The sequence below is a fragment of the Schistocerca piceifrons genome, chromosome 1 (assembly GCF_021461385.2).
Source record: "Schistocerca piceifrons isolate TAMUIC-IGC-003096 chromosome 1, iqSchPice1.1, whole genome shotgun sequence".
Taxonomy (NCBI): Eukaryota; Metazoa; Arthropoda; class Insecta; order Orthoptera; family Acrididae; genus Schistocerca; species Schistocerca piceifrons.
In genome coordinates, this window is record NC_060138.1 from 549,997,594 (window position 1) to 550,140,519 (window position 142,926).

The 142,926-nt window shown below is 40.6% G+C and overlaps 1 protein-coding gene across 1 annotated transcript; it reads right to left on the reverse strand.

Annotated features, from left to right (window-relative positions):
* Window positions 1–1,766: 1,766 nt before the first annotated feature.
* LOC124800439 (protein Peter pan) lies at window positions 1,767–108,679 on the reverse strand. Its single transcript, XM_047262996.1, has 8 exons — window positions 108,409–108,679; window positions 101,314–101,478; window positions 48,728–49,051; window positions 34,631–34,815; window positions 29,784–29,928; window positions 27,014–27,123; window positions 20,680–20,909; window positions 1,767–2,142 (listed from the first exon to the last, which is right to left on the reverse strand). The coding sequence occupies exons 1-8, from the start codon at window positions 108,427–108,429 to the stop codon at window positions 2,021–2,023; spliced, it is 1,302 nt and encodes a 433-aa protein (XP_047118952.1). The 5' UTR covers window positions 108,430–108,679; the 3' UTR covers window positions 1,767–2,020.
* Window positions 108,680–142,926: the final 34,247 nt, after the last annotated feature.

Here is a 142,926-nt window from a genome sequence, read left to right on the forward strand (position 1 = left end):
TGAATAAAAGCCACAATACCAAAAGAGGCAACAAAAAGTCATTTTTCTTCATGACAGTGCTCCTTCACATATGGCAACATTGGAAGCACTCAGCTGGGAAATTCCACCCCATGCGGTTTACTCATCAGTCTTGCCTCCTTCCAATTACCATTTGTCTGCATTGATTGGTCACGTACTTGCTGAGCAGTGGTTTGGTTTGTATGAAGATGTGAAAAAAATGGCTCAATGAATGGTTCACAGCAAAAGGGGAAAATTTTTACTGCCGTGGTATTCACAAATTGCACAAAAGTGGGAAAAATGTATAACAAACAATGGAGCATACTTTGAACAAAGCACTATTTATCATTCTTGTGAATTTAACATGTTTTTCAGACAAAAAATCCACATTTCATACTTGTACACCTGGTAGACAGTCACAGAAAATAACAACTACTGCTATCTTGTTATTTAATGTTTATAAAATTTGGTGAGTGAACGTGTAAATGGCATTCTCAATGGAGCAATTCTTCTGAAATCCAAACTGTGGTTTACTGAGAATATTATTCTTGTTCAGGTGAGATACTATTATAGAATTCTAGAATATCACCTCAAGAATTTTGAAAACTAGTGTCAGCAATGATACCGTACAAAGAATAAACATATATGAAGTTTGGAGACGTACTCATGACAGGAGTTACAAGAGACTTTAGAACCAATTTCAGATATGATACAGAACAGAAATTTTTTTTTGCAGGGCACATCATGAGTACACTCCATCTTCAGGCCACAAGTGGCCTATCGGGACCATCCGACCGCCGTGTCTTCCTCCGAGGAGGATGCGGATCGGAGGAGCGTGGGGTCAGCACACCGCTCTCGCGGTTGTTATGATGGTATTCTTGACCGAAGTCGCTACTATTCGGTCGAGTAGCTCCTCAATTGGCATCACGAGGCTGAATGCACCCGAAAAATGGCAACAGTGCATGGCAGACTGGATGGTCACCCATCCAAGTGCCGACCATGCCCGATAGCACTTAACTTTGGTGATCTCACGGGAACTGGTGTATCCACTGCGGCAAGGCCGTTGTCTCACATCATGAGTACAGATGACAAAATGTTGATCAAGAAGATATGGAACACAACATGCTTAACAAGGAACAATCGGCTGAAAGGAGCCATGGTGCAATGGAAAGGAAATGGAATAAAGGGAAAAGAAGCCATACAAAGCAGGCAGAAGCACATAGGTGGACTGAGTGTAGGATCAAAATTAAGATCACAGAAACACAAAGAATTAAAGGGTAATGGGAAGACAAAAGATGTGTTGAACAATTAACTTGTCATGCTAAAGGACTGGAACAAATAAATATTAGCAGTTCATATCCCTCTTCTAGTATATCAGTTCACATCCCTTTCCCAAACAGCTGTCATGTGACTTAAGTGTTCATTTTATGGATCTGAGAGACTAAGACTTGATGAAATAACCAGTTTGTATTCATCAATATCAGTAAAACCTCTACAAATACCTAAATTACAAAAAATTAATTGTTCATTTTCTTCAGTTGTACTTCCCAATAAATTATTAAGTAACTATGCAATTACAATTTACTACAGGAATACATTAATACGGAACGTACCAGTTTAAAATCCTGTTAGTGTTACCAACATCAGAGAGAAACATTAGCTCAGAAAAGAATGGGAGTACGAACCTGATATTGCCTTGATGAAATAGTCATCCTACCATTCACCTAAAGTGACTCAGGAAAACTACGAAAATTCTAAATCAGTATGGCTTGAAAGGGATTCAATTTATTTGAATAAAAGTCCATGTAGATGCAAAAGGTTACTTCAAAAGGACAAGGAGGAGGAGCAAAAAAGAAAGAGAAAAGTAACAGATAGGCACAGATCTAATCTGCACATAAGGTGGTTCAAAAGCTGTAATATAACTCTTAAATAAAAAATGTTATTTTCTATTAATTTTTGTGCACTTTAGTTGAAGAATTGTCTCTCTTATTTACACAATTTCTACACTTATAATCATCTGGACTTAGAGTCTTTTTTTCTTTCTGTGTTTAAATTTTGGTGTCTCCTCAAGACGAGCTTTCTTGTTCCTGTGAAAATCAGTTCCTCTTTTTCTTTTAACTCCTTTGTCATTGCCAGTGAACAAACCTGAAAAAAGAAGTTAACAACCTAAATTAATTTCACATACAGTCAAGAATCCCCGTTATTTTATAAAAATAAAGTGAAAAATGAAAATCACATTGCAACAAATACATAAAATGATCACATTAGACTGAAGATTTGTGATTATTCTTCAACAATGTGCACTATGCTTCAATTCGTTTTATTTACTCTTTCAATTAAAGTCTTTCTTTTCTGATTCAGCATTATTTCCTAGGTTTGCTCCTGTTATTACACGAATGTAATATATGTGACAGTATGAAGTAATTATGCAGAAGAATCTCCCATTCTGCAGTGAGGAGTGTGCTGTTTCGGAACTTCCTGGCAGATTAAAATTGTATTCTGGACCAGTAACTGAACCCAAAAATTTGTCTTTGTGTGCAATGTTCTATCGCCTAAACAACCAAAGAGCAACTCATTATCTAACCTCACGACTTCAATTCTGTGAGTCCCTAGGCTGTGGCTAAGTCATTTCTCTGCAATGTACTTCTCGTAAGTCCCACAAAGCGTACGGTAGTGCTTCTGCAAAGTTTGGAAAGCAGGAGACACTCGCAAAATTGAAACTGTGATGATGGGTTGTAGTCACGCATGAATACCACAGCTGGGCACGGAATATTTGACATTTGAGTCCGTCAGAAACAAAGTGTTCATTTGCTCAGGAGTTTCAGAATGGCTTACTTTTATATGTAGATCATAAAAAATTTTAGAAATGTTATGATATGGGATGATTTAAAAAACTGCATGTTGAAGAGAGCATATGCTGAGCAAGATTATCTGGATGGTTGTGATATGCATAAATATAAAGGGTTTATGGAAGAGCACTTGATATTGTGGTTGTCTGCCAGCAACAGAGCTTGCACTCACAAGGGTGAAATTGTAGCCTGCACAGCACATAATACTGTTGCAGTGAGATGTGCTACATACCATATTTACGTGGACAGAAGCGGTCCCCAGAGGTAGACTTTTTGAAACCAAACATTCGGTGTTGTAGATTAAGATCCCAGGTATCACAGCCTGCTTTTTGACGCTTAATAGCATTAAACAGCTGTATTACACAGTGAGCTTGGGTGGTGTGATGGGTAGAATAATGGCTTCAAATGCACAAGGTTGTGGGTTCGAATCTCATCAGGTGCAGTAATTTATTTTTATTTTTTAAATGTAATTTTTTATTTCCATTTCTTTGACACACCATTTTAATCATAATATCAACTTCTTCATTTGATTTCATTTTTCTTCCTATCATTCTTTTTCCAGTTGAAATCTTGGTTCATTTGTTTTTAATTAATTTTATGTATTAATTTTGATTTAATTTCCTTTGTTTTATCATCCTGATTTTTCTTACAGGTTATTGCAATCATTATATCTATTTCTTATTTGCTTGAATTTTGTTTTACTTATAAAACCTTCTTTCATTTACACCTTTGGCTTTATTTTGTCCACAGTGCAACAGGAATTTAGGTTCTGTTTTAAATGTTTGTGTGACGATTACCATGCAAAAAAAACTGTACATCTGGTAATGAAACACACGTTTTTCACACCACTTCTCAGTCAGTATAAAAAGACGATTTTATCTTTTGTTTTTTAACTGATAGATTGGAATTTTAAGTACCTGCTTAAAAAGTTAACATTATACCTATTCCAAATTTAAGCCATTTATTGTCAACATTTTGATACTACAAAGAGAGATAAACTAAACAGAAAGAAATAGATTACATTAATTTGTAGACCTTTCTGTCCCCTACATTTTTTGCTTGCTAACCCTGTCATCTGTGGTGTCACTATTTTTGATCACCACCACCACCATCCTATTAGAACGGCTGTGAAATTTCTCTCTTAGCTGTCACAAATATTTGGCTATTTCTTCTGAATATGTTGTGATTCCTGAGGTTATGGTTACCGTGGAGTACAAGATTAAAGCTGTTTTAATCTGAATACATATCAGATTTCACTTCTATATTGACATGAGAATGTTACAATGTCTCTTGCTTTGAAACTTATTGTCTGCCCACCTCTTTCTGATCTGCAGCGTAGAACCAGCAGTTGACACACACAAACCCTTTCAATCCCATCATACGTCATGATGAGCAACAACAAACCATAGCACAAAATACATAAATATGCCAATGGCTCCTATATAGACTTTTTACACCTTCTGCAGAAATGAGTATTACTGTTGCATATCTGTCCAATTTTAAAGTTAATTCAGTTCCATCTACAAATGGATTTAGGCAAACTGCATTTTAAATGTGGTAGATGTTTCTAAAATGCCAAATTACCCAGTATAGATTCCCATGGTTGGCAACGTGGCATAATTTGCTGCTCATTCACTACCCCCCTCCCTGTACTAATCCTATTTCTCAGCCAAGCTAACATCTCTGATCCGTCTACAACCCATCCGTAGTGCTGTGTTAGAACAACTGTGAGAAACTGACTGCAACATCTTCTAGAGTGCAAGTCATATGTAACAACTGCAACTAATATTTCACATGTTTTAGGGAAACCTGCTTTGTATGGTGTCAGGAGGAGGCAAACACAAAAAGGGTAGGAGTCTATTAATTGTCGGTAGTTGAAAGGTATGGTGAATGATGGTACCCCTAAGTGAAATGGCAGCAAAGGACAGGAATGGACAAGAGATGCACTCAGTGTGTATGCCTGGGGGCCTCATTCAACATGTTGAAGAGGCTATTCCAGCAGCCGTTGAGGGAGCAGGTTGCTACTAACTGCGGATTGTGGTGCAGACTAGAACAAATGATACCTGTCATCTGAGCTCCAAGGTCATACTAGTGAATGGCAGAGAAGGTTGAAAAAACCACCCTTGTGCAAGGAGTTTCAACTAAGTTCACAATTTGCAGCATTGTCCCCATAACTGATCATAGCCCTCTGGTTCTGAGTCAAGTGGAAGGACTGAACCAGATACTTCAAAAGTTCTGTGACAAGCTAGGCTGCAGCTCTCTGAAACTGTGCCATAGGGTTGAGAACTGTAGGCCTCCCCTAAATGGGTCGCTGTGTACTACATATCGGAGTCTACAACTCAGGGAGCTGACTGTGTGTGGGGTGCACACAAGAGTTTTTTCAATTAGGCTACTCCTCATCCAATCCAGACAATGGTAACTGTACGAAACCCAGAAGTATCAGTGTAAGATCGAAAGAAAGGCCTCCCACCAGTGAGAGTATTAAAATCCTAATGGTAAACTGCCAAAGTATTCGCAACAACTGCCAGAGTTTGAACCACTCATGAAAACCAGTGAAGCTCACATAATACTAGGTACAGGAAGCTGGTTGACACCTGAAATTGATAGGAGTGAGATTTTTGGGGAAAATTTAAGTGTATATCAAAAGGATAGGCGAATGGGAAACAGAGGTGGTGTGTTTGTCACAGTAGACAAGAAATACAAATCCACCAAGATAGACATTGAACCTGCATGTGAGATTGTTTGGGCAAGATTCAGTATCAGGGGTGGGCATAAAATAATAAATGGATCCTTCTATTGCCCAACAGGCTTATCTCCTAATGAAACCGAAAACTTTAGAGAAAACCTTAGTTCACTTGTATGTAAGTTCCCAAAACATACTGTATTCATTGGTGGAGACTTCAATCATCCAACAATTAACTGAGAAAATTACAGTTTTGTTAGTGGTAGGCGTGATAAGACATCCTGTGAAACTTTACCAAATGCCTTCTCTGAAAACTACCTAGAACAGATAGTTATGAACCCCACTCATGATGGAAATATATTGGATCTAATAGCAACAAACAGACCTTACCTCTTTGCGGATGTCCACATCAAAACTGGTATCAGTGACCATGACACAGTTGTGGTAACAATGATGTACAAAGGACAACTAAAACAGGCACAAAGACGCCCATCTTATCAAGATCTGATGGAATATTTATGCAGCTTCTCTCAGGTAGTACTTCATTATAGATGCCTGCATCACTTGCAAAAACTCTGAGATTACTATTAATATTGTCTCCAAGATCATTAATATACAACATGAACAGCAAGGGTTCCAACACTCTTACATGGGGCACACCCAAAGTTTCTTCTATATGTGACGATTACTCTCCATCCAAGAAAATGTGCTGCACCCTCCCTATCAAAAAGTTCTCCGTCTAGTCACAAATTTCACACGATACCCCTTATGATTGTACTTTTGACAGTAAGCCTAGGTGTGGTACGGAGTCAAATAATTTGGAAAATCAAGAACTACAGCATCTACATGATTGCCTTGATCCAATGATTTCAGTAGTGTCATATCTCAATGAGGAACTTGGAACTTTCAACACAGGGCAGTGGCATGTAGAGGAACTATGGCTCAAGTTTAAAAGAATAGTTGACCATGCACTTCATAGATATGTACCCAGTAGAGCAATACGTGATGCCTTTAATAACTATGAGCAGAATATTGTAAAGTGATCTTTTGCAGAACCCAAAGAAATTCTGGTCATATGTAAAGGCAGTTAGTGGTACCAAAGTTAGTGTCCAATCCCTAGTCAATGACACAGGAACTGAAACTGACAGTAGCAAAGCAAAAGCTGAAATGTTTAACTCCGTTTTCAAATTTTTCTTTACAGAGGAAAACCAAGGAGAACTACCCCAACTGAATCCTTGTACCACTGAAAACATGAATGAAATAAACATTAGTGTCAGAGGTGTTGAGAAGCAGCTGAAATCGTTAAAACTGAACAAAGCTCCAGGGCCCGATGGAATCCCTATCAGATTCTACACTGAGTTTGTGGCTGAGCTAAGCTATCTTCTAACTATAATCTATCATAGATTTTAAAAAAATAAAAAATAACCGTGCCCAGTTCTTGGAAAAAGGCACAGGTCACACCCGTCTACAAGGACAGTAGAAGTGATCTACAAAACTACTGTCCAATATCCTTGACATTGATTTGTTGTAGAATCATAGAACATATTCTGAGCTAAAACATAATGAGATATCTTCAACAGAATGACCTCCTCAATGCCAACCAGCACAGATTCCAAAAACATCGATCATGTGAAATCCAACACACACTTTTCCCAAAACGTACTGAAATCATTGGATCAAGGCAATCACGTAGATGCTGTATTTCCTGAATTTTCAAATTATTTGACTCCATACCACACCTAGGCTTACTGTCAAAAGTACAATCATAAGTGGTATTGTGTGAAATTTGTGACTAGACTGAGGACCTTTCGGCAGAGAGGGTGCAGCAAATTATCTTGGATGGAGAGTAATCGTCACATGTAAAAGTAACTTTGGGTGCGCCTCATGCAAAAGTGTTGGAACCCTTGCTGTTCATGTTTTATATTAATGATCTTGGAGACAATATTAATAGTAATCTCAGAGTTTTTGCAGGTGATGCAGTTATCTATAATGAAGTACTACCTGAAAGAAGCTGCATAAATATTCAGTCAGATCTTGATAAGATTTCAAAGTGATGCAGATATTGGCAACTTGCTTTAAATGTTCAGAAATGTAAAATTTTGCACTTCAAAAAATGAAAACTATCCTATGACTACAATATCAGTGAGTCACTGCTGGAATCGGCCAACTCATACAAATACCTGGGAGGAACACTTTGCAGGGATACGAAATGGAATGATCACAAAGGTTCCATCATGAGTAAAGCAGCTGGTAGACTTCCATTTAGTGGTAGAATACTTGGGAAGAGCAATCAATCTACAAAGGAGATTGCTTACAAATCAATTGTGTGACCAGATCTAGAATATTGCTCAATGTGTGGGACCCATACCAGATTGGACGAACAGGGGATACTTAATGTATATAGAGAAGGGAAGCATGTTTGTTTGATCCATGGAACAGTGTCACAGAGATACTGAAGGAACTGAACTGCAAGAGTCTTAAAGATAGATGTAAACTATCCTGGGAAAGTCAGTTAAAGTTTCAAGAACTGGCTTTAAATGATTACTCTAGGAATATACAACAACTCCCTACACATCACTCACATAGGAATTGTGAGGGTAAGATTAGAATAATTACTGCATGGACAGATGCATGTAATCAATCATTCTTCCCACAATCCACATGAGAATGGAATAGAAAGAAACCGTAATAACTGTTACAATGTGATGTACCCTCTGCCACGTATCTCATGGTGGTTTGCAGAGTATAGATATAAATAAAAATGTAGAATACATTCAGTCCAATTCTTAAATTTCTTGTCATCCCATTATCTACTGACGTCTATTGGTATGCGATGAGTCTTGCCGCTGAAATTTATTCTCACGATAACAGTTACAGTCAGTTTATTATTACTTATTCTGTTTGTTAGACAGATCAGCTGGTTTAATTTCCCTCCCTGTTCCATTTGAGTGTCACCATCAAGTTCTAAAGCTGATTAAAAGCAGGTAAAGTTTTTACCCGGTACTCTAATAAATGAAAATCCAACCATATTTCTCATTTGCAATCCACTCAGTAAATCATTACAGCCTCTCATAATTAAATGAAATACTGATCTGGGTTCAGAATCAAGTAATGTTTTTTGAAGGGCAACATTTCCACTTTTCAATGTTATCTTTACCTAAAAAGCAACATTAATGTTTGTATATGGTATCCATGTATGGATGAGAACTTTTACTTTGTTCAAATAAAACAAGAGTTTGTAGGATGGTAGAACTTAGTGTTTCCTCCTCTGTTTCACAAAATTGTCAAATTTTAAGTAGTGCAATGAATTGTTATAGTGGCTAGGTCATTGTTTCTCACCTGTCCCTTGGACTAGGGCCATATGAGCCGATGTCACATGATTGTTTGAGCAACGCTGATACTGTATCGAGCATTTCAGGAAATCTTGAGGCTAACTGATTGTGAATACTGTTTGCCCAACCCTGCCCTTCCGAATTCTTCAAAATAAATCAGTATGTGACCTAGATATCCAAAGCTTGATCTATAAATGTAAGATGAAACCTATATACTCTATTAAACAACATAAAAATGTTCAACTCAGCAGCAATATTTTAATCTGTATTTTTAAAAATGATGAATTTGGTAACGAAACCTCATCCCATAATTGGGGAAATATGGTTCACTGAATAAAGAGAATCAAACAAGCTGACAATGGGCAACAAAATGTTAAATACATAATGATAGATCATATGATTGGTCCCATAGTTTTCAGGCATCAGCTGTAGCTCTGTCTGTCAGCATATACAGGATCTGCCTTAGAAGATTTTCGGTGGCAGTGAGACACGGTAAGGATAGTGAACATGAAAATTGCTAGCTTCTGCATGGTCTATCGCGAAAGGAGTCTTATGACTAGGGACTGGAAAATGTAGCTTCTTTTTTATTATTAGCCACACAAATTTAGAAGTGAAGACAAACAAAGCCTTAGTTCTTTGAAAATGGCAAAAAAGTGCAAAATGGGAACTTTGTCACTGGAATGTTTATTTTTGCAAAAACTGCAACACTTTTTCTTCCAAAATGGCCTTTGTTTTCTTCTTTTGGCTGTGTTTGAGCTTTCAAAACTGATTGTTCTGTCAAAAGCAGCAGCAATTCTGCACCGGTGAACTAAGTGCATCTCCGAGTTATGATGTTTCTGGACGTTATTTGTCTTTTCCCAACCAATTTTCACGATCATAAAATATGCAGACTATTAATTTTGACCTTTCATGGGCATTCATAGCTGTGCAACCCATGCTTTACAATGCTACAGATAGATCTGATATGGCAGTTAGTGTAGAACTAGAACCAAACACAAGGTGACTCTATTTTAACATTATGGGAAGAATTTTGGAACAGTTGAAACATGTTACAAATTTTGTTTTCCACTTGCTATAGCGCAAAGTGCAGGCTTCTGAGATTGTAAGGGTTTCAATCAAAATCTGTGGACCAGGATTATTCGCTTCATTTATTCAAAATAAGAAAACAGCGAGCAATGCACAACACAATGCACTTGGGAACAGTTACCGCACAATTGCTTGTTGAGTTTAGCAGAGCATTGTAGGAGACTTAATTCAGGCCAGCACTATAATAGTATTCGATGCAACTACAGTTCAAAACATGTCACCTAAATTGCCACATTATAAGCGCCCACATAATTAGGTTTAGCTAAATATACACACACCCATGTTTCTTTGTCATAAAATGCTAGGTCCCATGACCAAGTACCATAGTGTGTATCTTAAATAGACCATTCAACTGCCCACAGTTGGCATGGCACCAGATCATTGAGTGCATTGATATGTCACTGTGTTCATGCACATTTTATTTTGCAAACAGAGATATAGAATGTAAGTAACTGAAAACTGGTTAAATTTTTCATATTTGTATGCAGAAAATAAAGCTATTTCAAACTATATCTGGTAAAATAGTTCATACAGATACAATTCATTACAAAATAGTGTTAATTAAGTAATTTCGCATTTTGGGGCAGAATTTGCATCTGCTTTGCAGTTATCGCAAAATGTGAATTTTTCCAGTCGCTGCACATGACGTACAGTACAGACATAACTATTTTTTTTAACATTTTTTAATATTTAGTAACATTCTTTTATGACAATCTGAAAATACAGATCGCTATTGACCAGACAGAGGAGGAGGAGTCGAGTCGCAGACAGGCGCAATAAAAATGGATGATCTGCAACTCAATGCCTCCTCTATGGCTTTCCTTTCCAGGTGATGTTATTCCATCCTGGATTTTCTGTTCTTTAATGTTTTTAAGTACAGCGTGTGACTCATGCTGGATTTAGGTGTAACAACTCACTTTGTATTTTAATGGTAACATCTTACTTTTGAATTTGAGGAACCTAAATACCAAAACAGCATTATGTTCATACATGTTAAAAGTTTTTCAGAGATTCACTTGCAACTGTTACAGGCAAATGTGCTTGAAAATGGGCATGATGCCTTATTGAGAAATTTGGCCCACTTCCATGCCTTTAGTTTCATCAATAAACAAAACTTCCAGTTCTAGGTGGGAGAAATTTCTTGTTCACTTCATGAGAAGCCTCATCATGCTCAAGAAAGCGACAGTGTGGTGCATGCTCAAGAAAGCGACAGTGTGGTGTGCAATTTCAGTGACTGGCATGATTAGTCCTTTTTCTTTTCCTGACTGTGGCTGGTAATGCAGCAACTAAATTCTCAGGAATACGTTGAAATGATTCATAACTCCCCACCCCCGTCGGAGGTTCGAGTCCTCCCTCAGGCATGGGTGTGTGTGTCGTCCTTAGTGTCAGTTAGTTTTAGCAAACTATGGTGCAAGAGATACTGCTAAGTTTCCAGGCAAGACTCCAACATTGCCTTACTTACAATGGAGAACATTTGCTGGATGCAGTGTTAAGAAATGTATTTATTTATTTATTTAAAATTTTTCCCCAAGTGGCTCGTCTTCTTCTTCAAATTTACATGGAATAAAATATTCAAAAACTAATTCTTCAACAATAAATCACTTTTTGAAATCTTCCTGTCTCAATGGTTATCCCCATACATTGCTTTAAGCAATTATCATGCTCCAAACCAAATGGGTCTGGCTATAATTGCTCCATAAATGCAGCTGTGTGGTAACTAGAAACATGGTATCTTTTCCCAATGAACTAGTGCTGCTTATTAAGGATACAGGGTACTTTACTGGCTTAATATTATGTAAAAATCAACACCTATTTCATTCAGGCACTGTTTATAATGTATATGTTTCACAGATTTTTTGTTGATATCAGGTAACGCAGCACACTTTCTAAACAAATTAGAAGTATTTGGAATATTTTTGAACCTACTTAGGGTTATTTAAAAAATTACACAGAAATTGATGCAATTTTTTCCCAAAATGCTTCCTCAAATTGAGGTACCATTTAATCCAATGTTATACATTTGAAGAAGGCCAAAATTTTACCAGATATGCATGACATGGTGGCTGAGGTATTAGACCTATTTAATTCCACGTATTATGTATATTAAAAAGATAAATATCACATCGTACATTTTAATTTTTAGAATTTTTTCCTAATAAAAATGTTATTTTTCTATAATTTAGTTGATTCTGCACTAAAGCTTAGGTGTACTACATGTATGGACTATTGCAAGTTACAGAAAAAAATTCAAGCAATGCTTTATAAACTTTAGGAAATATTTGTACCTGAATTCTGAAAAATATAACTTGCGAGAAATTGCAAATGAAGATATGCGTCCAATTAAACTGTGCCTCGGAACATTACTGCAGCATTTCTTCATCTTCAAGCTTCCTCTTGGCACTCCTTTTAGCACTTCTTGCTTCTTTGGTAACTTGAAGAGCGAATATTTCAGCTTCATGCACCCGTTGTCTGTCACATGGAAGCAATTGATCTTCCATATTTTTTTTAGAGACACATTTTATGCCTTAATTTCTCAGGACTTCCACCCTTCCTATCACTCCATCATTGAAACACATCACTGCATCTAGTACACCAAATTTTAATGTATTTAGTCCTACAAAAACATTCATGGCTAATCTTTCCCATATGCAATGGTTGGAACTTTCATTTGTGTTCTGAGTGCCTCCATGAAGACATTTACTAAGCAAAACATGGTCATTCAGGTCTCTAAAAATTGGTTTTATTTCATTCGTAACAGGTTCAGGAAGAGAATGTTTATGATGGTATATTTGACCACTTTCTTTTGCTTTTTGGTAACCACACCAAGACTCTGCTGCTTTAGGAGAAAGTCCATGCACAGGGTGGTCATCTGTGGACAACTTATGAAATTAGGTGGCCCATACGGCTTTTCTCATTGCCATAATATCATTCAGAGGTGCAGGTAATCTAATGGCCAGACCGTAATAACTCTGAAGGAGGTCTATTTCAGTTTCTGTCAATCTGCCTCAGCCAGACAGAGATTTTCCATCGGATAGCAACTTTCGTTTCATTTCTCCTTGTAGCTTCCTCAATCTAGCACCCATCCTCTTTTGCACATGTCCACGACACTCCAGTTTTGTTACCAAGATATCACCATAAACATTGAACTCATTAATTTTATTGAAAGCTGTAGAGTTCCCATCGCCCAATTTTTAAATTTGGTATATTTAGGTCATTTTTCATTTGAAACCCTATAACGTACATATCAATGTAATCAGGAAAGACTGTAGAATTTATAATAAAGTCATAAAAAAATTCGATTTTTCCACCATTTATAAGTACCCTGTATCCTTAAGGGTTTAAGGAGACTTAAGCAAGTAAGGTTATCAGTTCCCTTTTCATTCTCCAGGGTGGAATCAGTGTACCCAACTGCATGTGCCTAAAGTAAATTCTATGTGCAAGTGCGATAAAGTTTCATATGAGTACCTACATGCAGTAGGATGTGGGAAACTGTCTAAAAACCACATCCAGACTGGCCGACACACCAGCCCTAATTAATCCACCAGCTTTATTGCACTTCCCCGGGTTTTCCAAGTGAATCTTGCTTGAATATGTCTGTGGAGATAGCTGAGTATCCATGAAATCTTACTGAGGTAAATGGCGTGTCAGTGCACCACACACCATCGTTATGGACAAATATGTGGCACTTTAAAAAAGTGCAGGTATTCTCTACAGTGAAATCAAAGAAGTTGTGGAGACAAAACTGATTTCTTTCCTTCAATACCTTCCTGGTTCATTATATCAAAAGGACCACATCTGTGCTTGTGATCTCTTCTCAAATCATCTTCTCTGAATGACAGATAACACTTTTTCCTTGTGTTGTCAGTTCACTTGCCTTGCCTTGCATTGAATATGCTTTAGTTTCTGCTGCGCAATGTCTGCCTTATAACCCTTCGAAATCAGATTTAGATTTTAAAAAATAAATAATAAAAAAGAAAAGAACTGCCATTCCTCAGGGGCACGTTCAAAGCTTTCTAGCTATGATATTAACCATGGAGGCTCCCAACACAATACGTAGCCACTTCATTGCATATTCATTTTATTTATGCAATATGTTTTATTGTTCCATATATACTGTTTCTTGATATAACTATAAATTAGACTGCACAAGAACAAAATGTCATTCACTGTCAATGGTTCTGTCATGATATTTCAGAAGCAACAAACAATAGAATTATTATGACGATGAGAACTCGGGAAGAAACCAACAAACAAAATTGAAGGAAGGCTACCACTCACCTGGAGCTCATCGTTGGCTAGTCCACTCACCTGGAGCTCATCGTTGGCTAGTCTTACGAACCAGCTCCTCCCCCCCCCCCCCCCTTTCCTCACTCACATACACACACACTGGTCCTGGGAAAGACTACTTGTACGTGTGTTTCATTGTGTATCTTTTGTTGCTATGTAGCAGCACCTGTATGGAATTAATTATCTGCTATTTCACAGTTGCCCAGGGCATGCCCAATTGTAGTTTCCATAACATTTGGGGAGGCCTTTCCGAATCCAAATCCAAACAGGACAAGCTAGACGTGCCTACTGTGAAAGTGCTGTGTGGGATGGTGGTCCCAAGAAATGGACAATTAGACAAATTGTGGAAAACTGCCCACTGCAGGATTTTAAAGATGGAATGAAAGGCTTGCATTACATGACAAATTGCTGCCATTTCTCAAATGTAAATATTAATGTGTAAATACATTATGTACCTATGCGTGTACGTTTTATAATGTAATATGATGATAATAGCTTTAAAGTAGTAACTTCAGACTAAAGAATGTTCCCCACTAAAGTGAATGGTCTTGCCACAGAAATTAAAAGAGTAAATACTGTAATACAGAACAATGCTGCCTGTTTGAAACTTATATTTACAACATACTGCAGGATGAAATTAAGAGTTAGGGAGTTTTATTCGTTGTGAGCACTACAAATCTCATGCAAAACCAATTTTTATAGATGACAAAACCTCAAGTTATACACATGGTGCCCAATCTCTGCTGCAAAACAGCAAATGTGTATAGAATGAAATTTTCACTCTACAGCAGAGTGTGCGCCGATATCAAACTTCCTGGCAGATTAAAACTGTGTGCCGGACCGAGACTCGATCTGCCAGGAAGTTTCATATCAGCGCACACTCCGCTGTAGAGTGAAAATTTCATTCTAGAAAAATCCCCCAGGCTGTGGCTAAGCCATGTCTCCGCAATATCCTTTCTTCCAGGAGTGCTAGTTCTGCAAGGTTCGCAGGAGAGCTTCTGTGAAGTTTGGAATGTAGGAGACGAGGAACTGGCGGAATTAAAGCTGTGAGGACGAGGCATGAGTCGTGCTTGGCTAGCTCAGTCGGTAGAGTGCTTGCCCGCGAAAGGCAAAGGTCCCGAGTTCGAGTCTCGGTCCGGCACACAGTTATAATCTGCCAGGAAGTTTCAGGAAATGTGTAGTTTAATATTAGGGTATATCAACCAGTCGCAAAATAATTATAGGATAATTATTTGCCAATAAGAAAATGCTATCTATTTTCTTTGCTCTAGGAGAGTGTTGAAATGCACTTGTGTCAGTACCCAAAACACAGTCACTGAGAAGTAACACATGAAACAATATCACATGCCAAGTCACTGAGCCAACTCTACAGCACACAAATGCTTCTTTTAAATATGCTAAGGAAAGGTCTGGCAGAATGTATGTAATTTAAGACTAAAGAAGGCCACACAATGGATAGCAGAAGCATTTGAGTCCCCAACAGGTGTACCTAAAAGAATCGAAACTTTGCTAGTTTTCAGATGAATCCTGTAACGAACTACAGTACACACACACACACACACACACACACACACACACACACACACACACACACACACACACACACACACGAACGTATGTACACATATATATGTTTTCAGCCATTACAATGTAGTAATGCAGGTGTGTGTGTGTGTGTGTGTGTGTGTGTGTGTGTGTGTGTGTGTGTGTGTGTGTGTGCGCACGCGCTTGCTCTAGTTCATGAAAAGAGAAGGGATTTGTCTGAAAACTATCACAGTTTTCATTCTTTTTTGTGTACCTTTCGACAAATTCTTCTTTTATCATAGCATGTTAGGTAGTGGCCCAAAATGTTGCAGACTGTTTAGATGCAGTAGGACTTACAGGTTTTGGGCCAACAGCCTCGATCTTGCATCATTTTGTCTTTACTTCTTAAATGAAGACTTGGCTCAAACAGAAATGAATTAAGAGATACTCCAAGTCTAACAAGGTGTGTGTAAAACTGCCTAATGGTTTTTGGAGCAGCTGTCTGTAACTGTTGCTGAATAAAAGATAACAATTTTACAGCATCAGGAAATGAAAGGACAGGAGGTGCACCTTTCAGGCACTTGTCACTTTTATTTTTCCATTTTACATGTGAAAAACTTTTGTCATTTAAATAAAATTATACAAACAGTAGTTTACAGCATGAAATTTCTTAATTAAGGTTCCTCACTGTAACCACAAACATTTTTTTCCTTGATCCCCTATGTTAATAATAGATAACGAAGTAGTTGAATTTTCCACAATGTAATTAATACAGTATATGCTTATTGCGAATGAAAAGAAATTAGCCACTAGCAGTGATGTCCTGTGAACCATGACTCATGGTGTAATTTAGTCACTAGCTCTCTGTTGCTTTTTAGCACTTGTAATGCACTCAGTTTATCATTTAATTCAGTACTCTTTTCTTGTCTGACAATAGGATTACTTGCAGTAAAATTAGTTTCATCAAGGATATCTTTAGAATTCTGTTTATTTGTCAACATTTTAAGTCTCAGTAAGGCTGTACAGAATGGAGTAAACAAGTCAAATTCCTAGTACACAATTTCTGGTGTCAAAAATGTTTGTGCAACTGACACAGCTCCAGCTTTGGACTGAAGTGTGAAGGATGTTTTAATACTTCTCAGATTTAAAGGGACTGATAAGATATACTGGTTGGATTGCAATGGAGGTCACCTTAGATTTCAAATTTAGTGATTCTGTTTAAAAAAAACACACACTTACGTGGCTGTACTGTGCCAACTGAACACACAATACCTGGACTGCAGTTTGGCACGTAGAATGAGGTGAGAGGTTGTGTTAGGTGGGTGGATAGGGGAGAAAAGATGCAGAAAGTGGAAGGTAGTGTTGGAGAAGGGTGACTGACAGCTCGGAGGGAGGCAACGCATGTTCAAGATAGGAACGGTAAAGGTAGAGGCAGTAGGTGACTAAGACAGGAATGTGACACAGGAACCAGAGCCAGGGAGTTCGTGCAGCACAAAATAACTATGCTGCGAAGAAGTGTTTGGAGGGAATGCTCATCAGGGGAAGGGAAGACTGTTGAGTAGAGGGTATCAGTGCAATGGGTCAGCAGAGAGTGAGGCCCAGATGATTGTCGGAACAATGGGTGTGTTGCAAGAATATCTTCAATCTGCATTGTTCAGAAAAGTTAGTGCTGGAGGGAATGGTCCACATGGACCAGGCTGTGAAGCAGCCAGTGAAATCGAGCTTGTTATTGCTTAGCAGTGTGTTGTGCCACAGTTTGGCAGTGGCCATTCATTCAGGTGAACAGCTGGTTGGTTGTCATACTGCCTTGTAAAGCTGTGCAATGATTGCTGCATAGTTTGCATATGACATGACTGCTTTCACAGGTGACCCTGCCTCTGATGGGATAGGGTAATTCTTATGATAGGACTGGAGTTGGAAGAGCTGGGCAGGTTGACTGGATAGGTCTTGCACCTAGGTCTTCCAGAGATAAATGATCCCACTGGGAGTGGCAATGGCATAAGGATGGACCAAGATGTTGTATAGGTTGGGTGGGCGATAGAAAACCACTTTAGGAGGGGTGCAAAGGATCTTAGGTAGGGTGTCCCTCATTTCTGGTCATGATGTTAGACAATCAAAGCCCCATCAAAGGATGTGGTTCAGCTGTTCCAGTACATCAGGGTATTGGGTGACGAGAGGGTGCTCTTTTGTAACTACGGAGGATTGAAGCATGTAATGATATGGCACATGAAATATGTTTGCGGACTAGGTTTGGAGGTTAGTGCCTGTCTGTGAAGGCCCTCATGAGACATTCAACATACTGGGAAAGGAAGTTCTTCTCATTGCAGATATGCCGTCCTTGGGTAGCAGGCTGTATGGTGTAATTTTTTGGTGTGGACGGGATGACAGCTGTCAAAATACGGGTGCTGTTGATGCTTAGTGGGCTTGAATAGGTATAAAATTATGGATGGAATCATCAGAGAGATGGTTGTCAATGTCGAGGTGGTGGCATGTTGGACTGAGGAAGACAAGGTGAAATGAATGGGAGAGGTGTTGAAGCTGTGGAGGAATGAGGATAGGGTGTCTTGGCCCTGAATCCAGATCATGAAGATATTCAATGAATCTGAACCAGAAAAGGGGTTTAGCATATTTTTTTTTTTTTTTTGGGGGGGGGGGGGGGGCAGGCAGAGTAGAAAGGTTTCTTTTGGATTGTCTATAATGAATGTCATAGGAGGATAACTGTCAATTTATTTCTTACATCTCTAACCAATTACATCCTCACATGTAACAATTTTATTTTTAGGAGAAAATATATAAAAAAAATCTGTGGCACAACCATGGGCGCCTGCATGACATTCAAAAAGAGCATTCTTTTCAAGTTATGAGAGTAACATGTTTTATCTTTTCGATTGAGACGGCAAATTTGTAATCAGTATTCCAAGGAAAATGAATTGGCAGTTTTTCAGAACCTTTCTAAAACTTCTCAGATGATGATAACCATTTTCCAGTAATATGACAGGATACGAATCCCGCAAGGGCCACCTTTGCAGAGTTATTCAATAAGTGTGTTACAATGTACATGTGGTCAGTAGGAACAATAAAAATGGCACCCACCCAATTTTCTTCACTGTTCCCTTTTTGACAGTCTGCAGGTCATAGGAGTTTCATTTTGTGTTGCATTATCTTAGACAAACAATGGAAAATCCAGGATGGAATAACAATATAAATTAGGGTAGATTGTTACTCGCCCCACAGAGAGAGCACTGAGCAGTGAACAGGCGAGTTTAAAATCAGACTAAGCTATTGGACAAAGTCCTTAATTAGATTTGAAAAAACACACGCACATTCCTAAAGGCACAACTCACGCACACATGGCCATTGTCACCTCAGTGCCCGGAGACTTGATAGCTTAGTCTATTTTTAAATGTGGCAGTCTGCCACTCAATGTGTCCTCAATGTGGTGAGGAGCAACCTATCCTAATTCCTGTTGTGAGAATTACTTTAGAGTAAGAGTGGATGGAAAGAAAGAAAACCAGTAGGATTTTTATGTGCCGTTGACAAAGAGGTCATCAGACATAGAGTACAAACTCAAACTGAAGGCAGACAGTGAATTAAATTGACCATATGCTTTCCAAGAACCATCCTAGTAGTTGCCTTGAGTGATTTTGGGAACTCACGGAAAACCTAAATCAGATGACTATTTGGGGATTTGAACCACTGTCCTCCTGAATAAAATTCTGGTCTGTCCTCCTGAATAAAAGTCTGGTGTCTTACTCTGTGCCACCTTACTTGGTAGTGAAATTGAAACCCATATAAGATAACCTAAAGCACAATCCATTTATATTTGTGCACAAAGAAATATGTATGCTTCAGTAAACCAAATATGTTCAGGCATTTTGTCTCTCACTGCCCAATGTAAATCTGCATGTATTATTCACATTCACTTTTGCAATGATGCCCTTATGTGACGAAACCAGAGGTGTAGATATTACTTACCCACTATTACAGATGGTGGTATTTATAACACAGCCGAGCACAGGTGAAACAGACCTCGGAGCAGTCATACAAGTCCGGAACCACGCTGCTGCTATGGTCGCAGGTTCGAATCCTGGATGTGTGTGAGGTTTAAGTAGTTCTAAGTTCTAGGGGACTGATGACCTCAGATGTTAAGTCCCATAGTGCTTAGAGCCATTTGAACCATTTGCAGTCACAGATGAGTACTGAGTTCATATCATTTCCCACAGTAGCCTTAAAAGGGCCTAACGATAATGATCACATGTACCAACAAAATAGGTTCACATTGTTATGGACATTGTTATTAACACCCATACTGTTTAGGAGCTGTTATATTTTTACTAGGGACGAACTGTACCTTTTACATTTTTGTAATGACTTACATTGGTCTCAAATCCTCATTATTTCATTCTCCCTGTTGCAGGAATCCAAGTAATGTTGTAAGCATTAGGTGATGAATTTAGTGAACTGTGATATGAGGATGTAGACAGTGTGACACATGGAAGTTTGGGGTCGGTCCTCGGAGTATGTATGGATAGTCAAGATGGTTAAGGCAACCACTTGATATAAATGGAAAACCCAGATTCAAGACCCAGTCTGGCACATATTTCCATATGTCATTATTGGATAGTACATCTGTGCCTAATACAGCTGTTGTCAATCAGCAAATTAATTACCTGAAGGATATAAAATATAATCTGATATTATGTAGTTCATCAACACGCTGTGGCATTAAAATGTTCACCCTTATGTAAGTGAATTTTAGTCAAAATGCATTCTCTCCTTAATGTGAAATTTTCACAGAGCTTCCGTGCCACATTTCCTGTTTTGCCACATATCACTTATTATTCCTGTGTACTTAAAATGATTCGCTAATGTTGTTGGTTACAATCCTAAAAACACTGATGAATATAAAAATAATACAAACCTTCATCTGGATCCTGTCCCACTTCTTGCCTATACCACTGGGCATCATCATCTTCATTTTTCATTTCCTGTTCTTCATTTGCTTCTTCAACTGCCTTCCGCATTAAAATATCACTTTCCAGTTGTCCTTTCCGCATGCCCTTCAGTGATTTCTGCTTTAAAATTTCCTTCTTTTTCTCCTTTGCTGCTTTATTTTCCATCTGAATCTTCTTTCTCTTTTCTTTAAGTTTTCTAGAAGAGAAAAATAATTCTCTAGGTAATAAATAATAAGGTAATAAATAATAATTCTCTAGGTAATAAATGATATAGTATTGTTATTATTTGATGTAAATGTTGCAAAATATATATGAAAGACACAACTGTGTTTACTTTTCAAAGGCTTTCTTAAGCGTCACAATTTATTTTTCCAGTTAAATAATTTTCATTTACAAATATCCAAATGGGTGCCAGATGAAGGATGGATAATCATCAGACACATGGATGAAGTCAAGAGTGGTATATGGAACATGGTGCACCCATGTGATATTTATGTTTTATAACAGGAGAGTGTATGCTATAGTGGCTTTTTTTAACTACAGAGAACAATTAATGAAGACTGTTTACCCAAAAATTCACTGACAAGTATTCAACTAAGTTTTATTTTACATTGCTTCATGTTTCTTCAAACATCGCTTCATGTTTCTTGATCTGTACATATTTACTGTTCATTAATAAAAATTGTTACAATATTTGCCATGCCTGTGATCCACACTTTACTGATAAATGGCTACAAGAAAAAATGTTTTTATATCTGAGACCACTAATACAGGCAAAACATACAGTCAATCAGTTCATATCTTGGTGGTGGACATTTTATCTACATATATATGGTTTACATTGTATAGTATGTGATAGGAAAGTTCAGAGGCAGAACATACTATCATATGCACAGATTTTTTTAAAGTATCTGCAGTTCAGTGAATATTTTAGATGCACTTTGTACTTTGCTTAGAAAAACAGCTGAATTGTATAGAAAGCAACATTTCTAACTGTTATCATGCTATCACAGAGAAACAGTATGCTGACAGCATCCATATATACATTGTAGTGGATGAGGACAATGACCTGATCACCAGCATAATTTCATGGAGAAATATTAAATTATCAACCCATAGGACATTAATTGTTACACTGCAGTTTGCAGCAACAGTAGTAAAACATAACATAGGAATTCTAACCCCTACAAATGGTCCAGTGACATCCCAACAAGATTTATAAGATAATTCCATAAATGTTTCTTTTTGCACAGAATAAAAAATAGTTAACTGCTCAAGAAGAGTTTTGCAGCACCTAAATGTCTTGCAGGAAGTTTGCGGTTTATTGAATGGAAATCTCTTCTTCGATACTTGTTTGACTACAGGAAATTGCAATGCACAACCACCTGTGTAATGACGGTAAAAGTAAACCTGCATTCTCAATGCAGTTCAATAGAGAGCAATATCTCTTCGATCATAAATGCAGCAATGAGTTCGGTCGTCGAAGACAAAGGGTAATTCCATTTAAAGCTTTGGCCATGGTGAGTTTGTTGCCGCGTTATGGCAAGCAGGACTGTCAGTACAGGAAGCCATCTGCCAAATTTAGAAACAGCATATCACTGTCATCTGAACACTCACCACTATCGTGAGACACAAAAAATTGAAGATATGCCACTTGCAGTCACCCACAGAGAACACCACTAGCAGATGATGGAACACAAACCTGTCATTGGTCGCACTGTTACTGAAATTTAGAAGTTGTTATGTGATTTCATGTAACTTTTACCATTCTGATAAGATAGTTTTAGAACTATTGAAGCCTGGTATGTGTGTTTTTTTTTAAAAAAAGTTGTGTGCAACCTGTTATCTGACTTATTACATTTTATATAATTGCAAACGTATTTGTTCAGATGCAGACTCTTTACAGCAATACACCACCATTCTCACCTCAGTCTTCACTGGACTTAAGGGGGGTAGGACGTCAAACGGGCCGACTTGGAGCAGGAGAGGCACCACAGGACATTTTAATTTGCACTGTCTATACTTGTACAAATAAATTCATAAAACTTTGTCAGCATGACCAGGAAGGATTCAGAATTCACACTGATAGCAGTGCAAGTTCGAAAACATAACGAAGTAATTTCTTTTACATGTGAAATTTCATCATTTTTTTCAGTTACTGATGGCAGCATTTGTTGCTATAGGTACACTTTTCTTCATAAGTAAGACAGATTCTTCGATGAATTTTGCACAGCATACAAACCATACTTAAAGGTGTATGAAACTAGAATTTTCCAAATCTATTAAAAACTGTGGTAAAAATTGAGGTAATTAACTATAAAATTTGTGTTTTTCATAAACATGAAGTTTAAAATGTAACAGCTCATTCGTTTTTTCATAAGTTAAATAAATTCTAGAGTTTCATATACCTGTAAGTATGGTATGTATGCTGTGCAAAACTCATCAAAGAATTTCTCTAACTTATGAAGAAAAGTGTACCTATAGCAACAAATGCAGCCATTGGTAAGTGAAAAATAATGAAATTTTGCATGTAAAAAGAAAATTATTTTGTTATGTTTTCAAACTTCCACTGCAATGAGTGTGGATCCTGAATCCTTCCTGGTGATCCTGACAAAGTTTTATGAATTTATTTGTAAAAGTATAGACACTGGGAATTAAAATGTCGTGTGATGCCTCTCCTACTCCAAGTCGGCCCGTCTGACGTCCTACCCCCCTTAATTTCCACACCAGCCTGGTTCAGAAGCAGATCACATCCAATCCTGGTACTGCTGATTTCTCCAAAACAACACTTGGCACTTACTAGGGAAACTCCCCATTGCACCCCCTTCGATTTGGTGGTATTAGTGGTAAAATGGAACCAGTGGATAGCCCATCAAAAACTGAACACAGATCAAGCATGAAAATAGGAAGAACGCGTACTGAATTGTGAAAAAGAAGAACATTCCAAGCACAGGATGTGCAACATCGAGCGAATTTCTAGAGCCACTGCGTCATGGTTGTGTGGTCGCGGTGTCTGATTACAAGTAGGGAGATCCATGTTCAGACCTACCTCGTGCCCATTTTTAATTTATTTTTTCACAAACTTATGAACTGTCCATCTGGTCACTGACATGTCTGCTCTCCTCTTGTAGTCTTGACAATTATTATACTATAAATTGTTTGTAGAATGAGTCATGTGGTAAGAATATATTACTGTTACAAGTAAATGAGGTGAAAAGTGAGAGGAGGCAAGATGCCGATACACCTCTTACTGAATGAAAACAATAAATAAATAGGTGTGAACTATGTTACAACAAAGGGATTCAGAAGTCAAAACTTCCAAAATAAAATGCAAGTGTCATAACATGCAATACCTGTGTAGAACAAATAGGAGATACACAAGCGTCAGAGTCCTTTACTGACACCTCGCAGTTGCAAACTTATGTTACACAATGAAACAGACATACCGGGTGATCAAAAAGTCAGTATAAACTTGAAAACTGAATGTCAATTTTTACCTCTCTATCTACATTACTCCGTGGTTTATTAATTTTCAAATTTATACTGATTTTTTGATCACCCTGTATATTTGAATGCAGCGAACAGACACGCCAATGACGGAATGAACAGTTCATAATTTTGTGAAAAAAAAAATATAGGGCACAAGGGAGAACTGAACCAGACCACCTCCTTCACAATTCAATTATTTTTCACATAACCACGAAGGCACTGCTATTCAAATGCACTCATTATTTTATATCTTGAACTTGGACTGTTCACTGTTTCTATTTTGCTGCCTTTTTTTTTTTTTTTTTTTTTTTTTTACAGTTCAGCACACCTTCTTCCTGTTTTCATGCTTGATCTGTTTCAGTTTTTGACATGCTGTTCACTAGGTCATCTTAACACTAAATCTGAGGAGGGTGCCATGGAGAGTTAGTTTTATCCTGGCCTTGAATGTATTAACCACCTACTTAGACAAGGCTACCTAAAATCATGCCCTGAAATGAGTCCATTCTGCCTGACATTTTGGCCACCACAGCTACAAATGCTTTTTGTCGCCCTCCCAATCTCCACAATAAACTTATCAGACACTATGATGTGAGTACCTAATCACTAAGAAAATAGCGGTAATGAAGAAGCTGATAGGTGGGTCTGGGGAAGGGTGATGACTCCATGTCTTGGACTAGAACCAGTCCCAACTATCACCAAGGCAATCATAAAATCTGAACTACTTGTTTGAATAAGGAGGCTGCATGTAGAACATTGCACTAAAACCCAAAAGCAAAACAGTGTAAGCTAATGACACCGAAACTATGTTTAAAATGAAGTTCTGTAATCCTAGGCTTTAATGGGAGGCAGATTACACTTGAATAATGATAAGTTTAACGGCTGGCCATGGGAAATTTAAGAAACACCAGTACACAATGGGAATAGAGATAGGAGGCTCTAAGTGCAGGCTATGTGGTATGGGGGATGAAACTGCACTCCATTTAATCTTCCAATGCAAAGCAATGGTGGCTGAAAGAGACAAAATATTTGAAACATTAATTCCTGAAGAAACTGTGCTAATGGAGACCTAGTAAAGGGACTCCTACAACTCTCTAAGGATACTGGTTATGTTTATTAGAATGACAGAGAGATATACTGTACAATGAACACAGTTTCTGTGTGGGTAACAGGGAGATAAGACTATTATTATTTTGTCTCCCTGGTTAAATCAAATCAAAACCACCTTCATGGCAGTTATGATACTGAACTTACAACTGTTTATAACTGAACAAAAGAAAATCTATGAAAGAATAACAAAGATGGATTGCTACTCACCATATAGAGGAAGTATTGAGTGGCAGACAGATACATGGAAAAAAAGACAGCTGGATATTATAGTTATCGAGTCAGACCTTAGTGCCCAGAGATGACTATGACAATGACCGTGTGTGTGTGTGTGTGTGTGTGTGTGTGTGTGTGTGTGTGTGTGTGTGTGTGTTTTGGTTTGTCTACAAATGTGAAGAACTCAGTCCAATATTTAATAATATCTACCTAGCAATTTTTTTTAAAATGTGGCTGTCTGCCAACCAACACCTCCTATGTTGTTGTGGTCTTCAGTCCTGAGACTGGTGTGATGCAGCTCTCCATGCTAATCTATCCTGTGCAAGCTTCTTCATCTCCCAGTACTTACTGTAACCCACATCCTTCTGAATCTGCTTAGTGTGTTCATCTCTTGGTCTCCCTCTACGATTTTTACCCTCCACGCTGCCCTCCAATGCTAAATTTGTGATCCCTTGACGCCTCAGAACATGTCCTACCAACCGGTCCCTTCTTCTTGTCAGGTTGTGCCACAAACTCCTCTTCTCCCCAATTCTAGTCAATACCTCCTCATTAGTTATGTGATCTACCCATCTAATCTTCAGCATTCTTCTGTAGCACCACATTTCGAAAGTTTCTATTCTCTTCTTGTCCAAACTATTTATCGTCCACGTTTCACTTCCATACATGGCTACACTCCATACAAATACTTTCAGAAACGACTTCCTGACACTTAAATCTATACTCGATGTTAACAAATTTCTCTTCTTCAGAAACACTTTCCTTGCCATTGCCAGTCTACATTTTATATCCTCTCTACTTTGACCATCATCAGTTATTTTGCTCCCCAAATAGCAAAACTCCTTTACTACTTTAAGTGTCTCATTTCCTAATCTAATTCCCTCAGCATTACCCGACTTAATTCGATTACATTCCATTATCCTCGTTTTGCTTTTGTTGATGTTCATCTTATATCCTCCTCTCAAAACACTGTCCATTCCGTTCAGCTGCTCTTCCAAGTTATTTGCTGTCTCTGACAGAATTACAATGCCATCAGCAAACCTCAAAGTTTTTATTTCTTCTCCATGGATTTTAATACCTACTCCGAATTTTTCTTTTGTTTCCTTTACTGCTTGCTCAATATACAGATTGAATAACATCGGGGAGACGCTACGACCCTGTCTCACTCCCTTCCCAACCACTGCTTCCCTTTCATGTCCCTCGACTCTTATAACTGCCATCCGGTTTCTGTACAAATTGTAAATAGCCTTTTGCTCCCTGTATTTTACCCCTGCCACCTTCAGAATTTGAAAGAGGGTATTCCAGTCAACATTGTCAAAAGCTTTTGTCTACAAATGCTAGAAATGTAGGTTTGCCTTTCCTTAATCTTTCTCCTATAACAGTTTATAATTACACAGAGATGGCCATTAGCTAATGGATCTTTACAGCAGTTTCTTTGATCATAAGCATAGAAATAGAGGAATAATGCTTAGAATATAGAGCAAAGTGTGTCACCTTTTCTCTTCCCTTTTCTTCTTAATCAACTGTTTTTCTTCTTCAGTCTTTTCAACAAGTTCATGGAAGAGTACTTCCCCCATCAGCAAACCCTCTTCAATTTTGATTAACTGAAATTTAAGGAAACAGGGTGTTTCTCATTAACCAAATTATAATGTGTGCATATGTATTCTATTCAAAATAACAGAGAATCTAATCTATTTCTGACTATAAATACTGTAAGTAGACTACCATCAAGCAAAGGGCAACCAATATGGCAAAATGATCCAGTCAACACTTTATACTGTTACCTTTTAATTTTATCTTTTGTATGGAGTTTTTTAATAGACCACAATTTGATTTCCTACAGGAGCACAAATTTAAATGTTCCATGGAAGGCTATAGTAAATCTTCCACACAAAGGCATTGCCAGGTTGTCAAACTGTTTGCTATGACTATAAGTTGAGCAAAGGATTTGTTTGACCAACTTCCTTTTAAGTCAAATCAGGTAAACACAGAAAACAAAGAATGACATCTTATGATGAAGTACTCATGTTTTGACAGATAAAATGAAAATGCAATGACATGATTGACAGCAAAAATTCATACAGAGATGGAAACTCAGACAGACTCTTCAGTAAATGATGACGACACTCTAAGGAGATACAAGCCCGAAGTGTATAATGAAGGACAACAGCGAAGACTGAAACAGCAAAGAGTAATGGGTTTGTTTTAACAGGAGTAGTATTTGTGTGGTACAGAAAATAAATACAGCACAGTGTGAGGTAGAAGGAAAGAAGACAACAAAATACACTGGAAGAAAGCTGACTATGATAGTACAGAGAACAGTGAAAGATATCAATGGCAAAATGCAGAACAGAGGCAGGTTATGAAGCAACAAGTGTGCTACACGAATCAACCAAGAGTGGGCACGAATGGAAATATCATTGTAAAACAAGCCTCAGTTGATGGCTGAAACTAAGTATCTGCTGTGGAATAAGTGTTCACCTGTGACATTATAAATTAGTAGTTATATAATTAATGACATATCACACAGAGTTGCTGAAATGTTGTACTACTTAGTACCTAATACCTACTCAATGTACATCAGGCCTGCTCAGTAGGCTGATTAACAAATGCATGCATTCGGATACAGTGCAATGGGCAGACAGTGATATGTGGTGCATGGTGACTGCAAGCATTGCACTCCAAGGCATGATCATGTCTTGTGCCACTGTAGCCTTAAACATGAGCAAACATACTTGCCACATAGTGCTTACAGCGGAGAGTTGGTCTTTCAATTGTTAATGATAAGCAGCTTGATAGCCAGACAACTGAAAGAAAGATTACACAGATCTGTGCAAGATTCATACCTGTTTAAAGAATGCAGTCTTGTGAGGTTTAATATGCTCCAAATTGTTGACCACCACTAAAAAGTTCACTGTACGCAAAGGATTCTGAACACCGTGAAAGTGAAAAATAAGAAGCAGAAGTGCAAAAATTAAGGAAAGCATTGTGGAGGTATGTGTCTAAAATAAGTATTCACCAGATGGGAACAAAGAAATAAATAACATTTCACAATATTTTCACTATGAAAATTACTTTTGTTTTCGGGACGAATATTCAATGAATGCATGAATTTGCCCTTTCTCTCTGACATTACACAAAATACGATTATTTTATAGGATAAAAATATGTTTATTTCCAACATGTAAGATTTTATTCACAGTCAAAAAATGGAAAATCCAGGATGGAATGTAACAATATTATGAAAAGGAATGTTGCTATTCACCATATAGCAGAGATGCTGAGTCGGAGATAGGCACAACAAAAAAACTGTCACAAATAAAGCTTTTGGCCATTAAGGCCCTCGTTCACAATAGGTAGACACACACACACACACACACACACACACACACACACACACACACACAGATATATATACACGACTGCAGTCTCAGGCAACTGAAACCACAGTCTTTTGATTAAACTCTCTTTGTGAAATGAACAACTAGGAAATGGAAATACTGCTTATTTCTCCCAGATGCCATGCCTAATGATGGAAGAATGCAGTTTCTGCCACATGAGTTTGGGAACATCTCAGGCTACCTACGCATGTCTACATGCTTGATTAAAACTTTGTCACTAATGTTGTGACAATACCATTTTGCGTAGTACTTGCTAGTGCCCATTTTTTTTTTTTTTTTTTTTTTTTTTTTTTTTTTTTTTTTTTTGCAAAGAGTTGTTTTATATAACTGCCCAAAATATACAAACCAAAAAAGTTCAGAGTACACTATTTTTGCAAGAACTTCGACTTCAGTTCATTTTACACACACACAATCAATCCTAAATTAAAAAAAATATTTGACAACTATACACTATAAATAGATTCACGAATCATGGCAGCTGAGTTTCCCCTTGTTCTGTGCATCCACACCATGCATACTCCAACAACCAGTGAGCATGTACTGAGTGCTCTGATGTGAATGTTGTAGCCAAAGCGAGCATTAAACGAGATCATAGTGAGTTATTTAGTGTTTTTATTCGATTTGTTGTGAGTTGTCACAGCTGATGGTGGTGGTAAGCGATAAATTTTACATAAGCAAGCAAGATGCATACTTTACAGGATATACACTCCTTTCAAGCACAAAGCACACATTTGCGCACACCACAACTGTTACTTGCAACTGACAACAGTACAATCCCCAGCTGTGGCTCTACCAGCAAGAACTGCCATCATTCGTGAATCGGACTATATTTAATGCATGAAACTGAAGGCATAAATACAAACCTGCAAAGTTAATCTTGGGCCCATTTCCACAAGCCTTATTGCAGACTGCCCGGAAGTTATGTTTCCTCTAGAGGCTATCTTTTGTGGTAGTGTCACATGACTTGAGGGATCGTCTTCTGCCTCACTCTCTGACAACTGGTCTGGGCTAACAAGTAAAAAGTCATATTTGTACCACACTGTAAATTGAAACCATTTTTATACGAAACATGAACATGAATTTCATGGATCATGCTGAAGGCTTTTATCTGAATCAATTGCAAAGAATTTATTTAGTAATTAAGCATTTCTTTCAGAATATTACCTATGAATCCTTTGTCCTTTATCTTCAAAAAAATGTCATTATAAAAATAGAAACATTTTTGGTTGGTTGTTTTGGGGGAGAAGACAAACAGTGACTTCATCAGTCGCGACAGTCTAGGGAAGAATGGGAAAGGAAGTCAGCCATGCCCATTCAAAGGAACCATCCTGACATTTGCCTGAACTGATTTAGGGAAATCACGGAAAACCTTAATCTGGATGGTCGGGTGCAGGTTTGATCTGTCGTCCTCCCAAATGCGAATCCAGAGAGCTAACCACTGTGCCACCTTGCTCGATGAAACATTTTTCTGGTGGCTGCAAAATATTATTTATTTGATGAAGAATTGGCTTTCAGCTTTTGTAATTTTACATGCATATAAGTGTGCTCAGAGCTGTAGACATTACTGAAAGCAATCAGTCTAATACTCTATAATTCTGTCTGAAAAGTAGGTTCTGATAATAGAATCTGTGCGTGCTGGAAGCTTGCAGGATTACAGTGCTGATAGCTATTGTTTTTCTCTAAATGTGTTACTTTGTACTAATGTCTACATTAAAGTACAAGAAATTTAGAAATGCCTCCCCAGCTCCACTGCAAAATGAATTTTAATGTTTTGGGAGTTCATATGTTGCACATGTTGCAGGGAGGTATTTAACAGGCTCGTGGTACCAGTCCACGGACACAGCAAATCTGCACAGTTGATCCAGTATTTAATTTTGCAATTCCATGGCTCTTTCAGTATGAATATTTTTCTTTCAGTATGAATATTTTTTTCAAAATCGTTCATGAAAAATTCAGATAGGATAGAACTAAAGAGGAAAACCCATGTCTAGGCCATGAGACTGTGTATAATAAATCTTCTAAAACTGGATAATTATGTATTACATATGCTTGAGTAGCAATGCCTATGTCATGTATTTCTACAGGATTTACAACAATAACGGAAATTCCTGGATGGAGCAATACGTAAAATAAAGAAAACGCAACCACTCACTCACAGAAGATCAATGTGGAGCATAGAAACATATAACAACAGCATTCAAGCACAAGCTCTTTTTCTAGCAGAAGTACACACATTGACACACACAACCACACAGATAGCCAAACATTCACTTCTGTGGCCATGCCTTTCCCTTTTTCTATAGGATTTACTTTATGTTTGAGCAAAAGTTCTGTTAATATGTTAATACATTTATCAGTGGGAATGTTTGTAAACAAGCAATTAAACAGCATCGTTTGTAAACAAGCAATTAAACAGTATATGATACTTTTTTGGAACTGGGTGGGACCAGTATATCTTATCAATAAGTATCGATATTATGAGAAGGAAAGTTGCTACTCGCCATATAGCGGAGATGCTGAGTCACAGCATGGTTTCAGTTGCCTGAGACTGCAGTCGTGTGTGTGAGTTGTGGTTGCATGAGTGCGTGTGCATGTGTGTGTCTACTGTGGACGAAGGCCTTAATGGCTGAAAGCTAACTTGTGAGTCTTTCTGTTGTGCCTATCTGCAACTCAGCATCTCCGCTACATGGTGAGTAGCAGCTTTCCTTCTCATAATATTGTTATATTCCATCCAGGATTTCCCATTATCAATAAGTATTAATTTTCTGATACCAAGCTTAAGTTTTAGATTTTGTTCTCATTTTTATGATGTAATCTAGTTCTCTCACTACTAAACAACAAAGAGCAGAGAAGGATGACTAACAGACGTATTGGAATGCCATATTTATAGAAATCAGGTAAGTCATATTATTTGGGAGCCACAAGATTCATACTTACAAGCATACAGTTGTTGGTTCCTCGTATAATACTTTTACATGATTTGATAGTGATTTTTACACAATCTCTGACTGTTGCAGCCAGATCTTTATGTAGGGGGAATCACAGACAATGGATAGGTCACATGTCTCTCAGGTGGTTGTGATTGTTGATTGTTATAACTTACCTGTAATTGTATCTCTTAACAGCAGATATGTGTTGACTGTTACTGGTAAGGGACTTGTGCCAGCACAAATCACATAAACTACTGATCTTATTGCAAGGTACAGCCTTCCACAGAGAGTGTAATTGCTTTGTTTTGGAATTCCAATATTAGATGGGTGATGAGGTCAGGAAGTATTTAATTACCTCAAATACATTTCCCAAGGGATCTAGTATGGGATGGAGGTTGTTGGTACAGCCAGCTTCAAGTCTGGACTCAAGTTGTCATCAACCACTTCTCACCTGGATTTACAGGCTATCCTGGCTTCCTTTTACTGATTTAATAAAGCAATAACGGCTACCCTTGCTCATGATATGAAAAGCACAGTTCACAATTTGTTACTCCACGTCCAAGGCCACCTGCAGTACACTATTTGAAGTCATGAGGAAGTTACTGTGACAATATGAGATGGAGATTCCTTTACTTGCTTTATCGGATGGAGAATTGAATGGTTCCCTCAAATATCTAATACATGCACTATGCGCAGGAAGCAGCAAATCGGGTAGCAAAGTACGTGGGGCATTGTACATATGCATCTGTTGGCCCTAGTAGTACACCACAAAATTTCTCATTTAATGTACTCAATTCCCGTACAAGATGAGTTGCCTCTTTGCTAGTATCTCTTCTTGGGCAGCTCTGGAAGCTTTGCAAAAGTTTGTCAGCATTAAAGATTTTGTGTGACTTCATCGGATTACAAGAAATTCAGAACAGAAAGAGCTGTAGAGCAGGGAGATTTTATGTTACCACAGTTATTTTCAGCAGTCCTACAGAAAGTTGTCACATCCTTAAATGAGAAAAAGGAAGAACAAATGTTTGTTAATGGATCATATCCAATCCACTTTCATTTGGCTGGCGACATTATCTGTCTTTAGAGAAGATGAACTTCAATAATGAATTAAATGCCTAAAAGTAGGGTTGAAACTCAATTACAACAAGACTAAAAGACATATCCAAAATAAAATAATAAAAATGAGCAATTAAAGTCACAGAACCAGTGAGTGAGTTTATTTTGGGAAGAAATATTAGTGTATAATATCCTGTCAACAAAATGGTCATTAGAGACAGAGCACAAGCTCAGATTGAGGAAGGATGGCGAATGAAATCCACCATACCCTTTTAAAGGAATCATGTCACCATTTGGTTTAAGAGACTCAGGAGAATCACACAGAACCAGGATGGCTGGGTGGGGATTTGCATTATTGCCCTCCCGAATGCAAGTCCTGTGCTCTAACCGCGAATGCAAGTCCTGTGCTCTAACCGCTGCACTATCTAACTTGGTGTAGGATTTTATATTTAGGGCACTTTAAGACAATGACCAGATGAGCAGGAAAAGAAACAAACAGAACTTTTTTAGATCAAGCTTAAAATGTAGCCAAAAAGGAAAGTTTACAATCACTAAGAATTTCGAAAGCCATCCAAAACCTGAAGGTTGCTCAGCGAGTAATGGAGAGATGCATGTTGGAAATTACAAGGAGAGACAGAAAACAAACAAATAGATTATAGAACAGACTGAAAAGGATGCTGTAATTAACAACAATAAAAAATAATTGGAGGTGGATGGGACAAGCAACCAGGTCAACGCACACAAGATAGATGAAGGAAGGCCTTCATAGGATTCTAAGGGATAAGAAAACTGGCTAGGCGACATTATGAAACACTGAGGAGCTACATGGCAGAAGGCTGTAAAGCCTTTATCCAGTAGTGGATGTTAAATGGATGATCAACATCTCATATGCTGGACATAATAAATAACCATTTTGAAGGTGGAACAGTGTTGGAATGTGAATGGAGCCTGTTCCTTCAAACTATCAGGTCCTGGAGATGATTACTGTCATTTGTAGAAAACATTAAACTGTCTGGTGATGAAAGGTATAACATAAAACACACAGAATACACTGTGCCTAAATAGGTGCCACTGTAGTTCGAAGCAACACACTTCTTTTTTATCATTTCTACAATCCTGAAAAAAGGTTCTAAATTCATTGCATAACTTTATTCTAATTTGGTTAAAATCTGTATTTCCTTCTTTCACAAAATCTGGAATCCCTTAGGTAGCTGCATATTTGCATTAGTTATGGCAGAAGCAGGTGCTATGATGATACTAAGCACTATTTATGACATTTCCCTCCTCATTATGTGTTTTACTTGTAGAACTTTGTCTCAACAAAGTTTTGGTGTATTCAGGATTTTATGAGTTGAAACGTCACTTTTGTTTCTTTCTTCAAAGTGGATGGTAAGCAATAGGTTGCCTATTACAAGGTGTAAGAGACATTATGAACAGTGTGTAATTCTAACCCTTTTAAACGCGTAGATTTAATCTAAAAAAGTCAAAAAATACATACTACATTTTTTGATCCCCAACCATCAATATGAGTTTCTAAAGACCGCATGGAGTGTGGTGAACATTATTTACCACAATAACAAAGACAATCATGGGCCAAATTATTGTCAGTTTATCATCACTGCTATTGCTTTAGTTAAGAATTCTTGTTTTATTTCTCCCTGTCTGTGGTTTATTTAACAGCAAAGGGTAATTTTTATCAGAATGGTTCATATAAAGACATTACTCACTTTGTTAGAAATTCAGATACATCACTATATCTGGCTAGATTTGGAACTTTACTCTGCACTAACTTCTTGACACTTCGAGACAGGCCAACAGGCACAACTTTTATTGCATAATGTCTGAAATCAATCAATTTTGATGTAGAGTTGTAGTTCAACATTACACATCGTCTTATGTTGTTAAGGTTCACCTGCAAGTATACAATAAATTAGGTAAAGATAAATAAACAAACAGCTTCAACATTTATTTACTGTGTGCAACATTTTAAAAAATCTTTTTTTTTCTTTCCAAAAAAAAAGTTTTTTTTCTGCACACAAAAAGAGAAAATGTGACAAAGAAATGTGGAAGCAGAGAAATATTACACAAAATGGCATGGTCACGAACATGATATATCTTTATGCAGTGGAGAGGAACACAAGCTCCTAAAAATAATGCAAATGCCCTGGAACATGTTCTGCAACAGAATTACAGGAACAAGGCCGTCAGAGAAATCTGAATATGTACTTCAAGCATTGTCACAAGATTTGCTCTCCAACACGCGAACTGTTTCCCTATGTACATTACAGAACATGGACATTTAACATGAATTTCGCATTCAAAATTTGCCTTGCTAATGCCTAACCCCTTCACCCCCCATGAACAATGGACCTTACCATTGGTGGGGAGGTTTGCGTGCCTTAGCAATGAAAACAGGCATACTGTAGGTGCAACCACAGTGGAGTGGTATTTGTTGAGAGGCCAAATGTGTTGTTACTGAAGAGGGGCAGCAGCCTTTTCAGTAGCTGCAGGAGCAACAGTCTGGCTAATTGACTGATCTGGTCTCATAACATCAACCAAAATAGCCTTCCTGTGCTGGTACTGAGGACAGCGGAAAGCAAGGGGGAAACTACAGTCATAATTTTTCCCGAGGGCATGCAGCTCTACTGTATGTTAAATTTTAATGGCATCCTTTTGGGTAAAATATTCTGGAGGTAAAATATTCCCCCACTCGCATCTCCGGGTGGGGACAACTCAGGAGGACGTCATTATAAGGAGAAACAAAACTGGCTTTCTACGGATCAGAGTGTAAAATGTCAGATCCCTTAATTGGGCAGGTACGTTAGAAAATTTAAAATGGAAAATGAATAGTTTAAAGTTAGATATGGTGGGAATTAGTGAAGCTCCATGGCAGGAAGAACAGGGCTTCTGGTCAGGCGAGTACAGGGTTATAAGTACAAAATCAAATAGGGATAATGCTGGAGTAGGTTTAATAATGAATAAAAAGAAAGGAATGTGGATAACCTACTATGCACAGCATAATAAACACATTATTGTAGCCAAGGTAGATATGAAGCTCACATCTACCACAGTAGTATAAGTTTATATGCCGACTAGCTCTGCAGATGAGAAGGAGATTGAGGAACTGTATGATGAGATAAAGGAAATTATCCAGATAGTTAAGGGAGATGAAAATTTAATTGTCATGGGAGAATGGAATTCAATAGTAGGAAAAGGAAGAGAAAGAAAAGTAGCAGGTGAATATGGACTGGGGAAAAGGAATCAAAGAGGAAGCCGTCTGGTAGAATTTTGCAAAGAGCATAATTTAATCATAGTTAACACTTTGTTTAAGAATCATGAAAGAAGGTTATATACATGGAAAAGACCTGCAGACACCAGAAGGTTTCAGATTGATTATATAATGTTAAGACAGAGATTTTAGAACCAGGTTTTAAATTGTAAGACATTTCCAGGGGCAGATGTGGACTCTGACCACAATTTAATGGTTATGAACTGCAGGTTAAAACTGAAGAAACTGCAAAAATACATAAATTTAAGGAGATGGGACCTAGATGAACTGAAAGAACCAGATCTACATCTACATCTACATTTATACTCTGCAAGCCACCCAACGGTGTGTGGCGGAGGGCACTTTACATGCCACTGTCATTACCTCCCTTTCCTGTTCCAGTCGCGTATGGTTCGAGGGAAGAACAACTGCCAGAAAGCCTCCGTGCGTGCTCGAATCTCTCTAATTTTACATTCGTGATCTCCTCAGGTGGTGTAAATAGGGGAAGCAATATATTCGATATCTCATCCAGAAACGTACCCTCTTGAAACCTGGACAGCAAGCTACACCGCGATGCACAGCGCCTCTCTTGAATGAGTCTGCCACTTGAGTTTGCTAAACATCTCCGTAACACTACCACGCTTACCAAATAACCCTGTGACGAAATGCGTCGCTCTTCTTTGGATCTTCTCTATCTCCTCCGTCAACTCGATCTGGTACGGATCCCACACTGATGAGCAATACTCAAGTATATGTCGAACGAGTGTTTTGTAAGCCATCTCCTTTGTTGATGGACTACATTTTCTAAGCACTTTCCCAATGAATCTCAACCTGGTACCCGCCTTACCAACAATTAATTTTATATAATCATTCCACTTCAAATCGTTCCGCACGCATACTCCCAGATATTTTACAGAAGTAACTGCTACCAGTGTTTGTTCCGCTATCGTATAATCATACAATAAAGGATCCTTCTTTCTATGTATTTGCAATACATTACATTTGTCTATGTTAAGGGTCAGTTGCCACTCCCTGCACCAAGTGCCTATCCGCTGCAGATCTTCCTGCAATTCGCTACAATTTTCTAATGCTGCAACTTCTCTGTATACTACAGCATCATCCGCGAAAAGCCACATGGAACTTCCAACACTATCTACTAGGTCATTTATATATATTGTGAAAAGCAATGGTCCCATAACACTCCCCTGTGGCACGCCAGAGGTTACTTTAACGTCTGTAGACGTCTCTCCATTGAGAATAACATGCTGTGTTCTGTTTCCTAAAAACTCTTCAATCCAGCCACACAGCTGGTCTGATATTTCATGGGCTCTTACTTTGTTTATCAGGAGACAGTGCGGAACTGCATCGAAAGCCTTCCGGAAGTCAAGGAAAATAGCATCTACTTGGGAGCCAGTATCTAATATTTTCTGGGTCTCATGAACAAATAAAGCAAGTTGGGTCTCACACAATCACTGTTTCCGGTATCCATGTTGATTCCTACAGAGTATATTCTGGAAACGACATGATACACGAGCAAAAAACATGTTCTAAAATTCTACAACAGATCGACGTCAGAGATGTAGGTCTATAGTTTTGTGCATCTGCTCGACGACCCTTCTTGTAGACTGGGACTACCTGTGCTCTTTTCCAATCATTTGGAACCTTCCGTTCCTCTAGAGACTTGCGGTACACGGCTGTTAGAAGGGGCAAGTTCTTTCGCGTACTCTGAGTAGAATCGAATTGGTATCCCGTCAGGTCCAGTGGACTTTCCTCTGTTGAATGATTCCAGTTGCTTTTCTATTCCTTGGACACTTATTTCAATGTCAGCCATTTTTTCGTTTGTGCGAGGACTCTGTGAAACAGCTTTGGAAAAAGGTGTTTAGTATTTCAACTTTACGCGTGTCATCCTCTGTTTCAATGCCATCATCATGCCGGAGTGTCTGGATTTGCTGTTTCGATCCACTTACTGATTTAACGTAAGACCAGAACTTCCTAGGATTTTCTGTCAAGTCGGTACATAGAGTTTTACTTTCGAATTCACTGAACGCTTCACGCATAGGCCTCCTTACGCTAACTTTGACATTGTTTAGCTTCGGTTTGTCTGAGAGGTTTTGGCTGCATTTAAACTTGCAGTGAAGCTCTCTTTGCTTTCGCAGTAGTTTCCTAACTTTGTTGTTGAACCACGGTGGGTTTTTCCCGTCCCTCACAGTTTTACTTGGCACGTACCTGTCTAAAACGCATTTTACAATTGCCTTGAACTTTTTCCATAAACACTCAACATTGTCAGTGTCAGGACAGAAATTTTCGTTTTAATCTGTTAGGTAGTCTGAAATCTGCCTTCTATTACTCTTGCTAAACAGATAAACCTTACTTCCTTTTTTTATATTCCTATTTACTTCCATATTCAGGGATGCTGCAACAGCCTTATGATCACTGATTCCCTGTTCTGCGCTTACAGAGTCAAAAAGTTCGGGTCTGTTTGTTATCAATAGGTCCAAGATGTTATCTCCATGAGTCGGTTCTCTGTTTAATTGCTCGAGGTTATTTTCGGATAGTGCACTCAGTATAATGTCACTCGATGCTCTGTCCCTACCACCCATCCTAAACATCTGAGTGTCCCAGTCTATATCCGGTAAATTGAAATCTCCACCTAAGACTATAACATGCTGAGAAAATTTATGTGAAATGTATTCCAGATTTTCTCTCAGTTGTTCTGCCACTAATGCTGCCGAGTCGGGAGGTCGGTAAAAGGAGCCAATTATTAGCCTAGCTCGGTTGTTGAGTGTAACCTCCACCCATAATAATTCACAGGAACTATCCTTTTCTACTTCACTACAGGATAAACTACTACTAACAGTGACAAACACGCCACCACAGGTTGCATGCAATCTATCCATTCTAAACACCGTCTGTGCCTTTGTAAAAATTTCGGCAGAATTTATCTCTGGCTTAAGCCAGCTTTCCGTACCTATAACATTTCAGCTTCGGTGCTTTCTATCAGCACTTGAAGTTCCAGTACTTTACCAGCAGTTTCGACAGTTTACAATTACAATACCGATTGCTGCTTTGTCCCCGCATGTCCTGACTTTGCCCCGCACCCTTTGAGGCTGTTTCCCTTTCTGTACTTGCTCGAGGCCATCCAACCTAAAAAACCACCCAGTCCATGCCACACAACCCCTGCAGATGTTGTAGATAGTTTCAGAGGCAGCATTAAGGAGCAAATGACAAGATCAAGGGAAAGGAATAGAGTAGAAGAAGAATGGGTAACTTTGAGAGATGAAATGGTGAAGGAAGTAGAGGATCAAGTAGGAAAAATTATGGGGGCTAGTAGAAATAGTCGGGTAACACTAGAGATATTGAGTTTAATTGATGAAAGGAGAAAATATAAAACTGCAATAAATGAAGCAGACGAAAGGGAATAAAAACATCTGAAAAATGAGACACAGGAAGTGCAAAATGGCTAAGCAGGGATGGCTAGAGGACAAATCTAAGGTTGTAAAGGCATAAATCACTAGGGGTAAGACAGATGCTGCCTACAGGGAAATTAAAGAGACCTTTGGAGAAAAGGGAACCTTCTGTATGAATATCAAAAGCTCAGATGCAAAACCAGTCCTGAGCAAAGAAGGGAAAGCAGAAAGGTGGAAGGAGTATATAAAGGGTCTATACAAGGGAGGTGAACTTTAGGGCAATATTATGGAATTGGAAGAGAACATAGATGAAGATGAGAAGGAAGATATGATACTGCGTGAAGAATTTGACAAAGTGCTGAAAGACTTAAGTCAAAACAAGGCCCTGGGAGTACACAACATTCCGTTAGAGCTCTTGATAGCCTTGGGAGAGCCAGCCATGACAAAACTCTTCCATCTGGTGATCAAGATATATGAGACAGGCAAAATACCCTCAGACTTCAAGAACAACATAATAATTCCAACTCCAAAGAAAGCAGGTGCTGACAGGTGTGAAAATTATGGAACTATCAGCTTAATAAGTCATGGTCACAAAATACTGACACGAATCCTTTATAGAAAAATGGAAAAACTGGTAGAAGCCAATCTCAGGGAAGATCAGTTTGGATTCTGGAGAAATGCAGGAACACGCGAGGCAATACTGACCCTATGACTTCTCACAGTAGATGGCTTAAGGAAAGGCAAACCTACGTTTATAGCATTTGTAAACTTAGAGAAAGCTTTTGACAATGCTGACTGAAACTCTCTCTTTCAAATTCTAAATGTGGCAGGGGTAAAATACTGGGAGCGAAAGGTTATTTGCAATTTGTACAGAAATCAAATGGCAGTTATAAGAGTCAAGGGGCACAAAAGGGAAGCAGTGGTTGAGAAGGGAGTGAGACAATTGTAGCCTATCCCCAACGTTATGCAATCTGTATACAGAGCAAGCAGTAAAGGAAACAAAAGAAAAATTTGGAGTAGGTATTAAAAACAATGGAGAAGAAATAGAAACTCTGTGGTTATCCAATGACACTGTAACTCTGTCAGAGATAGCAAAGGACTCGGAAGAGCAGTTGACTGGAATGGACAGTGTCTTGAAAGAAAGATATAAGATGAACATCAACAAACACAAAACGAGGATAATGGAATGTAGGTGAATTAAATCAGGTGATGCTGAGGGAATTAGATTAGGATATGAGGCACTTAAAGTAGTAGATGAGTTTTGCTGCTTGGAAAGCAAAATAACTGATGGTGGTCGAAGTAAGAGGATATAAATGAAGACTAGCAATGGCAAGAAAAACGTTTCTGAAGAAGAGAAATTTGTTAACATTGAGTATTTGTACAGAATGTAGCAATGTGAGGAAGTGAAACATGGATGATAAACAGTTCAGACAAGAAGAGAATAGAAGCATTTGAAATGTGGTGTTACAGAAAAATGCTGAAGATTAGATGGGTAGATCACATAACTAATGAGGAGATGCTGAACAGAATTTGGGACAAGAGAAATTTGTGGCACAATCTGACTAGAAGGAGGGATTGGTTGGTAGGACACATTCTGAGGCATGAAGGGACCATCAATTTAGTACTGGAGGTATGTGTGGAGGGTAAAAATCATAGAGGAAAACCAAAAAATGACTGCATTATGCACATTCAGAAGGATGTAGGTTGCAGTAATTATTCAGACATGAAGAGGCTTGCAGTGGATAAAGTAATCTGGAGAGCTGCATCAAACCAGTCTTTGGACTGGAGACAGCAACAACAAGAACGCCTAAACTTCTGGTATACTATAGAATGAGTCTCTCATTCTGCAGCAGGCTGTGCACTGTTGTTTAGTTTTGTTTGTTTTTAGGACACCAAAATAACTAGGGTCAAATGTGCCAGTAATAAAACTGTAGAACACGAAGACAAAGAGAGGAGTTAAAACGACTACATGTCAGTCCCAATCGACAGAAGAGATGAGAGCTAAAAAACAGGGATGTGGAGAAATTCTATAAAATACACCATAGAAAAATAGAGGTCCAGAACTAAACATTAAATGACATTAGCTACAAAGGATAAAAAGTAAAACGTGGTTGCCAACCTGAGGTCGTTTGCTAAAACGGTCATTAACTCAGACAGCGATCACAAACAGGGACATAAGTGGTTAAAAAAAGGGCATTCCATCAGGAAATGATGGACAGTCAAAAGTTGAGCACAATTTGCACTAAGAGGTGGGGAGCACCACTTAAGAAATGGTGATGGCTAAAAAGACAGTGCCCAGTAAGCAACCTAGTTAAAATGTTCTCCTTGTGGTGAGAGGGCCGAGAGGAGGTTGTCCAAGCCATTGGAAGAGGCTTAATTCCCTGGAGCTTCTTCTCATGAAGGGAGGACAGGTGGTGATGCCAAAGAGACACCAACCGCTGACAGACAGCAACACAGAGATCATCAGAGGGAATGTAAGAACTAGCAGGCTGAGATACAAGGACTGCAACCTTGGCAACAGCATCAGTGGCCTTGTTTCCTGTCAGATGGACATGACCATGAATCCACATAAACATCACAGTGGGTCCATCAAGAGTGGGCAAGTGACAGCTTTCCTGGACCCATTGCACTAAGGGATGGACAGTGTACAACACACAGAGGCTTTGAAAGGCACTGAGAGAGTTGGAGCTGATGATGTAATTGAAATGCCTGTGTCACAGGATGTACTATGTGGCCTGATATAGGGCGAAGAGCTCTGACGTAAATACTGAGCAGTGTACGAGAAGCTGATACCAGAAAATCTCGGTGCCAATGACAAAGGCACACCCAACACAATGGACAGTCCGAGAACCATCAGTGTACGCAAAGTTCCTTGGGAAGGTCATGAAACTAAAGACAACAGAGCGAGGCTGGAGTAGTGTTCTTAGGAAGCGAATGAAGACCAGGTGTATACGGGCCACCACATGAAGCCAAGATGGTGAAGAGTTCACACCCAATGGGAAAGTTGCAGGTAGCATGAAGTTAAGCTGGCAGAGCAAGAGCCAAAAGCGAACTCCAGGAGGTAACAGAGGAGAGGGACGCTCCTCATACTGGCAACCAAAGGAGTCATCGAGGGATGGGTGGCCATGGATGACAGACAAACAGCAAGCATATCTCCTGAGGAGAAAGTCACGGCAATAGGACATCAGTAATTCGGCAGCTTCTGCATACAGACTCTCAACCAAGCTAGTGTAAAAGGTGCCAGTGGTCAAATGGATGCCATAATGGTGGATAGTATTGAGACAGTGTAAGAGGGACAGACGAAACACCCATAGTCCAGTTTCATACAGATAAGGAACTGGTACAAATGGAGGAGGGTGATTCGATCTGCACCCCACTAAGTACCATTGAGGACATTAAGGGACCACACACAGCAGGCTGCCAGGTAAGACACATGGGAGGACCAAGAAAGTTTTCTGCCGAGCATGTGCCCCAGGAATTTTGTAGTTTCAAGGGATGGAAGAGCAACAGGCCCAAGATGTAAAGACAATGGAAGAAACCAATTTCACTGCCAGAAATTCATACAAATGGTTTTGTCAGTGGAAAAACAAAAACCATTGTCGATGCTCCATGAAATAAGACAATCAGGACATCGCAGAAGGTGCCACTCAATGACATAAGGCCATAGAGAACTGCACTAGATGGCAAAATCATCAAAGAAAAGGGAGTTGGAGATGCCCGACAGGAGACAAGCCATTATAGCATTAATCTACAGGGTAACTGTGCAGTGATTAGTAAATTGCAAGACTCGGGCCACCATATCAGCCGGGCATGACTTGTACATTCCATCATCTTGCAAACACAGCTGGTGAGAGAAATGGGGCAGTAGCTAGAAGGAAGATGTATGTCCTTACCGGGCTTAGGTATGGGTATGAAGGTGCTTCAAGCCAGTGTCTGGGAAACAGGCCCTCTGCCCAGATGTGGTTGTATGTATTAAGCAGAAAGTGTTTGCCTGCAAGAGAAAGGTGCCGCAACATCTGCATATGAACAAAATCTGGCCCTGAGGTGGAGGGCAAAGTGAGAGCCTGATCTAGCTTCCTCATAGTAAAGGCAGCATTGTAGCACTCTTGATTCTGAGAAGAGAAGGGTATCGACTGAGCCTCCTCCACTCATTTCTGATGGAGGAAGGCTGGTTGATAGTGGGAGGAGCTCGAAATCTCTGCAAAATGGCATCCCCAGGTGTTTGAGAAAGCAATACGGTCCACAATGACATCATCTGCTATTGTCAGACGGGGAATGGATCTTGGCCCCGGACAGCAATCGGAAGTTGGCTCACACGACAGAATAGGGAGTGGAACTGTTAACAGAACTAGTGAATGAAATACAGCTAGCTTTTTTTGCTATCCCAAAGAATGCAATGACGCTGTGCATGTATCTGTTTATAATGAATGCAGTTTTCCATCATAAGATGATGGTTAAAAGCACAGAGAGCACGTCTCTGCGTGCAAATTGTGTCGTGGCACACCTTGGTCCACCAAGGCACAGGGATATGTCATGGTAAAGAGGAAGTGCAAGGAACGAAACATTCTGCGGCGGTAAGGATAACATTTGTAAGATATTCCACCTGGTCACCACAACTGGGGAAATGTTGTTTGTCGAAGGTCGCTAGGGAGGAATAAAGCCTCCAATCAGCCTTAGTAAGCTGCCATTTGGGTGTGTATGTAGGGGGGTAGGTGTCAGCAAACGGACAGCACACGGGAAATGGTTGCTCGAGTATGTGTCAAAGAGAACGGATGATTCGAGATGACGGGCAAGTTGGGCAGTGCAGAAGGATACATCCAAACGGGAATAGGTGTGCATGGAGTCTGCAAAGAACACGGGTGCTCCTCTGTTAAGGCAAAAGAGGTTAAGTTGATTAACAAGGTCAGCCAAGAGGGCACCTCTCGGACAGGTTCTGGAAGAACCCCAAAGGGGATGGTGCACATTAAAGTCACCAAGCAGCAGAAAGGGGTGAGGTAGCTGCCCAATAAGCTGGAGGATGTCTGCCCTGGTGATATCAAATAACGGAGGAATGTTAACAGTACAAAGGGAAACGGTTAAGTGAGGAAGGAAAAGGCGAACTGCAACAGCTTGAAGGCAGGTAGTCAGAGTGATGGGTTGACTATAAATGTCATCCCATATCAGCATCATGACTCCCCCATGAGATGGAACACCATCAATAGGGGGAAGGTCAAAATGGACCGAGAAGAAATGCGAGATTCAAGGTGGTCATGAGGATGCAATTTTGTTTCCTGAAGGCAGAGAAAGAGTGGCCGCTGCGATTCCAAGAGCAGCCGTAAATCCGCTTTGTTGGATCGAAGATTGTGAATGTTCCATTGGAGGAGAACGATGAGGAGGAAAAAATGAAGGGGTTTAACGTCGGCGGTTGCCAAATTCCAGCCTTCGAAGGCTGGCTCCTATAGGGCACAGAGGCAGGAGGATCTTGCTCTGTGAGGTTCACAAAACTGTCGGCATTCTTCTGTTGTCGGCCTGTGGAGTCCAGGGCAGAAAAATGGTTAGTGGTGCACACTGGCGACACAGAGGTCATTCAGGCAAGGGTATCACGTGGCGACACTGTTGAAGAGGATCTTTGAGTCAGTGAAGGAGAAGAATGTTTACCTTTGTTCGACTTCTTCGGGCGTTTCAGATTAAAAGAGGAAAATTCAGATGCTGGTTGGCTGGAGGGACATAGGAAATCTTCACAGGAGCATTCCTTCTGTCCTTTCTGGCCTGCCGGTTGTGTAGTTGGTGATTTCGCCCCGTGAGGTGGAAGTCTGGTGGCATGTTGCACATCTGAGAAAAATCAGGGACACTATCATGATGCTGGGTGATACCACAACTGCAGTGCTAAATTTGAGGTTGCGTTTCTGCATGGGCATGACCTTCGTGGAGTCAGATGTAGCAAGAACAGCAATGTAGGTGCCAGGTGGTAGGATGTAGGGTTTCCGACTACACAACTTGTGATTGACTGAGTAAGGCACTTTTTCCTTCACCTGGATCTCCTGGACAGCTCGCTCGTCGAGATATGCGGGACAATTTTGAGAGGAGGCAGCATGGTTGCCATTGCAGTTGATGCAGCAGTGAGAAGGAGGCGGACAATCGCTCTCGTGGGCATCCCTACCACAGATTACACATTTGACAGAGCACTAGGTTCAGAATTTATGGTCGGAATGTAATTACTTCATAACCTGCACTAAGGAGGCATCTTTCTTTTTTTTTATCGTCTGATGGACAGCAATGACATTCTGATCAGAGAGATACATTTGGATTTCTGCTTCACTCCGATCAGCATAGTGTAAATAACACCACATGAAGAATTCAGTGTTCGATTGGCCTCGACACCAATAGAACAGCCACGGATGAGTGAAGCTGCAAGCAATTGTTGTGGCTGAGAGTCAGAAGCAGTCTCCAAAACCAAAGTGCCATTGCATAAATGAGAGCACGATTTCACAGAGCCAGCAATTGCATCAAGACCTTCCTGAATAATAAACGGATTACCGTAGTGAAGGACTGACCGTCTTCTGTAGGTGAAACCACGAGGAACCTTGGTTCAACTGGGAGGGTTTCTGAATTGTTAGCCTCAGCGCTGACTGTGAAGATGATTGGCTCATTGCAAGAAACTACCCCATGATTTCCAGCGTCTCTGATGACGCGCTCCTTCCAACTGGGGCCCCCCTTCAGAAGGAGGTGCACCCACCTTAGGTGATTGTTCACACCTCCCGAACACCTGACAGAGGGACCAGTCAGCAATTTGGGAAGGTAGCAGCCCAGGCAATCACCCCTCCATGGACCTGGCTTGTACCACGGGGTACATGCGAACCCCACATACCATCCCAGGGCTGGGAATTGCGCGTTACCCAGTCACCTGTTATGTATCAGACATATGCGCCGGCCTTCAGGAACTCACAGGGAGGAAGAAGTAAAAGAGGAACCTCAAACGCCGAAGTGGAGGAAGTTTAGGAGAAGGTGAATGAAGAAAGAAAAAAGGAACAGTGGAGAGTATTCTGATATTGACTACCAAAAATGCAGAGTACATTTCCAAAAACAGCTCAGACATGTTCCCCAAGGGAGGGGAAAAAGAACAGCATGAGGAAAGACATGCAGCATGAAAGAGAAAAGATGCTGCAAAGGCAGGGTATCTTGCTAACCAAGCACAAACCCGCCAAAGAGTAGCAAGCCCCCTGGGTGGGTGGGGTGGGGGAGGGGGGCTGGGGCGGGGTAGTGTGCACTGTTGTGAAGCTCACAAATAATGTCCATGACTTTAACCTGGAGCTTTACCTTCTGTGGGCTAAGCTCTTACTAACTGAGCTATCAAGGCATGATCCACAAACTAGAGCTTCAATTCTTTCAGTACCTCTCCACTACTTTCCAAATTTCAATGAGCTCTCCTGTGCACCTTGCTGGGCAAGTACTCCTTGAAGAAAGGATATAACAGCCTATGGATTATTTCCAGGATGAATCTTTCATTCTGCACTGGAATATACAGGGTGTTACAAAAAGGTACGGCCAAACTTTCAGGAAACATTCCTCACACACAAAGAAAGAAAATATGTTATGTGGACATGTGTCCGGAAACGCTTACTTTCCATGTTAGAGCTCATTTTATTACGTATCTTCAAAACACATTAATCATGGAATGGAAACACACAGCAAGAGAACGTACCAGCGTGACTTCAAACACGAAATGTTCAAAATATCCTCCGTTAGCGAGGATACATGCATCCACCCTCCGTCGCATGGAATCCCCCCTAATGCGCTGATGCAGCCCTGGAGAATGGCGTATTGTATCACAGCCGTCCACAATACGAGCACGAAGAGTCTCTACATTTGGTACCGGGGTTGCGTAAACAAGAGCTTTCAAATGCCCCCATAAATGAAAGTCAAGAGGGTTGAGGTCAGGAGAGTGTGGAGGCCATGGAATTGGTCCGCCTCTACCAATCCATCAGTCACCGAATCTGCTGTTGAGAAGCATACGAACACTTCGACTGAAATGTGTAAGAGCTCCATTGTGCATGAACCACATGTTGTGTCGTACTTGTAAAGTCACATGTTCTAGCTTCACAGGTAGAGTATCCCATATGAAATCATTGTGACATGCTCCATTGAGCGTAGATGGACGAAAATAAAATGAGCTCTAACATGGAAATTAATCGTTTCCGGACACATGTCCACATAACATCTTTTCTTTATTTGTGTGTGAGGAATGTTTCCTGAAAGTTTGGCCATACCTTTTTGTAACACCCTGTACACTGTTATGAATCTGTATACTGGATTGGGACTCCAAACTTCACCAATCACGTACTGTGAGGACGTTCTAACACCTTTCTCTGTACCACCCTCCCTGGCTAATTTGTCACTCCTGCTCTGAAAAAAAAAAAAAGAAATGAAACATTTAAAAGATAATAATAAAGCCTGGCAGTCATCTTACCTTTCATATACCTATACACAATTAGATGTTTTGTCTAAATGGCCTCAACTGAATTATCCTTCAGAAGCAGACGCTTTGAAATCATGTGCCTAGCAAGGCACAGTGAAGACAATGTGTGTCATTCATTCAAAATAATTCTATACAGTTCAGCCTGATCACAAGTAGTCAACTTCCATGTATACTGGATAAACATAGGTGACTGCCTGAATATTTTCTTGAGTGAAACAAATACAATTTTGTAGCTATGTAAATAAACCCACAGATTTCAACACCTTAATTAAAGAACAATATACACAGAGTGAAGCTCTTGGTATAGGTAATTACAAAAATTTGATTAGTACCAGAGCAAATTTTTAGGTTATTAGATTCGAAAGAATGTATTTAGGCCAGTCTAAGATCATACCTGACAAATCTCAGAATGTTCAGTGAAAACAAATGAAAATGAAATTTGTGAAGAGAAAAGATTTCCAAAAATCAAAGAGAAGATGAAATGAAAAAATAAAGAGGACTAAAACATAAGGTCAACGCTTAATTTCTACAATTATTTTCTAGAAAAAAAGGAAAACAAGAAAGTTCACGTTTCTACAGCACTTATTTAAAAAAATTAATTAACAAATCAGTTAATACAAGCACTTCACAAAAACTGTGGTTCTTCAAAAACTGCTTGAGCATACATTTACCACAGAAAAGAAAACACAAATACCTTTGTAAGATTAATTGTAGGAAACATGTTCTGGAACATTGACGCTATAAGTTTCAAGTGCCTCCCTTCCCCAGCAAAATTGTTAAGAACCACCAATGGGGCATGTTCAAACTGACGATGGAAAATAAGTTGTCTGCGCAAACTGGAAACAACATCTCTTGCCAGTGTGTAGTTTTCAATGCGAAAAGTAAGTGTTGGTCCACGAGGCAGACGGGCCAGCTTCATGTATGGGCTTAATTCAGTTCTTGTAAATATTCCCATGTGTGAAACATGTAGAAGACCAGCCACAGAGACAAAATCTTTAATTACATTCTTCTTGCGAGCCTGTAAACAATGTTTGAAATGTATTGGTCAGTGTCAAAAATTAAAATGAAGTCCAGTAACACTGTTACATCATTCACAAAGGCAAAACTTACATGACAAGCAAAGCACAGGAAAATGTAATGGTGATAATAGAAATGCATATGCATATGAAATATATAATTTTGTTAGCATAATCTAATTATGTTTACACAAAATAGGTACGCTCTGAACTTGTAAAAAGACTGTTACCCAAATTCTCAAATATATGCACTGATCTGATGCCTTTTACTATCCCACAGCAACAGTGCAAAATGAGCTGAATTCTATATTTCATTTCACAACAGTTTTCAATGATTACTTTGAACAGGGAAATGAGATAAATACATATCGCCACCTTTGTAAATACAGTAGACTCTTGACTATCTGACCTAATGTGGCAAAAAGTCAAGCTGGATACACCACAGTTCTATAAATTCTCTTTTCTGACACCAGCTGTACCATTCAGAACACCTTTTCTTATAACACCGCCCAATTTCATTAACATTTTCTGACTTATTACATAATACACGCTAGTTATAAGTGGATGTTATGTACATACTCCACCACTGAAAAGTTACTACAGGAATCACAAAATGATCTGCAATATAAAGTATAATTGTATGATTACACACAAGAAAAGCCACATTTAACAAAAACTGTGAGACATACAAGTCTGAGCTTTTAAAAGGTCTTTGACAGATGACTAGAGTGAGTTCCTCCTGCTCACTAAAAACTGCTGTCTCAATTGTCTTGAACCCTTCTGAATGTGAGATGAGATTTCTCCTGTAATCTAAGTTTACTGCCTCCTCTTGTGTTACTTCCCTCTGCATCATCACCATTTCCACAATACTGTTGTCAGGTGGTTCATGAACTTGCCCAACATCTGCCATCCATTCTGCAACATCTGCATTGACATCTTCACAGCCCAGTACATTTATGAGCAACAAAATGCTATCATTAGTTCCAACTTTGACTTCAGTTTCACATGTAGATTCGAATTTAAAATGGTCATGATCTAAAAAGAGTTTTTCAACACCTTACAAGTGATATGTTTAGAATCTCTTCCCATGCTTTGGCCAACCACCTTATGACACACGGTAAGTCTGTCTTCTTCAGACTGGCTACACAGTCTTCATTATTAAATCACTGATATCAACATACTGGGAAGACAGTGGCGATATTACTACTTAAGCATTTCAAGAGTGCCTCAGTACATCGGCTGACAAAAAACAGCCACATTTAATGGTAAAAATAATGCTTTGATACCTCAATCTGTGAACGGCGGGATGTGAAGGTGCATTATGAAGCAGCAGCAGAGCTTTTCTCGGTAAATTGTTGTCTTTCAAATATTTCTCTACAGCTAATACAATTTCATTCTGGAATCAAGTTTTTAAGATTTTTTAATGCATCCATGCGTTCTTTTGCTGTGTGCAATGTGGGGGCCGTGATTTCTGATTTTTCAGGTTTTTGAAAGCTCTAGGTTTTCGTGATTTCTCTATTAGTATAAGCCTAAGCTTCTGGTTGCCAATTCCATTATTGCAAGCCAATACGGTAAGTCTTTCATCACTTTTCTTGTATATGGGTGCTGCAACTTCATTGTTTTGAAGCAATCATTTTCGTAGGGAACAACTTGTAATTTTAACCAATCTCATTGTAACTGTACAGATAAAATCTCTCCACTATTGGTAATCTAGTGAATACCAAATCAGTTTTTCCATCAATCCAACCACCCATCACTGGCAGTAAATTCCGAATCTAGTCCTTCTACCTGCCACTGAAATTGCAATGCTTTTTCCTGAAATATGGGCCCAGTACAGGCAAACATTTTCCTCTTAAATGTTTATGCCACAAAGATAAAGCTGCCTCAATTTCTTTATGCTTACCTTTCAACATTGTCTTTCTTACTTTTATTCAACTTCCACTAGCTTGGTGAGCATATCACTTTTCAATTTCTACTTGCCAATTTTTTCTCCCCACTCCTAAATCCAAATCAATAGTTTTGGCTGCTATCTCAGAATCCAGTAACATTACAGCACATAGTTTCTGATCCATATCACTAAATTTCAGACTCTTTAATTGAAACACAATAGAATGCTCAAACAATAATTTAAGAATACATGCACTTGATGTATGATATACAACTGAAGAAACAAAGAACATAGGGTAGCAAACACACCTACTCTTTATGTGTGTTCATTGTTGTTTGGGAGGCCTGGAAGAGGGTTTCTAAGTATCATTTTTTTGAAGAGTGGCTCTGGTAATTTATTTAATATTAATGATAGAATATGTATCTTATAATTGTGCCTCCAGATGACAAAGAAGCACAAAAGATGTATAAAACATTTCAAAAGACCACACAACATTGTAGCTAGCACCCACTTGCTAGAGTTCTATAAAAGTACAGTACAAACAACAAATTATCCTCAGTTATCATGGAGAAGTGTTACTATGATATTAATTAAGTAGGCTGGGATTAAGGGGTTAGATAGCACAGAGGCTAGATAGTCACGAGCTGGATAGTTTAGAGTCTACTGTAATGATATTCTGGTTGAAGCCATACGAACCACCTGCTATGACATCGGTCTGATGAAGTGACATAAGTTCGTCAATTTGCTGATTTGAGGCATGCTGCCTTATGATGGTGGGTCCACAAATGTCTAGTACTGAAGAAATTTGGTATTCTTTGTTTATTTTGTCTGTCTCAGTTGCACGAATATACAATTTTTAATGCAGTGGTTACCAGTTTCAGGCTGACACTCCCACTGTCAAACCCTAGACCTTGTTATTAATAGTAACTAGTCACATAATATGGAGCCAAAAGGCAGAAATAGCTCCTCTAAAGAAGGTCAAACCGTGGGCAGCAAGTACTCTCAATGATAAGAAACCTATGTTTCTACTGTTGCACCTGAAAGACAAAAGAATATAAAAAGAATAAAAAATAAATTATCAAATTTCCTCACTTTGTGAAATTATTTCACAAGTAAGTACCTGAAGCCACTAACGATAGTGTGGGAAAATATACACTGCAAATATGTTGGATCTAAAACTTTACCCAGCATATAGATTGTTCCATGAAATTTTGAGTGAACCACTTGATGTCATAACTACCTGACATATTTTGGCACAGTCGTCTACTCATATCATGGCAGGAAATTACTAATATACAGCATTTCGCTTTAAGTTCCATGGAACTTGTGAAAATTGTTTCTGACACTTAGTCTAACAGTTCCCTCTCCTCTGAATGAATTTTCACTCAGTATCACAGTGTGCACCAATTTGAAACTTTCTGGCAGATTAAAACCACTTTCTGGCAGATTAAAACTGTATGCTGAACCACAATTTGAACTTAGGACCTTTGCCTTTTGTGGGCAACCCTCACAGCTTTACTTCTGCTGGTACCTCACTCCATTGCTGACTGATAATTTATTCTTGAAACTATTCCCCATGGCTATGGTTAAGCCACATGTCCTCTCATCCTTTCTTCTGGGAGTATGAGTCCCACACAGTATGCAAGAGAACTTCTGTGAAGAAAGGCCGGGAGGAGATGAGAGCTTTGAGGAAAGGTCATTAGTCTTGCTTGAACAGCTCAGTTGGTGGAGCACTTGCCTGCAAAAGACAATGGTACCAGTTTTAAGTCCTGATACAGAAGATAGTTTCAATGTGCCAGGAAGTTTCAGTTCTCTCTTCTCTTTGAGAAGTTTGTTAATATGTCTGACAATTGACATGATGTTAGTGTAATAGGATTACAAAATGTTTGATAATCTGTCAAATTTTACTAGATTTGTCATTTATTTGACCACGTGTAGCGCTATTTGGCATGTTTGTCAATAATGAAGTGTGTTTGAGGTAAATTTTGATGACAGCAGATTTGACAAGATGATAGACATTGTTTGTGTCAATGTTTTGCTGCACATGTTAAGATAAAAAGAGTTTTAGAACAATTTATCTTATGATTTAATGAATTTTCACAACTATCGAAACTATGATCAAGGATAAAAACAAAATAGCACTGCAATTACCAAAATGGTAGAGGCACTGTGTCTTTTCTTGCCATGTATTATGCATGAACTAGTTAAAAAAATTAATATTCTACGCACAACATAAACTGGAGGTACAATAAAATTTTAAAAAGTGAAAAAAAATCAAAGTTCTCTAATTCTTACACAAATGATGTATTATACACATTCCCATGTTGTGATATTTTAACGGAATGTCATTAGAGAACCAAGAATATTCACATATGTGTGTCCTCTTTTTCAATGTGAGGGTGAAGTAAACCAGTTACTAAAATTTTGAGTGCCCATTTATAGAAAGCTGATGTAATCATAAGGTTCTGGGTGTAATATTTGCTTTAGAATATTTTCATGGGTATATTTCTCCCTCAATTTCAACCATTCCCTGGACCAGTGTCTTGTTTTCTTTTCCTCCTACCTGCTACCTGCTTGCTGACTTCCAACACCGAGATGCAGCCAGCCTGATGCATACCACATCCATAGGCTGTTGCTGTCTACTGGTTTATTGTGGACAAGAAGACTAGTGCACAGCCAGCCCTCCGCTATTGCGGACCATCATAGATGATCTGCAAGCTGCCATCTCCACACCGACCAGGTGTGCCACGTTCGCACAGTCTCCTGACCAACTCATGAACATTTGCTGCAGTCTTGGTCAATTAATGGTGGATGACCAGGGTATACTCTTTACAAGTCTTTGAGCACATTGAGGTGAGAGCTGCAGTGTATCACACAACATTCGGTGGGCAACGTCTTCTCGCCCCATGCTGCCACCATCAGAGCAGAAAGCAGTAGCTGCCTGCAGGGTGATGTCACGTCTCATTGAAGAGACAGCAGCACTTCTTTGCAGCAGAAGATCTTACACCCAGCTGCAACCCTCCACCCTGAAGACACCCATATCTCTGTAAACTCAACAAGATAAACAAATGTTCTTGCAGATATTACTGCGTCACTGACGCCTGTGGGTGTTTACTGCAAGGTTCATACAGAACGCATGAGTTTTTTTGCCAAGTTTGTATTGATATGTATTGGATCAAATAGGTGAAAGCTGATAATGGTCAAAGTTTGTGTGTATTTATTTGCACAATTTTTAATGGGTACAGTATTCCACTGAGAGCCCAGCTCACTCATCGTCTTTAAGTTCGCGATAGAAATATCCATTAGAAGCCATTCTGTCAGAATGTTAACTTTCAGTAAGTGTATGGTGGCAGTGTATTTATTTGAATGTCTGCATCATCGTTTTAGGTTTTTCTCATTTTTTTTTTTGGGGGGGGGGGGGGGGGGGTTGTTTTTCTGTTAGTGGGTCACCATGTCACTGTCAATCCCATGGGGTGCTACCCTGGAGGAAATGTTCAGGATTTTGTCAGCTGCAGTAGCTCATTTAAAGTAGAGCAGAGCAGAGCAACTCATGAGCACTAGAGATACGCTAAACGAAGTAAATGCTGCAGATGCAGATTTTGGAATTTGGAGGAGGAAGAAAAAGCATCAAAGAAGAGAGGCAGATGGAAATAGTTTATCATAAACTCTGGAGTATGCACAGGGGGTGCAGAGAAGCCGTGACTGGTTGATAGAAAATGGGCCTCTAGATGTGAGGCATAGGATAATGAGGGAATGGAAAGAAGGTTTTGGTTTTGTTTTGCTTTAGGGCACAAAAAACAACCGGGGCATATGCGCCCAAGTCAAAACTATATCTAAAAACAAAGATGATGAGACTTACCAAACAAAAGCACTGGCAGGTCGATAGACACACAAACAAACACAAAAATACACACAAAATTCAAGCTTTGGCAATAAACGGTTGCTTCATCAGGAAAGAGGGAAGGAGAGGGAAAGACGAAAGGATGTGGGTTTTAAGGGAGAGGGTAAGGAGTCATTCCAATCCCGGGAGCGGAAAGACTTACCTTAGGGGGAAAGAAGGACAGGTATACACTCGCAAACACACACATATCCATCCGCACATACACAGACACAAGCAGACATTTGTAAAGGTAAAGAGTTTGGGCAGAGATGTCAGTCGAGGCGGAAGTACAGAGGCAAAGATGTTGTTGAAAGACAGGTGAGGTATGAGTGGCGGCAACTTGAAATTAGCGGAGGTTGAGGCCTGGCGGATAACGAGAAGAGAGGATATACCGAAGGGCAAGTTCCCATCTCCGGAGTTCTGACAAGTTGGTGTTAGTGGGAAGTATCCAGATAACCCGGACGGTGTAACACTGTGCCAAGATGTGCTGGCCGTGCATCAAGGCATGTTTAGCCACAGGGTGATCCTCATTACCAACAAACACTGTCTGCCTGTGTCCATTCATGCGAATGGACAGTTTGTTGCTGGTCATTCCCACATAGAAAGCTTCACAGTGTAGGCAGGTCAGTTGGTAAATCACGTGGGTGCTTTCACACGTGGCTCTGCCTTTGATCGTGTACACCTTCCGGGTTACAGGACTGGAGTAGGTGGTGGTGGGAGGCTGCATGGGACTGATTTTACACCGGGGGCGGTTACAAGGGTAGGAGCCAGAGGGTAGGGAAGGTGGTTTGGGGATTTCATAGGGATGAACTAAGAGGTGACGAAGGTTAGGTGGACGGCGGAAAGACACTCTTGGTGGAGTGGGGAGGATTTCATGAAGGATGGATCTCATTTCAGGGTAGGATTTGAGGAAGTCGTATCCCTGCTGGAGAGCCACATTCAGAGTCTGATCCAGTCCCGGAAAGTATCCTGTCACAAGTGGGGCACTTTTGTGGTTCTTCTGTAGGAGGTTCTGGGTTTGAGGGGATGAGGAAGTGGCTCTGGTTATTTACTTCTGTACCAGATTGGGAGGGTAGTTGCGGGATGCAAAAGCTGTTTTCGGGTTGTTGGTTTAATGGTTCAGGGATTCCGGACTGGAGCAGATTCGTTTGCCACGAAGACCTAGGCTGTAAAGAAGGGACCATTTGATGTGGAATGGGTGGCAGCTGTCATAATGGAGGTACTGTTGCTTGTTGGTGGGTCTGATGTGGACGGACGTGTGAAGCTGGCCATTGGACACATGGAGGTCAACATCAAGGGAAGTGGCATGGGATTTGGAGTAGGACCAGGTGAATCTGATGGAACCAAAGAAGTTGAGGTTGGAGAGGAAATTCTGGAGTTCTTCTTCACTGTGAGTCCAGATCATGAAGATGTCATCAATAAATCTGTACCAAACTTTGGGTTGGCAGGCCTGTGTAACCAAGAAGGCTTCCTCTAAGCGACCCATGAATAGGTTGGCGCACGAGGGAGCCATCCTGGTACCCATGGCTGTTCCCTTTAATTGTTGGTATGTCTGGCCTTCAAAAGTGAAGAAGTTGTGGGTCAGGATGAAGCAGGCTAAGGTAATGACAAAAGAGGTTTTAGGTAGGGTGGCAGGTGATCGGCGTGAAAGGAAGTGCTGCATCGCAGCGAGGCCCTGGACGTGCGGAATATTTGTGTATAAGGAAGTGGCATCAATGGTTACAAGGATGGTTTCCGGGGGTAACAGACTGGGTAAGGATTCCAGGTGTTCGAGAAAGTGGTTGGTGTCTTTGATGAAAATGGGAGACTGCATGTAATGGGTTGAAGGTGTTGATCTACGTAGGCAGAGATACGTTCTGTGGGGGCTTGGTAACCAGCTACAATGGGGCGGCCGGGATGATTGGGTTTGTGAATTTTAGGAAGAAGGTAGAAGGTAGGGGTGCAGGGTGTCGGTGGGGTCAGGAGGTTGATGGAGTCAGGTGAAAGGTTTTGCAGGGGGCCTAAAGTTCTGAGGATTCCTTGAAGCTCCGCCTGGACATCAGGAATGGGATTACCTTGGCAAACTTTGTATGTGGTGTTGTCTGAAAGCTGACGCAGTCCCTCAGCCACATACTCCCAATGATCAAGTACCACTGTCGTGGAACCCTTGTCCGCCGGAAGAATGACGATGGAACGGTCAGCCTTCAGATCACGGATAGCTTGGGCTTCAGCAGTGGTGATGTTGAGAGTAGGATTAATGTTTTTTAAGAAGGATTGAGAGGCAAGGCTGGAAGTCAGAAATTCCTGGAAGGTTTGGGGAGGGTGATTTTGAGGAACAGGAGGTGGGTCCCACTGTGACAGAGGACGGAACTGTTCCAGGCAGGCCTAATCCTACTCCTAATGATCCAACTCCCCAAGACACTATCCAAATTGAACCCTGCCTGGTCCTACTCCAAATCCCATGCCACATTCCTTGACATTGACCTCCATCTGTCCAATGGCCAGCTTCAGACTTCCATCCACATCAAACCCACCAACAAGCAACAGTACCTCCATTATGACAGCTGCCACCCATTCCACATCAAATGGTCCCTTCCTTACAGCCTAGGTCTTCATGGCAAACGAATCTGCTCCAGTCCGGAATCCCTGGACCATTACACCAACAACCTGAAAACAGCTTTCGCATCCCGCAACTACCCTCCCAACCTGGTACAGAAGCAAATAACCAGAGCCACTTCCTCAACCCCTCAAACGCAGAACCTTCCACAGAAGAACCACAAAAGTGCCCCACTTGTGACAGGATACTTTCCGGGACTGGATCAGACTCTGAATGTGGTTCTCCAGCAGGGATACGACTTCCTCAAATCCTGCCCTGAAATGAGATCCATCCTTCATGAAATCCTCCTCACTCCACCAAGAGTGTCTTTCTGCCATCCACCTAACCTTTGTAACCTATAGTTCATCCCTATGAAATCCCCAAACCACCTTCCCTACCCTCTGGCTCCTACCCTTGTAACCGCCCCCGGTGTAAAACCTGTCCCATGCACCCTCCCACCACCACCTACTCCAGTCCTGTAACCCGGAAGGTGTACACGATCAAAGGCAGAGCCACGTGTGAAAGCACCCACGTGATTTACCAACTGACCTGCCTACACTGTGAAGCTTTCTATGTGGGAATGACCAGCAACAAACTGTCCATTCGCATGAATGGACACAGGCAGACTGTGTTTATTGGTAATGAGGATCACCCTGTGGCTAAACATGCCTTGGTGCACGGCCAGCACATCTTGGCACAGTGTTACACCGTCCGGGTTATCTGGATACTTCCCACTAACACCAACCTGTCAGAACTCCGGAGATGGGAACTTGCCCTTCGGTATATCCTCTCTTCTCGTTATCCGCCAGGCCTCAACCTCCGCTAATTTCAAGTTGCCGCCACTCATACCTCACCTGTCTTTCAACAACATCTTTGCCTCTTTACTTCCGCCTCGACTGACATCTCTGCCCAAACTCTTTACCTTTACAAATGTCTGCTTGTGTCTGTGTATGTGCGGATGGATATGTGTGTGTTTGCGAGTGTATACCTGTCCTTCTTTCCCCCTAAGGTAAGTCTTTCCGCTCCCAGGATTGGAATGACTCCTTACCCTCTCCCTTAAAACCCACATCCTTTCGTCTTTCCCTCTCCTTCCCTCTTTCCTGATGAAGCAACCGTTTGTTGCAAAAGCTTGAATTTTGTGTGTATGTTTGTGTTTGTTTGTGTGTCTATCGACCTGCCAGCGCTTTTGTTTAGTAAGTCTCATCATCTTTGTTTTTAGATTTTTTTTTTCCCACGTGGAATGTTTCCCTCTATTATATTCAAGTCAAAACTATAGAACACAAAGACAAAGAGGAATTAAAAAACGACTATACATCAGTCCCAATTGAGATAAGAGAAGACAGCTAAAAACAGGGACATGGAGAAAGGGCTAGAAAAGACACCAAACAGAAACGGAGGTCCAAAACTAAAAATTAAATGGCCTTCGCCGTATTGCTTTAGTAGATAAAAAGTAAAACGTGGTCAACAGCTCGCATGTTATTTGCTAAAACGGCCGATAACTCAGATGGCAAACCAAAGCGTGAACATAAATGGTTAAAAAATGGGCATTTCGTCAGGAATTGGCAGACTGATAAAACTTGGGTGCAATATGTACAAAGTGGTGGGGTAGCACCACTTAACAAATGACGATGGCAAAAAGGCAGTGCCCAATACACAGCCTAGTTAACATAACCTCCTCCCGGCGGGAGTGCCAAGAGGAGGTCAACCAAGATGCTGGGAGAGGCTCAATAAGCCGGAGTTTATCCCGTGAATGGAGGACGATTGGCAATGCCAAAGGACACCATCTCCTGACAAACGCAACACAGAGATCATCGGAGGGAATACAGGAACTAGTGGGCTGAGGTACAAGGACTGCAGCCTTGACAGCAGTGTTAGCAGCCTCGTTTCCTCGCAGACCGTCATGACATCTCGTTCGGATGACATCAGCACTTCTTTGCAGTATGTGCACTTGCATCTGGCCACAGCCCACCACCCTGAAGACACTTAACTCTGTAAACTCAATAAATTAACAAATGTTATTTCACATATTACTGTATCACTGATGCCTCACCCACACCCCGCGCTTGGCCTCCTGCTCACAATGCTACTATAGTTTACCGGGTCAAAACACTGGTGTTAGAAAGTGGTCGCAACATTACAGTGATTCGTAGAAATATGTACAATGTCTTACAAAGGCGAAATGAGACTCCTCACATTCTAAGTAACTATTTCTAGTGCTTTATTAGTGCCCGACTATTTACTGACCTTCAACTGTGTCCTCATACTTTGATAAGATCACCTCGGTAGCAGTGGAAAAGCAGTTTCCTATACACACTTGCATTCTGTCATCAGAAAATGTCATTTACGACCACCAGTGACACAAATGAAAGGAGACTACTGTAAATTTCTGTACTTAGCAAATATGTTCAATTGGAAGTGGTCACCTTCAACACAGGACCTGTTGGAGTCCATACACAACAGCATAACTTCCTTCCAGAGTTCCAACTATTTCTGTATATCATTTTCTTTATGCCTGCAAAGGAGCTGTACTGTTTGCACTTACAGTGGAATACTATAACATTTACTTAGCACACTACTTGATCAGCCAACAAGATCAATTTGGAGGAAACTTGTGACGGCATCAAGGCAAAAAAAAAAAAAAACAGTCATGCACTAACACAGGACAACAAATACATGCTCGGTGGAGTTAAGAAGTCTTATCTGTCATGTTCAGATGTTCACAACCATTTCTATATTTCTACGGCATGCCAGCATTTCAACACACATTACCATTTACATATCTGTCCATTCATAAAACTGTTTGAATGCAGTTTTTTTAGATACAGAAGGATCAGGAATGATATTGCAAATATTTCTTTGACAGACTTCAAACAGACGTGAACATTTATACGCCACAGGTCATCTTATGGTGTATAGTAGAGGGCATTTTGTGTATAACTATCATTTCCACTTTTCCCGTTCCATTTGGTAATGGTGTATAACATCACAATTATTTCACAAGGTGTATGTTGGAATTAAGTAAAATGTTACCTGCCTCTTCTAGGAACAATCTTTGTTAAAGAGCATCCCACAACTAAGGTCAAGATGGTTGGTTGGTTGGTTTGGGGAAGGAGACCAGACAGCGTGGTCATCGGACTCATCGGATTGGGGAAGGATGGGGAAGGAAGTCGGCCGTGCCCTTTCAGAGGAACCATCCCGGCATTTGCCTGGAGTGATTTAGGGAAATCACGGAAAACCTAAATCAGGATGGCCGGACGCGGGATTGAACCGTCGTCCTCCCGAATGCGGGTCCAGTGTCTGTAAGGTCAAGAAACCTAGATTAACACGTAGTCTACTTTTTATAACAAATTAAAAAAATAGTGTAGAAGTGGATTGACTCAAACAAAGACTGTTCATTATCAGGTGTTTTATTGGCTTCCCAGTGGCCTCTTACACATGGAATAATGTTGAAAGTATAATTTTATGAGCCCAAAAGACAGAGCAGCCTCAAATAAATGTGGTACAATATTCCATTTGGGGATTTTATAAGGCAACACCCAAACCCAAAAAATAACCATCATTTCCAGCAGTGACTGAGGAATACTGTTGCTTGCACTGAAAAGTGTCTCTGCTCACTCCCTGGACAGCATTCAAAATAAAGCTGAGAGGTAAGCCGAAGAAGAATTCCTAATTAATGGTTATGCAGTCAGTTTATATGCCACAAACGTAAGCAGTAATGTGAAAAGAGGACTGTAGTGTGCTGGGCACACTTTGGGGTGAGTGAGTGTTGGTGACAGGCTATGAGGACCAGGGCAAACACTTTAACAAGTAGATTATGATGTAGACTAATCTAAAACAATCACAGATATTATAGCAAATATCAAGGCAGGGATCAGTCAGCTGACATAATTATAATGGAAACAGCTAGAATTTTATGTACCTTTAAGCCACCTAACTGTAATTTGTCACAGGGAAAAAGGAAGGTGCTGAGGGGTATCAATGCAGATGAAAGCATGATCCTTCTTACTGTAAACAATGATAACGCCATGGTCCTGATGAGGAGTGAATACTATCATGAAAAGATCAATAATATTTTAGATCCCACCAATTATTAAAAAAAAATTCAGAAGGACCCAACAATGAAGATTTTAAACATCACTGATCGTCTGGTGAAAGCGTCTTTAAGCTCCTCTGACGACAAGAAGTTACTCTGCAAAACAGAAGTGTACCCGCCTAGGCTCTATGGACTACCCAAGGTGCACATACCATAGAGTCCTTTGATGTCTACTGTGTAAGTGCTATAGGTTCTCCCACACACAAATTAGCTACACACCTTGCCTCATTGCTGCAACCTTATGTGAGTGGAACTGACAGACATATTAAAAATACATGTTATTTCATTGGAAAATTAAGAGAAATGCACTGGGCCAAGGTATATCCCTGTTAATTTTGATGTTGTGTCATTATTTATCGTGATTACAGTGAACAAATCTATTTCATGCACAGCTGATATTTTTTCAGTAGATATTGTGGTGTAGATATTTAGACAATGCTTCACCATGGCCTATTTTCAATTAATGATTTTTATCAACAGATTGATGGGATGGTTATGGCAGTCCTCTTGGTCCAGTTGTTGCCAATTTGTTAATGGAAAACCGAAAAATAGGTGTTGCAAACTACCAGAAAAAGCCCAGCTAGGTGGTAATGCAATGTCGATGATACTTTCATAATATGGACACATGGTGCAGAGGAATTAGATGCCTTTCTGGTACATCTCAACAGTATCAATCCAAAAATATGATCTACTACGGAGACAGAGAATAACGGCCAGCTGAATTTGTTGGAGGTGTCTGTCATCAAGCGAGGGGATGGGACACTGGGCCATGGAGTAGACAACACCACGCATACTCGCCGTTACCTACATAAAGATTCTAACCACCACCCCAAACAATAAAGGTTGATTAAAACCTTGGTAGATAGCACACAAAATTTGTGAATCGACTTACTTAAAAGATGAGCTTGAACATATACGGTCGATATTCAAGAAGAATTGTTATTCTAACAATAAGATAGATAGAGTGCTTCGCCCTATGGAGAGAACCCAGGACTGATGAGGAAAAGGAAACGTTTTCCTCAGTACAATTACAGATTACATTGGGACAGTGTTGAGTACACATTGGGAAAGTGTAGTGTGGAAACTACTTTCAGACCCACCAGAAAGATGAAAGAATGTTTAAGATCGGCACAAGACATATGACACCTTTGGCAACACTGGGTGTATATAAAATTCCTTGAAGCTGCAGACTGGTTTATATTGGTACCACAGAAATAAGTGTTAACACCCATCTAGTTGAACACAAGTGGAATTGCTGCCTGCAACATATGGATAAATCGGCCATAGCGGAACATCTTTAACGAGAGGGTGACCATGAAATAAAATTCACTGAGAGAACTTTCATATCGAAAACATCGCATTACCACGCGCTTATGTATAGAAAGGCTATCGAGATCTATAAACACCATATCCATTTTAACAGAAAAGAGGAGTATGTTGAATTAGACAAAATTTGGATGTCAACAATGCAATGTAAGAGAAACCAATTACGTCACCAGAAATTCATACAGATGGTTTTGTCAGTGGAAAAACGAAAGCCTTTGTCGAACTCCATGAGTAAAGGCGATCAAGACATTGCTAAAGACACCACTCAGTGTGACAGGTCCATGGAGAACTGCACTAGATGACAAAATCGTCAACAAAATGGGAGCCGGAGATTCCCAGGAGGTGACAAGCCATTATAGGAATAATGCAAAGAGGATGACGCTCAGGATGGAACCCTGAGGCACACCGTTTTCCTGGATAAAGGTGTCTGACAAGGTAGAACCCACATGCACCTTGAAAACTTGGCCTTTTAAAAATTCCTGAAGGAAACAGGGCAGACGACCATGGAAGCCCCATTTGTAAAGAGTATAGAGGATACCAGTTCTCCAGAAGGTGTCACACGCCTTCTCTAAATCGAAAAACACGGCCACGGTCTGGGATTTCCGCAGAAAACCATTCATGACATGGGTGGACAAAGTAACGAGCTGGCTCACCCGAGCCTCCTCCACTCGTTTCTGATGGAGGAAGGCAGGGTGATAGTGTGAAGAGCTCAAAATATCCGCAAAATGGTGGCCCAAGGTCTTTGATATAGCAATAAGGGTCACGATGACATCATCTTCTACTGTCAGGCCAGAAATTGGGGAAAGGATCTTGGTCCCAGAGAGCCACCGGAGGTTGGCCCACACGACAGAGGAAGGGCTGAAACTGTTAAAAGAACTAGTGAGTGAAATACAGGTAGATCTTTTGGTATACCAAAGAACGCAGTGACACGCTGCACACATCATTTTATAATGAATGCAGTTTGACATCAAAGGATGATTGTTAAAAATGCAGAGAGCACGTCTCCGTGCGTGAATTGCGTTGCGGCATGCCTCAGTCCACCAAGGGACTGGGACACGACGTGGTAAAGTGAAAATGCAAGGAATGGAACGTTCTGCAGCAGTAATAACAACATTTGTGAAATATTCCACCTGGTCATCACAACTGAGGAAATCTTGTTTGTCGAAGGTCGCCAGGGAGGAGTAAACCTGTCAGTCAGCCTTACTATACTGCCATTTGGATGTGTACAAAGAAGGGGTAGGAGTCAGCAAACGGATAGCACATGGGAAATGGTCGCACGAGTAGGTGTCAGAAAGAATGGACCACTCAAGACGATGGGCAAGCTGGGCAGTGCAGAATGATAGGTCCAAATGGGAATAGGTGTGTGAGGAGTCAGACAGGAAAGTGGGTGCTCCAGTGTTAAAAGGGGATAAAGTATATTAAAGTCTCCAAGTAGCAAAAATGGGGGAGGTAGCTGCCCAATAAGAAGAGGGAAGGAAAAGGCAAACTGCTATGGCTTGAAGACGGGTAGTCAGGGAGATGGGTTGACAAGGAATGTCACCGCATATGAGCAGTATGACGCCCCCATGAGATGGAATGCCGACCTCAGGGGGGAGATCAAAATGAACCGGTAAGAAATATGAAAGCTCAAAGAGGTCGTGAGGGTGCAATTTCGTTTCCTGGAGGCAGAGTACAAAAACAGCCATAAATCCTCTTTGTGGAAGGCCACAAACATTCCATTGGAGGAGGGTGAATGATAAGGAAAAGATGTAGGGGAGTCACCTCGATGGCTGCCGAGGGATAGACTAAGAGTCGCTGGTATAGGGCACAGAAGCAGGAGGATCCTGCTCCATGGGCTCCACAGAAGCATCGGCTTGCTTGTGCGGTCCGTCTGTGGAGTCCAATGCTGAAAAACTGTTAGTGGTGCACATATGACACGGAGGCTGGCCAGTGACACCATCAAAGAGGATCTTCGAGTCAGTGAAGGAGAAGACCGTTTGCCTTTGGTGGACTTCTTTGGGCCTTTCTGGTTAGAGGAAGACTCGGGTGTTGGTTCACTGGAGGGACGTAGGAAGTCTTCACAGGCGTTAGAGGTGGGCCAAATGGTTATCCTGGAGTAACCATTATTACAGTTCTAGTTATTCTTTGATAACCATCATTTTTAACGGTTATTAATAACTGTCACGTTATTTTTCACTAGCAAATACCGAATACTCCGAAGGGGCTACAGTTAAATAACGACATAGTTGGAATCCATCAGTTTAGTTAGTAAAACTGCGAATAGTGTGAAATGGCAGGAATGTCATATGAATCATGTCATAACCTTATCTAATTAACTCCTGGTACATTTTAGCTGATGTTAGAATGATTATTAGTGTTTCATATTATATGTTGTAGGTTATCGGTCGCTATTAGAAATATTATCTTCGCAGCTGCAACAGAAAGTACGTGGAACTTCGCCACAGCACTGTTTAAGTAAAATGTTAACAATGTGCATTTTTAAGTATGAAGTAATATGTAAACTGAATACTGTAGGTTAACTTAGAAGCTTAATTTCTTGGCCGGCCGGAGTGGCCGAACGGTTCTAGGCACTACAGTCTGGAACCGCGCGACCGCTACGGTCACAGGTTCGAATCCTGCCTCGGGCATGGATGTGTGTGATGTCCTTAGGTTAGTTAGGTTTAAGTAGTTCTAAGTTCTAGGGGACTGATAACCTCAGACGTTAAGTCCCATAGTGCTGAGAGCCATTTGAACCATTTTTTAATTTCTTGTGCTGCTCACTTAATAGAATACATGTATAGCCTTTTAATACAACAAAAAATATACATAATGTGATAGATTCGTTTACTCCTGTCCTGTAAAAGATAGTCCTATTGGGGAAAGTGTGAGTACACTAATCCGAGTTTTATGTGAGATTTGGAATCTGCTCGATTTCTCCAGCTACAGCATGTTTATAACATATGAAGACAAGCAGATGGAAAAGGTTGACAGTGTTACATTTCTGGGACTACAACTCGATAATAAATTCAGTTGGGAAGGGCATACCACAGAATGGATGAAGCGCCTAAACAAGTCTGTATTTGCAGTGAGAGTGATGTTAGATGTAGGAGACATAAATATAGAAAAGCTTACATATTTTCACTCTATTATTTCATAAGGGGGCATATTCTGTGGTAACTCATCAAACGTAGCAAAAGTTTTTCGCATGCAAAAGCGTGTAATAAAAATCGTTTGTGGCATAAATTCAAGAACATCATGTAGGAACTTGTTCAAGGAACTTTGTATTCTAACCACTGCTTCCTAGTATATTTATTCCTTAATGAAATTTGTTACAAGTATTTCCAATCAATAGCTCAATACATAAAATCAGTACTAGAAATAGGAACAGCAATCTACATAAATACCTAAAATCACTTACCTTGGACCAAAAGGGGTCCAATATTCAGGAACATGCATTTTCAATAAACTGCCAGCAAGTCAGCAACCATTAAAAACTTGGTTTCAGATAAAGGACGGTTTACAGTGTGTTTGAAAGACTTTTTGATACACAAGTGTCTGATTCCACCCATCTGCTTCGACCCAGGACGTCATCAATATGCCGGAAATGGTTATTTTAAGTGTGTCTATAACGTCACTACACACACATGGCAACAAACACGAAGATACATATACATAATACAATAACAACTCCCACCAAAAATACAATCAAACCAACGGGACAACTACGGGAAGTTGGGGGTTTTAGGGTGAGGACAAGCTAGTAAAAAAAAAACACACACACAATGATCCCAAAACACAAAGTGAAAAATAAAAAAAAAATACAGCATTCCGCTACACAAACAAAATCTGCAGGAATCGGACACTTCCCTTGAACAATATAGGTCAACCATAGGTGACCACACCAAAATGCCAATACCCACAACTAAAAGTACAAAAATTGGAATCGGACATTTCCCTTGACCTACATAGGTCAACCTCAGATGACGATACCAAAACATCAACACCTACAACTATGAAAATGGGACTCAGTCATTTCCGGTGACCTATATAGGACCACCACAACTACTGATGCCAAAAAACCAACACCTACAACTGCGAAAAATAAAACCACAATCCCAAAAATCCACAAATCAAACATACCTACATAAATTAAATCACATTCAATACTCCATAAATACACAGAACATCACAACTAGAAAAAAAAATTAATTACCACCAGCAAATTAGATCACCCAGCCCCCCCCCCCCCCCCCACACACACACACACACACAATAACAAACTCATAAACACCATGCCGTAATGACATTCACACCCCACAACACCTTTACATCAAAGCAGAAGGGTGAAATCAGACGCTTCCATTAACCCCTCCTTCTACTCTGTAGATGAATATCGTAACAGAAACTGATAGACCAGCTTAGGTAAAAATTCTGCTATATTTCAGTTTTGACAGCACTTGGTCGCAACAGTCAAGATCGGGTATTCTATGTATGATAAATTTATTAAAAGTGCATAACTGTGTTTTATTCTGACAGCGTATCAATTCTGTAAATATTAGCAGTTACTGTAATATATTCACATATTTTCACAATCTCCTGACAAATGATGAGGATAATAATTATTATATTCAACTGTATTATGTTATACATTCTGACATGTTATTTGTCAGCGGCTATTTCCGAAGAAGTACGTAAATATTTGTTCGCTCCAGTAACTATCGTCTCTGGAAATATCACCAGGGTCTAAGACTGGAGTCACTGTGTCAGGAACACAGACACACAGTTATTCCGTTACCAACTTCCAGGTTACCTGTAATGGTAGCCCTATAACTACCAGAGAACGAGAACTGTGAGCCAATAACGATAACTGCCAGAGGAAAATACCGATCTCTGACAGTTATTTCCATAGTCGCTCCAATTCCTTATGGTAACTCTCTTTATACTACCTGTCCAAGCTAAACTGACAAATAAGGCGGTGGCTCAAGGGAACGACCGTACTTGTTAATGCCTATACTGCAGCTCCTATCAGCCACCACTAGGACATTAACTTTATTTAATTGTTTGTGTTAAAAGTAACGAAGGCGCACGATATGGTACACAGTTCTTATCAAGAGATGGTGCGCAGTCTCACAGTTATTCCCATGGCCTACAGAACGCCTTCCAAATCGTCTATCCCTCTCCTTCGCTCATAGCCAGATCTCCGATGAGTTGACGGGAAAGCGTAGTACAATCTTCGGTCAACAGATAGCGCGAGGCACTGCTCACACTAGACAGTTATTGAAATAACTGCCTGTATCAGAGGAACGGTTATCGCAGTAACCTTTACTTCTCAGTAACATTATTTTTTGCCACCTCTAACGGGAGTACTCCTCTGTCCTTTCGGCCCTACTGGTTGTGTAGCTGGTGGCTTCACTCCTTGAGGCGAGAGTCTGATGGCTTGTTGCACAGCTGGATGGGGAGATGGTGATGCTACCTTGATACTGGGTGATGATTTCACAATCTCAGAGCTGAATTGGAGGTCACATGTCTGCGTGGCCATGTCCTTCATGGAGCAAGGGATAACAAGAACAGAACTATAGGTGCCAGATGGGAGAACACAGGGTTTGCAACTAGTCAATAGCCTGTGAGCAACTGGGTAAGGCACTTTTTCCTTCACCTGGATCTCTTGGACAGCTCGCTCATCAAGATACACAGGACAATCCTGAGAGGCGGCAGCACGGCTGCCATTGCAGTTGATACAGTGGTGAGGAGGTGGCGGACAACTGCCCTCGAGCTCATCCTTACCATAGTTTACACATTTGGCTGAGTGTCGACAAGATGTTCTAGTGTGGTTGAAACGATGACACTGGTAGCAGCGCATCACGTTCAGAATGTACGGCCAGGCTGTGATAACTTAATAGCCTGCTTTGATCTTGGATGGAAGCACCACTCTACCAAAGGTGAGATAAAGAGTGCGGATGGGCACTAAGGAGGAATCTACCTTCTTCATTACATGATGGACGACAATGACACCCTGATGAGAGAGGTAAGACTGGCTTTCGGCCTCGGTTAGACCATCAAGCAGCCTTGTGTAAATAACACCACAGGAAGAATTAAAAGTTCTATGGGCCTTAGCACGAAATAGGGTAGGTGTGGAGAAGTGAGGCAGCAAGCAGTTGTTGTGCTTGAGAATCAAAAGTAGTGTCCAAAAGCAAAGTGCCATTCTCTAAATGAGAGCAGGATTCCACAGGGCCAGCAATTGTATAATCAATTGTATAACCCTTCTAATTAATATACGGATTTACCGTGGCGAAGGACTGACTGTCTTCAGTACGCGAGACCACAAGGAACCGTGGTGCAGCAGACAGGGTCTTTGAATCATTAGCCTCATTACATTTACGTTTTGTAGACGTTGATTGTGAAGGTTATCGACTCATTGCGGGGAAATCCCCCATCATTGCTAGCATCTCCGATGGTCCTTCCAACTGGGGGCCCCTTTCACAAGGGGGCGCACCCACCTTAGGTGATTGTTCACACCTCAGGCCACACCTCCCAAACACCTAACAGAGGGACCAATCGGAAACTTGGGAAGGTTGCAGCTCAGGCACTCACCCCTGGACCTGGCCTACACCAGGGAGTGTGTGCGAACCCTACCTGCCGACCGGGGGCTGGGCATTACACATTACCCAGTAACCTGTTACGTGTCTGACGCATGGGTCAGCCTTCAAGAGTGCACAGGAATGAAGAAGAAAAAGAGGAACCTCAAACGCCGAAGCGGAGGAAGAAGAGGAGAAGGGAGACAAGGAAAGGAAAAGGGAATGGAAAACAGTGGTGAGACTGTACTTATGTCAGCGACACACAATGTGGAACATTCCCAACAACACCCCAGACATGTTCCCCAAGGGAGGGGGAAAAAGAATAGCAAGAGGTGAGACATGCAGCACAGAAGGGAAAAGATGCTGCAAAGGCTGGGGCCATGTTGTAGCCAGGCACAAACCTGCCAAAGAGCGACGAGCCCCATGGGGGGATGGAAAGAAGGGATAGAGAGAAAGCAGAAAGGTGGAAGCAAGAGGAATCAACGTTGAAAGGTGCTTGCATGATTGTAGACAATGTGAACAGGTATGGTGAATCAAAGGTTGTGGAAGCTCCTGTAAGTTTACTTGATACAGAAACTATTAGCATTGTGGAAGTAACAGAAAGTAATGTAATAGTGTCAGCTCCAATATCTTGAGAAAATACAGAACTATCTGAAATGCCAAAAGAAATAAGTTTGTGTTGTATGGGAACAAATGTGTGTGTGAGTAGCAACACAGGTGAAACTGATACAGGTGCAGTGGTACCACTGGGTGATAATGGTGGTTGTTTCAAGGCTGTGGAGTCTGTGCCAGATTTACAGGGAAGTACACATGCTACTAATTTTTGCGTCGTGCAGATTGGAACAGCAGATGGTGATTTAGAGATAGATACTATGGCGAATGCACAGAAAACTATTGGTGATGTTAGTTGCAGATAATGAAGCAGTACAGACACATTTGTTTTCGAAGGATGCAGGTTTATTACCACAAGGGGTGCACCACCTTCACCATAAGGGTGAGGGAGGAAGTGAAGGAGTAGAAAAAAAATGACTGTAGGTAAAGATCATGTGACAACACTGAATCCTTTCAGGAACATGCGCTGACAATCTGGGTCAATTTCCCAAAACTTGTAATGATATAGGGAATGAGGTTGTGAGGAAATGTCGTGTAATTGTTCTTAAAATAACTGTCAAAATTGAGGAGACATTGTTTCAGCCAAAGGAGAAGCTGCAAGCAAGGCATAGTCCCAAGGAACTAAACTGTGTGTAATCAGCTGTTTATTTTGGGAAAATGTATGGGAATCTTTTGTTTCAAATACAAAGTTGCAGATGATAAGTCAAAACAGCAGGTTAAAAAAAACACAAGATAGAAGAAAAGAAAACCATAAACTTGCTGTAACTTGTTAAAACGTAAATAAAGATAATGTAGAATAACAGTAAAAAGGGTTCAGTAAACTGAAACTTAAGAATAATGACACAGAATTAGTTATAACAAGACAGTCCACGTAATGCAGCTCTCACGAGCAAAAAAGTTGGTACTACATGCACAATGTACAGTTGTGTGCAGAGGATAGGCAATGGGAGGGATGTTATCAGCAGAAAAATTTTATTGTACATTTTTAATTTTTTGAAAGTTCTATCTGGCAAGCTCTGGGCTGGCTTGCCAGTCGAATGTCAACAAGGCACACTGTTCATGTAACAGATGTCAGGGCAAGATGTGATGAGCATTCCACACAACCTCAGGGTGAGAAAGCAGTAACGTAAACACTGCAGTGTAACAAACAAGGTACTGTGAAATAACACAATGCAACTTCAAGACCAGAGGGCCACTGCAAAAGTCAAATGTAGGCACGAAGACTCGAGCTCAGCGACCATAGTAATTACTGAATTACCATAGCAAAGGAAGGAGCACTGATGGGACCAAAAAATGAGGGCAAAATTGCACATATACCCAGATCCACTGCATCACAGGTGCAGGCTCAGCACTTTAAATAATGAGGCTTTGGAACACACACACACACACACACACACACACACACACACACACACACACACATTCAGTCATGCTGCCATTCCGTCCGTGTTGTTAGAACTAGAGAAAACGACAGTCTACTGAGCTTCAGTGAAACTGCAAGCTGACAGATTATGGCCTACTTGCTTTCTGCTTGCTGACTTCAATACCAAGGTGCAGTCAGCCTGATGCATACTACAACTCCTGCTCTGTCTAATGGGTCATCGTAAATGAGAAGACTGTTGTACAGCCAGCCCTCCTCTGCTATGGGTCATCGTGGATGGTCTGCAAGCTATCATCTCCACACTGACAAGACATAGCCTGTTCGCACAGCTTCCGGGTCAAACCGAGAACAACTGCTTCAATCTTAGTCAATCTATAGTGGATGGCCACAGCCTCATCTTCACAACAACAAATATTCTGTTTTCGAAAGTGCTCAGGTTGGAGCCCCACTGTGTCACAGAAGGTCTGGGTGGGCGACGCCTCTTGGTGTCCTGCTGCCACCAACACAGCAAATGACCACGCTCACCGACCCGCAGAGCAATGTCACATCTCGTTCGGATGACATCAGCACTTCTTTGCAGTATGTGCACTTGCATCTGGCCACAGCCCACCACCCTGAAGACACTTAACTCTGTAAACTCAATAAATTAACAAATGTTATTTCACATATTACTGTATCACTGATGCCTCACCCACACCCCGCGCTTGGCCTCCTGCTCACAATGCTACTATAGTTTACCGGGTCAAAACACTGGTGTTAGAAAGTGGTCGCAACATTACAGTGATTCGTAGAAATATGTACAATGTCTTACAAAGGCGAAATGAGACTCCTCACATTCTAAGTAACTATTTCTAGTGCTTTATTAGTGCCCGACTATTTACTGACCTTCAACTGTGTCCTCATACTTTGATAAGATCACCTCGGTAGCAGTGGAAAAGCAGTTTCCTATACACACTTGCATTCTGTCATCAGAAAATGTCATTTACGACCACCAGTGACACAAATGAAAGGAGACTACTGTAAATTTCTGTACTTAGCAAATATGTTCAATTGGAAGTGGTCACCTTCAACACAGGACCTGTTGGAGTCCATACACAACAGCATAACTTCCTTCCAGAGTTCCAACTATTTCTGTATATCATTTTCTTTATGCCTGCAAAGGAGCTGTACTGTTTGCACTTACAGTGGAATACTATAACATTTACTTAGCACACTACTTGATCAGCCAACAAGATCAATTTGGAGGAAACTTGTGACGGCATCAAGGCAAAAAAAAAAAAAACAGTCATGCACTAACACAGGACAACAAATACATGCTCGGTGGAGTTAAGAAGTCTTATCTGTCATGTTCAGATGTTCACAACCATTTCTATATTTCTACGGCATGCCAGCATTTCAACACACATTACCATTTACATATCTGTCCATTCATAAAACTGTTTGAATGCAGTTTTTTTAGATACAGAAGGATCAGGAATGATATTGCAAATATTTCTTTGACAGACTTCAAACAGACGTGAACATTTATACGCCACAGGTCATCTTATGGTGTATAGTAGAGGGCATTTTGTGTATAACTATCATTTCCACTTTTCCCGTTCCATTTGGTAATGGTGTATAACATCACAATTATTTCACAAGGTGTATGTTGGAATTAAGTAAAATGTTACCTGCCTCTTCTAGGAACAATCTTTGTTAAAGAGCATCCCACAACTAAGGTCAAGATGGTTGGTTGGTTGGTTTGGGGAAGGAGACCAGACAGCGTGGTCATCGGACTCATCGGATTGGGGAAGGATGGGGAAGGAAGTCGGCCGTGCCCTTTCAGAGGAACCATCCCGGCATTTGCCTGGAGTGATTTAGGGAAATCACGGAAAACCTAAATCAGGATGGCCGGACGCGGGATTGAACCGTCGTCCTCCCGAATGCGGGTCCAGTGTCTGTAAGGTCAAGAAACCTAGATTAACACGTCGTCTACTTTTTATAACAAATTAAAAAAATAGTGTAGAAGTGGATTGACTCAAACAAAGACTGTTCATTATCAGGTGTTTTATTGGCTTCCCAGTGGCCTCTTACACATGGAATAATGTTGAAAGTATAATTTTATGAGCCCAAAAGACAGAGCAGCCTCAAATAAATGTGGTACAATATTCCATTTGGGGATTTTATAAGGCAACACCCAAACCCAAAAAATAACCATCATTTCCAGCAGTGACTGAGGAATACTGTTGCTTGCACTGAAAAGTGTCTCTGCTCACTCCCTGGACAGCATTCAAAATAAAGCTGAGAGGTAAGCCGAAGAAGAATTCCTAATTAATGGTTATGCAGTCAGTTTATATGCCACAAACGTAAGCAGTAATGTGAAAAGAGGACTGTAGTGTGCTGGGCACACTTTGGGGTGAGTGAGTGTTGGTGACAGGCTATGAGGACCAGGGCAAACACTTTAACAAGTAGATTATGATGTAGACTAATCTAAAACAATCACAGATATTATAGCAAATATCAAGGCAGGGATCAGTCAGCTGACATAATTATAATGGAAACAGCTAGAATTTTATGTACCTTTAAGCCACCTAACTGTAATTTGTCACAGGGAAAAAGGAAGGTGCTGAGGGGTATCAATGCAGATGAAAGCATGATCCTTCTTACTGTAAACAATGATAACGCCATGGTCCTGATGAGGAGTGAATACTATCATGAAAAGATCAATAATATTTTAGATCCCACCAATTATTAAAAAAAAATTCAGAAGGACCCAACAATGAAGATTTTAAACATCACTGATCGTCTGGTGAAAGCGTCTTTAAGCTCCTCTGACGACAAGAAGTTACTCTGCAAAACAGAAGTGTACCCGCCTAGGCTCTATGGACTACCCAAGGTGCACATACCATAGAGTCCTTTGATGTCTACTGTGTAAGTGCTATAGGTTCTCCCACACACAAATTAGCTACACACCTTGCCTCATTGCTGCAACCTTATGTGAGTGGAACTGACAGACATATTAAAAATACATGTTATTTCATTGGAAAATTAAGAGAAATGCACTGGGCCAAGGTATATCCCTGTTAATTTTGATGTTGTGTCATTATTTATCGTGATTACAGTGAACAAATCTATTTCATGCACAGCTGATATTTTTTCAGTAGATATTGTGGTGTAGATATTTAGACAATGCTTCACCATGGCCTATTTTCAATTAATGATTTTTATCAACAGATTGATGGGATGGTTATGGCAGTCCTCTTGGTCCAGTTGTTGCCAATTTGTTAATGGAAAACCGAAAAATAGGTGTTGCAAACTACCAGAAAAAGCCCAGCTAGGTGGTAATGCAATGTCGATGATACTTTCATAATATGGACACATGGTGCAGAGGAATTAGATGCCTTTCTGGTACATCTCAACAGTATCAATCCAAAAATATGATCTACTACGGAGACAGAGAATAACGGCCAGCTGAATTTGTTGGAGGTGTCTGTCATCAAGCGAGGGGATGGGACACTGGGCCATGGAGTAGACAACACCACGCATACTCGCCGTTACCTACATAAAGATTCTAACCACCACCCCAAACAATAAAGGTTGATTAAAACCTTGGTAGATAGCACACAAAATTTGTGAATCGACTTACTTAAAAGATGAGCTTGAACATATACGGTCGATATTCAAGAAGAATTGTTATTCTAACAATAAGATAGATAGAGTGCTTCGCCCTATGGAGAGAACCCAGGACTGATGAGGAAAAGGAAACGTTTTCCTCAGTACAATTACAGATTACATTGGGACAGTGTTGAGTACACATTGGGAAAGTGTAGTGTGGAAACTACTTTCAGACCCACCAGAAAGATGAAAGAATGTTTAAGATCGGCACAAGACATATGACACCTTTGGCAACACTGGGTGTATATAAAATTCCTTGAAGCTGCAGACTGGTTTATATTGGTACCACAGAAATAAGTGTTAACACCCATCTAGTTGAACACAAGTGGAATTGCTGCCTGCAACATATGGATAAATCGGCCATAGCGGAACATCTTTAACGAGAGGGTGACCATGAAATAAAATTCACTGAGAGAACTTTCATATCGAAAACATCGCATTACCACGCGCTTATGTATAGAAAGGCTATCGAGATCTATAAACACCATATCCATTTTAACAGAAAAGAGGAGTATGTTGAATTAGACAAAATTTGGATGTCAACAATGCAATGTAAGAGAAACCAATTACGTCACCAGAAATTCATACAGATGGTTTTGTCAGTGGAAAAACGAAAGCCTTTGTCGAACTCCATGAGTAAAGGCGATCAAGACATTGCTAAAGACACCACTCAGTGTGACAGGTCCATGGAGAACTGCACTAGATGACAAAATCGTCAACAAAATGGGAGCCGGAGATTCCCAGGAGGTGACAAGCCATTATAGGAATAATGCAAAGAGGATGACGCTCAGGATGGAACCCTGAGGCACACCGTTTTCCTGGATAAAGGTGTCTGACAAGGTAGAACCCACATGCACCTTGAAAACTTGGCCTTTTAAAAATTCCTGAAGGAAACAGGGCAGACGACCATGGAAGCCCCATTTGTAAAGAGTATAGAGGATACCAGTTCTCCAGAAGGTGTCACACGCCTTCTCTAAATCGAAAAACACGGCCACGGTCTGGGATTTCCGCAGAAAACCATTCATGACATGGGTGGACAAAGTAACGAGCTGGCTCACCCGAGCCTCCTCCACTCGTTTCTGATGGAGGAAGGCAGGGTGATAGTGTGAAGAGCTCAAAATATCCGCAAAATGGTGGCCCAAGGTCTTTGATATAGCAATAAGGGTCACGATGACATCATCTTCTACTGTCAGGCCAGAAATTGGGGAAAGGATCTTGGTCCCAGAGAGCCACCGGAGGTTGGCCCACACGACAGAGGAAGGGCTGAAACTGTTAAAAGAACTAGTGAGTGAAATACAGGTAGATCTTTTGGTATACCAAAGAACGCAGTGACACGCTGCACACATCATTTTATAATGAATGCAGTTTGACATCAAAGGATGATTGTTAAAAATGCAGAGAGCACGTCTCCGTGCGTGAATTGCGTTGCGGCATGCCTCAGTCCACCAAGGGACTGGGACACGACGTGGTAAAGTGAAAATGCAAGGAATGGAACGTTCTGCAGCAGTAATAACAACATTTGTGAAATATTCCACCTGGTCATCACAACTGAGGAAATCTTGTTTGTCGAAGGTCGCCAGGGAGGAGTAAACCTGTCAGTCAGCCTTACTATACTGCCATTTGGATGTGTACAAAGAAGGGGTAGGAGTCAGCAAACGGATAGCACATGGGAAATGGTCGCACGAGTAGGTGTCAGAAAGAATGGACCACTCAAGACGATGGGCAAGCTGGGCAGTGCAGAATGATAGGTCCAAATGGGAATAGGTGTGTGAGGAGTCAGACAGGAAAGTGGGTGCTCCAGTGTTAAAAGGGGATAAAGTATATTAAAGTCTCCAAGTAGCAAAAATGGGGGAGGTAGCTGCCCAATAAGAAGAGGGAAGGAAAAGGCAAACTGCTATGGCTTGAAGACGGGTAGTCAGGGAGATGGGTTGACAAGGAATGTCACCGCATATGAGCAGTATGACGCCCCCATGAGATGGAATGCCGACCTCAGGGGGGAGATCAAAATGAACCGGTAAGAAATATGAAAGCTCAAAGAGGTCGTGAGGGTGCAATTTCGTTTCCTGGAGGCAGAGTACAAAAACAGCCATAAATCCTCTTTGTGGAAGGCCACAAACATTCCATTGGAGGAGGGTGAATGATAAGGAAAAGATGTAGGGGAGTCACCTCGATGGCTGCCGAGGGATAGACTAAGAGTCGCTGGTATAGGGCACAGAAGCAGGAGGATCCTGCTCCATGGGCTCCACAGAAGCATCGGCTTGCTTGTGCGGTCCGTCTGTGGAGTCCAATGCTGAAAAACTGTTAGTGGTGCACATATGACACGGAGGCTGGCCAGTGACACCATCAAAGAGGATCTTCGAGTCAGTGAAGGAGAAGACCGTTTGCCTTTGGTGGACTTCTTTGGGCCTTTCTGGTTAGAGGAAGACTCGGGTGTTGGTTCACTGGAGGGACGTAGGAAGTCTTCACAGGCGTTAGAGGTGGGCCAAATGGTTATCCTGGAGTAACCATTATTACAGTTCTAGTTATTCTTTGATAACCATCATTTTTAACGGTTATTAATAACTGTCACGTTATTTTTCACTAGCAAATACCGAATACTCCGAAGGGGCTACAGTTAAATAACGACATAGTTGGAATCCATCAGTTTAGTTAGTAAAACTGCGAATAGTGTGAAATGGCAGGAATGTCATATGAATCATGTCATAACCTTATCTAATTAACTCCTGGTACATTTTAGCTGATGTTAGAATGATTATTAGTGTTTCATATTATATGTTGTAGGTTATCGGTCGCTATTAGAAATATTATCTTCGCAGCTGCAACAGAAAGTACGTGGAACTTCGCCACAGCACTGTTTAAGTAAAATGTTAACAATGTGCATTTTTAAGTATGAAGTAATATGTAAACTGAATACTGTAGGTTAACTTAGAAGCTTAATTTCTTGGCCGGCCGGAGTGGCCGAACGGTTCTAGGCACTACAGTCTGGAACCGCGCGACCGCTACGGTCACAGGTTCGAATCCTGCCTCGGGCATGGATGTGTGTGATGTCCTTAGGTTAGTTAGGTTTAAGTAGTTCTAAGTTCTAGGGGACTGATAACCTCAGACGTTAAGTCCCATAGTGCTGAGAGCCATTTGAACCATTTTTTAATTTCTTGTGCTGCTCACTTAATAGAATACATGTATAGCCTTTTAATACAACAAAAAATATACATAATGTGATAGATTCGTTTACTCCTGTCCTGTAAAAGATAGTCCTATTGGGGAAAGTGTGAGTACACTAATCCGAGTTTTATGTGAGATTTGGAATCTGCTCGATTTCTCCAGCTACAGCATGTTTATAACATATGAAGACAAGCAGATGGAAAAGGTTGACAGTGTTACATTTCTGGGACTACAACTCGATAATAAATTCAGTTGGGAAGGGCATACCACAGAATGGATGAAGCGCCTAAACAAGTCTGTATTTGCAGTGAGAGTGATGTTAGATGTAGGAGACATAAATATAGAAAAGCTTACATATTTTCACTCTATTATTTCATAAGGGGGCATATTCTGTGGTAACTCATCAAACGTAGCAAAAGTTTTTCGCATGCAAAAGCGTGTAATAAAAATCGTTTGTGGCATAAATTCAAGAACATCATGTAGGAACTTGTTCAAGGAACTTTGTATTCTAACCACTGCTTCCTAGTATATTTATTCCTTAATGAAATTTGTTACAAGTATTTCCAATCAATAGCTCAATACATAAAATCAGTACTAGAAATAGGAACAGCAATCTACATAAATACCTAAAATCACTTACCTTGGACCAAAAGGGGTCCAATATTCAGGAACATGCATTTTCAATAAACTGCCAGCAAGTCAGCAACCATTAAAAACTTGGTTTCAGATAAAGGACGGTTTACAGTGTGTTTGAAAGACTTTTTGATACACAAGTGTCTGATTCCACCCATCTGCTTCGACCCAGGACGTCATCAATATGCCGGAAATGGTTATTTTAAGTGTGTCTATAACGTCACTACACACACATGGCAACAAACACGAAGATACATATACATAATACAATAACAACTCCCACCAAAAATACAATCAAACCAACGGGACAACTACGGGAAGTTGGGGGTTTTAGGGTGAGGACAAGCTAGTAAAAAAAAAACACACACACAATGATCCCAAAACACAAAGTGAAAAATAAAAAAAAAATACAGCATTCCGCTACACAAACAAAATCTGCAGGAATCGGACACTTCCCTTGAACAATATAGGTCAACCATAGGTGACCACACCAAAATGCCAATACCCACAACTAAAAGTACAAAAATTGGAATCGGACATTTCCCTTGACCTACATAGGTCAACCTCAGATGACGATACCAAAACATCAACACCTACAACTATGAAAATGGGACTCAGTCATTTCCGGTGACCTATATAGGACCACCACAACTACTGATGCCAAAAAACCAACACCTACAACTGCGAAAAATAAAACCACAATCCCAAAAATCCACAAATCAAACATACCTACATAAATTAAATCACATTCAATACTCCATAAATACACAGAACATCACAACTAGAAAAAAAAATTAATTACCACCAGCAAATTAGATCACCCAGCCCCCCCCCCCACACACACACACACACACACAATAACAAACTCATAAACACCATGCCGTAATGACATTCACACCCCACAACACCTTTACATCAAAGCAGAAGGGTGAAATCAGACGCTTCCATTAACCCCTCCTTCTACTCTGTAGATGAATATCGTAACAGAAACTGATAGACCAGCTTAGGTAAAAATTCTGCTATATTTCAGTTTTGACAGCACTTGGTCGCAACAGTCAAGATCGGGTATTCTATGTATGATAAATTTATTAAAAGTGCATAACTGTGTTTTATTCTGACAGCGTATCAATTCTGTAAATATTAGCAGTTACTGTAATATATTCACATATTTTCACAATCTCCTGACAAATGATGAGGATAATAATTATTATATTCAACTGTATTATGTTATACATTCTGACATGTTATTTGTCAGCGGCTATTTCCGAAGAAGTACGTAAATATTTGTTCGCTCCAGTAACTATCGTCTCTGGAAATATCACCAGGGTCTAAGACTGGAGTCACTGTGTCAGGAACACAGACACACAGTTATTCCGTTACCAACTTCCAGGTTACCTGTAATGGTAGCCCTATAACTACCAGAGAACGAGAACTGTGAGCCAATAACGATAACTGCCAGAGGAAAATACCGATCTCTGACAGTTATTTCCATAGTCGCTCCAATTCCTTATGGTAACTCTCTTTATACTACCTGTCCAAGCTAAACTGACAAATAAGGCGGTGGCTCAAGGGAACGACCGTACTTGTTAATGCCTATACTGCAGCTCCTATCAGCCACCACTAGGACATTAACTTTATTTAATTGTTTGTGTTAAAAGTAACGAAGGCGCACGATATGGTACACAGTTCTTATCAAGAGATGGTGCGCAGTCTCACAGTTATTCCCATGGCCTACAGAACGCCTTCCAAATCGTCTATCCCTCTCCTTCGCTCATAGCCAGATCTCCGATGAGTTGACGGGAAAGCGTAGTACAATCTTCGGTCAACAGATAGCGCGAGGCACTGCTCACACTAGACAGTTATTGAAATAACTGCCTGTATCAGAGGAACGGTTATCGCAGTAACCTTTACTTCTCAGTAACATTATTTTTTGCCACCTCTAACGGGAGTACTCCCTCTGTCCTTTCGGCCCTACTGGTTGTGTAGCTGGTGGCTTCACTCCTTGAGGCGAGAGTCTGATGGCTTGTTGCACAGCTGGATGGGGAGATGGTGATGCTACCTTGATACTGGGTGATGATTTCACAATCTCAGAGCTGAATTGGAGGTCACATGTCTGCGTGGCCATGTCCTTCATGGAGCAAGGGATAACAAGAACAGAACTATAGGTGCCAGATGGGAGAACACAGGGTTTGCAACTAGTCAATAGCCTGTGAGCAACTGGGTAAGGCACTTTTTCCTTCACCTGGATCTCTTGGACAGCTCGCTCATCAAGATACACAGGACAATCCTGAGAGGCGGCAGCACGGCTGCCATTGCAGTTGATACAGTGGTGAGGAGGTGGCGGACAACTGCCCTCGAGCTCATCCTTACCATAGTTTACACATTTGGCTGAGTGTCGACAAGATGTTCTAGTGTGGTTGAAACGATGACACTGGTAGCAGCGCATCACGTTCAGAATGTACGGCCAGGCTGTGATAACTTAATAGCCTGCTTTGATCTTGGATGGAAGCACCACTCTACCAAAGGTGAGATAAAGAGTGCGGATGGGCACTAAGGAGGAATCTACCTTCTTCATTACATGATGGACGACAATGACACCCTGATGAGAGAGGTAAGATTGGCTTTCGGCCTCGGTTAGACCATCAAGCAGCCTTGTGTAAATAACACCACAGGAAGAATTAAAAGTTCTATGGGCCTTAGCACGAATAGGGTAGGTGTGGAGAAGTGAGGCAGCAAGCAGTTGTTGTGCTTGAGAATCAAAAGTAGTGTCCAAAAGCAAAGTGCCATTCTCTAAATGAGAGCAGGATTCCACAGGGCCAGCAATTGTATAATCAATTGTATAACCCTTCTAATTAATATACGGATTTACCGTGGCGAAGGACTGACTGTCTTCAGTACGCGAGACCACAAGGAACCGTGGTGCAGCAGACAGGGTCTTTGAATCATTAGCCTCATTACATTTACGTTTTGTAGACGTTGATTGTGAAGGTTATCGACTCATTGCGGGGAAATCCCCCATCATTGCTAGCATCTCCGATGGTCCTTCCAACTGGGGGCCCCTTTCACAAGGGGGCGCACCCACCTTAGGTGATTGTTCACACCTCAGGCCACACCTCCCAAACACCTAACAGAGGGACCAATCGGAAACTTGGGAAGGTTGCAGCTCAGGCACTCACCCCTGGACCTGGCCTACACCAGGGAGTGTGTGCGAACCCTACCTGCCGACCGGGGGCTGGGCATTACACATTACCCAGTAACCTGTTACGTGTCTGACGCATGGGTCAGCCTTCAAGAGTGCACAGGAATGAAGAAGAAAAAGAGGAACCTCAAACGCCGAAGCGGAGGAAGAAGAGGAGAAGGGAGACAAGGAAAGGAAAAGGGAATGGAAAACAGTGGTGAGACTGTACTTATGTCAGCGACACACAATGTGGAACATTCCCAACAACACCCCAGACATGTTCCCCAAGGGAGGGGAAAAAGAATAGCAAGAGGTGAGACATGCAGCACAGAAGGGAAAAGATGCTGCAAAGGCTGGGGCCATGTTGTAGCCAGGCACAAACCTGCCAAAGAGCGACGAGCCCCATGGGGGGATGGAAAGAAGGGATAGAGAGAAAGCAGAAAGGTGGAAGCAAGAGGAATCAACGTTGAAAGGTGCTTGCATGATTGTAGACAATGTGAACAGGTATGGTGAATCAAAGGTTGTGGAAGCTCCTGTAAGTTTACTTGATACAGAAACTATTAGCATTGTGGAAGTAACAGAAAGTAATGTAATAGTGTCAGCTCCAATATCTTGAGAAAATACAGAACTATCTGAAATGCCAAAAGAAATAAGTTTGTGTTGTATGGGAACAAATGTGTGTGTGAGTAGCAACACAGGTGAAACTGATACAGGTGCAGTGGTACCACTGGGTGATAATGGTGGTTGTTTCAAGGCTGTGGAGTCTGTGCCAGATTTACAGGGAAGTACACATGCTACTAATTTTTGCGTCGTGCAGATTGGAACAGCAGATGGTGATTTAGAGATAGATACTATGGCGAATGCACAGAAAACTATTGGTGATGTAAGTTGCAGATAATGAAGCAGTACAGACACATTTGTTTTCGAAGGATGCAGGTTTATTACCACAAGGGGTGCACCACCTTCACCATAAGGGTGAGGGAGGAAGTGAAGGAGTAGAAAAAAAATGACTGTAGGTAAAGATCATGTGACAACACTGAATCCTTTCAGGAACATGCGCTGACAATCTGGGTCAATTTCCCAAAACTTGTAATGATATAGGGAATGAGGTTGTGAGGAAATGTCGTGTAATTGTTCTTAAAATAACTGTCAAAATTGAGGAGACATTGTTTCAGCCAAAGGAGAAGCTGCAAGCAAGGCATAGTCCCAAGGAACTAAACTGTGTGTAATCAGCTGTTTATTTTGGGAAAATGTATGGGAATCTTTTGTTTCAAATACAAAGTTGCAGATGATAAGTCAAAACAGCAGGTTAAAAAAAACACAAGATAGAAGAAAAGAAAACCATAAACTTGCTGTAACTTGTTAAAACGTAAATAAAGATAATGTAGAATAACAGTAAAAAGGGTTCAGTAAACTGAAACTTAAGAATAATGACACAGAATTAGTTATAACAAGACAGTCCACGTAATGCAGCTCTCACGAGCAAAAAAGTTGGTACTACATGCACAATGTACAGTTGTGTGCAGAGGATAGGCAATGGGAGGGATGTTATCAGCAGAAAAATTTTATTGTACATTTTTAATTTTTTGAAAGTTCTATCTGGCAAGCTCTGGGCTGGCTTGCCAGTCGAATGTCAACAAGGCACACTGTTCATGTAACAGATGTCAGGGCAAGATGTGATGAGCATTCCACACAACCTCAGGGTGAGAAAGCAGTAACGTAAACACTGCAGTGTAACAAACAAGGTACTGTGAAATAACACAATGCAACTTCAAGACCAGAGGGCCACTGCAAAAGTCAAATGTAGGCACGAAGACTCGAGCTCAGCGACCATAGTAATTACTGAATTACCATAGCAAAGGAAGGAGCACTGATGGGACCAAAAAATGAGGGCAAAATTGCACATATACCCAGATCCACTGCATCACAGGTGCAGGCTCAGCACTTTAAATAATGAGGCTTTGGAACACACACACACACACACACACACACACACACACACACACACACACACACACACACACATTCAGTCATGCTGCCATTCCGTCCGTGTTGTTAGAACTAGAGAAAACGACAGTCTACTGAGCTTCAGTGAAACTGCAAGCTGACAGATTATGGCCTACTTGCTTTCTGCTTGCTGACTTCAATACCAAGGTGCAGTCAGCCTGATGCATACTACAACTCCTGCTCTGTCTAATGGGTCATCGTAAATGAGAAGACTGTTGTACAGCCAGCCCTCCTCTGCTATGGGTCATCGTGGATGGTCTGCAAGCTATCATCTCCACACTGACAAGACATAGCCTGTTCGCACAGCTTCCGGGTCAAACCGAGAACAACTGCTTCAATCTTAGTCAATCTATAGTGGATGGCCACAGCCTCATCTTCACAACAACAAATATTCTGTTTTCGAAAGTGCTCAGGTTGGAGCCCCACTGTGTCACAGAAGGTCTGGGTGGGCGACGCCTCTTGGTGTCCTGCTGCCACCAACACAGCAAATGACCACGCTCACCGACCCGCAGAGCAATGTCACATCTCGTTCGGATGACATCAGCACTTCTTTGCAGTATGTGCACTTGCATCTGGCCACAGCCCACCACCCTGAAGACACTTAACTCTGTAAACTCAATAAATTAACAAATGTTATTTCACATATTACTGTATCACTGATGCCTCACCCACACCCCGCGCTTGGCCTCCTGCTCACAATGCTACTATAGTTTACCGGGTCAAAACACTGGTGTTAGAAAGTGGTCGCAACATTACAGTGATTCGTAGAAATATGTACAATGTCTTACAAAGGCGAAATGAGACTCCTCACATTCTAAGTAACTATTTCTAGTGCTTTATTAGTGCCCGACTATTTACTGACCTTCAACTGTGTCCTCATACTTTGATAAGATCACCTCGGTAGCAGTGGAAAAGCAGTTTCCTATACACACTTGCATTCTGTCATCAGAAAATGTCATTTACGACCACCAGTGACACAAATGAAAGGAGACTACTGTAAATTTCTGTACTTAGCAAATATGTTCAATTGGAAGTGGTCACCTTCAACACAGGACCTGTTGGAGTCCATACACAACAGCATAACTTCCTTCCAGAGTTCCAACTATTTCTGTATATCATTTTCTTTATGCCTGCAAAGGAGCTGTACTGTTTGCACTTACAGTGGAATACTATAACATTTACTTAGCACACTACTTGATCAGCCAACAAGATCAATTTGGAGGAAACTTGTGACGGCATCAAGGCAAAAAAAAAAAAAACAGTCATGCACTAACACAGGACAACAAATACATGCTCGGTGGAGTTAAGAAGTCTTATCTGTCATGTTCAGATGTTCACAACCATTTCTATATTTCTACGGCATGCCAGCATTTCAACACACATTACCATTTACATATCTGTCCATTCATAAAACTGTTTGAATGCAGTTTTTTTAGATACAGAAGGATCAGGAATGATATTGCAAATATTTCTTTGACAGACTTCAAACAGACGTGAACATTTATACGCCACAGGTCATCTTATGGTGTATAGTAGAGGGCATTTTGTGTATAACTATCATTTCCACTTTTCCCGTTCCATTTGGTAATGGTGTATAACATCACAATTATTTCACAAGGTGTATGTTGGAATTAAGTAAAATGTTACCTGCCTCTTCTAGGAACAATCTTTGTTAAAGAGCATCCCACAACTAAGGTCAAGATGGTTGGTTGGTTGGTTTGGGGAAGGAGACCAGACAGCGTGGTCATCGGACTCATCGGATTGGGGAAGGATGGGGAAGGAAGTCGGCCGTGCCCTTTCAGAGGAACCATCCCGGCATTTGCCTGGAGTGATTTAGGGAAATCACGGAAAACCTAAATCAGGATGGCCGGACGCGGGATTGAACCGTCGTCCTCCCGAATGCGGGTCCAGTGTCTGTAAGGTCAAGAAACCTAGATTAACACGTAGTCTACTTTTTATAACAAATTAAAAAAATAGTGTAGAAGTGGATTGACTCAAACAAAGACTGTTCATTATCAGGTGTTTTATTGGCTTCCCAGTGGCCTCTTACACATGGAATAATGTTGAAAGTATAATTTTATGAGCCCAAAAGACAGAGCAGCCTCAAATAAATGTGGTACAATATTCCATTTGGGGATTTTATAAGGCAACACCCAAACCCAAAAAATAACCATCATTTCCAGCAGTGACTGAGGAATACTGTTGCTTGCACTGAAAAGTGTCTCTGCTCACTCCCTGGACAGCATTCAAAATAAAGCTGAGAGGTAAGCCGAAGAAGAATTCCTAATTAATGGTTATGCAGTCAGTTTATATGCCACAAACGTAAGCAGTAATGTGAAAAGAGGACTGTAGTGTGCTGGGCACACTTTGGGGTGAGTGAGTGTTGGTGACAGGCTATGAGGACCAGGGCAAACACTTTAACAAGTAGATTATGATGTAGACTAATCTAAAACAATCACAGATATTATAGCAAATATCAAGGCAGGGATCAGTCAGCTGACATAATTATAATGGAAACAGCTAGAATTTTATGTACCTTTAAGCCACCTAACTGTAATTTGTCACAGGGAAAAAGGAAGGTGCTGAGGGGTATCAATGCAGATGAAAGCATGATCCTTCTTACTGTAAACAATGATAACGCCATGGTCCTGATGAGGAGTGAATACTATCATGAAAAGATCAATAATATTTTAGATCCCACCAATTATTAAAAAAAAATTCAGAAGGACCCAACAATGAAGATTTTAAACATCACTGATCGTCTGGTGAAAGCGTCTTTAAGCTCCTCTGACGACAAGAAGTTACTCTGCAAAACAGAAGTGTACCCGCCTAGGCTCTATGGACTACCCAAGGTGCACATACCATAGAGTCCTTTGATGTCTACTGTGTAAGTGCTATAGGTTCTCCCACACACAAATTAGCTACACACCTTGCCTCATTGCTGCAACCTTATGTGAGTGGAACTGACAGACATATTAAAAATACATGTTATTTCATTGGAAAATTAAGAGAAATGCACTGGGCCAAGGTATATCCCTGTTAATTTTGATGTTGTGTCATTATTTATCGTGATTACAGTGAACAAATCTATTTCATGCACAGCTGATATTTTTTCAGTAGATATTGTGGTGTAGATATTTAGACAATGCTTCACCATGGCCTATTTTCAATTAATGATTTTTATCAACAGATTGATGGGATGGTTATGGCAGTCCTCTTGGTCCAGTTGTTGCCAATTTGTTAATGGAAAACCGAAAAATAGGTGTTGCAAACTACCAGAAAAAGCCCAGCTAGGTGGTAATGCAATGTCGATGATACTTTCATAATATGGACACATGGTGCAGAGGAATTAGATGCCTTTCTGGTACATCTCAACAGTATCAATCCAAAAATATGATCTACTACGGAGACAGAGAATAACGGCCAGCTGAATTTGTTGGAGGTGTCTGTCATCAAGCGAGGGGATGGGACACTGGGCCATGGAGTAGACAACACCACGCATACTCGCCGTTACCTACATAAAGATTCTAACCACCACCCCAAACAATAAAGGTTGATTAAAACCTTGGTAGATAGCACACAAAATTTGTGAATCGACTTACTTAAAAGATGAGCTTGAACATATACGGTCGATATTCAAGAAGAATTGTTATTCTAACAATAAGATAGATAGAGTGCTTCGCCCTATGGAGAGAACCCAGGACTGATGAGGAAAAGGAAACGTTTTCCTCAGTACAATTACAGATTACATTGGGACAGTGTTGAGTACACATTGGGAAAGTGTAGTGTGGAAACTACTTTCAGACCCACCAGAAAGATGAAAGAATGTTTAAGATCGGCACAAGACATATGACACCTTTGGCAACACTGGGTGTATATAAAATTCCTTGAAGCTGCAGACTGGTTTATATTGGTACCACAGAAATAAGTGTTAACACCCATCTAGTTGAACACAAGTGGAATTGCTGCCTGCAACATATGGATAAATCGGCCATAGCGGAACATCTTTAACGAGAGGGTGACCATGAAATAAAATTCACTGAGAGAACTTTCATATCGAAAACATCGCATTACCACGCGCTTATGTATAGAAAGGCTATCGAGATCTATAAACACCATATCCATTTTAACAGAAAAGAGGAGTATGTTGAATTAGACAAAATTTGGATGTCAACAATGCAATGTAAGAGAAACCAATTACGTCACCAGAAATTCATACAGATGGTTTTGTCAGTGGAAAAACGAAAGCCTTTGTCGAACTCCATGAGTAAAGGCGATCAAGACATTGCTAAAGACACCACTCAGTGTGACAGGTCCATGGAGAACTGCACTAGATGACAAAATCGTCAACAAAATGGGAGCCGGAGATTCCCAGGAGGTGACAAGCCATTATAGGAATAATGCAAAGAGGATGACGCTCAGGATGGAACCCTGAGGCACACCGTTTTCCTGGATAAAGGTGTCTGACAAGGTAGAACCCACATGCACCTTGAAAACTTGGCCTTTTAAAAATTCCTGAAGGAAACAGGGCAGACGACCATGGAAGCCCCATTTGTAAAGAGTATAGAGGATACCAGTTCTCCAGAAGGTGTCACACGCCTTCTCTAAATCGAAAAACACGGCCACGGTCTGGGATTTCCGCAGAAAACCATTCATGACATGGGTGGACAAAGTAACGAGCTGGCTCACCCGAGCCTCCTCCACTCGTTTCTGATGGAGGAAGGCAGGGTGATAGTGTGAAGAGCTCAAAATATCCGCAAAATGGTGGCCCAAGGTCTTTGATATAGCAATAAGGGTCACGATGACATCATCTTCTACTGTCAGGCCAGAAATTGGGGAAAGGATCTTGGTCCCAGAGAGCCACCGGAGGTTGGCCCACACGACAGAGGAAGGGCTGAAACTGTTAAAAGAACTAGTGAGTGAAATACAGGTAGATCTTTTGGTATACCAAAGAACGCAGTGACACGCTGCACACATCATTTTATAATGAATGCAGTTTGACATCAAAGGATGATTGTTAAAAATGCAGAGAGCACGTCTCCGTGCGTGAATTGCGTTGCGGCATGCCTCAGTCCACCAAGGGACTGGGACACGACGTGGTAAAGTGAAAATGCAAGGAATGGAACGTTCTGCAGCAGTAATAACAACATTTGTGAAATATTCCACCTGGTCATCACAACTGAGGAAATCTTGTTTGTCGAAGGTCGCCAGGGAGGAGTAAACCTGTCAGTCAGCCTTACTATACTGCCATTTGGATGTGTACAAAGAAGGGGTAGGAGTCAGCAAACGGATAGCACATGGGAAATGGTCGCACGAGTAGGTGTCAGAAAGAATGGACCACTCAAGACGATGGGCAAGCTGGGCAGTGCAGAATGATAGGTCCAAATGGGAATAGGTGTGTGAGGAGTCAGACAGGAAAGTGGGTGCTCCAGTGTTAAAAGGGGATAAAGTATATTAAAGTCTCCAAGTAGCAAAAATGGGGGAGGTAGCTGCCCAATAAGAAGAGGGAAGGAAAAGGCAAACTGCTATGGCTTGAAGACGGGTAGTCAGGGAGATGGGTTGACAAGGAATGTCACCGCATATGAGCAGTATGACGCCCCCATGAGATGGAATGCCGACCTCAGGGGGGAGATCAAAATGAACCGGTAAGAAACATGAAAGCTCAAAGAGGTCGTGAGGGTGCAATTTCGTTTCCTGGAGGCAGAGTACAAAAACAGCCATAAATCCTCTTTGTGGAAGGCCACAAACATTCCATTGGAGGAGGGTGAATGATAAGGAAAAGATGTAGGGGAGTCACCTCGATGGCTGCCGAGGGATAGACTAAGAGTCGCTGGTATAGGGCACAGAAGCAGGAGGATCCTGCTCCATGGGCTCCACAGAAGCATCGGCTTGCTTGTGCGGTCCGTCTGTGGAGTCCAATGCTGAAAAACTGTTAGTGGTGCACATATGACACGGAGGCTGGCCAGTGACACCATCAAAGAGGATCTTCGAGTCAGTGAAGGAGAAGACCGTTTGCCTTTGGTGGACTTCTTTGGGCCTTTCTGGTTAGAGGAAGACTCGGGTGTTGGTTCACTGGAGGGACGTAGGAAGTCTTCACAGGCGTTAGAGGTGGGCCAAATGGTTATCCTGGAGTAACCATTATTACAGTTCTAGTTATTCTTTGATAACCATCATTTTTAACGGTTATTAATAACTGTCACGTTATTTTTCACTAGCAAATACCGAATACTCCGAAGGGGCTACAGTTAAATAACGACATAGTTGGAATCCATCAGTTTAGTTAGTAAAACTGCGAATAGTGTGAAATGGCAGGAATGTCATATGAATCATGTCATAACCTTATCTAATTAACTCCTGGTACATTTTAGCTGATGTTAGAATGATTATTAGTGTTTCATATTATATGTTGTAGGTTATCGGTCGCTATTAGAAATATTATCTTCGCAGCTGCAACAGAAAGTACGTGGAACTTCGCCACAGCACTGTTTAAGTAAAATGTTAACAATGTGCATTTTTAAGTATGAAGTAATATGTAAACTGAATACTGTAGGTTAACTTAGAAGCTTAATTTCTTGGCCGGCCGGAGTGGCCGAACGGTTCTAGGCACTACAGTCTGGAACCGCGCGACCGCTACGGTCACAGGTTCGAATCCTGCCTCGGGCATGGATGTGTGTGATGTCCTTAGGTTAGTTAGGTTTAAGTAGTTCTAAGTTCTAGGGGACTGATAACCTCAGACGTTAAGTCCCATAGTGCTGAGAGCCATTTGAACCATTTTTTAATTTCTTGTGCTGCTCACTTAATAGAATACATGTATAGCCTTTTAATACAACAAAAAATATACATAATGTGATAGATTCGTTTACTCCTGTCCTGTAAAAGATAGTCCTATTGGGGAAAGTGTGAGTACACTAATCCGAGTTTTATGTGAGATTTGGAATCTGCTCGATTTCTCCAGCTACAGCATGTTTATAACATATGAAGACAAGCAGATGGAAAAGGTTGACAGTGTTACATTTCTGGGACTACAACTCGATAATAAATTCAGTTGGGAAGGGCATACCACAGAATGGATGAAGCGCCTAAACAAGTCTGTATTTGCAGTGAGAGTGATGTTAGATGTAGGAGACATAAATATAGAAAAGCTTACATATTTTCACTCTATTATTTCATAAGGGGGCATATTCTGTGGTAACTCATCAAACGTAGCAAAAGTTTTTCGCATGCAAAAGCGTGTAATAAAAATCGTTTGTGGCATAAATTCAAGAACATCATGTAGGAACTTGTTCAAGGAACTTTGTATTCTAACCACTGCTTCCTAGTATATTTATTCCTTAATGAAATTTGTTACAAGTATTTCCAATCAATAGCTCAATACATAAAATCAGTACTAGAAATAGGAACAGCAATCTACATAAATACCTAAAATCACTTACCTTGGACCAAAAGGGGTCCAATATTCAGGAACATGCATTTTCAATAAACTGCCAGCAAGTCAGCAACCATTAAAAACTTGGTTTCAGATAAAGGACGGTTTACAGTGTGTTTGAAAGACTTTTTGATACACAAGTGTCTGATTCCACCCATCTGCTTCGACCCAGGACGTCATCAATATGCCGGAAATGGTTATTTTAAGTGTGTCTATAACGTCACTACACACACATGGCAACAAACACGAAGATACATATACATAATACAATAACAACTCCCACCAAAAATACAATCAAACCAACGGGACAACTACGGGAAGTTGGGGGTTTTAGGGTGAGGACAAGCTAGTAAAAAAAAAACACACACACAATGATCCCAAAACACAAAGTGAAAAATAAAAAAAAAATACAGCATTCCGCTACACAAACAAAATCTGCAGGAATCGGACACTTCCCTTGAACAATATAGGTCAACCATAGGTGACCACACCAAAATGCCAATACCCACAACTAAAAGTACAAAAATTGGAATCGGACATTTCCCTTGACCTACATAGGTCAACCTCAGATGACGATACCAAAACATCAACACCTACAACTATGAAAATGGGACTCAGTCATTTCCGGTGACCTATATAGGACCACCACAACTACTGATGCCAAAAAACCAACACCTACAACTGCGAAAAATAAAACCACAATCCCAAAAATCCACAAATCAAACATACCTACATAAATTAAATCACATTCAATACTCCATAAATACACAGAACATCACAACTAGAAAAAAAAATTAATTACCACCAGCAAATTAGATCACCCAGCCCCCCCCCCCCCCCCACACACACACACACAATAACAAACTCATAAACACCATGCCGTAATGACATTCACACCCCACAACACCTTTACATCAAAGCAGAAGGGTGAAATCAGACGCTTCCATTAACCCCTCCTTCTACTCTGTAGATGAATATCGTAACAGAAACTGATAGACCAGCTTAGGTAAAAATTCTGCTATATTTCAGTTTTGACAGCACTTGGTCGCAACAGTCAAGATCGGGTATTCTATGTATGATAAATTTATTAAAAGTGCATAACTGTGTTTTATTCTGACAGCGTATCAATTCTGTAAATATTAGCAGTTACTGTAATATATTCACATATTTTCACAATCTCCTGACAAATGATGAGGATAATAATTATTATATTCAACTGTATTATGTTATACATTCTGACATGTTATTTGTCAGCGGCTATTTCCGAAGAAGTACGTAAATATTTGTTCGCTCCAGTAACTATCGTCTCTGGAAATATCACCAGGGTCTAAGACTGGAGTCACTGTGTCAGGAACACAGACACACAGTTATTCCGTTACCAACTTCCAGGTTACCTGTAATGGTAGCCCTATAACTACCAGAGAACGAGAACTGTGAGCCAATAACGATAACTGCCAGAGGAAAATACCGATCTCTGACAGTTATTTCCATAGTCGCTCCAATTCCTTATGGTAACTCTCTTTATACTACCTGTCCAAGCTAAACTGACAAATAAGGCGGTGGCTCAAGGGAACGACCGTACTTGTTAATGCCTATACTGCAGCTCCTATCAGCCACCACTAGGACATTAACTTTATTTAATTGTTTGTGTTAAAAGTAACGAAGGCGCACGATATGGTACACAGTTCTTATCAAGAGATGGTGCGCAGTCTCACAGTTATTCCCATGGCCTACAGAACGCCTTCCAAATCGTCTATCCCTCTCCTTCGCTCATAGCCAGATCTCCGATGAGTTGACGGGAAAGCGTAGTACAATCTTCGGTCAACAGATAGCGCGAGGCACTGCTCACACTAGACAGTTATTGAAATAACTGCCTGTATCAGAGGAACGGTTATCGCAGTAACCTTTACTTCTCAGTAACATTATTTTTTGCCACCTCTAACGGGAGTACTCCCTCTGTCCTTTCGGCCCTACTGGTTGTGTAGCTGGTGGCTTCACTCCTTGAGGCGAGAGTCTGATGGCTTGTTGCACAGCTGGATGGGGAGATGGTGATGCTACCTTGATACTGGGTGATGATTTCACAATCTCAGAGCTGAATTGGAGGTCACATGTCTGCGTGGCCATGTCCTTCATGGAGCAAGGGATAACAAGAACAGAACTATAGGTGCCAGATGGGAGAACACAGGGTTTGCAACTAGTCAATAGCCTGTGAGCAACTGGGTAAGGCACTTTTTCCTTCACCTGGATCTCTTGGACAGCTCGCTCATCAAGATACACAGGACAATCCTGAGAGGCGGCAGCACGGCTGCCATTGCAGTTGATACAGTGGTGAGGAGGTGGCGGACAACTGCCCTCGAGCTCATCCTTACCATAGTTTACACATTTGGCTGAGTGTCGACAAGATGTTCTAGTGTGGTTGAAACGATGACACTGGTAGCAGCGCATCACGTTCAGAATGTACGGCCAGGCTGTGATAACTTAATAGCCTGCTTTGATCTTGGATGGAAGCACCACTCTACCAAAGGTGAGATAAAGAGTGCGGATGGGCACTAAGGAGGAATCTACCTTCTTCATTACATGATGGACGACAATGACACCCTGATGAGAGAGGTAAGATTGGCTTTCGGCCTCGGTTAGACCATCAAGCAGCCTTGTGTAAATAACACCACAGGAAGAATTAAAAGTTCTATGGGCCTTAGCACGAATAGGGTAGGTGTGGAGAAGTGAGGCAGCAAGCAGTTGTTGTGCTTGAGAATCAAAAGTAGTGTCCAAAAGCAAAGTGCCATTCTCTAAATGAGAGCAGGATTCCACAGGGCCAGCAATTGTATAATCAATTGTATAACCCTTCTAATTAATATACGGATTTACCGTGGCGAAGGACTGACTGTCTTCAGTACGCGAGACCACAAGGAACCGTGGTGCAGCAGACAGGGTCTTTGAATCATTAGCCTCATTACATTTACGTTTTGTAGACGTTGATTGTGAAGGTTATCGACTCATTGCGGGGAAATCCCCCATCATTGCTAGCATCTCCGATGGTCCTTCCAACTGGGGGCCCCTTTCACAAGGGGGCGCACCCACCTTAGGTGATTGTTCACACCTCAGGCCACACCTCCCAAACACCTAACAGAGGGACCAATCGGAAACTTGGGAAGGTTGCAGCTCAGGCACTCACCCCTGGACCTGGCCTACACCAGGGAGTGTGTGCGAACCCTACCTGCCGACCGGGGGCTGGGCATTACACATTACCCAGTAACCTGTTACGTGTCTGACGCATGGGTCAGCCTTCAAGAGTGCACAGGAATGAAGAAGAAAAAGAGGAACCTCAAACGCCGAAGCGGAGGAAGAAGAGGAGAAGGGAGACAAGGAAAGGAAAAGGGAATGGAAAACAGTGGTGAGACTGTACTTATGTCAGCGACACACAATGTGGAACATTCCCAACAACACCCCAGACATGTTCCCCAAGGGAGGGGAAAAAGAATAGCAAGAGGTGAGACATGCAGCACAGAAGGGAAAAGATGCTGCAAAGGCTGGGGCCATGTTGTAGCCAGGCACAAACCTGCCAAAGAGCGACGAGCCCCATGGGGGGATGGAAAGAAGGGATAGAGAGAAAGCAGAAAGGTGGAAGCAAGAGGAATCAACGTTGAAAGGTGCTTGCATGATTGTAGACAATGTGAACAGGTATGGTGAATCAAAGGTTGTGGAAGCTCCTGTAAGTTTACTTGATACAGAAACTATTAGCATTGTGGAAGTAACAGAAAGTAATGTAATAGTGTCAGCTCCAATATCTTGAGAAAATACAGAACTATCTGAAATGCCAAAAGAAATAAGTTTGTGTTGTATGGGAACAAATGTGTGTGTGAGTAGCAACACAGGTGAAACTGATACAGGTGCAGTGGTACCACTGGGTGATAATGGTGGTTGTTTCAAGGCTGTGGAGTCTGTGCCAGATTTACAGGGAAGTACACATGCTACTAATTTTTGCGTCGTGCAGATTGGAACAGCAGATGGTGATTTAGAGATAGATACTATGGCGAATGCACAGAAAACTATTGGTGATGTTAGTTGCAGATAATGAAGCAGTACAGACACATTTGTTTTCGAAGGATGCAGGTTTATTACCACAAGGGGTGCACCACCTTCACCATAAGGGTGAGGGAGGAAGTGAAGGAGTAGAAAAAAAATGACTGTAGGTAAAGATCATGTGACAACACTGAATCCTTTCAGGAACATGCGCTGACAATCTGGGTCAATTTCCCAAAACTTGTAATGATATAGGGAATGAGGTTGTGAGGAAATGTCGTGTAATTGTTCTTAAAATAACTGTCAAAATTGAGGAGACATTGTTTCAGCCAAAGGAGAAGCTGCAAGCAAGGCATAGTCCCAAGGAACTAAACTGTGTGTAATCAGCTGTTTATTTTGGGAAAATGTATGGGAATCTTTTGTTTCAAATACAAAGTTGCAGATGATAAGTCAAAACAGCAGGTTAAAAAAAACACAAGATAGAAGAAAAGAAAACCATAAACTTGCTGTAACTTGTTAAAACGTAAATAAAGATAATGTAGAATAACAGTAAAAAGGGTTCAGTAAACTGAAACTTAAGAATAATGACACAGAATTAGTTATAACAAGACAGTCCACGTAATGCAGCTCTCACGAGCAAAAAAGTTGGTACTACATGCACAATGTACAGTTGTGTGCAGAGGATAGGCAATGGGAGGGATGTTATCAGCAGAAAAATTTTATTGTACATTTTTAATTTTTTGAAAGTTCTATCTGGCAAGCTCTGGGCTGGCTTGCCAGTCGAATGTCAACAAGGCACACTGTTCATGTAACAGATGTCAGGGCAAGATGTGATGAGCATTCCACACAACCTCAGGGTGAGAAAGCAGTAACGTAAACACTGCAGTGTAACAAACAAGGTACTGTGAAATAACACAATGCAACTTCAAGACCAGAGGGCCACTGCAAAAGTCAAATGTAGGCACGAAGACTCGAGCTCAGCGACCATAGTAATTACTGAATTACCATAGCAAAGGAAGGAGCACTGATGGGACCAAAAAATGAGGGCAAAATTGCACATATACCCAGATCCACTGCATCACAGGTGCAGGCTCAGCACTTTAAATAATGAGGCTTTGGAACACACACACACACACACACACACACACACACACACACACACACACACACACACACACACACACATTCAGTCATGCTGCCATTCCGTCCGTGTTGTTAGAACTAGAGAAAACGACAGTCTACTGAGCTTCAGTGAAACTGCAAGCTGACAGATTATGGCCTACTTGCTTTCTGCTTGCTGACTTCAATACCAAGGTGCAGTCAGCCTGATGCATACTACAACTCCTGCTCTGTCTAATGGGTCATCGTAAATGAGAAGACTGTTGTACAGCCAGCCCTCCTCTGCTATGGGTCATCGTGGATGGTCTGCAAGCTATCATCTCCACACTGACAAGACATAGCCTGTTCGCACAGCTTCCGGGTCAAACCGAGAACAACTGCTTCAATCTTAGTCAATCTATAGTGGATGGCCACAGCCTCATCTTCACAACAACAAATATTCTGTTTTCGAAAGTGCTCAGGTTGGAGCCCCACTGTGTCACAGAAGGTCTGGGTGGGCGACGCCTCTTGGTGTCCTGCTGCCACCAACACAGCAAATGACCACGCTCACCGACCCGCAGAGCAATGTCACATCTCGTTCGGATGACATCAGCACTTCTTTGCAGTATGTGCACTTGCATCTGGCCACAGCCCACCACCCTGAAGACACTTAACTCTGTAAACTCAATAAATTAACAAATGTTATTTCACATATTACTGTATCACTGATGCCTCACCCACACCCCGCGCTTGGCCTCCTGCTCACAATGCTACTATAGTTTACCGGGTCAAAACACTGGTGTTAGAAAGTGGTCGCAACATTACAGTGATTCGTAGAAATATGTACAATGTCTTACAAAGGCGAAATGAGACTCCTCACATTCTAAGTAACTATTTCTAGTGCTTTATTAGTGCCCGACTATTTACTGACCTTCAACTGTGTCCTCATACTTTGATAAGATCACCTCGGTAGCAGTGGAAAAGCAGTTTCCTATACACACTTGCATTCTGTCATCAGAAAATGTCATTTACGACCACCAGTGACACAAATGAAAGGAGACTACTGTAAATTTCTGTACTTAGCAAATATGTTCAATTGGAAGTGGTCACCTTCAACACAGGACCTGTTGGAGTCCATACACAACAGCATAACTTCCTTCCAGAGTTCCAACTATTTCTGTATATCATTTTCTTTATGCCTGCAAAGGAGCTGTACTGTTTGCACTTACAGTGGAATACTATAACATTTACTTAGCACACTACTTGATCAGCCAACAAGATCAATTTGGAGGAAACTTGTGACGGCATCAAGGCAAAAAAAAAAAAACAGTCATGCACTAACACAGGACAACAAATACATGCTCGGTGGAGTTAAGAAGTCTTATCTGTCATGTTCAGATGTTCACAACCATTTCTATATTTCTACGGCATGCCAGCATTTCAACACACATTACCATTTACATATCTGTCCATTCATAAAACTGTTTAAATGCAGTTTTTTTAGATACAGAAGGATCAGGAATGATATTGCAAATATTTCTTTGACAGACTTCAAACAGACGTGAACATTTATACGCCACAGGTCATCTTATGGTGTATAGTAGAGGGCATTTTGTGTATAACTATCATTTCCACTTTTCCCGTTCCATTTGGTAATGGTGTATAACATCACAATTATTTCACAAGGTGTATGTTGGAATTAAGTAAAATGTTACCTGCCTCTTCTAGGAACAATCTTTGTTAAAGAGCATCCCACAACTAAGGTCAAGATGGTTGGTTGGTTGGTTTGGGGAAGGAGACCAGACAGCGTGGTCATCGGTCTCATCGGATTGGGGAAGGATGGGGAAGGAAGTCGGCCGTGCCCTTTCAGAGGAACCATCCCGGCATTTGCCTGGAGTGATTTAGGGAAATCACGGAAAACCTAAATCAGGATGGCCGGACGCGGGATTGAACCGTCGTCCTCCCGAATGCGAGTCCAGTGTCTGTAAGGTCAAGAAACCTAGATTAACACGTAGTCTACTTTTTATAACAAATTAAAAAAATAGTGTAGAAGTGGATTGACCCAAACAAAGACTGTTCATTATCAGGTGTTTTATTGGCTTCCCAGTGGCCTCTTACACATGGAATAATGTTGAAAGTAAAATTTTATGAGCCCAAAAGACAGAGCAGCCTCAAATAAATGTGGTACAATATTCCATTTGGGGATTTTACAAGACAACACCCAAACCCAAAAAATAACCAGCATTTCCAGCAGTGACTGAGGAATACTGTTGCTTGCACTGAAAAGTGTCTCTGCTCACTCCCTGGACAGCATTCAAAATAAAGCTGAGAGGTAAGCCGAAGAAGAATTCCTAATTAATGGTTATGCAGTCAGTTTATATGCCACAAACATAAGCAGTAATGTGAAAAGAGGACTGTAGTGTGCTGGACACACTTTGGGGTGAGTGAGTGTTGGTGACAGGCTATGAGGACCACGGCAAACACTTTAACAAGTAGATTATGATGTAGACTAATCTAAAACAATCACAGATATTATAGCAAATATCAAGGCAGGGATCAGTCAGCTGACATAATTATAATGGAAACAGCTAGAATTTTATGTACCTTTAAGCCACCTAACTGTAATTTGTCACAGGGAAAAATGAAGGTGCTGAGGGGTATCAATGCAGATGAAAGCATGATCCTTCTTACTGTAAACAATGATAACGCCATGGTCCTGATGAGGAGTGAATACTATCATGAAAAGATCAATAATATTTTAGATCCCACCAATTATTAAAAAAAAATTCAGAAGGACCCAACAATGAAGATTTTAAACATCACTGATCGTCTGGTGAAAGCGTCTTTAAGCTCCTCTGACGACAAGAAGTTACTCTGCAAAACAGAAGTGTACCCGCCTAGGCTCTATGGATTACCCAAGGTGCACATACCATAGAGTCCTTTGATGTCTACTGTGTAAGTGCTATAGGTTCTCCCACACACAAATTAGCTACACACCTTGCCTCATTGCCGCAACCTTATGTGAGTGGAACTGACAGACATATTAAAAATACATGTTACTTCATTGGAAAATTAAGAGAAATGCACTGGGCCACCAAGGTATATCCCTGTTAATTTTGATGTTGTGTCATTATTGATCATGATTACAGTGAACAAATCTATTTCATGCACAGCTGATATTTTTCCAGTAGATATTGTGGTGTAGATATTTAGACACTGCTTCACCATGGTCTATTTTCAATTAATGATTTTTATCAACAGATTGATGGGATGGTTATGGCAGTCCTCTTGGTCCAGTTGTTGCCAATTTGTTAATGGAAAACTGAAAAATAGGTGTTGCAGACTACCAGAAAAGGCCCAGCCAGGTGGTAATGCAATGTCGATGATACTTTCATAATATGGACACATGGTGCAGAGGAATTAGATGCCTTTCTGGTACATCTCAACAGTATCAATCCAAAAATATGATCTACTACGGAGACAGAGAATAACGGCCAGCTGAATTTGTTGGAGGTGTCTGTCATCAAGCGAGGGGATGGGACACTGGGCCATGGAGTAGACAACACCACGCATACTCGCCGTTACCTACATAAAGATTCTAACCACCACCCCAAACAATAAAGGTTGATTAAAACCTTGGTAGATAGCACACAAAATTTGTGAATCGACTTACTTAAAAGATGAGCTTGAACATATACGGTCGATATTCAAGAAGAATTGTTATTCTAACAATAAGATAGATAGAGTGCTTCGCCCTATGGAGAGAACCGAGGACTGATGAGGAAAAGGAAACGTTTTCCTCAGTACAATTACAGATTGCATTGGGACAGTGTTGAGTACACATTGGGAAAGTGTTGAGAAAGTGTAGTGTGGAAACTACTTTCAGACCCACCAGAAAGATGAAAGAATGTTTAAGATCGGCACAAGACATATGACACCTTTGGCGACACTGGGTGTATATAAAATTCCTTGAAGCTGCAGACTGGTTTATATTGGTACCACAGAAATAAGTGTTAACACCCATCTAGTTGAACACAAGTGGAATTGCTGCCTGCAACACATGGATAAATCGGCCATAGCGGAACATCTTTAACGAGAGGGTGACCATGAAATAAAATTCACTGAGAGAACTTTCATATCGAAAACATCGCATTACCACGCGCTCATGTATAGAAAGGCTATCGAGATCTATAAACACCATATCCATTTTAACAGAAAAGAGGAGTATGTTGAATTAGACAAAATTTGGATGTCAACAACGCAATGTAAGAATGACGATGTATTACTTTCAATTGTAAATGTTGGCAATACCAGCAATAAACTCGCAGCTGACATAACTTGATAGACTGTGGTGCCCTCTACAAACCTATACACTTAGTGCTCCTTAGAGTTCTGGTTGCAGTTTGCCATTTTACCTCTGAAGATGTCTCCCACAGTCAGAGATGAAATGTTAAGAGAAATTTGTATACATCAACATTCGAGGTGAGCTAGTCAAGATTGATAAAGAAACAACAAACATCTGAAAAACAATACATGCAACATATACTGAATTAAGTCACACTTTCACTTGTGTTTGTTTCAACTGAATTTACAGTGAGTATTTGGTGAAACATGAAATTATTACACTGAAACATAATTTCATTCTGCCCAGATTCCATAAAAAGGAAACTTTTTTGATCCACTTTCTAGTTTTTACTGTACACAAAGTAAATGCAATGCTAGTATTAATTTCTTACTATACATTACCACAATGGCAAAGACCCTACCTACTTACCTTTAACGAAGTAGCTGTAAATGGCTCCATCACTCTTCGAAAGTCTTTCACTAGCTCCAGAATGGAGTTGCCAACAATTCCACGGTGAATTATAAATGAATGAGGTGCTCTTGTGAATTCCTCTGGTTCATCTTTGTTGACCTTATTGTTTTTCACTGATTTCCCCTGAAACGATTTGTTGAGTTTAGTACTATTTATTAGTTACGTGGCAATATACACATCAAAAAATGTTTTGCATCATCCCGGTTCCCAGAACTCCTGAAGACAGACACTGATTGTGGATATTGCATCACAGACACAGTCCCTTTGACTGTTCAGAGATGTCACTAAACCCACCCAAATATGTAAACAACCACATATGAGCAGCGCCTATTAGACGGAGGGGGTCCGACAGCCGATCAGTTGGCTCGTGTTGTCTGTAGTTCAACCATGCCTAGATGGTCAATACCGCAGTTCGATTGTATCCACATTGTTACTTTGTGCCAGGAAGGGCTCTCAACAAGGGAAGTGTCCAGGCATCTCGGAGTGAACCAAAGCGATACAGAGAGGCAGGAAATGTCGACAACATGCCTCGCTCAGGATGCTCAAGGGCTACTACTGCAGTGGATGACCGCTACCTACAGATTATGGCTCGGAGGAATCCTGACAGCAGCGTCACCATGTTGAATAATGCTTTTCGTACAGCCACAGGACATCGTGTTATGACTCAAACTGTGCACAACAGGCTGCACGAGGCACAACTTCACCCCCGATGTCCATGGCGAGGTCCATCTTTTCAACCATGACACCATGCAGTGCGATACAGATGGCCCCAAAAACATGCTGTATGGGCCGCTCAGGATTGGCATCACATTCTCTTCACTGATGGGTTTTGCATATGCCTTCAACCACACAATTGTCGGAGATGTATTTGGAGGAAACCTGGTCATGCTGAAGCCTTAGACACATGTCTAGCGAGTGCAGGAAGGTAGAGGTTCCCTGCTGTTTTGGAGGGAGGGAGGAGCATAATGTGGGGATGACGTACGCCGCTGGCGGTCATGGAAGGCACAGTAATGGCTGTATGATACTTGATTGCCATCCTCCGACCGATAGTGCAACCATACCGGCAGCATATTGGCGAGGTATTCGTCTTCATGGACAACAATTTGCGCCCCCATTGTGAACATCTTGTAAATGACTTCCTTCAGGATAATGATATCACTTAACTAGAAGGGCCAGCATGCTCTCCAGACATGAAGCCTATAGAACATGCATGGGATGGATTGAAAAGGGCTGTTTATGGATGGTGTGACCCACCAACCACTCTGAGGGATCTACGCTGAATCGCTGTTGAGGAATGGGACAATCTGGACCAACTGCGCCTTGATAAACTTGTGGATAGTAACGACTAATAAAGGTATGCATCAATGCGTGAGAACGTGATAGAGGTACCAGTGTGTACAGCAATCTGGACCACCACCTCTCAAGATCTCACTGTATGGTGGTACAACATGCAACGTGTGGTTTTCATGAGCAATAAAAAGGGCAGAAATGATGTTTATCTTGATCTCTCTTCCAATTTTTTGTACAGGTTCCGGAACTGAGGTGATGCAAAACTTTTTTGATGTGTGTATACATATTGTCACATGCAAGCAATAAACAAATCTGAAAGAAATGCATTCTGAGGATAGAGTAAGCAACCATTCATTACTTTTCTCCATGGTCACCACAATTCACACCATTACTACGATAGTTAATGCACTACACTTGCACCTATAAAGGGGTGATTCCATGAAAAGCAGCAACCAGATTAGTATTTTAAAAGAAACATTTTTGTGTGCTGTAACTGCATTAAAGGGTAATTAAATATATCAACATAGAACTTAAGGAAATTCACATATTATCAGTTTGTAGCATTAGGTTACCCAACAGCTGATTTGTATATGCTGAATTAGTATATCTTCAAGTGGTACAACTGCATACTCAAGGTGTGATACACTGAAAGTGGTTCTAGTTTCCGAAAATAGTAAGTATTAATATACTCAACATGGATACTTTATTAATATATGTATAGCTATATCTTAATTTCACTTTGTCCCACCTGTGACACTATATGCACATGAAAATATATAAAGGATGCTAATTTTACTTGAACAGTGCTGCAAGAGTATGAATTTACTCCTTTCTATCCAGATTTAACTTCAGCTACAGCCAAATAATTTAATTTTAAGATGTTCAGAAGTTTTAATTTGGTTGACGTTTTGACAGAGATAGCAGATCAACCAAAACAGACATCCACAAGTGCAGCAAGGTGAGGAAAATGAGAAGTCACCGCAAAGAAGAAATCTATGGTTTCAGAAAGAAAAAAAATAAAACGATAAATGAAATAATAAAAATAAAAAAGAATGTATGACTGAACTGGAACTCCAGAAATTTTGAAAGAAGGAGCATGATGGCTAGCTCCTTCAGAGGACAAAAAAGAAGAATGCTATTCTTCTGTCCATCCCAATGCCAACTATACTACCATACCAGTGTCCTGAGACATTCGGCAAGGCTCTATCAAAATCTGTCAGGGCACCACCCACATCCCCTTGGAGAAAGGTAGCTGTAGTTTAAGGACTGACAAAGGAAGTTGGTCTGGCCCCTACAAATGATATGCACAAGAAAATGTCATCTAATCACAATAAGATTATTCCCAAGTTGGCCTGATATTGTACACACATGTCCAGGGAAGAAAGATAGTATGTGTATTTGGTTAAACGGAAATTTGATGTACACTAATGCTTAGATATTATTGTGTTAAAAATACGTATTTTTAAATTGATACTTTGTAAAACTTATGTTGTAATGTTTACTAACTTTTCTACACATGTAAATCTGACAATGTTTTGACTGATACAGAAAATAAATAACGATGTACATTAAATGTGTTCTGCACCAGAATCCATTCAAAATAGAGCATATGCCCATATGAAATTTTTTGCTTAAAATCAGTTCCTGCCATATCACCACTCCTTCTGTGACACCTAGTATATGTAGCTATCAACAACTTGTACCACAGGGTCTGAATATACATTGTTCAGGGTGAGTGAATAATTATAGTTGTCCTTCCTTACTATAACTGGAATTCAAGACAATCAGAGTAGCTGCTATAATGCACAAACAACTACACTGCTGAACACCCGAAAGCTCACTATTAATCAAACACGCTAAGAAAACCTGAGAGGTCAAATTCTTTACTGACTGAACAGTAAAATAAGTTAACAATTCTCAGGAAATTACAGGACAACAGCCTATTTTTAAATTTATTGTTTATATTTACACCAGAATAACAAATTGACTGATGGCCAGTTGTTCATGGGACAGTCATGACACTTGAGCATGTGGGATACATGAGCCAGTCATGTTTTCTCATCAGTAGATAAATTTATTTTTCCATAGGTAGTATCACTGTTTCGTTTTCATTAGTATTTCACAAGGGACAAATTATCAGCTGTCTTGAAGCAATATAGAAGTAGTGCTGTCTGCTTACTGTTTTGCTATCTAAACAGTAAATAATTAGGTAAATGGTTTCAAACAATGGAAACTCCAGGTAGGAACATCAACAATGTAGGAAAAGATCAACAATGTAGGAAAAGATCAACAATGTAGGAAAAGATCAACAATGTAGGAAAAGACAGATAGGTACTCACCATAAAGAAGATACGCTAAGCCGCACACAGGAACAGCCTTCATCAGCAAAAAGAGGAACACACACCATTCATACACACAGCAAACACACCCCATGTGCACATAACCACCAACTCTACCCCGAGGTGCTGGAATTGGTGACCATGTGCGCATCAGGTGTCCTTGCTTGTGTGTTTCTCTTTTGGTGATGAAGGCTATGGCCGAAAGCTTTATGTAAGTGCCTTAATTGTGCCTGCCTGCAGTTTAGCATGTCTTCTTCATTGTAAGTAGCAATCTGTCTCTTCATGCATTGTTGTTGTAGGTAAATGGTTTCCAGTTTTTGTGTTTAACTAAAAGAAACTTAGCAACTGACAGTTTGAACCTTATTTTCATTCTCTAACAGTCTGAATATTTGCGTACATATGTTACATACATGAGTTGAGCCATGGCTCAACTAACCCTAAGCTAAAATTAAATTCATTGCCACATATTGTAGACAAGAACTTTTCTCACATAAACAGTCTTATAAAATTGTTATTACAAAAACATGTTTGTAAAAGTCTTTAGATATTTACAAAATCTTTAAGCCTAACAGATTAATTTGCTAGTAGGTAAGGCTTATCCACTAGCTTTTATGAGTATGAATATTTGCAAACACTTTCAAGTTATTGGTGTTTTCATCCTGAATACTACTACTTTCACTGATGATGAATTTCTGAGTTCACATGTAACTGATAGGGCACTGGCATTCATATGTCCCTGTGGAAACTACTCTGGCTTCTTCAACTAACCGAAAAGATACTGAGAAAACTGAAACCAGTGTGGATGGGCTTAGGTCTACTGTCACCTTGTCCAACACTGATGATTTGTCCAGAGCCCTCACCAAGTGCAGCCATTGTTTCACCATGAATTGTGAGACCTTACCCTAAAACCTTGCCTTGCTTAATGAAGGCAGTAGGAAAAGAGTAAAATCATAAAAAATGGGAAGTCATGAAAACAATGCCCTACATGAAAAAAGAAACAGTTCAAAGCGCTGCGTCTCCCACAAAAATCCAAAATGAAAACTTCCGCAGACTCATCTGACAAACAACCTGAAAATTATTCAACAAAAAGCACGAGCTCATCCATGGCACAGTGTAATCTGAATGGCAGTGACGATTTAGTTGTGGACAGAAATAGTTGTTGGTAAAATTTGAGGGGGAAAAAGTGTTAAGCAATTGGTTGGAAAAGCTATTAATAAAGAAGAGGTAGGAGCGAAAGTTAAGTTTGCAAGGCGAACTGCAGACTAACTTTAAATGGTCTCCATACGAAGGCAACACTGTTGTTGATAAGATGAAATAGAACTGATTCTTCAACATTCCATCATCAATGTGACTATTTTCATTTTCTTAACTAGTTTTGAAGGACTTCCTATTTCTTAGACTTTAAGTTTTTAACGTTATAATGATATTAACGTGAGATTTTAAATTCCACCCATAAATGCTTTGAGAATAAAATGATGGTTTAGGCGTGTTATTTTCGAGCTCAAGGATCCCCATGTGGGGACCCTTGAGCCATGGTGTAAAGCACTTCTTTAAACATTTTTTTCATAGTTACGTATTTTCCAATTCATTTTTTAAATATATAGGATTTAACGGGAAAATGTAAGGCTTGTTATCACAGTTTCAGTTTTGTTTTAAACACACAAAAAAAATTAAAAATGAAAATGTGAGTCAACTATCCCCATTCTCCCCTACAGATCAGGTATCATAGCAATGGGAAATTAGAGGACCAATTATGCCACAATATTTGATCTATTCGCCACATGTTATTGTGCCACCAAAAGCCCAGGTGACCACGATCAGTTGCAGATGACAACTGCAACCAATAATGTTATTCTTGTTAATTATTTACCATGCTTTGTTTCGTTATGCTGTATTGTCAGCTTATGTAATAGTGTGTCTGAAGGCAGCAGCAAAGTGCACAGAAAAACAAAAATATTATGATCCTGAAAAAGAGAACCTGATACTGCACATTACAGGAGCCTGTTAATGTCAACAATCAATTGGTAATCATACAATAGTTATTACCACAGCAATAATGCACACACACAAAACGACAACATTGTTACTTTTATGGTCAACTATTATAGAATTGTGCAGGTAGGAATGTGATACCCGATGTATCTTGTGCAAAGGATGGGAAATACCTAGCAGCAGTGCCAGTGTGCTGCCACCCTCTGCCCCGCACCACACTCTTCAGCTCTCGTATAACCTGGTAACATTGGGGAAACTGCAAAATTGATCCCATTTCTGCTTCTGATTCTGCTTTGAAAACTACACTTGGAAAACTCTTCGTGTCACTCCTCAACATCATACTTGTCGCATCTGCATTATACCACATATAGTGAACACTGCAATGGCTCAAGTACCCTTTACATACCTAAACTACCACCAAAATCAGTGTTAAATGTTCTACGTGCACCCCTAAGTGCACACTACAGGCAGGTACGGCAGAAACACACCATTACCTGCAGTGTCATGTGATATACTGTGCCTTGCCACTGGACTTATTACTTCACCATTTACCTTCTTGGTGCATGCCACAATAAACACTTTGTAAAATTGTCAAGATACATCTCCCCACTTTATTGTGGAATATCCGTACAACCATAAGGGTGTATGGACAGAGCGAAGTGTGCCAATTTCCTAATGTTGGTTCTTTTATAGCTCATCATCTTTTTCTACATTTATTGTATTCAGTTTTATAACTTTTTTATATCATTTAAAGCTATGTGTGTAAAAAGTGATGGACAATTCACATGAGCATAGCTAGATCTAAAGACAAACATCCATATAAACTACGAAATATATGCCCACATTTCTACCATGTGTCAATACACAGCTCCATAGCAAGTAAGCCAAAGAAAACAGGTGATAATAGGCAAATTCAATATTTGTCTATATGTGACACGCGCGCGCGGGTGTGTGTGTGTGTGTGTGTGTGTGTGTGTGTGTGTGTGTGTGTGTGTGTGTGGGTGGGTGGGGGGGGGGGGGTGGGGGTGGGGGGAAGGGGGGGTCAGTGTGTAACGTGTCATAACATTTTTACTAAAAGATAAAAACAGTCACCCGCTGTTTGTGCAGAACTTATTCGATGTACGACACTATTACAGTAATCTGGTGTATACATAGCATTTTCTTACCCCTCGTTTTAAAAAGATTTCTGTTTCTTTGAATAAAACCTGTAAGCCTTACAAATACAATTCTATGTGATATCAAATAGGCAAATGCCTAATTCTGTTTCCCGAGTCACTCTCGGTGTTCACAGAAATTACTTAATATGGTTTGAAACACCGCGGGAAGTAGCTGTGTACTTTCCGAACCTACTTAGGAGTACATACATGACACATATTTACAAAACACTTTAAAAGGGCAAATGCATTTCCTTAGACCAATAGCTTTTCCTCACCTTCTTATGTTTCTTTCCCATGACGACGCTTTAAATTAGGCGAAAATACTAACGTAAAAAGGTTAAAAGTTCTTTCGACCAAGGGCTTCCTTCCACTCTACACCCACATTCGCACTTGACAGCCAGATGATAACAGCTAAAGTTGCTACTCCACGAACTATCTTGTATTCCCGCTGCATGTAAACCACATTATCACCACAACACCGTAGCACGTGCCGATGAAAGTAAACACTAAACAATCCAAAGCTAAAGTCATATACTCTTTGAACAAGAGATCACCTGCTACATTGCCATCCTCGTGTCTTTATTAGTATATACTTCGTGTAAGATCTTTGGTTGCAAACAAGTAAAGAGCAATAGTTAACTCTCCCATTTCTTTGTGAAAAAAGCAGGAAAAAGTTATTGAAAGACATACAGGTCGAGTGTGTTAAATAAAAACAGCAGGACCAAAACAATAAACACGGACAGTGCCCCCGACGTGGAGCTTCACAATCGAGAATTACAGGGAGCGGCAAGTCTCCTGAACATGAGTATGAACATCGAACAAACGACGAGCGCTGCAACAAATCGCATACTGGAGCGGAAGGAAGAATTATTGGGTCTAGTGTAGCAGGGGATACAACCCGTCGGCTTTGGACAATGACGTCACAAGTCGCCAGATAGCAGTTTACCATTTTCGCTTTTGCTGTTATGTTTCAGTTTCGTTTTTTTACTGATTGCTTAATAAAGTGGATCTGTTTATTCTATCTCGTGAGATTTTTTTTTAAAAGCCAAAAAACACTTATCAGTCACTGAAGGGAGCTACAACACTACGAAGAATCGCTTCTCGATTGGCGACTTGTGACGTCAATGTCCAAAGCCGACGGGTTGTATCCCCTACTACACTAGTCCCGAATTATTTAACAGAGAGGAGACGAGCAGTGATTAAAGATGGCGGCGAGTTTACACGTAGTTTCAAATCGCTCGGTAATTTGTGATCGTATTTCGTCAGTGAAGTGTACCATATGCCATAAAATTGTGTTAAATGGATTAAGAATCTGTGCGTTCAATCATAAGTGGTGCCATACCCATTGTTTCTCACGATCGGAAGTTCTAAATAAGTGCGACTGCGGTACAGAGTGCAACGGGCGGGACAATGCCAGTGAAATGCACAGGGCAGGTTTGCAAGTGAATGTAGAGAGCGAACTTAGGAAAGAACTCGATTATATTATAAAATACGCAAAAACGCTTGAAAACTTGGTAATAAGTGTGAGAAATTCCTCAAAATTTAGCCTACAAGAGTTCTCAAATACCAGTCAAATAAGCAACACACGACCAAAAACAAAAACAGCGGGACTTACTTTAAAACTAAGTAATAGGTTTAGTGTGCTTGAAAATAGCACAGAGGAGAAAGAACAATCAAATTGTACCATCATCCACACGGACAGTTCTGTGATCAACGCTAAATTGCGCTCACAAAGCAAAACAAATCGGCCTGCTATTTGTAAACAAAACAAAAAACACACATTGGAAAATAGACATGAAATCCTTATTCTAGCAGACAGCCATGGAAGAGGTGTAGCCGAAATTATGAGTTCTAAGAAAACAGGATTCAAGGTAACTGGCGTAATCAAACCAGGAGCGCCACTATGTGAAGTTTTAAATAGCTGTAATCAATCTATGACGAATGGCAGCACATGTGTGATAATTGGAGGCGCCAACGATGTGTACCACAATGAAACTAGACGTGCTACAACAGTTTTAAAGCAAGTTATTTGTAAAATGCCTGAAGTGAAATTTTTTGTTGTCAGTATCCCTCATAGGTATGATCTCATGGTAAACTCTTGCGTGAATACTGAGATTATTACCGCCAACAGAATTTTCGCTAAGATATGTCGAGGTTATCCTAATGCTACATACGTTGGGATAAATAGTGATTGCAGAGAGCATTTTACAGAGCATGGACTTCACAGAAACATGAAAGGGAAAGAAGCCATGAGTGCTGAAATATCGAATGCTATTAAAGACTCTAAAGTAGAACGAAACACTATTACACTGTCTGAAAACGGCCTTATTAAAGTATCAACATTAGTGGAAACAGGAAGAGCTGATGTCCCACAATCATTGGTAGCAACAGAAGATTCTTTGACGTTAGAAGAAGTAAAAAAATCTGAAGTGTCGTCCAGTACAGCAGCCACATCAGCCAAATTGTCAGTAGTGTCGAAATCATCAAAAAGAGCTGAACCATTATCATCAGCAGCAGATGTACCACCCTCCCCAGCAGGTTCAAAATCAAGTCCAGAATCTGTGACTAGTCCATCAATCAGAAGAACAGAGGCAAGAACAGTGGTACAAAATGCCACTCAGATATCATCAACAGAAGAAAAATCAACACCATCGGAGCATCATTTATCAGCTTCATACGCAGCTTCAACGTCCACAGTAACGTCAGTGCCAACTGTAGTTCAAGATTTAAACGAAAATACAGTTTCAGCAAAAGTTCCAGTATCAATTGGAACATCACTTACAAAACCAGATTCAGCATCAAAACTGGCAGCATCTCCAACATCCACTGAATCATCAGCTTCAGAAACACCTCCAGCATCCAGTGAAACAGCAGCTACAACTACAGATACAACAAGTATGGTGACACGTCCAGGGGTAAGAAATACAAGGAGCAGGAAACGTGTAATTCTTAAGGATTTTTGGTACCCAGCCTCAGCAAGGAACAGCCGGTAACATTGGGAAACATGAGTACAAACTCCTCTCAATATAATGTCAATAATTTAAAAATAATGAGCCTTAACATACAGTGCATTAAAAATAAAATATTAGAACTTGAGATTGCAGCCAGTGAAGCTAGTATAGATTGTATTTGCATTCAAGAACATTGGTGCATGAGTTATGAACTGGAAAATATTTGCATTTCTCCATACAAATTAGTAAGCCATTTTTGCAGGAAGGAAACAAGACATGGTGGTGTTTGCATTTATGTAAAACCTGGAGTAAAGGTTAAAAATATGACTGTAACTGAATCCTTGAATGAAGAAAAACATTTTGAGGCTGCAGCAATACAGTTAAATATGCAAAAGAGTAAATTAATAATAATGTCAGTGTACAGATCACCATGTGGTGATCCTGAAATTTTTAGAAATAAGTTAGAGGCATTGCTCAAAATATTACATCATAAAAAATCAACAATAATTATAAGTGGAGATTTTAATGTCAACTTATTGACTGAAGGTGCATCCAAAGATCAGTTCCTGAATGTTTTACATAGCTTCAATTTGTATCCACATATAACTAACCCTACAAGAATAACAAACTCTTCAAAAAGTCTCATAGATAATATCTTCACAAATATAGATGCCACAGATATAGATGTAATAAATGTTGACCTAGGAATATCTGATCACAATGCACTTATCCTTAAATTTTCCATAGCCCCTGTGACCAAAAATAGTTCATACCAAATGTACAAAAGAACCTTCTCCACAAATAGTTGCAGTCACTTCATAAATACACTGACTAACCAATCATGGGCAGAAGTACTGTTACAAACTAGCACAAACACTGCATATAATGTTTTTTCTTCCCTGTTTATGTTGAATTTTGAAATGTGTTTTCCTAAGAAACTTGTCAAAACAAACACATTTGGGCATACACATGCTAACTCCTGGATCACAACAGGTATTATAAATTCCTCCAGGACCATGAAAATGCTTAACTATAGACTGAAAAGTTGGACTGACCCCAAGTTTAAAGAATATGTAACAAATTACAAAAAAATATATAGAAAAGTAATTACAAAAGCAAAATTACTAAGCAATGATAAATTAATAAGAAAATCAGACAATAAATCAAAAACTATTTGGGAAATTGTGAAAAGGGAAACAGGTAAGGGCCTCAAGGACCAGGAAATAGTACTAAAAAATAGTGAAAATATTGAATTAAAAGATGAAACTCTGGCAAATTACATTAATAATTACTTTTTAAGTGTACCAGTGTCATTAAGTAAAAACTTTACCAAACATGAGACTTTAACAGCCCCAAAAGTAGACAGTAGTATGTTGTTAACTCCCACAAATGATAATGAAATATTAAAGGTGATAAAGAGTCTAAAATCAAAAATGTCTGCAGGTGTGGATGAAGTGCCTGTGTCAATAATAAAAAAAGTTGCCAAACAAATTATAAAGCCCCTGGTACATATTGCCAATTTGTCTTTCAGTGAAGGTGTTTTTCCTGAGAGGTTGAAAATCTCTAAGGTTAGACCTCTGTTTAAAAAAGGAGATCCATACAAGGTAGAAAATTATAGACCAATATCCCTCCTCCAATCATTTTCAAAAATTCTAGAGAAATTAATGAAAACCAGACTCATAAATTACTTAGATGCTCACAAACTTCTAAACTGCAATCAACATGGCTTTCGCTCGGGCCACAGCACAGAATCAGCTATCCATGCCTATACCAAAGAGATTGTCAGGAGTCTCGACACTAAAAAATGTGTAGTGGGAATTAACTTAGATTTATCTAAAGCTTTTGATACAGTAAATCACAAAATTCTGTTAAACAAGATGGAGGCAATAGGTGTAAGGGGAGTTGTGAAGCAGTGGTTTGAATCTTACCTTCAAGATAGAACTCAGGTAGTAGAAATCATCGCAGAACATAAAAATCAGAAAATCAAGTGGGTCTCAGATGCAAAGAAATTGGAAATAGGTGTCCCACAGGGCAGTGTTCTTGGTCCCTTATTATTCTTGCTTTATATAAATGACATAAAAAATCCTAATATTTCTACCAAAATAATGTTGTTCGCAGATGACACTAGCATAATTATAAGTGATGATAAAAAATCATTAACTACCACAACTGATATAGTCCTGAAATATATTCAACATTGGTTTAATGCTAATGAGTTAACACTTAATCTAAGTAAAACAAATTATATACAGTATGGCAAAGCAACTCAAGATATGGACCTCCAGTTAAAACTAATGGATAAGAAGATAGAGAGTGTACAATCCACAAAGTTTTTGGGAATGCACATTGATCAAAACTTAAGCTGGAAAGACCATCTCAAGTACTTATCCCAAAGGCTCAATTCGGCATGTTTTGCATTGAGGATATTATCTAGAGTATGCAGCACAGACTGTACTAGACTAGTGTATTTTGCTTACTTTCAGTCCATCGTGTCTTACGGCATAGTGTTCTGGGGTAAAACTAAATCAAGCTTAACAGATATCTTCAAATTTCAGAAAAGAGCAATACGAATCATAACACATAACTCTCCAAGAACTCATTGTAGGCCCCTTTTCAAAGAACTGCAAATACTCACAATACCATCACTGTATATTTTTAAAAGTATTCTGTGTACAAGAGCACATATGAAAAATCTACGTACAAATGAGGACTGCCATAATTATAATACTAGAACTTGTAAGAATTTGTATGTAGAAAGGGTAAGGACAACACAAACCCAAAAGCATGTAAGTTATTTTGGAATAAAAGTCTACAATGCTCTGCCAGTGTACATGAAGGCAATAATAGATGAAGTAAAATTTAAGACTGAGCTTAAAAATTACCTTTTAAGCAAAACTTTCTATGATGTAGATGAGTACTTTGATTGTGTGTAAATTTATTGCCAAAAAATTTAATTTATATGTCTAAATTTGTACTTTTAAAAAAAATGCCTTGAAAGTGATATTCCATTATTATGTCTGTAGTACTTGTACTAGTATGATAACTTTGTTGTGACAATTCCTACATCATGTAAATGATATACAGGAAGATAATAAAATGAAATGAAATGAAATGAAACTCCAGCAACAAATAACGAAGGAGATAAAACATCCGACATCGCTCAACACAGGTATGTGGCAATTTTAATTAAAATAATGGATCAAGTTCCCTTCCCCGAAGGGGGACTTTGAGGTCGGCAGTGGGTGATAATTCAAACAACACTCAACTCACACAATGAAAGAGTAATAAACCAATGTAAAATCTTTCACAAACAACTGTCTAGCTAATATATGATGAAAACAAATGTAATAGATATCACAGTCATGCAATGGATCCATTTTATGTATTTGTTGATGGACTTAATCGTAATGTAGGTGAATACGATCCCATGGCCTCGGGGAAGATACTAGATACCTCAGATTCTGAGTACAAGCAGAAAATCATAAATCTCAAGTTTGTGGAGAATTCGGATTGAACTATCAGCAAGAGAGGCTGCAAACAAGCTTGTGGAGGACAACACGCTTCATCAGAAACAGATGGTAGCAAACATGTCAAAACACATCAGCAAGGAGTTATTAGAAATGTAGATCCCGAATTAACAGAATTAAAGTTGAAACACGCTATTCAGTCTACGTTCACAGTCACCCATGTACGCAGAATGATCAAAAGACAAAGTAATTTAGAAACAACGAACTACATACCCTGGCAAACGCAGTTCCTACCAGAATATGTGACTATATATGGTATGAAGTGTAATGTTAGACGCTACATATCCCTAGTGACACAGTGTTTTAAATGCCTTTGATATGGCCATCTTAGTAATCAATGTCAGTCACGGTCTCGATGCAGTCAATGTGGAATGAACCATGCACAAGTGAAACAACGTGCTGTGTCCACTGTAAATGGAACCACACATCGAGAGATAAGTCTTGCCCAGTACATCTCAAACAACAAAAGATTAAGAAAGCGTCAGCTACATACAATATATCCTTTAAGAAAGCTGAAGAATATGGAAACCAAAGACCTTATGCTGCTGTGGCGGGGAACTTTGGTAGGAGTAAATCAGATTGGGAGAAAGAGTCCCCCACCCTCCCCTCCCACCTGTAAAAGCTATTCAGCGTGGATTCATGACAACTGTTCATCACAGTAGGCCAAAACAAGATTAAGCCAACTCCAAGTTCTGTTTTTGCAAATACAAATTTACCAATATCTCCTGTTAAAGAAAATACATATAAACCATGACCACATACTCCTGAACCACAATGGACAGTTATATCAGGAGTGGAGGATAAGAACATGGCGATAATCGAATAGTTGGTAGCTGGAATGACAAATCTAATAACACAGTTTACTTCATTAAAGAAAGATAGTTTGGAGGAAGCGAATATGTACAATATGGTTGCTCTGATAGTATAAAACAAATATGGATCAGGACAGAAAGAGGTTATAATTACATCCTACTCAAATAAACAGAATAACAGATATTAATGTTCTCCACTGGAATGCCAGATCCTTATACGCTAATAGAGAGTCATTCATGTATGAACTTTTTACTGAAGACTACTCTACCGCTGTTATAAATGAATCCTCTATTAAACCAAACATTTCTATTAGATGTCAAGGATATCAGGTGATAAGATCAGATCAAGAAGATGGAAAATGTGGGGTAGCCATATCGATTGGAACAAAACTCAACAATAAATCAATTACCATGCCACTACCTAACCTTTACTTTCAACCAATGGCAGTAGAAGTAAGTACTAACAAATTTAATTTCTCCAGTGCATCTGAATATCGTCCTCCAAACGCGTATAAATTTCGAACAACACATATGTTGCAACATACACCAAAACCCATCCTAACATGTGGAGACTTCAGTGCCCATCAAACTGCATGGGGGTGTCACATGAATGATAAGGCAGGGGAGTATACAATTTATTGCATTGATGATTATAGCACAATGATGGATTTGTAACATCAAACCAAAGACCATGAATAAGACCAACTGCAGTGGCTTCTCCCTGTATGAACCAAATCACAGCATGATCAGTTCTGCAGGATGTTATGGGATCAGATCATTTCCCTATAACCATGAATATACCACATGAGAAAAGTAACTGAGCACATGTTGCCAACAGATTGACACGGAACATGAACAAGGTGGTTTGGTATAAATATCGCCAAATTCTTGAATTGGAAGTAAAATCCGTAGGATAAAACCAACCTTCACACAGGGCCTATATGCAACTACAGAACAGCACATATTATGCAGCAAATGAATTCATCCCAAAACGACCGAGCGAGGTGGCACAGTGGTTAGCACACTGGACTCGCATTCGGGAGGATGACGGTTCAATCCCGTCACCGGCCATCCTGATTTAGGTTTTCCGTGATTTCCCTAAATCGTTTCAGGCAAATACCGGGATGGTTCCTTTGAAAGGGCACGGCCGATTTCCTTCCCAATCCTTGCGCTCCGTCTCTAATGACCTCGTTGTCGACGGGACGTTAAACACTAACCACCACCACTACCACCACCACCACCATCCCAAAACGACCTTTACCAACAAAAGCAAGACGACTGGGTAATTCATGGTGGAATGAAGACTGCAATAAAGCAAAACAAGACAGAAAGCAGCGTTATGTGAATATGTTAAACAGCCTAATGTGAACAGATTTTTGTTCTATAAACAAATGGCGGCTAAAATCAAGGAAATACTGAAATCCATAAAGCAGAGTAGTTGGATAAAATATTGTAATAGTTTGACCAATAACACTAAATCAACAGAGATATGCCAGAAGGTGAACAGATTTAGGAATATCGGCCATGGAGTCAATAATATACAATCATATGAGTGGATAGAAGAATTCTGTGGCCTTCTCGTCCCAACAAGTTTTCACAATAAGCTAATCAGGAGACAAAGGGAAACTCCTGGAACTACACACTTAAGTATTGATGAATTGATGTCAGTCACCGAAGACAGCCCTAACACTGCATCAGGACTCGATCAGATCACATATTCCATGACACAAAACGTGCCTGACAATGCTGTAGAATTACTTCTTCAAATCAATAGTGGAATTTGGAAGCATCAAGAATTGGTTCCAGAATGGGAGACACAGATCATAGCCCCATATATAATAAAGGGGAAGCTCCATTATTAGTCACATCCTACACACTGTTTGCATTGTCATCATGTCTTGCTAAAATACTGAAAAAACTAATCAAAAGGCGATTGGAATGGTGGGTATAGTCTTCGTTCCTACTAGCTGGATCGCAATTCGTGTTCTGTAGAGGTATAAGCTACATGGACAAAATTTCAATATTAGTTTCCTCCATGTTAGTTGGTTCTGGTGAGAGCAAATATACAGCAGCACTATTGTTGGATACTGCATAAGCATATGATAATATTCAGACAAATGTACTATTAGATAAGTTACTACTTTTAGGAGCTCCACCTGAGTTTTTAGAAGTCATGTCGTCATTAATCTGTGAATGAACTGTATATGTTAGCAACAATACAGGATTCAAGGGTCCACACTTGGTGGACAGCAGCATGCCCAAAAGATCGTACTCAGTCCACTAGTACATGCAATATATACCTATGATATGGAAAGGGCAGTAACTCAACCAGATAGAATTATAGTGTCTGTAGATGACATATGTGTATTTACTTCCCATGTATTACTGCAGGAGGCGATCAACAATCTTACATCATCAATAAAGAACGTGAGTTGGTGGCTTTATGGAAATGACCTGGTAATGGCGCCTGAGAAATCTTCAGTTATCATATTCGCCAGGAATGGCTACATACAAAGAAATTGTTTAATATACATAGACGATAAAGAAATACATGTCAAAAGGCTTATTTGGTTTTAGGAATGACACTAGACAGCAAGCTTCCTTGGATGGCATATATTAAAATCTTAATTGAAACCAGTGAGCAAATGCTTAATACTATTCGATTACTACAAAATGGTGGGGAGAGCATCCTTCAGTGCTGCTGCTACTATGTAGTGTTGCGGAATAGTAAAGAGTTAGAAACATGGAATATTGTCAAAGGTTCGTTGTCTATGCCAAGAGCCAGAGGCAGTAAGTTAGCCAAGAGGTAAGAGGATTGCACATATATCGGAATCCGTCGTCACGCGGGGGCAATGGCCTGGTTACATACAACAGGCGAGAGAGAATTGCTTAGCACGCGGGTTTGCGTTAGATGGAGACTTTCGTAGAGTGCAAGACATAGGTATAGCGTCAGCTGTACTGCATTTCACAACTTCGCGTAAGTCTGCCGTAACAACACGTAACTCTGTCACAAGAACACCCAAGGGGCGAGTACGACAGATGAATCAGCAGTATAAATGGAATGAATGCGTTCATTACAAACGAGCATGACGTCAGGACGTCGCTCGTGCTTCCTTTAAATACACCAGCTTTGATAGCAACAAGGCACTCCCAGTCAGACTTGCAGTTAGATGTGTACTGGGTCGCTGCATAGCGCTCAGCTCAGTGATCGACATGTTAATCTTTATTAAGGAGATGTTGCAGTAAGGGTGGCCCATCCATCAGCAGACATGACAGGACAGTACCAGCTCTGGTCCTCTCCGCTGCCGCTGTCAACCATCAAGCCAGGATTAGCAGACATCTGCAGCAGACTCGCTCGCCGCCAATGCTGACCACATCAGTGGGCCATCGTGGAGATCGTGCGGGGCCTGGGACCTGTGCATCCGCCGTCACAACCGGGTGAGCCAACGATGCTGGCGGACTGCAGTCCGTTCCGCCCGTCCACCAACGACGCCGGGGGACTGCAGCCCGTTCCACCCGTCCACCGCTGACGAGCCACCAGGAGGAGCAGGGAAGAAGACGGGGTGGGATAGAGTACACTCCACACCAGGAGAACGCCTCTCGTGCCGACAGCGCCGGGACTCCAACCCAGAGCCTCCATGTGCAGCGGCTTGCTGTCTGCAGCCGAGCCGGCCGGCCAGCCAGGCGCCACCTGCCACGCGCGGCCGAAGTACGAAGTAAGGACATTCCTCCGCTACGTCGCAGCACGCGGTGCTGCGCTAGCAAGACTGTGCAGCCCAGAGCTGGTGTCATCGCTACGTATCAGCGACGACACGGGGAAGGTTGTTGATATCATCAAGCCACATTGTACTTGGCAGGAATAAAGGTGTTATGAATTAATAATGTTTCTTTGGCGTTTCTGACGTTTCCACAGCCATTTCCTAGCATCCTGACAACTGGAGAGGTCACCGCTCGGCCATCCAGTCCACCTTAGGCGACCAGGGCCACCGGGGTGCCTACAGATTTGGTGTCAGAAGTCCTCGCGCCCGCCTCCTACAGATTTGGTGTAGTGGTAAGTGCACGTGGTGATTTTTGTTAATAACTATGGATGCACGTTCTTTGTTGGGAGTACACTTTGTGAGACCTGCGGAAACAGTAGCTTTATCTGAGTTTAAGGGAAACGTACTTGGTACCAGTCAGATGTACTGTGTGTAATTTAACGGGGCAAGGGAAGCCATGCACAAAGTTTGTACCAGTAGAATGTTCAATTTGTAGACGGTTTGGTCACACAGCGCACAATTGTAGAGAGTGTCGCTGGGCAATAACAAGGCGGAAGGATTAATTTTGTTTAGTTGTGCATTGTGAGTCTTGCTTGTCTTCTTGTGTGTAGTGCTCAACTGTAACAAAGGAGTTGAGTAGCTAGTGTAGTTATTGTTCTGAGGAGTGAATTCAGTATAGAGTAAGTTGTTGGTAATTTGCACAAATCATGCCGGAAACAAGATCCGTTAGTACTGAAGTGAGTATAGCTGTTCTGACGGAGCAAGTCTCAAAATTGTTAGAAGAGAATGCGCAGCTTAAGTTAATGACGCAAATGGAGACCTTGCGTTTGGCGCAAGAGTCGCAAACGGATTCAAGTGAGTGCAAGTCTGTAGCAATGTCCAACCTTGCAATATATCCTTCAGTAGCTAACCTGATCACGCCTTTCTCGGGTAAAACAACAGAGGATGTTACAGCATTCATTAACGATGTTTTGGCAACAGCTGCAATGAGCAATTGGTCGGACGCAACTACGTTACGTATGGCAAATTTGTGACTTGCAGGGGAAGCCAAGATGTTCGTGATGTACCATGAGACGCTTAGTAAGGCGAGCACGTTTGAAGAAATGGCAGATGGGTTACGACAAAGACATCGCAAGCAGAATAGTGCAAGATTTTTTAGGGAGAAGTTTGCTAATTTGGCACAGAAGGTCAATGAGACAGTGGAGTAGTTTTCAGACAGGATAAGGAAAATTAATTCGCAGACCTATGAATTATCGGGTAATCCTGATGCGGATCGTGTATTACTATGAGAGGCAGAAAACAGAGCCCTCGATGTATTCCTCAGGGGAATTCCTGCAGAATTTTCTCGTAGGGTTAGGATGGAGAATCCTGGGGATTTAGCTGCAGCACTGCGTATTGCAACGCATCTGCAGGAGACAGACTTTGCAACAGGGGTTCGCAATGATAAACGCATCTTTGCGTCGGAGAGGAATTGTTACCGTTGTGGGAGGAAAGGTCACGTGAAGGCTCAATGCAGACAGCCGCAGTGATATGCTTGTAAACGCAACGTTCACAAGACGAATGGGTGTTGTAGTAAGCAGAATGATAACGGGAATAAACACGAAAAAGCGTTAAACGGGAACGGGAGTGTTTCGTCCGTCGGAAGACATTCCCGGTAAGCAGAAGTACGGCGAAAACTAGTACAGAGACGGATTGTTGCTTGATGGGTGTTGTAAGGAATAACAGATGTAAGTTTTTGATTGATACAGGGGCACATGTATCTGTTGCTAGTCTAGACCTCGTAGGTGGGAGAAGACTAGGTACTCCTAGGTATAGATTACGTGGAGTAGGGAATAATGAGTTGCAATATCATTGGGTACAACACAGCTCGTTTTTAAGATTGGAACTGTAGAGTTCGGAGAGCAAATGGAAGTGTTGCCAGCTGTGGGACATGGGTATTCTGTGATTCTCGGACTGGACTTCCTCGATAAACACAATGCCAAAATTAATCTTTCACAGCGTACAGTTGAACTTAGTGGAAACTTTTCATTGGGTACAACAGCTGTAAATGTTTCTACGTCGCGAGGTGCATCCGTTGCTAAGATGTTACCAATTGAACCGCGTACAAGGGCATTTAAGATGATTATGCATGTCAAAGTGCCTTCGGGTGCAGGGAAGTTAGTTTGGTTGTCAGTAGGTACCGATGTACCACAGCAGAGACTATGTGTGGTGGAGCCACTGCAGAGCAATGAAGCATTGGATGAAATGCATTGTTTTATTAGGAGGAGCGTTGCGCGCGTAACGGATATAAATGGGGAACTGATGATTCCGGTCATTGTAGATAATTTTGGGGCAGATGAAGTGGATCTCCCAAAGGGTTTAGTGGTAGCAAGTTTGGAAATACTCGACGATGAGGATATAGGTGAATCCCAAGGTGATTATAACGTCAATCAAACCGTCAAGGCATCTGTACTGCGTGATAAGATTCGTCAATTGGAAAATGGTAATCGGAAAGCTATGGAAGCTTTGTTATTAGTGTATTTAGATTTGTTTAATTCAGAAGGTCCATTACCAGCAACTCCTATTACACAGCACCGTATACCGTCTGGCGATAGTCCGCCGGTCTACAGAAAACCATACAAGATAGGAAACACCTACAACCACTAGTGGAAGAATTTATTAATCAACAGCTAAGGGACGGTATTATAGGGAACAGTGAAAGCCCGTGGTCTGCCAACATAGTGGTAGTTCCTAAGAAGTCATTGGACTGTACTAAAAAGTATAGGTTTTGTTGTGACTATCGTTTTTTGAACGCACGAACTGTAAGAGATGCGTATCCAATACCGAACATCACGGAAACATTGGACTACCGAGGTCGATGTAAATATTTTTCGACACTAGATCTAAAGGGTGGGTACCATCAGATAGAAGTAAGTCCCAAGGATAGACCGAAGACGGCCTTTACAACAAGCCTTGGTCACTTTCAGGATCGCAGAATGCCATTTAGGTTGAAAAACGCTCTTGCTACTTTCCAGCGTCTGTTAGATGGTGTGCTTCGGGGACTGAAACCGAAGATTGCTATGGTATACCTCGATGGTATTGTTACTTTTTCGCGTAATACTGAAGATCATGTGGAACGACTGAACGAAGTATTTAGTAGGCTAAGAGCGGCAAATCTTACGCTTAATGTCGAGAAATGTCAGTTTGCTCAGGCGCAAGTGACTTATTTTGGGCATATTATCAGTCAGGATGGGTTAAGAACGGATCCTCGTCTAACGTCGGCTGTGCGTGGTTTTCCAGTACCACAGACCACTAAACAAGTTCAGCAATATATCGGTTTATGTAATTACTACAAACGATATGTAAAGGGGTTCGCGGAAATTGCACATCCATTAACGAGATTGTTAAAGAAAGGTGTTAAGTTTGAATGGACAGCACAGTGTCAGGAGGCATTCGAGAAGCTCAAACAGATACTAACATCAGACCCAGTATTGATACTTCCTGATTTCGAACAAGAATTCATACTATCTTGTGATGCTAGTAATATTGCTGTAGGTTGTATTCTTTCTCAGAGGGTTAATGGACAGGAACATCCAGTGGCTTACGCTTCCAGGCAACTGAATAAGGCAGAGAAAAATTATTCAACTACAGAGAAAGAAATGTTAGCAGTGATTTACGGCATCTCGTATTTTCGCTGTTATTTATATGGGCGTAAGTTCAAGGTAATTACAGATCACGCAGCATTGAAGTGGTTGTCGGGGTTGAAAGATCCTTCGAGTCGTTTAACGAGACGGGCACTGAAACTAAGTGAATTTGACTACGAGGTAATTCACAAACTAGGGGTGAAACATACGAATGCAGATGCGCTTAGTAGAAAAATAGCAGCTGTACAAGTTGTGGGCATAAGTGAGAAGGAGTGGATAAAGACGTAAGCCACTGACAGAGAGTGTCAATTGTTCCGAACGCAACCGCAGTTTGAAATGCAGGATGGGTGGCTTTGCAGGAAGAGGAAGTGCGGACTACGCGTTGTAGTACCGAAGTCGCTGAGGGAAGAAGTCTTGAAACAAGGGCACGACCATGTATTGTCGGGTCATGGTGGCAGAAGAACGACGGATAGACGGGTAGCTGAAAGGTTTTGGTGGAAGACACGTCGCAATGATGTAGAGCAGTATGTGTAAAATTGTATACCGTGTGCGCAGAGAGCAGATTTAAGTCATCAGAAAATTCAGTTACAGAGACTACCTGAAGCGGATCGTCCGTTCGCATTCATTGGATTAGACGTAATCGGAGCATTTAACAAGACCCAAGCGGGTAATTGATACGTATTAACAATATTAGATCATTTTTCCCGATACCTGGTAATGGTAGCTATTCCAGATTAGAAGGCAAGCACTGTTGCGCAAGCCTTAGTAAATAACTGGTTGCTGAAGTATGCTGCGCCTGATACTATAATTACAGATCAGGGTAGTAACTTTATGTCGGTGCTGATGAAGCAGTTATGCCGTTTATTGAAAGTTAAGAAAATGCGGTCAAGCCCATTTCATCCTCAGGCGAATGGACGAACAGAACGGGTTCATAGGACGTTAGTTAAGGTGATTAGTCATTACGTAAATTCAGAACACACGGATTGGGAATCTGTTGACAAGTGCATATAACGCAAAAGTTCATACAGGAACGGAGCTCTCTCCGTATGAGGTAATTTATGGTCGGAAAATGCCATCACTATTTGATGTGCTCAAACCTCAGGTAAGTTCACAGGATGGGTCAGTGAAGAATTTCGCCAAGAAATTGAGAGAGATTTGGCAACGAGTACGGCGTGCTAATACTAAAGCTTTGGAGAAACAAGAGAGTATTGGGCAAAGAACAGGTAAACTGCCGCAATACAGAATTGGTCAATGGGTATTGTTGGCTAATCATTATGTTCCATAGGGTAAAACGAAGAAGTTTTTGACGAAATATTCTGGACCGTATCAGGTAAATCAAATAGTGTCTCCAGTGAACGTAAGATTGCAGTTACCAACCAAGTCGTCAGTACTTCATGTGAGTAGGATCAAGCCATTTAAGGACGCAGTGGATGCGTTACCGCTGATTCCTCCAGCGGTAACAAAGGGTGTGAGGGTACCGAAGCTAAAAGAACAACAGAGGAACTTTCCTTACGCACTTAGGTCTAGGGATAAGTAGATTAAGTGCCGTCGGGGAGAAACATGTCGCATTTATTGTTATTAGGTAATAGGGTATGTGTAGTCTTTACTTGTCATTTGTGTGTTTTAGACGTGGTAAGGAAGGGAGCGATTGACATGGCTTCCTTTTCCTTCAGGTGCCGTGCCAGGATGTGACCCGCGAAACTTTTCGTCAGTCTGGTACTGCTACACTGTTGCAGAGGAGAGGTGGTGCAGGTGCAACCACTAGATAAGGGAATTTTGTTTGCAAGGCAATTAGATGTATTGTCAAGCCGCAGGTGGACAATTGTGTTCATGTATGGTATATGGGGAGTGAAGAATGATGTACAGACACTACAGGATAGGTTACGGCGCTACCGGCGGCCAAGGAGAAGGAGGGGTTGTTTCAAGACATACGGAACGAGTATCAGGAATTGAAGCTCACGTACGAACATTGGATTTACTGTATGTTCGAACTAGAGACTGTAGTTGCCACTTGTTACAGAAATGGTAGATTGACAGATATATCAAAGCTTGAATTGCAGGGCAATGGGTTATTGATTAATGGCACTGGATGTGAAATAGTGGGGAAGCATTTTCACCTACCAGCTACTTTCACAGGTACAACAATGATTAACGAGACACAGCCTATCTTGCATTATCCAGAGGAACCACCACACATATTGCCTCCCCAGAACCTAACGTTTATTAACGAGTCCTTGGATCCCACATTGCTACAATCTTTAGATGGTCTGATTATCTCAGAAAAAGAACAGATCTCAGTTAATCAACTACTGCAGCACATGCAGCAATACTGGGAGAAACGTAAGCAAAACACAATTATATTTGGTGTGTCAACAACCAGCATAATCTTAGTTCTAGTGTTTATTTGTGCAACTTACTTTTCCATGCATACTACAGTAGTACAAGTTTATATGCCAACTAGCTCTGCAGATGACGAAGAAATTGAAGAAATGTATGATGAGATAAAAGAAATTATTCAGGTGGTGAAGGGAGACGAAAATTTAAGTCATGGGTGACTGGAATTCGACAGTAGGAAAAGGGAGAGAAGGAAACATAGTAGGTGAATATGGATTGGAGTTAAGAAATAAAAGAGGAAGCCGTCTGGAAGAATTTGGCACAGAGCATAACTTAATCATAGCTAACACTTTGTTCAAGAATCATAAAAGAAGGTTGTATACCTGGAAGAATCCTGGAGATATTGAAAGGTATCAGATAGATTATATAATGGTAAGACGGAGATTTAGGAACCAAGTTTTAAATTGTAGGACATTTCCAGGGGCAGATGTGGACTCTGACCACAATCTATTGGTTATGAACTGTAAATTAAAACTGAAGAAATTGCAAAAAGGTGGGAATTTAAGGAGATGGGACCTGGATAAACTGACTAAACCAGAGGTTGTACGGAGTTTCAGGGAGAGCATAAGGGAACAATTGTCACAAATGGGGGAAAGAAATACAGTAGAAGACGAATGGGTAGCTCTGAGGGATGAAGTAGTGAAGACAGCAGAGGATCAAGTAGGTAAAAAGACGAGGGCTAGTAGAAATCCTTGGGTAGCAGAAGAAATATTGAATTTAATTGATGAAAGGAGAAAATATAAAAACGCAGTAAATGAAGCAGGCAAAAAGGAATACAAACGTCTCAAAAATGAGATCAACAGGAAGTGCAAAATGGCTAAGCAGGCATGGCTAGAGGACAAATGTAAGGATGTAGAGGCTTATCTCACTAGGGGTAAGATAGATACTGCCTACAGGAAAATTAAAGAGACCTTTGGAGAAAAGAGAACCACTTTTATGAATATCAAGAGCTCAGATGGAAACCCAGTTCTAAGCAAAGAGGGGAAAGCAGAAAGGTGGAAGGAGTATATAGAGGGTCTATACAAGGGCGATGTACTTGAGAACAATATTATGGAAATGGAAGAGGATGTAGATGAAGATGAAATGGGAGATACGATACTGCGTGAAGAGTTTGACAGAGCACTGAAAGACCTGAGTCGAAACAAGGCTCCGGGAGTAGACAACATTCCATTAGAACTACTGACGGCCTTGGGAGAGCCAGTCCTGACAAAACTCTACCATCTGGTGAGCAACATGTACGAGACAGGCAAAATACCCTCAGACTTCAAGAAGAATATAATAATTCCATCCCAAAGAAAGCAGGTGTTGACAGATGTGAAAATTACCGAACTATCAGTTTAATAAGTCACAGCTGTAAAATACTAACGCAAATTATTTACAGACGAATGGAAAAACTGGTAGAAGCCGACCTCGGGGAAGATCAGTTTGAATTCCGTAGAAATGTTGGAACACGTGAGGCAATACTGATCTTACGACTTATCTTAGAAGGAAGATTAAGAAAGGCACACCTACGTTTCTAGCATTTGTAGACTTAGAGAAAGCTTTTGACAATGTTGACTGGAATACTCTCTTTCAAATTGTAAAAGTGGCAGGGGTAAAATACAGGGAGCGAAAGGCTATTTACAATTTGTGCAGAAACCAAATGGCAGTTATAAGAGTCGAGGGGCATGAAAGGGAAGCAGTGGTTGGGTAGGGAGTGAGGCAGGGTTGTAGCCCATCCCCGATGTTATTCAATCTGTATATTGAGCAAGCAGTAAAGGAAACAATAGAAAAATTTGGATTAGGTATTAAAATCCAGGGAGAAGAAATAAAAACTTTGAGGTTCGCCGATGACATTGTAATTCTGTCAGAGACAGCAAAGGACTTGGAAGAGCAGTTGAACGGAATGGACAGTGTCTTGAAAGGAGGGTATAAGATGAACATCAACAAAAGCAAAACGAGGATAATGGAATGTAGTCGAATTAAATCGGGTGATGCTGAGGGAATTAGAATAGGAAATGAGACACTTAAAGTAGTAAAGGAGTTTTGCTATTTGGGGAGCAAAATAACTCATGATGGTCGAAGTAGAGAGAATATAAAATGTAGATTGGCAATGGCAAGGAAAGCGTTTCTGAAGAAGAGAAATTTGTTAACATCGAGTATAGATTTAAGTGTCAGGAAGTCGTTTCTGAAAGTATTTGTATGGAGTGTAGCCATGTATGGGAGTGAAACGTGGACAATAAATAGTTTGGACAAGAAGAGAATAGAAACTTTCGAAATGTGGTGCTACAGAAGAATGTTGAAGATTAGGTGGGTAGATCACGTAACTAATGAGGAGGTATTGAATAGGATTGGGGAGAAGAGAAGTTTGTGGCACAACTTGACTAGAAGAAGGGATCGTTTGGTAGGACATGTCCTGAGGCATCAAGGGATCACAAATTTAGCATTGGAGGGCAGTGTGGAGGGTAAAAATCGTAGAGGGAGACCAAGAGATGAATACACTAAGCAGTTTCAGAAGGATGTAGGTTGCAGTAGGTACTGGGAGATGAAGGGGCTTGCACAGGATAGATTAGCGTGGAGAGCTGCATCAAACCAGTCTCAGAACTGAAGACCAGAACAACAACAACAACAACACAACTTTTGTATGCGGAAAAAGATGGTTCAAAATGGCTCTGAGCACTATGGGACTTAACAGCTATGGCCATCAGTCCCCTAGAACTTCTTACACCTAACTAACCTAAGGACATCACACAACACCCAGACATGACGAGGCAGAGAAAATCCCTGACCCCGCCGGGAATCGAACCCGGGCGCGGGAAGCGAGAACGTGTAATATTATTGGTATTTCCGTCGTATGAAAGCTTTGAGTACCCTTGGAAAGGCATTCACCTATCTGTATATTAAATGATCAACTTATGAGATGAGACATATTCTTTGAAAGACATTTGTTTTATATAATTTACATAACTGTAAAGATGCGCATCTAGCACGGACGCTAATACATCAATTGCGCAGTCAAAGAGACATTTTAACAGAAGCTGAACTGACGTTCCGCTTCGATCTAAATAAAAGATGACAGTAACAAACTTTTGTAGATCTTCAGATTTTAATGTACTTCTGCTTGTAATGTGAAAACGTAAAAGAAGGTCGACTTTAAGGTAGAAAAGTGAGCAGTCTTGCCAGCGTGCAGACAACATTATTAATTAATAAAATTCAAGTAATTTATGTTCGAAACTGTAAATCGGCAAGTTATTGTTATGAAGGTGTTGGACAGTGCAAGAATTGTCTTTAAAGAAGGTGAAAAGTAATGACTGTAATTTGTGACAAAAACGTAAACCAAGGAGACAGCACAGGGCAGGCTGAAATCTGATCGCACCATACAGTTAGAAAAGTACTTATGTAAGTTATATTGTTTATAAATAAGCCCTAATTTGCTAGTGAGAATTGTTTGAATATATTTAGTGTTTACCAGATTTCTTATTCTGTTCTTTTCCTATATACTTTTCTAACCTCCATGCCATATTACTTTTATAAATGTCAAACAGCCTTTACTACAGCAGAGAACACTGCGGCATCCTGGTCGTGTACAGAAGGCCGCCCCTTGTCTTCTATACAACTCATAGCTGCCCCATTTATTAATGATTTCATTTGCAAATGCAATTTTTTTACTGTTCATTGTTAAAGGTCCCTTAGGTAATTATAAAATTCATACAGATTACGTAAAGAAATCCGGGTTGTTCTTTTCCAGATAATGGAAGTCTTTGCGTAATCAAAAAACTAGCCTCCTTCTGACAACGATCAGGAGCCGACCAGGAGGCGACCGCTTTCGTGTCTCCTGTGGCAAAGCTGTGCCAAACTGGGAACACGACATTCTAGTATGAAACACAGATTTAAATTGAAAGAATTGAAATATATTTAACCTAATTTTTTTTTATCATACTAGATGTGGCGCCTGAACAGGGACTTGATCATTTTTTTTTTAAATCTGTTCTGTTATTGTTTCATGACATCATCCGGTGGACATCGGGAAGCCGTAAAGGAAGTACTGAACGAAACCGAGGAAGTATAAAAAAAAATTCGAAAAAGAACAACAGTGCGCAAAACGACTGATGTAAGTACGGTTTTCATTACGCATAAAATCTCGCGTCTTGTATAAAAAAAACTTATTTCCGGAATTTCTTTCCTTCCTGCTTCATTTTATCCTATCGCTGTTATTTCCCTGCAGAGTTGCTTATTTACGTAGTTAGAATTCATTTCTGATCATCTCTTCATGCAAAGTTTATTTGTTAGCATTATTAGCATCTTCATTGTTGCTACGGTTAAGAACACAAGATGGATGCCATAATAGCAGGTTTCAGTGTCTAGTAGGTGTTTGTCACTTATTTTCAAAGTTGGGTGCCATCTTGTCTTCTACCCGGTATAGCTCTGCAATTGTCACCTACCGCGTATTGACGTTTGACTATCAGCGCGGGCATCTGAGAGTTGACGATCGGCGTGCCGCGAAATATTTCTTTGAACACTTACGTCAAAAACTTGAAAATAAACATGGCAGATGACAAAGGAAAGGCGACAAACAGTGTGGATGACGGTGATGACACAGTTGTCAAGTCATACCCACTACGTTCGCGAACGGGAACAGGCAGACCCTATTCGCGAATGGAGAGAACGGTAGACGATGATGGTGTGCGTGACGTATCGTCACAGCAATCATCGTCACAGCAAGCGGGAGCTAAAGGGAAGCTTATAAATTACAAGAACAACGTGATAGAGAACAGGAGAAACGGGAAAGGGAAGCTTATAAATTACAAAAACAACGAGATAGACAAGAAAGGAGACAAAAAGAAAGGGAAAAGGAACGGGAGACAGAGCGAAAATGGCTTGACCTGAATACCATGATTGGTACAATGAAAAATAGGTTAGATAATATTGATGCTAACTTAGAGGCAAGAATAAGGACAGTCACGGTGGAATATATCGCGGAATTAAGTACTAAAGTTAATGAAAGGATAGAAGGTATTCTGCAGAAGGTAGATGCATGTGAGAGCACAGTAGGTAACGTGCACAAAGACATTAAGGTACAAATCGAAAGTTGCCAGGCAGTTACAACGGAAGTTTCAATGAAGTCCGTTGAGGTCGGAGCTAAAGTAAACAAGCTTGCAGACAATGTCATCACTCTGCAAGGCCAGGTCAATGACCTGACACAGGCGCTATCCGAAATTAACATTGAAAAGAAGGTGAATGATACTGCAACAAACGTACGTTCCACGATAGGAAAAGAATTTGTAGAATGGGTCGAGACTAAGGAACAGTACATAGAAAACAAGGTTCAACACGACTTAAAAGAAGCCGTTAAGTCAGCCACAGTTGAAGTTTTAGCTGCTCCAGGTACATCAGGAGATACGATTCTCACTGAATTAGGAGAGATTCGTAGAGTTTTTCACCGAGATCTTCCCGAGTGGAAGCGACACCTCACTGAGGAAATCTAGCAGTTGAAATAACAAGTCAATGATTTTCCTAATGACAATAGAAGTGAGTATTCACACTTGCTTTCTTCAGAACATGAATACAATAATAATAATCCCGTATCTCGTGTAAAATTCTCTCCACTTGTACGTGGTCACAGCAGTAAGAATCCGTTAGTACGCAACCAGAATGATCAAGTAACTCTTGTCGAGCTCATGAAAGAAGAAAGCGTTCTCAAGCACCGCGTGTTCCAGCCTCTTCTGACAGAGAAACGCAACATCCACCCAATGGTTTTTCTGAAGTCATTTAATGGTGTTTTTCCTGAGAGCTGGGATGACAAGCAACGTATGCGCTTTGTAGTAGGTTACATTCAAGGAGAGGGTTCTGTCTGGGGAACAGAAGTAATTGACAGATATAATAATTACGCTGACTTCGAAAAGCAATTTCTGAACAAATTCTGGAGTTCAGGTATACAACAACGCCTTAGAAAGGAAGTATATAATGCTGAACCGTTTAACACGAGAAGTGCTGGTCTCCGTAGGTACTTCGAGAAATACCTGCGAAAAATACAATATTGGGACACGCCCATTTCCACGAAGGACGCAATTATGATCCTTAAGACAAAGCTACCGGTATCAATCAGGAAGAAGTTAGTAAATGTCAGTGACGACGACACGGAGGCTTTTCTGTTAGTACTTGACAACCTTGACATGATTCAAGAAGACGTGCGTGGTAGTGCGCGGAGTAATTGTAATCTTGGCCTGCACACTACACAGCCGCACGGTGTAGGCGCAGACTCAGGTATGTCATACCAACCCAACAACAGTAACGGACACGACGTTCCGTGCGATAATAACTACTATCGCCGTAACGGGAAGCAGAAACATAAATTCCAGGATCAAAACAGGTACCACCCCATATACCAGACAACACAACAGCAATACGGTAATTCACCAGTTAATTACAATGATCGCTGTCACCACAATAACGATCGCCAAAATAATAATAATTTCAATGGAAAAGGACGTTAGATTAACACCAACAGTCAACAGCAGTATGGTAACCAGCCTAGATTCCAGCACTGTTCTCAAGGGAGAAATGCTCCAGATCCTTCCAAGCAATACAAACAACGGTATGCTACAAACTTTAGGAATAGTCCTCCACCTTTTAATAACTATCAAAGTCAAAATCATGAACCTCAAAATTCTCGCATCTATTATGCCCGAGCAAACCCGCCAACACACATCATCTCGACTGAAATTCCGGCAAATAGCTCGCAACTTAGGTGGAATACGGAAGCAAACTTCGTACCGAGCGTACCGCCCGGTACTTCAAAAGTAATTGTGAGCGAAATTCAATCTAATGAACATGCGGAAAACTAAAAGCAGCTTCTTTTTCTTGCCTCCTTGGGGAAGCTGCGGAACATGTTGGGGGCAATTTCATTAGAGGGCAAATCAACCTTATACGATATGACAATGACTGTGACTTACGAGATGACTTGCTGAAGGAGAATGACGTTTTGAATGGTGAGGATTTATGGGAAAACCAGGTTCAGGCATCCACTATGATTCATATTCATGATGTACCACTTGTCGCTATAATAGATACTGGTGCCAATACCAATGTTTTGTCTTTATGTGTATATAAGAAAGTGTGTTCTGTAGCAAAAGTTCTGTCATTGCCGCTACAAGGGTGTACCGTATCCGGAGCTGTAGGCTCTCTAGTTCAAAAGGTGACGCTACAAATTCATGTACCAGTGAGATTTGCATCAGACACCATACCATGCACTTTTCTAGTTGTTAAAAATCTGTCAGTACCTTGCCTCCTAGGAATGGAGTTTCTACGTAAGAATCGTGTCATCATAGATTTGTATGAAGGTACATGTACTCTCAGATGCAGTGATAAGAATATAGTGATTCGACTTATGAGGACCAAACTTAAGTTGTCCAGCCAAGAACATAAAGTAAAGCTCCGCAAGCTCACATCTCGGCAACAATATTTCAATTATTTAGACGAGTCAGGAAATGCGGACGAAGACTTTGACTTATTATCGGCACATGAAGAATTACTGACGAAGGCTAATGAATCTGAAGGATTAGGTGACCGACAAAGAAAGGAACTATACAACCTGTTGACACAATTTATCAATGTGTTTTCTAAAAAACCGGGAATCATAGCCAACTATGTATTCGACATAAAGGTTAAGCCCCACAGCACCTACTGTAAAACCACCTATGCAGTTCCGCAATCCCGCAAGGAAGCAGTACGACAGGAAATCAGCAAAATGTTAAACTGGAAAATAATTGAGCCCTCTGACTCTCCATATTCGAGCCCATTATTGTCTATATTTAAACAGGACGGAAGTGTAAGGCTTGTTCTAGACGATAGGAACATCAACAGAATTATTGTTCCTGTGTGTTCCCGACCGGAAGCATTGGAGGAGCAACTGCAAAGGTTTTATGGTATCAAATTTCTAACCTCCATCGACCTTCGAAGTAGCTATTGGCAGATGAAGTTGTCGCCCTCTTCAAGGAAGTACACGGCCTTTATCTTTGCGGGTCGGTCATATCAATTTCGTGTCGTACCCTTTGGCCTGAATATTAGTTCAGGTGTCTTTATTGCCGCACTTGACCATGTCTTAGGTCATGATTTACTGGACAAAATAACTGTCTATGTCGATGATATCTTAGTAGCCTCGACTTCATGGGAGGAACATCTTGACTTGATTCGGAAAATCTTCGTGAGGTTTGCTAACTTTGGCGTTACGCCAATTTACGGAAATCAAAGTTTGTAAAAAAGGAAGTAAAATTCCTTACTTCCCTGTGCCCAGCACCAAAAGACAATTAAAAGGTTTCTAGGGTTAACGTCTTTCTTTCGTCGCTTTATACCAAATCAATCCATGAACAGTCCAGTGTTGCACAATCTATTAAAGAAAAACGTTCATTGGGTATGGACCTCTGAATGTCAGCAAGCCTTTGACAAAATCAAACAAGCTCTTCTGAATAGCAATATCCTCAGTCATCCGGATATGAACTCCGAATTCTGCATTTCTTGTGACGCCTCATTTCAAGGCTTGGGCGCTTGTTTGTTCCAGATGAAAGAAACTGGAGATAAAGAAGAGATTAGGATAGTTAGTTTCGCCAGTCGTGTGCTGACGGAGTGCGAGAGATCGTACTCTGTTGCAGAGTTAGAAGGGTTGGCAGTTGTATGGGCGTTCCGCCGTTTTAATTATTACATTTATGGCCATCCGATCAAAGTGTATTCCGACCATCAAGCTCTTAGCTTTCTCCTTTCGTGTAAGCTCTATCATCCGAGGCTTACTCGCTGGTGCTTATTTCTACAGGAGTACAATTTCGAAATTGTTTACGTGAAAGGCAAGAACAACAACGTTGCAGATGCACTGTCACGCATGCCGGAAGGTATGCCGGAGCCTACGGAACTTGTAGAACAGATTTCCAATCACAAGATACTCCTTATGAAAGATCCCTTGAATCGTAGTTATTTTCTACGTCTTTGCCGACAGATGGGTACTCTGCAAGAAAGTGACCGTAAATGGAAGAGAGTCAAACAGCTTCTACAAGACAATCCCAATCATCGTTTGTCGAAATTTTATAAATCACACAATGGTGTTTTATTTCATTGTACATCTATGTTGACGGAGTAATGGTGTGTTTGTATTCCTGAGGAGTACGTTGAATATCTCATATGGTACACTCACCTATCCTGGGGACATTATGGGCCCGAGAAGTGTAAAAGAAAGATTTCTGCCTGTTGCTACGTACCCAATCTGCATAAGAGAATTCATAAACTGCTAAGCACTTGTTTAATCTGTCAGAAGGCAAAGCCTTTCAATCTTTCGAATGTCATACCTTTGAATCCTATCTACACTGAGCGTCCTAACCAAATAGTCAGTCTCGACTATGCAGGTCCACTTCCTAGAGGTAGAGGCGGTGCTAAGTACCTTGCTGTTTAGCTAGACCTCTTCACTAAGCACGTGCGTTTATACGCGATGAAGTCTTCCAGTGCAAAATCTTTAATAAGACGAAGAGAAAAGGATTATTTTCCTCGTTTTGGTAAGCCGGAAACCATGTTGTCTGATAATGCTTCAAACTTCCTTGGAACAGAGTGGAGACAGTTTCTTGCGAATAATGGTATTAGACAGATTATAATCTCAAGATTTAGACCGCAAAGTAACCCGACAAAACGAGTCTTCAAAGAATTTAATCGTTTTATTCGCACCTATGTACCGAACCAGCAAACACGGTGGGTCGATTTCGTTACTCTATTTGAAGAGATTGTAAATAATCTTCCGCACACTTCGACCAGTTTCACACCTTCAAAACTAATCTCCAGGCAAAGGGAAAGCAATGAATGGACTGATCCTATCCCCAAGATAGAAGGTCCAGAAGTCAACCTAGATAATAAGTTAAGACAAGCCCTGATCTCTCTCACAACTCATGCCAATTTAAGAAAAAAGGCATTTGACAGGCATATCAATAAAGTTCTGTCGTATCGCTTGAACGAGCGTGTTCTTCTGAGGACACACTTCAAACCATCTCTCATCTTACGTAAAAATCGTAAGTGGCAACACCTATACGAAGGACCGTTTGTTATAGTCAGGAAGCCGCATATTGGTTGTTACGTGTTGGCAGATCCAGTTAGTGGACGAATAAAAGGACTTTACCACCATGTAGACCTAAAGAAGTACCATGAAAAACATTAAAAACATATCATTTATTATGTTAAGCTGCAACTTGGAACAAGAGTGTGATCTGTTTAGAAAGTATGTGAGTCAACAGCATGTACATATATTCTGCAGGTGACGTAATCATTTGAGTGAGGTGGACACAAAGTAATGATGGAGCTGGAAGGATATTAAGTGACTGAAGAAGGTACTCTACGTATTTGGAAAATAAGATTTGCTTTAGTTTTAAGGTAGTTTTAAGTTTCTTGAGCAATAAAAGACTGCAGTCGTTGAATTGAGTAAGGGATGTGCCAAAGTGCCACCTGCTGCTTTAGTTTTAAGTTACAGCAAATCTTCTTTTTTTTTTACCAAGTACTAAAGGTTTTCTTTAAATCCCTCATTCAGACCAGAATGTCCGTATATGTGAAGTATTAACCTAAGTTAAGCTTTCAAAGGATTGATATTTTAAGTCGCTAGAACCATGTACGATGCAAAACTGATACATTGTAATCTGTAGATTACACCGAGTATAAGCAGCAACATATAGTTAGTGTACAAAGAAATGAATAATAGTACTCGCAACTGGAGAGCAACTTTAATTTATCTATTACTATGAGTCAAGCAGTTAAGAAATATGCATTTATAATGATAATTAGGTTCTGTATTGGAGAAACTTAGAGAGACTATTCCTATGTCACGAGTATTATACAGAAACCTTCGATATTAAGATACCTAGTTGAGGACTGAGATAATCTGCTTATATTCTTCTGCTATGTCCGCATGCCGTGATTTTGAGATGTATTTGAAGATGCTTTGGAAGCGGATTTGTGCGACATTTTAATACTGAAGTCAAGTTATGCCACGTGGATGACACTAAAAACGGTGGAGCCGAAGAATGAATTTGCTCAACTGATTATTTCACCTATTATCTATCTTCGTATCTTTCATTTCCTTTCACTATCCTATTGTAGTTTTCTTCTTTAGCATTCTTACCTTTCTACCCTACCCGGTAAGGGAAGAAATTTGGAAATTGGTTCAAAAGACTTGACGTGTCTATATTGCGTGTATTGACGATCATGGCTCATTGGTTAATGCGTATCTGCAGTTACGTATCGAAACGAGATGAAAATCTGATTTACTGTGAGCAAAAACATCCTAGGAAGTATGAATAATTTTCCCGATTTCTGTTATATGAAGTTTTGAACGTGAACCGTTCGGCACGCCAAAGTGTGTATATTTTATTGATTATTGATGTAACCGAATAAATGAACAAAAAAAAGGCTGTTACAGAACAATAAGAAAAGGAAAAGAATCAGATTTAAATTACATATAAAATCTAATGTGCTTCAGAAGCACCATTCATAATAGCAAACACGTTTTCTCGTTACGTCTTGGACAGTAATAAAAAAAAAACTATGTATATTTTGTAAATGATCCTTTCATGATAAGTAATTTTAGCATTACCTGTACTACTCTGTAGTATAAAGACACCTAAATGGACACGTATGGATTGATGCGTGTGACTCAGTGACAAAATGGTGGACACGTGTGTAAAATCGTAATTTGACACATGTATGGACACGAAAAACTAGTTATCTCTTGTGTGAATCAAAACTGTAATAAACTTATGGACACGTGTGATGTTCCGCGTGTGAAGTAGCATTACAAGTATTCTCACGTTGTAACGACGATACAGTGACTATCAGTTAAAGGATAGACAAGCTATTGTACTCACTGCAATAGATGACAGTAGTCATTTTCATCGATGACTATTCTTCGCCGCTGGTGCAGTCAATTTACCGCCCAGGTTGACCATGTTACCCTGACGAGCTGCTCCAGTACCCATGATTCAACAAAGTGCACAAGTTATAAAACGATTGGTAGCCACTGAACTATCTGCCCCGTGCAGGACGCGCAGTGCCAACGCTGTTAAACCGCCAGTTCGTTACCACTCGACTGGAAGCACTGCGGCAACATTCAATGACTGCTCGCCGGCCCGTACTCAACAATAAGCATTCCTCCCCATAACGTGCGCGAGCGTGCTCCAGATTTGAGATGAAAATGGACATAAAAATAATAAAACTATGACAAATTACGCACGATTTTACTATATTTACATTAAAAGGACACTAATGATAACTTTTCCTTAACTATGAAAATTGCTACGGCAATATTGCTAAATACATTGCTTAAGAAAGACCTGTACAAGACGAAACGTGTTTTGCTAATATTTGCTAACGAAAGAATATAAAACCTAGACACAAAATATGAATAATATATAATGTATATGTACATAGTCTATGTAGTAATTTTTATTTTCTTAAATTCTTACTCTATATTCCCTTAGATTAAGATGCTAGTTAATGAGCAAGTCCTAATACAGATTTTTTCTGTATTTTCATGTGCTGAAACATGAATTGGAATGAGATTAAGACAGCCACCAAACTGACTCATTCGTCATTGAACCAGTCATCAACTTTCCTGACTCCCAACATGACCTGATGGATCGTCGAGTCAAGAAATATCACTTCCCCCTTCACATAGTGAAATTCCCAGTGTTTTCCACCAAAATGTGAAAATGTGATCCCCAGTTTTAGTGCAGTGAAAAGTGAAAGGTGATGAAAGAATTCCCCTGTGAAAATCATCCGAGTTCATGGGAAATACAACTACAAAGTGGAGAGTGATGTCGCTACGAGAAAGACTGATAAAAGTTTTATGTTCTGTTCACAATTGGCGGAAATGCACCAATACTGTAATAGAATTTTTTTTCTTCTTCTCAATATTTATGTATATATGTATCTGTGTGTGTATTTAATTTGTACTTGTATCTATGTTAGTATTTCAATGTTTCAATTGACTGAATGAGAGTAATTCTTGAGAACACGCAAAAAATGAACCTATGTTAAATCCTTGAACACTTATGATGGCATCATGCCACAACCAAGTTTGTTAATGATCAAGCAACTGTGAGTAGCTTTGACGACTTAGTGTGAAACGTATATAATTATATGTGCCTTATGTTATGTTTGTTTTGCTCCCTACAAGGAGAGAGCCTTAAATACTTCATTCACTAAGTACGTGAATCCAATAATATTACAACTGCGCGTGAGTCGTAACGATCTTTCAGACTCATTACTCCTCACGCGGGAAGCGATGTAATATTATTGGTATTTCCGTTGTATGAAGGCTTTGAGTACCCATGGAAAGGCATTCACCAATCTGTGTATTAAATGATCAACTTATGAGATGAGACATATTCTTTGAAAGACATTTGTTTTATATAATTTACATAACTGTAAAGATGCGCATCTAGCACGGACGCTAATACATCAATTGCGCAGTCAAAGAGACATTTTAACAGAAGCTGAACTGACGTTCCGCTTCGATCTAAATAAAAGATGACAGTAACAAACTTTTGTAGATCTTCAGATTTTAATGTACTTCTGCTTGTAATGTGAAAACGTAAAAGAAGGTCGACTTTAAGGTAGAAAAGTGAGCAGTCTTGCCAGCGTGCAGACAACATTATTAATTAATAAAATTCAAGTAATTTATGTTCGAAACTGTAAATCGGCAAGTTATTGTTATGAAGGTGTTGGACAGTGCAAGAATTGTCTTTAACGAAGGTGAAAAGTAATGACTGTAATTTGTGACAAAAACGTAAACCAAGGAGACAGCACAGGGCAGGCTGAAATCTGATCGCACCATACAGTTAGAAAAGTACTTATGTAAGTTATATTGTTTATAAATAAGCCCTAATTTGCTAGTGAGAATTGTTTGAATATATTTAGTGTTTACCAGATTTCTTATTCTGTTCTTTTCCTATATACTTTTCTAACCTCCATGCCATATTACTTTTATAAATGTCAAACAGCCTTTACTACAGCAGAGAACACTGTGGCATCCTGGTCGTGTACAGAAGGCCGCCCCTTGTCTTCTATACAACTCATAGCTGCCCCATTTATTAATGATTTCATTTGCAAATGCAATTTTTTTACTGTTCATTGTTAAAGGTCCCTTAGGTAATTATAAAATTCATACAGATTACGTAAAGAAATCCGGGTTGTTCTTTTCCAAATAATGGAAGTCTTTGCGTAATCAAAAAACTAGCCTCCTTCTGACAACGATCAGGAGCCGACCAGAAGACGGACGTCTTCGACCGCTTTCGTGTCTCCTGTGGCAAAGCTGTGCCAAACTGGGAACACGACATTCTAGTATGAAACACAGATTTAAATTGAAAGAATTGAAATATATTTAGCCTAATAATTTTTTTATCATACTAGAAACGCTACCGCACGACCACGAGCTGCGGACAGAAAAAGATGCCTCGTTTTGAAATAACAACCGTACATCAAATACCTATGGGATGGATTGGGAATAGTGGAACGTAATATAAATGAATAACCAGTGATAAGATTGGAATCTGTATTAAGTGTAAATAGATTATTAGCGGATAAGAAAAGTTTGACAGTGTTGAAGGAGTAGTTCTAAGATACCTGTAGAGTACAAGGAAGTATGGCGTACGCAACCAGTAAGTCCAGAATTATAAAATTCGGAACGAATTTTCTTAAAGGAGGGGAATGTGTAGTGTCGCGGAATAGTAAAGAGTTGGAAACATGGAATATTGTCAAAGTTTCGTTGCCCATGCCGAGAGCCAGAGGCAGTAAGTTAGCCAAGAGGTAAGAGGATTGCACATATATCGGAATCTGTCGTCACGCAGGGGCAATGGCCTGGTTACATACAACAGGCGAGAGAGAATTGCTTAGCACGCGGGTTTGCGTTAGACGGAGACTTTCGTAGAGTGCAATACAGAGGTATAGCGTCAGCTGTACTGCATTTCACAACTTCGCGTAAGTCTGCTGTAACAACACGTAACTCTGTCACAAGGACACCCAAGGGGCGAGTACGACAGATGAATCAGCAGTATAAGTGGAACGAATGCGTTCATTACAAACGAGCATGACGTCAGGACGTCTCTCGTGCTTCCACTAAATACACCAGCTTTGATAGCAACAAGGCACTCTCAGTCAGACTTGCAGTTAGATGTGTACTGGGTCGTTGCGTAGCACTCAGCTCGGTGATCAAATGGTTCAAATGGCTCTGAGCACTATGGGACAAAACATCTGTGGTCATCAGCCCCCTAGAATATAGAGCTACTTAAACCTAACTAACCTAAGGACATCACACACATCCATGCCCGAGGCAGGATTCGAACCTGCGACCGTAGCGGTCACGCGGTTCCAGACTGAAGCGCCTAGAACCCCGCGGCCACTCCAGCCGGCAGCTCGGTCATCGACATGTTAATCTTTATTAAGGAGATGTTGCAGTAAGGGCGGCCCATCCATCAGCAGACGTGAGGGGACAGTACCAGCTCTGGTCCTCTCCGCTGCCGCTGTCAATCATCAACCCAGAATTAGCAGACATCGGCGGTAAACTCGCTCGCCGCCAATGCTGACCACATCAGTGAGCCATCGTCGAGATCGTGCGGGGCCTAGGCCCTGTGCATCCGCTGTCACAACCGGGTGAGCCGACGACGCTGGCGGACTGCAGCCCGTTCCGCCCGTCCACCAACGACCCTGGGGGACTGCAGCCCATTCCGCCCGTCCACCGCTGACGAGACACCAGGAGGAGCAGGGAAGAAGACGGAGTGGGATAGAGTACACTCCACACCAGGAGAACGCCTCTCATGCCGACAGCGCCGGGACTCCAACCCGGAGCCCCATGCGCAGCGGCTTGTTGTCCGCAGCCGAGCCGGCCGGCCAGCCAGGCGCCACCAGCCACGCGCTGCCGAAGTACGAAGGAAGGACATTCCTCCGCTACGTCACAGCACGCGGCGCTGCGCTAGCAAGACTGTGCAGCCCAGAGCTGGTGTCATCGCTACGAGTCAGCGACGACTTGGGGAAGGTCGTTGATATCATCGAGCCACATTGTACTCGACAGGAATAAAGGTGTTACGAATTAATAATGTTTCTTTGGCGTTTCTGACGCTTCCACAGCCATTTCCTAGCGTCCTGACAACTGGAGAGGTCACTGCTCGGCCATCCAGTTCACCTTAGGCGACTGGGACCACCACGGCGCCTACAACTATATCACTCCCTCATTAGATCCAGATTAGATTATCCATGTATATACTAGAAGTAAAAAACATGCAAAATGTCAGAGAAGCTGGATAATTGCAGTACCGCTGTATGCACACCTGATTACAAGTAATGAAATCCGCACCAATAAATGCACTCCTGGTGGAAGCACGAGAGATGCCCCTCCATATGAGGAGAAAGATGCTTGTGCAACAATACATAGTACAGAAATTATTATGCTCTCAGCATCCAATCCATCAGATTTTATGAGTGTACTGTCCTCTCCAGATGGCAGAAAGCCTTTTGATTTTATTCCAGCATATAACGGTTTGTCAGATGAGTGTAAAGATATTGCCACCTATGACCTTTTTATCGATATGGCTATTTCATAATCAGGGATCATCTCATTTGAAACGATAGAGGGAAAGTCTGACTTCTTGGAGATAACTGCGGCCTGCAGAGACAAATGGAGGAAACAAGACAATGGGTAAGCCACATACATGCAGATGGATCAAAGACAGCAGGAGAAGACAACACAGGATGTGGTATATTAGTCCACAGCTGCAGATGAGCTGAAAATATAAATTATCTGCAACTATTTCTATGACAGTGGTTTGAAAATTTCCCAGAAAGGAATAGAAAAGAAGTACTTACATCACTGAAACTTTTTTATTTGTCAATGTAGTCTCTTTGTAGATTAACCCTTTCGGTCACGAATTATTTTTTCCTGAAAAAAATCCTGGATTTGCTATCTAGTTCTTCGAATTAAATTATGATTTTTCAGATGTATAAAATATTCCTAGGTGCCCCCAAAGGGGGGATACAACGCGTCCCAAAGTGTGTTCAAGTGAGTGCAGTATAAGTCGAAAATCAAAGTATTTGATTTTATTTCACCAACATACATAAATTAGGCAAATTTTATTTAATGATTATATACATAAACTATGGTTTTTAACTTGTGAAGAATCATGATCAAAGAAAAAATTTATTGTCTACACAGACATAAGTGAAAGTTACATTTTACATAATAAAATTTGGTTTTACCTTTGTAACCCGATTTCTTGTACCGGTCAATTGATTTTTTGTCACTGACCTCTGGAAGAGACCCAACGTTGTCCAAACAAACTTCAGCTGCTTCTGGACGAACTTCCGCATTGGCTCATTTTGAAGTACTTGGAGTCTCACTAGTAGGACACCCCTATTTCTGGCACCTGGCTTATCTGTTTTTGTCAGTTATTTAGCCACATTTTCCCTAAAATGAAGCAAATCAAGGGTCTTATTTTTAGGAGCACCTAATTCCTAAGCACTTTTCTTGTACTCAGTCCATGCATTTACACATGAAATATCAATTGTACGAGCGAACATGCGTCCACCTTTATGTTGGAAAACTGGCTATAAACCGTCGAAAATAACTGTCGAAAATTGTGTTCGGTTTCAAAAGCAGCTAACTGCATGTTGTCCTCGGGTGCAAAGCCTGCTAAATGCCCTATAGGCGTGGCTCTAGCCCTGTCATGTTCAGATACAAAAC

Excerpts from the sequence above, each read along its gene's own strand:
- LOC124800439 (XM_047262996.1), bottom strand. The coding sequence starts at position 108,429 with ATGGGAAAGAAACATAAGAAG. Across the intron at positions 27,124-29,783 it reads GCCCAAGATTAACTTTGCAG|TTAATCAAAATTGAAGAGGG; the intron begins GTTTGTATTTAT and ends CTTAAATTTCAG. Across the intron at positions 2,143-20,679 it reads GGGACAGGATCCAGATGAAG|GTTTGTTCACTGGCAATGAC; the intron begins GTTTGTATTATT and ends TTCTTTTTTCAG.